The 138,121-nt window shown below is 50.1% G+C and overlaps 6 protein-coding genes and 1 long non-coding RNA gene across 21 annotated transcripts in view; 5 read left to right on the top strand and 2 right to left on the bottom strand.

Moving 5' to 3' along the window:
• The window catches only part of KCNG4 (potassium voltage-gated channel modifier subfamily G member 4), a 14,069-nt gene extending 11,356 nt beyond the window's left edge, over nt 1-2,713 (top strand). Inside the window, exon 4 of the mRNA XM_036834305.1 lies at nt 1,245-2,713. Within this exon, the coding sequence (XP_036690200.1) occupies nt 1,245-2,015 (771 nt within the window). The 3' untranslated portion in view covers nt 2,016-2,713. The remainder of the gene's footprint in view (nt 1-1,244) is intronic.
• An 8,941-nt stretch (nt 2,714-11,654) lies between these two features.
• On the bottom strand, nt 11,655-17,309 carry ADAD2 (adenosine deaminase domain containing 2). Its single transcript, XM_036832343.1, has 10 exons — nt 16,850-17,309; nt 13,920-14,060; nt 13,518-13,565; nt 13,305-13,430; nt 13,073-13,223; nt 12,826-12,993; nt 12,523-12,752; nt 12,178-12,421; nt 11,846-11,966; nt 11,655-11,759 (listed from the first exon to the last, which is right to left on the bottom strand). The coding sequence occupies exons 1-10, from the start codon at nt 17,307-17,309 to the stop codon at nt 11,655-11,657; spliced, it is 1,794 nt and encodes a 597-aa protein (XP_036688238.1).
• A 4,575-nt stretch (nt 17,310-21,884) lies between these two features.
• TAF1C (TATA-box binding protein associated factor, RNA polymerase I subunit C) lies at nt 21,885-30,782 on the top strand. Of its 6 annotated transcripts, XM_036833904.1 has the most exons (15): nt 21,885-22,030; nt 24,461-24,684; nt 25,767-25,848; nt 26,030-26,127; nt 26,203-26,292; nt 26,388-26,461; nt 27,086-27,324; nt 27,421-27,537; nt 27,610-27,727; nt 27,814-27,885; nt 28,029-28,164; nt 28,305-28,448; nt 28,949-29,123; nt 29,210-29,347; nt 29,424-30,782. In XM_036833904.1, the coding sequence occupies exons 2-15, from the start codon at nt 24,547-24,549 to the stop codon at nt 30,284-30,286; spliced, it is 2,484 nt and encodes an 827-aa protein (XP_036689799.1). In that variant the 5' UTR covers nt 21,885-22,030; nt 24,461-24,546; the 3' UTR covers nt 30,287-30,782. The 6 variants fall into 6 exon arrangements, with proteins under 6 accessions (XP_036689799.1, XP_036689797.1, XP_036689796.1 ...); XM_036833902.1 differs by having other exon boundaries at nt 24,546-24,684; nt 26,030-26,292; XM_036833901.1 differs by having other exon boundaries at nt 24,481-24,684; nt 26,030-26,292.
• On the bottom strand, nt 30,780-58,033 carry DNAAF1 (dynein axonemal assembly factor 1). Of its 2 annotated transcripts, XM_036833907.1 has the most exons (12): nt 57,770-58,033; nt 55,419-55,554; nt 54,877-54,968; nt 53,040-53,261; nt 52,739-52,905; nt 49,682-49,803; nt 40,971-41,137; nt 39,413-39,670; nt 35,200-35,309; nt 33,475-33,531; nt 32,211-32,583; nt 30,780-31,430 (listed from the first exon to the last, which is right to left on the bottom strand). In XM_036833907.1, the coding sequence occupies exons 1-12, from the start codon at nt 57,903-57,905 to the stop codon at nt 31,324-31,326; spliced, it is 1,947 nt and encodes a 648-aa protein (XP_036689802.1). In that variant the 5' UTR covers nt 57,906-58,033; the 3' UTR covers nt 30,780-31,323. The 2 variants fall into 2 exon arrangements, with proteins under 2 accessions (XP_036689802.1, XP_036689801.1); XM_036833906.1 differs by having other exon boundaries at nt 31,338-32,583; nt 57,770-57,988.
• Nucleotides 33,445-39,694, top strand: LOC118885304. Its single transcript, XR_005017481.1, has 4 exons — nt 33,445-33,714; nt 36,950-37,154; nt 37,950-38,389; nt 39,608-39,694. It is a non-coding gene; the product is annotated as an uncharacterized LOC118885304 (long non-coding RNA).
• A 100-nt stretch (nt 58,034-58,133) lies between the features above and the next one.
• On the top strand, nt 58,134-75,102 carry HSDL1 (hydroxysteroid dehydrogenase like 1). 4 transcript variants are annotated; one of them, XM_036834936.1, is made up of 7 exons: nt 58,135-58,219; nt 64,289-64,440; nt 65,479-65,537; nt 68,437-68,662; nt 69,340-69,785; nt 69,995-70,222; nt 72,324-75,053. In XM_036834936.1, exons 4-7 carry the CDS (start codon nt 68,443-68,445, stop codon nt 72,420-72,422), a joined length of 993 nt encoding a protein of 330 aa, XP_036690831.1. In that variant the 5' UTR covers nt 58,135-58,219; nt 64,289-64,440; nt 65,479-65,537; nt 68,437-68,442; the 3' UTR covers nt 72,423-75,053. The 4 variants fall into 4 exon arrangements, with proteins under 4 accessions (XP_036690833.1, XP_036690831.1, XP_036690832.1 ...); XM_036834938.1 differs by lacking the exon at nt 64,289-64,440 and having other exon boundaries at nt 58,134-58,219; nt 68,478-68,662; XM_036834935.1 differs by lacking the exon at nt 64,289-64,440 and having other exon boundaries at nt 58,139-58,219; nt 72,324-74,511.
• Nucleotides 75,103-76,610: 1,508 nt separating this feature from the next.
• Nucleotides 76,611-126,498, top strand: MBTPS1 (membrane bound transcription factor peptidase, site 1). 6 transcript variants are annotated; one of them, XM_036833331.1, is made up of 26 exons: nt 76,612-76,786; nt 85,407-85,462; nt 86,909-86,953; nt 87,060-87,141; nt 87,667-88,152; nt 88,866-89,123; nt 92,055-92,261; nt 93,830-93,940; nt 94,372-94,481; nt 96,398-96,514; nt 96,966-97,033; nt 100,688-100,790; nt 102,113-102,264; nt 103,595-103,756; nt 107,746-107,890; nt 111,884-112,072; nt 112,505-112,677; nt 113,165-113,280; nt 113,757-113,913; nt 114,661-114,785; nt 115,487-115,564; nt 118,095-118,235; nt 120,067-120,198; nt 121,044-121,170; nt 124,367-124,497; nt 125,679-126,498. In XM_036833331.1, exons 5-26 carry the CDS (start codon nt 87,984-87,986, stop codon nt 125,873-125,875), a joined length of 3,168 nt encoding a protein of 1,055 aa, XP_036689226.1. In that variant the 5' UTR covers nt 76,612-76,786; nt 85,407-85,462; nt 86,909-86,953; nt 87,060-87,141; nt 87,667-87,983; the 3' UTR covers nt 125,876-126,498. The 6 variants fall into 6 exon arrangements, with proteins under 6 accessions (XP_036689228.1, XP_036689226.1, XP_036689224.1 ...); XM_036833329.1 differs by having other exon boundaries at nt 86,846-86,953; XM_036833330.1 differs by lacking the exon at nt 86,909-86,953.
• The last annotated feature ends 11,623 nt before the right edge of the window (nt 126,499-138,121 follow it).

Raw genomic sequence — 138,121 nt, 5'->3', positions numbered from 1 at the left:
GGATCCCATCACAATCCGCATCACAGGGTTGCCGGTGTCCTCTCGGCCTGCCCCAGGCTCCAAGCCCCCAGAAACCACGTCTGCTTCTCTAGTCCTTTACCTCCGGAGTCTAGCATGGGACCTGGCACAAGGTGAGTCCTCCATGTAATTTTGTTGGATGAATGAATGCGGGATGGCGGGCAAAATAGTTACAAAACAGCGCATAATCTCTGGGAGACCATCTACTATGAATGTGAGCTCAGGCAAGTCATCTCAGTGCTCGGGACCATTTCCTGGGCCGTAAATGAAGCCGGGCTGCCTGCTCATGGCATCACTGTGGGGCTTAAGTGACAGCACCAGAGCAGTGCCTGGTACCCAAGAGGTGTTTATGTCATAAAGGAGAAACCTGGCTGCTCTAACCAAGAGGCCTCACGACAGAACAGCTTTCAACACAATAGAAGCTGGTTTCTCTCATAAAGAGGGAGCGAGGCGAGTGGGCAGCTCTCATTCTGACACCCAGATTTTTCCCACCATGATGCTCATCCTTCCCAGGGCGTTGGTCCGATCTGCTGTTTCTCAGCTGGGGTGCAGGGCCATCTGGGTTGTCCTGGCTCACAGGAAGGGGAGAAAGAGTGTGCAGGAACTCACGCCAACACTAAACTCCTGGAACTGGAGGTGGCATGCATCACCTCTGTTTATATTCTGTGGGTGGGGGCTTGGTTATGCGGCCATGCTTAGCTGCAAGGGAGGCTGGAAAAGTGGTCTCTGATCTAGCTGACTGGCCATGCGCACAGCCACTACTTGAGAACTATGTAAAAAGGGGGTTTTGGCAGATGACTAAGAGTCTACGACAGGGCTCTATCGATGTATAGATAAATGATAGATAGATAGATAGATAATATATAGACTATAGAGACCATATACTATACAAAGAATATATAGAGAATATATATTTAATGTTTAATATACGCTATACTTAATATATCAGTATATTGTGATATGTATTATATAATATATATTACAGTAATATATTATGTGTATTATAAATATTAATATATTATATATTAGTACGTGTTGATATATTATTAATATATATTTAATATATAAAATATAGAGAGAATATATCTTTAGTACAGAGACTCTGCATATGGAATCGATATCGGTATCATTACAGATCTACAGCATTGCTTTTCAGTGTGCTTATTTCGCCATTTCCCACGCTGCTACCCGGCCCCTCCCTACCGTGCGTTTTGTCGCCTCTCCAGGGGGAGTGCTCGCGTAAGTGCTACTCCATTTTCATCGTGGAGACCGTCTGCGTGGCCTGGTTTTCCCTGGAGTTCTGCTTGCGGTTTGTCCAGGCCCAGAACAAGTGCCAGTTCTTCCAAGGGCCCCTGAACATCATCGACATCCTGGCCCTCTCCCCCTACTACGTGTCGCTCGCGGTGTCCGACGAGCCCCAGGCGGACGGCGCGAGGCCGAGCCGCAGCTCGTACCTGGAGAAGGCGGGACTGGCGCTGCGCGTGCTGCGGGCACTGCGCATTCTCTACGTGATGCGCCTCGCCCGCCACTCGCTGGGGCTGCAGACGCTGGGCCTCACGGTGCGCCGCTGCACGCGCGAGCTTAGCCTGCTCCTCCTCTTCCTCTGCGTAGCCATCACCCTCTTCGCTCCTCTGGTCTACGTGGCCGAGAATGAGTCCGGGCGAGTTCTGGAGTTCACCAGCATCCCGGCCTCCTATTGGTGGGCCGTCATCTCCATGACGACGGTGGGCTACGGAGACATGGTCCCGAGCAGCGTGCCGGGCCAGATGGTGGCGCTCAGCAGCATCCTGAGCGGCATCCTCATCATGGCCTTCCCGGCCACGTCCATCTTTCACATTTTCTCGCACTCCTACCTGGAGCTCAAGAAGGAGCAGGAGAGGCTGGAGGCTCGCTTCCGCCGCCTGCAGAACGCGGCCACGGCCAGTGAACGCGAACTCTTAAACGACGTCCAAGACCTGATCCTGGAGGGCCCTGCCTTGCCCATCGCATACATGTAACTCAAAATCCCCCCTGAATATTCCAGATCTTCAGCCCATCGCCCTCGGCTTACACGAACTGGAGAACACCAGCACCTACATCATCCAGTGGTGTGTTTCTAGAGCTTGGGGGTCACTCCCAGAGCTAGGAGGGGCTTGAGGCCAAAGATGTTTGGTTGGGTGATTCTTGACCCCCCCTGGCCACGACGTCCACGTCACTTGCCGTCTCCTCTCTCCCTGCCCCTCGCTGAGCACAAGCAAGTTCGCTTGCTGGGTTGGGTCTGTCTCCCTTTAATCTCGTTTCCTTCCCTGCAGAGTCTTCAACAACCCAGGCTAGGTTCCAGACACCTAGAGGACCAAGCCTACAGAATTCCATTCCTCCCTGAAGACCCTCTTTCCTGGGCCAACCCACCCCCAGGAACTGGAGGTTTCAGTCACTGCAAACCTTTCTGATCAGGTCCCTCCACCCAGCTCTACTGGGGGTTCTAGCCGGGGTCAGTTCTTCTACCACTTACACCACCAATGGCATTTTTCTAATGCAGCTGCCTCCCCCCAGCTCTGGAAGCTCTTAGCCAAGAAGGCAGAACTGGCCTCCACGTTAAGTCCCACAGTGGGGGATGGTGGCCTGCCACCCCTCCTGACGCACTTGGGACCTGGACAGGAGCGGCACTTGTCAGCATGGCAGGTCCTCCTTGGCCACCTGGGCTCTTGGTGAGACATCGTCCAATTATCCGGTCCTTGGCCTTGGCAGAGGCTACCTCTCACAGGGCACTGCATTGTCCCTTGAGAGGACCATTCCTGCAGCTGGTTCCTCCAGCACTGCGGGGACCTGGGCTTTCCACTCTCAGCTAAGCCACCACAGATGCAGCGTAGAAACGAGGGCAGACTTAGGATCTGCCCCTTGCCTGCTCCCCCCTCCCCCCACCCCGACCCCTTGATGCCAGAGAATAGACGTCCTTGGCTGATATTTAAATGAATTCATTTGCTCATCCATTCATTCATTAACAGACCCGGCCCTTTGCATCCAGAGTAGGAGGCAGAGGTAGGACCAAGTCATTAGAGACAAAAGCAGTGCATCCTGAGCAGAGGGGAAAGAGCGGTGCATTCTGGGCAGTCTGCTCACGGACGGCTTCACAGAGACACAGGAAGGGGTTGAATGCGGAGGGCTGTTTGGGCTGTTTTGGGAGATGAAGCTGGAAAGGTGGGCTGGGATGAGATGCTGTGTAGTGGACTGGGACATTTCGGTAGATGGAGAGGAGATATCGCAGATGCTGGAGAAAGGGGTGATGTGAGCGGACTGCAGGTGTGAATGATCATGATGGTGGGATGGGTTGCAGGAGGACCAGCTGGGAACAGGGAACAGTCGAGCAGGTCAGGCAAGCCATGAGGGCCTGCCTCCTCCACGTCATTAATCGTACAAGGTGGTGGCAGCCCTGGAGTCTCATCTTTTGTTCCCCAGCTGAGCACACCTGGGAGGGGCCTCGATGGCACCTCCCACCAGTGATTCGGCCGTGCACAGCTGCACGCCGTCGGCTGTAAATCCGCTGAGAAAGAGCACGGGGTTGCAAATGGATGATGGAGAGAAGACCGTGGACCTGTGGATCTGATGTAGTTCACGTGCAAGCGTGTTAGCATGTCATCAGTGGGGACAACTTAACGTGCTGTTCATTCATTCCACTAGTATTTAGTGCAGGCCTACTATGTGCTGGGCACACGCCTTCCCCTGACCTCAACGCCAGGGTCAGTGTGGCCTTGGGCTCTGGCACAGGGGCCACCCACATCAGCATCTAGCTTCAAGCTGGCCTTGATCTCGTGGGGAGTCCTCGCTCCCTTTGACTTCTCCGGATGCCCTCCCAGCTGACAGACACCCATGTCCCCGTCCCTCTAACCCCCCAAAAGTCAGCAGGGCACCCCCCAGTCCTTCCCATGCTATTCCACCAAATAGGCGCTTTGCATAGTGGCAAGGTGGCCAGTCTCACAAGGAAAAGCCCTACCCCCTAGAAAAGCCTCCTGTGACTTTAGCCCCTCTCTGTCAGTTTCAGGCATTGGGCTAGGTCTGTGGTTTTCCAGCTGGGGTCTCACGAAGACCCTCAGGGCTGCTGTGTGGGTGGAGAGCTCTGAATCCCAAGGTGCAGCCCTTGCAAATAATGATTTTTAAAAGAATGTGCAAATTTCTAGATACCCTCCCCCGTTTCAGTCATGTCCCCCACTGGGGGCGAGCTCACCCCAGATCAGGGAAGGCCTGGGACCCACATCAGGCCCCATATCGGTCCTTCTTCTTCTGATTGGAGACTTTTCTGTGCTGCGTGCCTGAGGCAATAACTCCCCACTCTGGCTCAGCCCATCCTGTGACTGGCTCCCACCCAGGCCTCTCCGTTTTCCTCTGTTTCCCATACCAGTCATCTGAACAAAATGTGCCAGGACTAAAAGAAAAATAGGTGAGCCCATCACCAACATTATGAGGCTCTATAACGTCTCAGTACATGCCCGGTGGAAATCCTTTACCAAATTAGAAGTGGAAAATTGGAATTGATCGCTCACATGTGGGGCTTAATTAAAGGCTCTATTTTTTTCCTCCCTGCGACGTCCCGGGGGATGGGCCTCCTTGTGTTTAGCCTGGCAGAGCAGCCTTTCCTTCATGCTGATTGGGTGGGATGGGGATGACCAGCGAGTTGCTAGGCGGTCTCTTCATCCCCATTGGCTGAAAGGAGTCTTGCGATTCCCAGAAGGACTTGTTTTTCTCGGAGGCCAATGGGCATGACTGCAGCCAAAAGTCAAAATTTTCCAGCTGAAGGCAAAAGAGCAAAGGCCCCTTTACTTTAAGCTTATTTTCATGCGGCTCCCAGAGGCAACTTTAAAATGTTGGTTCAACACCTCTCTATAGCCAGAGTTGAGCCCAAGTGAACTGAGGATGGATGGGTTAATTCTTCAACGCAATGCAAGTGGGGCTCGACCCACTGACTCTATTTTCATAGCTTTTAGGACTGGAGAAATTGACACCTGGAAGGCCCATCAGAAGACAGCCTAAGCAAGTGGTTTCCATGAGGTGTCCATGAACGTCTGGAGATTATGTGTGTCTCAAAATGCACAGCTTTGAGAAAGGGTTCAATGATTTTATCAACCCTCAGGGAATCCATGACCCCTGAAAAAGGACAAGAAGTTAAGTAAATCAACTTCTGCATTTTAAGATGGCGAGACGAAGGCTCAGAGAGGGAAAGCCACCTACCCAAGGCCACACAGCATGTTCGTTTAGTTAGATCCGAGCAGCCTGATTCCCAGCAGGACACTCTTTCTAGTATATTAGCTCTTAGGTTCATCTGAAACAGTGCCCAAGACCTCAAAGAAAATATTCAAGACAAGATTCTAACACTTTGCCATGCCACCCTGAACAGAGTAAGGAGGGTGGTCTTGGGGTCCCTGGGTACCAACACTTAACCCTTTGTATAACATGGGCATGGAAATTGATTTCACTGGGCCTTCCTTTTCTCACTGATCCCGTGGAGAAGGTGGATGAGATGGTTGTTAAATTCCCTCCCAGCGTGGACAGTCTGGGATTCTGGAAGTTCATTGCTACAACTTATACGATGGAGAGAGAGGGGCAGGTAAGAAACAGGGAGAGAGGTGAGAAAGAAAAGCTGACCACAGTTCCTGACAATCCACAGAATTGCTCCCATAGCAAAAATCAGCAAGTAGTTCAAGTTTGAATAGGAGTTCATGAAGATCTCTGTGCACCAGCTTCCCGCCACCTGCCTACCCATCCACCTGGGTGCCTCACCCCAGTGCCTGGCTGCACGGCTCTACATGCCCCCTGCCCACCTCCCTCCAGTGGCGTTAAACTCCCTCCCTCCCGTTCTTCTTGTCGAAATGCTCATGATTGGCATCACTTGTTGAATGATTACTAGGCACCCCGCAATTGATTTTTTAACATTTTATTTGGGAAACATGTCAAACTGACCAAAAGTTGCAAAGAACAAAAACAGTACATAGACAACTCCAATACGCCTTTTAAGAAACATTTGGCCCCATTTGTTTTATCGTTTGCTCTCTCTATTTTTTTATTATCTATATAGTATGCTTTTGTGGACCATTTGAGAATAGATGACTATATCATGGCACTTTGCTTTCAGAACTTTAGAAGGTAGTAACTGGAAAGTCTATCAGAAGACCATTGGTCCAAGGATTCCCAGCCAAGAGTTTCCACAAGGGGTTTGGGAATCTCTGGAGATGACACGAAACAAAGCACGTGTACGTTATGTGCATTTCAGAGTGCAGTGTTCAATGATTTCATCAGGTTCTCAAAGGAATCTATGACTCCTCCCCCAAGTAAAAGAATAGAAGCTCTAAGGTAAACCAACTCCGTTTTAAGATGGAGAGCCCAAGGAGACCGGAAATACTTTGGTACGTAGATCCTAAGAATAAGGATATTCTCTTACAAAGCCATAACGCAGTTACCAATGTCAGCACATTTAACTCGGATGCAATATTTTAATCTAATCTACTGCCCGGTCCACTTTTGTCAGCTGACCTAATAATATCCTTTATAGACTTTCCCATCTGGGACAGGGTCCAGCATAGGCTTGGAGGTTGCATTTCCTTGTCTTATCTCTTTAGCCTCCTGTGATCTGGATCTTTCCACAGCCTTTCTTCGACATAGATGACATGGAAATTTGGGGTGAGTATAGACCTCTCCTTATTTAGTAAAACATACCTCATTTTGTGCCCATCCCCTCTCCTTTTGCTTAGATTGAGGCTGTGCTTTCCTGGCCACACGCTATATCCGTGAGGTTGTGTCCCTCTCAGGGTATCACATCTGGGGGCGCCATCACCGGTGACATAGAAGCCCTTTATTTGGGAGGTGACCCCAGGAAATGCTGGCAAGGGAGTGGAGAGTGAGAAAGAGAAAGAGAGCAGGGGAGTGGTGGCCGAGCCCAAGGCATTCAAATAAGAAACAAAATTAACCCCTGCTCCCATGCAGGCCGGATAGAACATGCCAGATGGCCGGCAGTGCATGGACCCTTGGCGCCTCGGTGAGGAGGAGAGAGGGTCCGCCTGGCAGGTGACCCCATCGCCGAGGCTCAGAGCAGGTCCTCACTCTCCAGCTGCCACGAGAAGGGGACAGTCCCTTGCCCTCCTGACCCTGCCAGCCTGGGAACCAACCGCCGGCCTCACAGATTCTCAGAGCTAAACGGTCCTTATGGTCACTGGGCCCAACCTGCCCCTTTTACGGGTGTGGACCCGGAGGCCCAGGAAGGGGACGTGATGGGGCAGGTCACACGGTCAGAGGCGGCAAAGCCAGGGCTGGCAGGCAGCACCCACAGCTCTGAGCCTCCTGACCCTCGCCCAGCGCTGGGCTCATCCATCATTTGACATCTAACCAAGGGGCACCTCCGGGAACACAGTGTCAGTTAAAAATAAAACACAGGGATGCCGCTGTCTCCACCAGCCCTGTGGCTCTGGGGCCGTGCAGAGCAGCCCCAGATAGGCTGCATGAGCCCAGCCTCCCTGGCCGCCAGCTCCAGGTGACGCGCAGAGAAGGCACATGACTTTCATAAATCACCTTTCCTGCAAGGGGGACAAAGGGAAAAAAGCATGAAATTGGGCGCCCTGAGCTAAAATTAGCCAATCTTGCTGTTCCAAAGGCTTCCATTGTACTCGGTCAATGACTGGCTTGAAATAAGATCCCCTGGGAAACTCAGCAATTTCACCTGGCGCCTTCCTAACTAAGCTTTCTGGGGCTCCCCCCGCCACCTTGCAACTCCTAGAGAAACATTAAACTGTACTAAGAAGCGATAAGTGGCTGCTCTGGTGTATTGGGGCAGGTCTAGCCTCGGAGACTGCTGGGGCTGACCTAGGGATGTCGGAGCAGGTCGGAGGGTCCCCCAGGTGATGGGTGGCAGGGGTCAGGGCTCACCAACCCCTGGGCTGTGGCCAAGTCAGAAGTTGGAAGGGCAATGGTTAGTTTCTGGGGCAGTGTTTCTTAAATGCCTGCCATGTGCCAGGCATTGTTCTGTCAGCAAGACAGATGCTCCTGTAGACCTGGGTAGAGGGGAAGAGTGGGGTTTAGAGGGAGACCAAGGATAAGTCAAGAAGGAAATAAATAGGACAAGCAGAGCCTGTGATAAGTCCTAGAAGGGAAGAGGGCAGAGTGGTGATGGGACTAACCATACGTGGCACCGGCCCTGAGGAGGTCTGCCCTGGTTCTCCCAGATGTTTGGGTTCCCCCAGAAGCAGACCCCGAGGCAAGGATTTACATGCAGGCAGTTTATCTGGGAGATGAACTGAGCCAACACTATACATTTTTAGGACACACCCACAAATATCACTTAGAAATATTTTGTTTCCAAGGACAGGAATCTCTAATCAGACTTCATTAAATAAGCAAACAAAAGGAGACTTATTGGTTCTTATAACTGACAATACACAAGTTCAGGTGTGGTTTAATCCACATTCTCTAGGTCTTTTTGAATGCTTCTACAGGTCAGCAAAAAAGAGCTCACAATAAAATGGACATTTTCAAAATGTCTTCTAGAGCCGTATTTTAGAAAAGGGTTTCTGTTCTTTCCCTCTAACCCACTCCTGTAAAGAGAAGATACTATCATTCATTCATTTTACATTCAACGCTTGTTTGTTGGGCATGTTCTATGCGGGAGCCCTCAAGGAGGGGATGGAGAGAAACAGACAACAGGCTGACCTCCGGGAGCTGGGAGGTCCAGCTTGTTTGTAGGGCATGTTCTATGTGGAGAGGCCTCAAGGAGGGGATGGAGAGAAACAGACAACAGGCTGACCTCTGGGAGCTGGGAGCGGCCAGGCCCTATGACAGCCACCAACGATGACTGCTAACGTTGGGAACAGTGCTCGGCACACTTCTCAGTTCATCCCACCATGACCCTGCAGGCCACGCGTTTGTGACCGATTTCCCAGGTGGGGAAACTGAGGCTTGGAAAGGAGGAGTTGCCCCTCGGCCGCTGGGTCCACACCTGTGCTCAGCAGTGAAGACCACACACGGGGAGGGGCGGCACCGTGCAGGGGTCCAGGGCAGACCCCCGGAGCTTGGAGCTGCAGGGAAGGGAAGGTGGGCATGATGGCAAAGGCGTCGTGGAGGAAGCGGCATTTGAGCTGTGCCCGGCTGGGTTACGTCACCTCCCTGCTCAAATATGCTGTTGTTGGCAAAACTTCACCCAGAGGGGATCGGGCCAAGAAGACATTAACAGGCTCTCCGTTTCAGAAGCAGCCTTCATCGTCACCCTGCAATCATAAATAAGCTGAGCCAAAGGAACTGAGCGAATATTGTGTAACAGGGACTGTCTTGGGAGGGGAGGATTGGCCAGGCAGATTTGTGCAACATGCGGACAAATATTACTTACTGGGCAGAACACAGCAGAGTTAATGTCATTCTGAACAACTTGTTTACCCACTGATGATGTGATTAATGAATATCAAAAGGCTCGTTGCAGAGAACTGCCGTTTGGAATGGCTGGTATATTTCTGGATGTAGTCACCATCCAAAAAGGAAATCAATTTAAATGCCCTCCAGGGGGAAAAAAATGTGTAATAAATGTGCTAATTAATAGGCTTGGCTGTTTTAAAAATCCTCTCCATCCCTGAAAAAAATAAGCATGAGAAATCATTATTTCAAAGCTGGCCTAAGTTTGTTTTCTTTTAAATAACAACACTGGTAAATAACCTCGCTGTTTTCTCAGTTAAAGAAGAAGAAGAAAGATCAGCACTTACCTGGCTTTGGAGACCCTCCATCCGGGTTCAAACTTCCCTCTGCCCTTCCTTTGCACATGCACATTCCTGGACACCTGTCCTGCCTTTGGCAGCCACTCTCACCTCCCCCAGCCCCTTTCCCGCCCTCTCCCAAGCCCGCCAGCCCGCAGCTCTTTCTCTCAATGGCAAAGGCTGCATCTCCCACCCTCGTGGCCGTTAGGAAAGAGCAGAGGAGAGATGGTCGGAGCCAGGAGGGAGCTCCTGGAACCATACGGTCCAGTCACGGTATAAAAGAGGTCGGGGGTTCTGTCCAAGGTCACAGAAGCAACTCCAGTGGCAGCCCAGGCGGTGAGTGGGATTGAGGGGCTTGGAAGTCAGGTGCCTGGACAGGCACCGCGGCTGCATCCTGACCCCGCGTGCTCTTCTGGAGGCTACCCAGCTTCACCTTGGGAGTTTTCTCACCAGTAAGCGGGGCAGCGATAGCATCTACCTCTTCGACATGACAGCATCTGTAAAGCCTCGGGTGCAGGGCCTCCAGAGCCTCTAGCCTGTCAGCTATTTCCTCTGCCACCACGTCCCTCCCACGTCCCCTCGTTGACAGCGGCACTGGTTGAAAGGGAGAGAGCACGGGCCCAGCGGACAGGCAGAGGGAAAGCCCAGCCTGAGGCCGGATGGGCTGGAGGAGAACAGGCCACCTGGGCTGGCCTTCCAGTTATTTCTCCAGATGAGTCGACCCGAGTGCACCGAGGTTAAGCGGCAGCCGAGGCCACACACACCCGGGGCCGGGAGGTGGCTTGCAGGGAGGGGACGCTATCCCGGGGCTCCATCACCTGCTCCGGCCTGGCCCAGCTTCCCAGCCCACCGGGGAGAGCAGTCTGTAGTTGTGAACCCTGAAACTGCTGGGGGAGCAGGGAGCGTCCGGCCACGGGGTGTGGGGCTGGGGGCTGGCGTGGTCCTCAAGCCCCCCCTGGCCCCAGGTCCCCAGACTTCAAAGCTGCCTGTACTCCTGCTCAGCGGGCCCTGCCCAGGCTGGGGTGGCGCCCAGGCCTGCAGGCCCGTGCGTGGGTGTGTGTGCACGTGCGCGTGTGTGCACGTGTGCAGTGTACAGCATCTTCCCTCCACACCCAAGGTCCCGGGAGAGCCCGGTAGTCCCCACACACTCACTGCAGCCCCCCGAGGAGAAGGAAGGAGACCCGCCCACCTGGCCTGAGAGGCAGGCTAGGCAGCCCCCATCCGGCGGGCACAGGGGCTCGGGCGGTCACAGCCTCAGCCGGTGTGACAGCTGGGGCGGCCCGGAGAAAGCCTGGGCTCAGCTCTGCGTGAGCCTCCTGCTGGCGCCCAGCGCTACCCCACCCACTCGCGGGAACCCGGAGGACGCGGAGGGCAGGATCTGGGGCTGCCGCCCGCCAGGGGCCCACCTCTCCTCCCAAAGCCACCCTTCCCGGCAGCGGCTGGGCCGACCCAGCTGCCTCTACGGGCCTCGCGGCTGCCACCTCTGGCCAGGTGCCACCCTTCTCCCCCTGCCCCGCCAGGCGAGCCCTGGGAAAGGAAGGAGACCAGGGAGGACACGCTCCCACACCCGCCGCCCGAGACACCACACCGCCGCCCCCAGGCGCGCAGGCTGGGCGACGACGCAGTGATTCAGTGAGGAGGGCTCCAGCCGAGCCCTGGCCACCACAGGGGCTTCTCCCTTCGCAAACCGAGGGGCCACGGCTCCCCTCTTCCCCGCCAGAAAGCCGCCAACACACGGAACCGCCAGAAACAGCTTCTTTATTCAAGCCCGAATATGCAGCCGCCCCACCTCTCCAGCACGCCAGGCTCTCCCCCCACCCCCAGCTCCACCCTGTGCCCCCGGGCGCCACCCTCCCCCGCCCCGCGCCCCCGCCCAGAAACGGCCCTCCTCCAGCGGGCTCCGCCTGGGCTCAGGGACCTCGGGCCTGGACGTCTGTTTCAGTCTCTGAACGTGCCCACCAGTGGCTTCGAGGGCCAGGCCCCCAGGCCCTGCTGGTCCAGGAGGACAGACAGCTGCTGGCGCGCCTCCTGGTAGGGCCCAGCCTAGGGCGGGAGATGAGCCGGTGGAGAGAGGATGCCTGCTGGGGGTGCAGGAGAAAGGGGGGCTGCGGGGCAGGGAAGCGGCTCACCTTGGCTGCCTCATAGGTCTTCAAGGCCAGGAGGTGGGACTTCCCGAGAGCACGGGCAGTCTGGCGGAAGGCCCGGAGAAAGGCAGCCTTGCAGAGGCGGGACGGAGGCCCCAGGGCGGCGCTGGGGATGGAGAGAAAGGGACCGCAGTTCGGGGGAGGGCAAGGGAAGACAAAACTAACAGGCCCGCTCCACGCCCCTCACACCACCTCCACGCCGTGACAATCCGGGGGGGTCACGGGGTGGGTCACATTACCGGTAAGAGGCTGGCGGCTAGATGCTCCCTCTTTCCCCACCGCCAGGCGCCCCTCCCGCCGCCCCGGGCCCCGCTCACTCGGCCTTCACACGCCCGGCGGCCACATCCACCACCTCGACGTCAGGGTCCCCCAGGCTCCAGTTGAGGCTCAGGCCCTGGCAGGTGTTGGAGGGGGGGTCGGAGGGGGCCACTGAGGGCCCCTCAAACAGGTGCAGCGTGGTCCGGGTGTAGGGGGGCGGCAGGCGCGGCCCCAAGGCCCTGTCGAGGCCGGGCCGGGCGTGGATGACCCTGTCCAGAGCCGGGGTGTTCTGGCAGGGGTCGGCTGCGGGGGCAGAAGGCCCAGGACGAGGCCTGAGTCTCCGCCACGCTCCCCGCCCTGCCCCAGCCCGCCTCAGCCCTCCCGCCCTCGCCCTCGGGCCTCACCCACGACCAGGCTGCTGGCGTAGACGGGGGGCAGGAAGTGGGCCAGCAGCGCACCGCCCAGCCCCAGGACGGCCCAGCGTGCCAGCTTGTCGCTGGCCGAGAGGCAGGCCACGTGGGTGTCGCGGAGCGCAGGGGCCACGTAGCAGACGGGCTTCAGCCGCCCCTGGATGTGGGCCTGCAGGCGGAGCAGGCGGCTGTGCGGGAGGCCGCCCTGCGAGGCTGGCGGGAGGCTGCAGAGGACGCGGGGCTCAGGGCCGCTCCCCCACCCGCGCCCACACGGCCCGCCCCGGGCGCGCCTCGTACCAGATGTCGCGGGCAGCTCCCTTGGGGGTGTTGCTGACGTACAGGTGCAGGAAGATCCGGGGCTTGAGGGCGAAGGGGGGCCCGGACCCCGGCTGGGCGACCACCACAGACTGCTCCTTGCCCTTGGGGCCCCCCTGCGTGGCCAGCAGGAGCTGCCGGAACAGGAACCTGGGGGCGGAGGGAGCGGCAGCTGGGGCGGCCCGGCCCGCCCGGGGCGGCCGCAGAGGGTCCCCCCCCGACCCCTCACCTCAGCAGGGCCCGGCGGGCCACCACCAGCCCGTGGCAGTCGTGGAGCTGTCGGCCTGAGAAATCCAGCCACCTGGCACAGCTGCCACCACCGGTGCCCAGCGCCACCAGCTGGTAGATCTCCTTGGCGTGGCCCTGGGCGCCCGGGACCTCTGCGGGGAAGGGGGCAGAGATGACTAGACTGAAGCGAGAGGCCCAGGGGCCTTCCGAGGTGAGGGGCAGGGCAGCCCTACCTCTCTCCAGGATGACCGCGGCCACAGTCCCCTTGCAGGCCCAGTACCGCGAGCTCGCGTCCACCAGGCGGTCAAAGCCGGCGCTGACCACGGCCGCGCAGCGCTGCTCGTGGGTCAGGATGTTCTCTGCGGGTGAGGGAGAGGGCGGAGGTGGGGGGCCCACAGGCCACACCCCTCCCGTGCCAGGGGTCAGGTCAATGGGGGCCCACCTACCGATGCTCAGGGGGGCGAGTGGAGGCCGGCTGGGGGTCTTTGGGGTCTCTGGAAGACAGACAAGGGGCGGGCTGCCGTAGGTGCTGGGGTCTGCCCTCCTATCCTGTGCCCTTCAGGAATCCAAGAAGTCCCACTGGCAAGCGGTGTATGTGTGTGTGTGGGGGGGGGTCATCCTCCAGAAGCCGAAAGTTCCTGGGCTGCCCCCAGCAGTCCCTGTCCCCAGGGACTGCTAACGTCCTTCAAAGGACGTTAGGGCCGGGGTCAGCTCACACCGCCCCCCCCCCCAGCTCCCTGCGGGCCGGGTCCTGATGCCCAGATGGTCTCCGCAGCGACTCACCCCTCCCCACACACATGCACCCGCCCCCGCCGGGGCTCAGGGCCCTGGGTCACCTGCCCCTGTACCTGGGCTCTCCAGCCGACGCTGGATGTAGTGGAGGGCAGACAGAGCTGCCTGCTGCTTGGCCTCTGGCTTATTGTAGGCGGTGCCCGCAGGGCAGACCACCCCATCCAGCTCCACGGACACAGAGAAGGGCAAGCAGGGGTCTGGGGAAGGAGGGGCTGAGAAGTAGCACCATGCACCTTATCCTCATCGTGGGCCCTTTCTAGAAGGGCCATGACACCTGCCAGTGAGGACGACAAGGAGACAGGCCTGCTGACCTCCACCCAGGCCATGCCCACTCAGAGTCCTCACTAGCCCCTCTGAAATAGGTCCCTATGACCCCACTTTACAGAGGGGGCACACAAAGGGCAGGTAGTGTGCCCAGGTGGTGCCAGGACCCACATCCAGGGCTACACTGTTCCCAGGATGAAGGTCCCCTGTCTTTCCCCAAACACATAGCTCTATTTCTTTTCTACATTTGAAAGGGTCATCTTCCAAACACTACCACTTCAGGTGTTACTTATGACACAACAGAGACAGATGAAAATCCTAGAACTGGGATCACTTGGTCAAAGGGCATAAATTTATTTCCGTTCGCGGTATTTACTGGCGCCTGCTGCTAAACTGGTTGCCCAAAGGTCTCCCTTTTAGAAGAGAACCCACATTTCAGTACTCCTCCCTAGCACGGAGATTCACCTACTTTAAAAGGGCATCAAAAATGCCAACTAGGAGATGCAGAAGGAAGGCTAGCATCAGGAATCCACGGCAGCCAGCGGGGTGACAATTAAATCTGGCGACAATCATCAAAGGATGCTAGAACCACGAGGTGACGATGTTCTGGGGAACAGGATAGTCACACCATCTGGAGATGCCCCCCTCGGATGACTGATGACGCACCCAGGGGGAAGTGAAGACACCTGGCAGACGCCACCCTAGTCAGGCCCTCCCATCTGACATCCCAGGGGTAGGACAAACAGATCTCAGGTCTGCTGGTGGGATGCACAGCCAGGGGCACGAGGTTTCTACAGGCGCTCCTGCTGGTTACGCATCACCTGAACCCAATCCTGAGGAAACAGACCCAAGTGAATGGAATTTCTACAGAACCACCGGCCCTTACTTTTCAAAGACATCAATGTCCTGAAGCCAGAGACACTCCGAGGAATGGTTCAGATGAAAGGAGATTAAAGAGGTGGAAGAGCTAATGTGGTAGGTCATGCTGGGTTGGGAAAAAATGGCCATTATCGTGACCAGTGGCAAAATTTGAATGTGAATGGTAATTAGCTAATAGGATCATATCAATGTTCAACTTCCAGAATTCGATCATTGTACTGCAATTATATAAGCCGATGTCCTTGTTCTTAGGAAATATATACTGAAGTGTTTAAGGAACAGTAAATCAGTGTTCAGATTGTGCACGACAAATTAACATGGATATTTATGTATAAATATATACAAGGCAGGGAGACAGAGAGACATACACAAAGTAAGTGTGGCAAATGTGAACTGCAGAATCTGGGTGAAGAGTTTAGGGGAGCTCTTTTATACTATCCTTTGAAATTTTACCAAAATAAAAAATAAAAATGACTGAAAGTACGCCTACGCATGTAAACAGTGGAAAGGGGGACCTTAGGCAGAAGGGAGGGGCAATATCACCCAGGGGTTCAGCACAGGCTCTGAAAGCAGACTGCCCCCTCTCGGCTACGGCCTCTCTGGCCTCAGTCTCCCCATGTGTGAAGTGCTGGTAACGGTATTGTGCTCCCTCGAGGAATACTTGTGAGGACTCAGGGAGTTACTGTCTGAAGGCCTTCAAACAACACCTGGCCCATCAACCAGAACTCACGAATGTTAGCTAGCACCATTGCTGTTGAATCGATTGCCTTATTTCTATATTCCTGATGCTCTGGCACTTGGGGATTTGATCCTGGAGAGACCGACCCTCCCAGGGCTAGCTAATTCCTGGACATAGCAAATGAGTCCCCCGCAAGCACGCCCTTTCATATAGAAACCAACGAATCCAGAGCTCACACCCCAACCACCAAACTCTCACACAAGCCAACACTCCCCATACCCTAAATCACCCCCCAGGTCAGGGACTAGACAACTAGGAACCAACCCCCAACCCCTGAACTTACTGTCTTGCCTTCCTCAATCCTAAACTTACTCTGCATTCCTACCCTGCCTCAACCATTCTGTCCCAAGAAAACCCCAATAAAGGCTCTGGGTTGTGCTCTCCCCTCTCCTCTACCTCCTGACCACCCCCATCCTTTCCCACATGGTCCGGCATGGCAAGCTGTGCCTCCTGTTTCTAGGGATCTGTATTTACTTCTTCCTTCACGGCAGTCATTCTCACGACTGCTGTCTTACCATACCTGATTAAAACAAATCCTGGGTAGATTTTTAATACATTATCTCTTTTTGAGCTGTTCCGTTGGGGTTCTCCTAGGAGGTTTTACAAATGCTCCCAAAAGCTTAAGGGATGATTCTCTTGCTGCCTCATGAGAAGCAGGGAATGTGCTGGCTTAAAGTTGGGAACCTGAATTTAGGACCTGGTGTATTGCTCTTGGGGAGGGCAGGGGGAGGACTGTAATGATTACATCTCTTTGCAGTGTTGCCATCATCAAGCTGTGTTTGATAATGTCTTTGACTTTGGGGCTGGCCCTCACTCAGGTATCTCCTCCAGTGCTGGCATGGCAACTCTAACTGTATGTAACTGGCCCTCAAAAAAGCCTGCTGCAAGGCTGGGGTAGCTTGAGGCAGGTCCTTTAACCAACCCAAGCTTCAGATGTGGCCATGACCTGCCAGTTAGAAATCTGATGTACCTGGTGCTCCTGGCACCACGCTGCTCACAGCAGGGCCTACCCTCGGGCACCAGGCTCAGGCCCAACTCACAGATCTCCTGCTTCATTTGGGGTCGGCCCAGGGCACACGGCCGTCCCAGCCTCGTGGGCCTCACCTGCTGTTTGGTCCTCTCGGAAGATCAGGGACACTCCCAGACTGGCCGCGCACTGAGTAAGCAAGGCCACGGCCTGGCCCGGTGGCGGGTCTTTGAGCTGCAGGCCCAGCTGTCTGGCCGCCGTCGGGAATTCCCCGGCGGGCCCTGCGGACGGAAAGGAGACCTTCGGGGACCCCCCCATCCTTCCCCTCGAGTCTTCCCGTGCCCGGGCTGCCCCCAGTACCCAGGCACGGGCCCCCACCCCGGGCCCACCATGCCCCATCGCCGAGGCCTGGAGCTGCCGGCCCTGCTCGGCGTCATCCGAGTTGGGAGCGGGCGCAGTCTCCCAGGGGTCTTGGCCCAGGCTGGCCAAAGGCCTCCTGGGGCTGGGCCCGGGGCTGATCTGCAATGACGCCGCCAGGCGGGGCTTCCTGCGGGTCCCGGTGTCCGCGCCCAGGGCTGCGCTGGCCTGTGAAGCCATGGCCGGATGCGAGGACCCGAGAGGACAGCGGGCACGTTCTCACGCCACCCGCGCCCTTTTACACGCTAGAGCGAGCTCGCGCGTGGGGAGCACGTGGCACGACAGACAGCGCATGGAGAGCTCCGCCTCCTACCTCGCTCCTAGCCAATGAGAGCCCATAAAGCTGTGGCCGACAGTGTGCCCAGCCAATGGGAAGGCCAGTCTCCCAGACCGTTGGATGTCGACTGAGTGGCCACCTGGCCAACAGCCTACCTCCGGGGGGCGGGGCTTCAGGTGGGAGGTGGGGATGGGGCACTGTGCACTCCCATTAGCTTCTTCTCGGCCCTTGCCTGGTATTGGGGAGGCAAAGATCAGGGGAGGGGTCTGGGGACCCAAGTCCAGCACCTCACCCCTGCTCCCGTCCTAGGATGCCTCCCAAATCACGCCACGTCATGCCAGCCTGCCCCCAGCTGCTTAATTGAGCCTGGCGGGGGCGTAGGGGCGGGGGCGGAGGGGCAGGGGGCGGAGGGGCAGGGGGGGGCGGAAAGTCGGTCCTCTTTCGATGAATGAAGGTGTTTTCAATTGCAGCAGCCCCACAGAATCTTTAGGACCTACATTTAAGAACTGTTCGCCGTAGGCCTTCCTGAAACCAACTGTAAGTGCTCCATGTGTGCTCTAGCTAAAATTACTCATTTGGTACCGTCCACCCATCCACCCCCCGATTTTTTTTTTTCCAGAAGGGATTTTGGGTTGGTTCCTAAAAATATCGCAAGACAACAATTCGTTAAGATGAGGGACTAGGGATGAAGGAGAGATAACAAAAATAAAACGAAGTTAGGGATGAAGACGAGTTACACATGGCCTGCTACGATGCAACACAGTTGCTTGAAGGGGTTGGAAATTTTAACAGTCTTGGAGCCAGTGAATGGGAAAACGTGACCAATTATTCAGTTTACAGTCTGTAAGCTTTGTCACTCTTTCTGCTGCTGCTGATTGCTACCTTTGGGTCTGAGAACACTAGCCAGGATTGGGGCAGTGTGGATACGGAGGCATAGGAGCAGCAGTTGGTAGAACCAGTAACATTTGACTCGGGAAGAGCAGCTGAGGGGAGCGGCATAGATTCAAACTCCCAAACGTTTCAAGGATTGGCATCAGGAATTATGGGGTTTTTTTCGTGTGTAGCCCAGAGAGCAGAATTATACCTAGTAGAGGGACAGCATAGCAGGTGTTCAGTAGTGGAATGATGGCTACACAAATCCACAAAGACTTCACCAGAGTCACCAAACCCAGAAACGTCACCAGTAGGAAACTGCACAAACAAATGGTGATATATTCAGACAATAGACTATTACTCAGTAATATTTTTTTTTAAATAAACAAGCTACTTTTGTGCTCACAATCACATATGTGTGTTGAGTGAAAGAAGCCAGACTAAAAAGACTATCTTTCACATGATGCTATTTATATAAAGTTCTGGAGCTGGCAAAATTAATCTGTGGTGATGACTCAGAATCATGGTAATTTCTTCAAGGAGGTAGTGACTGGCAAGTGGCACCAGGGAATTTTCTGGAGTGATGGAAATGTTCTCTGTCGTGATCTGGGTGGTGGTTATGTGGGTTTATATGTATGTAAGAACTTGATGAGTGTACACTTAAGACTTGTACACTTTACTGCATGTTAAGTATATATCAGTAACAAGAGGAAACCTGACAGCTTGTTTATAGAAAGGAAAGAAGGAAGGAGGAAATGGAATTGGCCTCCCCAAGCAGAAGCTGGATGGGTGATGTGAATAGTGATGTGGGAGGCAAAATAATGGTACCCCCAAGATGTCCACATCCTGATCGCCTCAGCCTATGACTATGTTACATCATATGGCAAGGAGAAATTACGGTTGCAGATGGAATTAAGGCTTCTAATCAGCTGAGTTTAAGAGAGGGAGATTATCTTGGATTATCTGGGTGGGCCCAATGTAATCACAAGGGTCCTTAAACCAGAAAGAGACTGAAGAGTCAAAATCAGAGAGATGGCCTTGTGAGAAAGATTCAACTGGCCATTGCTGCCTTTGAAGATGGAAGGGAGCCATGAGCCAAGGTGTGTAGGCAGCTTTCAGAGCTGAAAAAGGCAAAAAAAAAAAAAAGAAGCCTCCCCACAGCCTTCAGAAAGGAACACGGCCCTACTGAGACCCTGATTTTAGCCCAATGAGACCCATTTCAGGCTTCTGACCTCCAGAACTGTATGATGTTTTGTTGTCTAAAGCCACTAAGTTTGTGGTAATTTGTTACAACAGCAATAGGAAACTAGTATAAAAGGCCTTCAATTTTTTTGGCATACATACCCCTAAAATAATTTTGAAAGACTATGTATCCCCCAATTATTTAGTCACACGGAGTTACGAAAGGTGCAATGTCTAGTTTATTATATATTATAATCATCTTTCCAATATGTTTTCACCAAAACCATGGAGATGCAGACTTAGCTTATTCCATTTATGAAAAACACTCTCCAAATGATTTAATCGTCAAAGCTTACTCTCATAGACAAAGCACTCAGCTAAAATGGAATTACTTCTCATCAGAAACAGGCTGACTTAGCTTTTTCAATTTAAGTAAATGTGTTGATACTTTCTCAGAAGAGCCATCTCATTCATTACCTCTTCCATTGATTCAAATATGCATGAAGCATCTTCTAGCTGTTTGGGATACATCAGTGACCAACACAGACAGAAGAATCCCTGCCCTCGTAGAGGGACTTCTGGATTCTATTTCTAAGGTAGCTGAGAAGGCTGACCTAGAGGTTGAAGTCTCAGTAACATCAAGTGTCACAGCCAGCAGTTTTCTTCCTTTTTCCTTTTCTTTTTAAAAAAGATTCTTTACTGAAGTATAACATACACGCAGAAAAGTGCACGGATCATTCAGTGAATTTCCACACACGGCACAGAGCCATGTAACCAGCACTCAGATGAACGAACACAATAGTGTCAGCCCCTGGGACTTCCCCGGCGGTCCAGTGGTGAAGACTCTGCTTCCACTACAGGGGGCATGGGTTCGATCCCTGGTTGGGGAACTAAGATCCCGCATGCCGCGCAGCCAAAAATAATAATAACAATAATAAAAATAATAAAGAAAGAATTGAAAAAATATAATATATAAACGGCCCCTCTCCTGAACCCTTCCATCACTACTTCTTACTGAGCCTGCTTTTCTTAGTCTTACGGGAACTTTCTCCTGCAGGGACTCTGCTTTTTGGAATAGCCCCCTTGTTCGGCACTCATCTCAGGCAACACTCCACAGAGGAGCAAAAAGCTCGAACCATCCGAAGCCAAGCACCTCCCAGATAAAATCTATATGGATGGAAGCCAAGAATTTGGAAATTGACTCTAATTTAAAGTAATGGTTCTCAAAGTGTGGTGCCTGGGCCAGCAACATCAGCCTCACTGGAAACTCATTAGAAATGCAAATTTGGGGGGGGAGGGGAGGGTGGGACGAATTGGGAGGTTAGGTTTGACATAAATACACTACCATGTGTAAAACAGATAGCTAGTGGGAACCTGCTGTATATAGCACGGGGAGCGCAGGTCGGTGCTCTGTGAAGACCTAGATGGGTGGGACGGGGGTGGGGGTGGGAGGGAGGTCCAAGAGGGAGAGGATATAGGTACACATATAGCTGATTCACTTCATTGTACAGCAGAAACTAACACAACATTGTAAAGCAATTTTACTCCAATTAAAAAAAAAAGGAATTAAATTTAAAATAAGTAATATGTGGAATTCTAAAAAAAAAAGCAGCATAAAGTTTGTAAGGAGAAAGTTTTTTTCTGGGACTAAATTCTAAGAGGAATTCATTTAAATGAAAAAAAAGTTGAATAAAAAAAAAAAAGAAATGCAAATTCTTGGATCACATCCCAGACCTACTGAATCTGAAAATGCTGGGGGTGTGGTCCAGCAAATGGTTATAACAAGCCCTCCAGGGGATTCTGATGCACGCTCAGGTCTGAAAACTACTGGGCTGGATAAGGGTAATGTTTATGATCGCACAGTAGCTCTTAAAGATTGGCCCCCAGACAAGCAGTATCAGCGTCACCTGGGAACTCAGGAATACAAATTATCAGGTCCCACCCCGGACTCACTGAATCAGAAACTCTGTTTTAACACACCCTCCAGTTGATGCTGATGCATGCTAGAATCTGGGAACCAGTGCCTAAAGCTGTATTTGCCTGACTACTGGGAAAGCCTCATGCATTCCCAGCAGTACCTGTACTCCTATTTGGAAAGCCTGCTTCACAGGATATAAAGACAGTCAGTAGGATTCCTACTGACTAAAAAAGTGCCTGGCTTATAGTAGGTGCTCAGTGTTTGTTGAGTGAATTAATGCAACAGTCCTGTAAAGTAGGAAGTTAGTTAAGCAGAGGTGAGGTTCGCACGCCCGTCAACCTGGACTTCACTATTGGGATTTGAAGGCATTTGATTTCTACTGCCCACAGCGCCGCCTGCACTCGCATTCCCCCTCCGCCCGGGAGGTGGCGCTCTGGAGCGCCCGTGAGGCCAGGCTGGGAGGCGGGACTTCCTGCTTTCCAGGGAGCACTTCCGGCCTAGCCCAAGAGACGGGTGAACGCCGTTGTGGGGCGGTCCTGTCGAGGGCGCCCGAGCTAGGTTGCCACTCTCGGGCTACCTCGTAGCACGAGGGTCAGGCGAGCGTCACGCGGAGGTTCATTTCCCAGACGAGCACGGCACAGCCGGGGCCACGTAAGTGCGCGCGCCGCCCGGACGGGACAGAGAGGCAGGTCCCTCTGCTCAAGTCCACGGGCCCCAAGCTGTGTGGCTTTGGGACAAGTCGCCCAGTCTTTACAAAGTGGGTTATTGGCAGCCGCTGGCTCATGGAGTGGGGAGCGTCCCACTGATGTAAAGCGTGGTAGCAACAGCTGTCTGGCACACGGCGCTTGATGCGAGACCTCTGCTGTTGTTGGGTTGAAATTCTGGGGCCTGGAGGTGGAGTGGGAAGAGGTGGATAAGGGAGGGAGTGGGCGAGTAGATGTCTGAGGGGAAGGGCCGCCCGGATCCCCTCTCCCATCCCATTGCAGGCGCACTTTTTGTCGTGCCCGGCCTGGCATGAATGCAGACCCGACTGACTCTGCAGGCTTGGCGGTCTAAACGGGCCGGGAGAGCCCAGGGCGAGGGCGGGAAGTCGAGGCTGTCTTGTCTCGGGGCTTCTCTGAGGTCGTGGGCTCCACCAGCGCCTTCAGCCTGCCTGCGTTTGTTTGAGGCTGTTTGGTTCCTTTTTCCGCTCCTTCATTCATTCCTGGATTTGTTCCTTCAATTTTTGTTTTTTTGTTTTTTAAAAAAAATTTTAGATTTATTTATTCATTTATTTAATTTTTGGCTGCGTTGGGTCTTCGTTGCTGCGCGCGGGTTTTTCTCTAGTTGTGGCGAGCGGGGACTGCTCTTCGTTGCGGTGCGTGGGCTTCTCGTTGCGGTGGCTTCTCTTGTTGAGGAGTACGGGCTCTAGGCGCGCGGGTTTCAGTAGTTGTGGCGCACGGGCTCAGTAGTTGTGGCGCACGGGCTTCAGTAGTTGTGGCTCACGGGCTCTAGAGCACGGGCTCAGTAGTTGTGGCCCACGGGCTTAGTTACTCCATGGCATGTGGGATCTTCCCGGACCAGGGCTCGAACCTGTGTCCCCTGCATTGGCAGGCGGACGCTTAACCACTGCGCCACCAGGGAAGCCCTGTTCCTTCAGTTTTTATGTACTGATTGTTACCACGTAGTAAGTACCAAGGCAGTGGGGATAAAGTCTCTTCCCCACGGGGACTCTTAGAGCAGTTTGGAATTAAATAGCTTTACCTTTAAATATCTAATCACACATTGCAATGTGTGCTCTGGAGGAGGGATGCAGGGTGTTGTGGGATAGGATTGGGAGAACTGGGAGAGGCTTCCTGACTGAAAATCTGAAGGATGAGGAGGATTTTGTAGGTGGGTAGGAAGGGCAATGGTGTTCCTTTTAAGTGGAGAGATAGTGTGAAAGGGTCCTGCAGTGAAAAGACGCATTCCCGCCACTGTCCTCTCCTGCTACGGAAGAGAATGACAGCAACAGCCAGATGCCAGGAACTCAGAAATGAATCAGATACAGTTCCTGCCCCTGGAGAGCAGTCTCGAAGAAGAAATAAGGCTGTACCCATAAACCACAATTAGAATGAGGCTGACACGTGCCCTAGGAAACACACATTCACTCAGTTGGCAAGTATTTACCGGCATTTACTGTGTGGGGCACTTTGCCAGGTGCCGAGGGTACATGGATGTCCAGAGGTTACAAACTGAATGGATACAATGCAGCTGCAGTTCCGAGGGGGAAAGTTTTTGCTTACTGAGACTCCAAGGCTGGTGTTTGCTTCTGGATGCATGGGAGAGTAGTGGTTCAGAACTTGGATTTTGAATCAGGGCAGGGATCAGGCTGTTGGCCTCCGACAAGTTGCTCTTTCCCGAGCCTCGGTTTTCTGAACTCCATGATCGGGGCAGAAGAATAAAACACGTAGTGCCGTGTCTGGCAGATGCTGGCGCTCAGTAAGTGAGCACTGCTCTTATTTTTGCAGGTAATAAAAAAGAGGGATGATATGGCTGTTTATTCTTCTGGAGCACTTTGTACTTACCAAAGCCCTTTGACATAAGTTTATTATTATTCAACACACAGTCAGTTCCTTTTTTTGGAAGGTACTGTACTTGACAGTGGGAAGGCAGACAGATAAGACTCGTCTCTGGCTTTGGGGAACTTGAGTTTGTCTTGGGAGCATAGCGTAGAGTGTGGGGTGTGTAGTCTATGAACGTGTAATTATAACGTAATACATAAGAGCATGCTGGAAGCGGACCCCTCGCCACCTGTCTGACTTCGGCCCGTCACTCACCTCCTAGTTCGTTCCATGGCTACCCAGTTGTTTCTCCCATACTTCCTGCCCCAGAACTTCTGCACTTGCTGTACCCTCTTCCCAGCAGCCTTGTCATTAGCTCAGGGTATGCCGAGCGCCACCTTCTTACCGATGCTAAGACCACACCCCTCGGCCACCGCCATCCCCTCCCTCCTGGCTGGCTGGTTGGTTTTAACGTAGCACTTATTACTGTCAGGCATTAGGCGACATAGTCATTTGTTCTTTGTTATCTGCTTCCCCAAAGAAATTGTTCTCCTCTTAGGGCACTCTTCACCCTCCCAGGAGCCCCGGAAGTGGCTGTCAGGTTCAGGTCTCTGAGGAAGGCCAGGGTGGCTCCTGTTTTCCAGGATGGACTTCCCCAGCTCCCTCCCGCCCTCGTTGTTTACGACTGGCCCCCTTGGTCTGAGCGATGTCCCTGACGTGTCCTTCATGTGCAGCTGGAGAGACGCGCTGACCCTGCCGGAGTCCCTGCCCCAAGGTCCTGAGGTGAGGATGGCAGGGAGAGCCTTGGTGGCTGCAGGGTGGGTGCCGTCCCTTGGCCCCCCTATCCTAGCATTCACACCAGTTGGCAGGAGTGCAGGGTGGGGTGGCATTGGCATAAATCTGCTAAGACACAGGCTGAGCCAGAATCCCCTCCTTTGGGGACCTAGGATGCCCTGCCAACCGCAGAGGATTTACTGACCAGGAGCTGTTGGCCCCCGTCTTTTCTTCCTCTATTTGTTCAACAGATACTCACTGAACAGCCCCTACTATGTGCCAGGTGCCTTACCAGGCCCTGGGAATCCAGAGTGAGTAAGTCGGATGCGCTCCCTGCCCCATGGAACAGAGTTAGGTTGAGTGAGAATAGACGGTGAATAGACCAAAGGATAAAATCATTACAAAGTGAGAACAGCTCTGAGCGAAACTGAAAGGATGCTGAAACCGTACAGGAGGGGTGAGGTGGGGAGGGGAGGGGAGATCTCCTGGGACACGAAGGACGCCGGCTCTTTCCCCGGAAGCCTAAGCCATCTGGCTGCCACTTGGAGACAGGCTGGCTAAGGATTACGCCCGGCAGAGGCAAGTGGGCGAGAAATTTAAAAGAGACACTGGCGTTGGGCGGGAGGGGCTCCCTTGACAAGGAAGGGCTTACATCAGACCCGCCCCTGCGGGAGCCTCGCTCCTCCGTCCCCAGGTGTGGAGCTGAGCGGTCTCAGGCCAGCCCCGCAGTGGGATGGAGCAGCCTGTGGGCGTCCCAAGTAAGTGACCACAAGGTCTCCTGAGTGTAAGTGAGGCTCAAAGGCCAGGGGCTCCTGCGAGAGCCTGTGCAGCCTGGAGGTCGAGAGCACAGACTGAAGTCAGACTGCCTGGGTTCACATCCCAGCCCTTCACTTTAGTGGCTGCTGCCTGGGACAAGGGACGGCCTCGCTGTGCCTCCATTTTCTTCATCGTTAAAGTGACGATGACCGTTGTACCAGTTTGGCCGATGCCTTGGGAGGATTGAATGAGTTAATAAAAGACAAGAGTGGGTGGCAGCGCCTGGCCCGGCGCACACTCACTGTTCTGTTGTGGCCACGGTTGTGTTTCCTCAGAACGCGGCGCCGCACGTGGCCAAGGGCCTGCTCTGGGAGCCGGATACCCCTGGGCCGCTGCCCTTGCTGCCTCCTGGTCCCGGTAAGGATCTTGGCCTTGGGGCCCCCTCCCAAGCTGCTCCCCGCTGCTCCTCTCCCCCAGCTCCCGCGCGAGGCCTTTCCTCTCCCTGCTGATTGTGCCCTACAGGGCCCTTGGCACCTCCAGGCACCTAGGACACCTGGTTCCATTTCCGGGCCCTTCCGCAGCCTCACTCTTCCCTCAGATCCCTGGGACCCCGGCGTGACTGCCCAGGATCTGCTTTTCCGGGGAGGTTACCAGTTCCGTAGACAGCCCCAAGCCGTGCTGGACGTTACTGAGCAGGTAAGCGGCCCCACGGTGCGCAGTGCCACGCGGCCGGGGCTGTGCCTAGTGACCTGGCCTCCTTTCCTCCTGCAGCTCAGCCGGTTCTTGTGGGACCATGGGGACATAGCCTTTGCACCCCTGGGGAAGCTGATGCTGGAGAATTTCAAACTGGAGGGAGCACGGGTGAGTAACCTCTCGCCAGCCGGGAGAGGGGGCTCCCCACTTCCCGTCGGGGTAAGCCCTAGGGCGTGTGAGCTTGACGAGGCCTCTCCACACAGGGCCGCTCTAAGAAGAAGACAGTGGTCAGCGTGAAGAGGCTGCTCCAGGACCTCGGTGGACACCAGCCCTGGGGGCAAGTGGCTAGTGAGACAGGACGGGATGGGTATGCCTAGCTGGTGGTGGGGCTGTGGAGGGAACCAGGGCCTGGATGCTGGTTTCCATCAGGTTGCTTCCACACGCCCCGTGCAGTCACGGGCCACGCTGCCCCATGCAGAGCTCCCAGCTGCACAGGCCGCGTGAGGGAGAAAAGAACGGAAGCTCATGCACTGCAGGCACGGCTGCATCCAGGTGTTCAGGTGTTAATAGGGCTCTTCATTTTCTCATCCTCTTGCCTCTGCTTGGCTTAATTCCTAGACGGGCTGCTTCCAGGTGGCAGCAAGGTGGTTTATGATGCCAGGGAAAGGGCTAGTGTCCTTCCTGAGGCGCCAGCACAAGTCCCGGGAGCGGTGTGGTCGGCTTGGCTGGGCTTGGGTGTCATGCCCATCGTGAGCCGATCCCTGTGGCCGGGCGATGGCGGACTCCACGTGGCCAGGCCTGGATCGTGTGACTGCGGCACGGGAACAGGGTGGGCTGGTTTCCCGGAGGAGGAAGTTCTAGGGTGATGAAGAATGCGTCTGCTACGCCTGGCCTCCCTCGGGATGGCACCCAGCCCTCCTCCCCATCAGCCACAGCCTGACCCTCCTCCTCCCGCCCCCAGCTGTCCCTGGGCTTACCTCAGCCACCGCCAGCGCCGGTTCTCCATCCTTGGGGGCCCGATCCTCAGCACGTCGGTGGCGAGCCTCCTGGGGGAGCTGCTGCACGAGGAGCTGGCCCTGCGGTGGGAGCAGCTGCTCCTGGACGACGCCTTCACTGGGGGCGCACTGGCCTGGGTGCCCGGCAGGACGCCCAGGGCTGGGCAGCTGGTCTACCCCGCAGGAGGCGCCCTGGACAGGCTGTGTATCCTCCCTCGCTGGGCATGCTCTAGGGACAGGCGGGAAGTTGGGAGCCTTGAGTGGCCATAACGCGTGAACTTATCCTTAGCGAGATGCCCAGACTTCCAGAAGGTCAGCCTGACCCCAGGCAGTGAGCCCCGGGTTCTGGGAGGCCCTGGCCATATCCGGCTCCGGGGACCTGTCCGGCAGGTGGTGACCCACACCGTGCAGGGAGAAGGTAAGGCCCATAGACACCTCCCCCGTCCACTCACTGACCTGTTGCCTGACCCTGACCCTCTCCATCCCTCAGCTCTGCTGGCTGTCCGCTCTGACTACCACTGTGCCTTGTGGAAGGTCAGTAAGCAGGGGCAGCCGGCCCCTCTCCAGGTGTTGCAGGTCGAGAAGGGGGCCACAGGGATCAGCCTCAGGTGAGGGGCTCACTGAGGCTGGTCTGCGTGGAGATGGGCGTGGGAGAAGGGGGTGGCCTGGCATTCATCACGTGTGTGCCCTGTAGCCCTCACCTGCCTGGAGAGCTGGCCATCTGCAGCCGTTCCGGAGCCATCTGTCTGTGGAATCCCCAGGACGGGTAACGCCCCTTCCCCATAAAAACCCTCCACCCCAACCAGCGGCTCCCGCAGAACCCGGCCCATGTCCTGGACCCCAGGCCAGGTCACCCCAGTCTCCCCCCATCAGCCGGTCTCCCCACCATGGCTGGCCTATCTCCCCAAGGCTGCGGCAAATCTACAAGGACCCCGAGACCCTTGTGTTCCGGGACCCCTCTCCCTGGCGTTGGGCAGACTTCACCGCCCACCCTCGAGTGCTGACTGTGGGTGATCGCACCGGAGTGAAGATGGTGGACACTCAGGTGAGGGGGCAGAGCAGGTCCATGGCGGGGATGGGGTGGGGGGCCTCCCCCGAGAGGGCGTGATGAGCTGCAGGGCCAGCTGCAGCAGGTGGCACCACGGATGGCGGACCGTGGCTGGCTGACCTGGCCGTGTCCCCCAGGGCCCGCCGGGCTGTGGTCTGCTGCTTTTTCGTGGAGGGGCAGAAGCATCGTGCCAGAAAGGGGAGCGGGTCCTGCTCACCCAGTACCTGGGGGAGTGCGGCCCTGAGTGCCTGCACCCCACGCTCCACCTCATCTGCACCCAGGTGAGCGACACCTTCCCCTCCTCTCCGTCCTGCACCGTCTCAGGCGGTCAATGGAGACGGTCCTGGACAGCTGCTGGGGAAGGGGGAAGGGCGTGGGCGTGGGGGGCAGTGGCCAGAGCTGGACAGTCCCCCCGTGTCCGGAAGGGGAGAGGAGGTCTGGCTCCGCCCCGCCCCCTCAGGACCCTGGGTGTTAGTGGGTGTGTCTCGGGCGTATGTGCCAGGGTCAGGTGAGGTTGGGGGAGGCTGGGGGAAAGCCTCTCTCAAGAGCCCTTCTCCCAGCAAGGCCATCAGGACAGGGGACGGTGCCACCTGCTCGGCGGTGCCTCCTGTGCGGGGCTGGGCAGCTGAAGCTGGAGAGGCGGTCAGGGCCGGTCCCGGCGTGCTGAGACTTACCCTGAGAGCCACGTGGGGCCCCGGAGGGGGCCACCCAGCGGGACCTGTCCCGTCCCTCTCTCCCACGCCTCAGCCACGTCCCCTCTGTCTTCTTCCTGGGCCCCCAGTTCTCGCTCTACCTGGTGGATGAGCGCCTCCCCTTGGTGCCCCTGCTGAAGTGGAACCACGGCCTCCCCTCCGCGCCCCTGCTGGCCCGGCTGCTGCCCCCGCCCCGCACAGGCCTCCCGCGGCCGCTGCTCCTGGCGGGCCAGGGTGGGGAGCTGCAGCTGCTGCACGTCGCAGGTGAGGGCCGGCGCGGGCGGGAGGCGGGCAGGAGGGCGGGCGGGGCCGGGCCCGGGCAGGGCCTCAGCTGTCTGTCCCTCCTCCAGGAGAGGGGGCCTCCACGCCCCGGCTGGCAGGGCCCCCCCAGTCTCTCCCTTCCAGGAGCGACTCCCTCTCTGCCTTCCCCCTGCTGGAGCCCAAGAGTCAGTGGCGGCTGCAGGAACGTCTGAAAGCACCAGCCATAGGTGCGCTGGGGCAGGGGAGTGGGTTTGGGGAGCCGCACCGCACCAGGCTGTGGGGTCACGGCCCTTCCGCCTCCAGGCCTGGCCGCCGCCATCCCGCCCTCCGCTTCCACGCCGGTGCTGTCGCTCTTCCAACTGTCGGCGGCTGGAGACGTCTTCCACCAGCGCCTCCACCTCCAGGGAGAGCCCGGGCCTGACTCTCCTGCCCCCACGGCTTCCTGGACCCCCCAGGCCACTGCCTCCTGCAGCCGGTGGCTGAAGGCCCTGCTGGAGGTGCCCCCGGCTCCCCCCGTGTGGGCTGCACCCACCTTCTCCCACCGCCGCCTGCTGGGCTGCTTTGAGCCTCAGAAGGCAGAGGGCAAAGCGCCAGAGGGTCTTCGCACGGCCATGGCCAAAGGGCGTCTCCTGCAGCCGAGGGACCTGGGCTTGCTCCCCACGGAAGAGCGGGCCCCCGCCCCCGAGCCAGGCCCCGAGGACGAGCTCAGCGAGCGTTTGGAGGCAGCCTGGGAGGGCCAGGCGGCGGCCTGGTGGGAGAGGCGGCGGGGCAGCGGCTCGGGGCCCGGCAAACAGCCCAAGCGGCACAAGCGCCGGACTCAACTGTCCAGCACCTTCTCCTCACTCAGCGGCCGCTTAGACCTCTCAGACGCCGCCAGCCCCCCTCCCAGCCCAGAGCGGACACTGCCCGAGGCCAGGCCTCAGCCCCCAGTGACCCCGCCCGCCCAGGAGTCCACCCAGGAGCTGTGGGCCCGGGGCGTCCCCTCGGAGCGGCAGCAGACCCTCCGGGACTACATGGCTGAGCTGCCGCTCCGAGGGGACGCCCCGGGGGCTGCCTCTGTGCCTTCCTCCCAGGCCTCCAGCGTCCGGGCCACCCCCTCCCGGCAGCGGGCAGCCGTCCGCCCCGGCTCTCAGCCGCACTGGAAGAAGCCCCGCATGGGCTTCTGACGCCCGGGGAAGCTGCCCCCCACCTCCAGGGAGCCCTTTGTCCTGGATAAGCTGTGCCTTTTGTGGTTGAAACGGGCCAGGGTGCAGACCTTCCTGCTTTTTGAAGGCCTTCGTGACTGCGGGAGACATTCAGAAGCGATTTGAGTCCACGTTGGAGGAAGGAGGACAAGGTAGTCGTTTCTCCTGTAGCTCGTGCTCCCAGGGGCACGTTGAGAAGTCCTGGGAGCCCCGTCCTGAAGGTCAGTGTCGCCAGGATCCCCTCCAGCCGACAGTGTCGTGCTGGAAAGCGGGGGCTCCAGGTGGCCGAGGGCTCCGCCACGCACGGGCCCCCGGGGACGTGGCGAGTGACGGTGAAGTGAGCTGCCCAGCCTGCCGGTGCTCCGCTGCTGGGTGTTAGGTGTGTGTGTGTGTGAAGCGGTTTCTAGCACCATCTAACGTTTTGTAGAGGGAGGCACTTTGGACCCACGTTTAGGGGTTGAATAAACTTGTCACCTGAGCCTGGTTTTGAACGATCAAGTTTCTCAGGCTAGGCTGCGTTCCCTTACTTGGCTTTCGACATTCAGCGCGTCAGGTTCGCTTCCTCCGCAGCTCTGTGGCTCCGGTGAAGAGTCTGCCCTCTTGCAGGGAAAACACCCCCTGGGAATGACACAGGGCCCTGGGGCGGGACCTAGGTTTCTGATCACATGTGAAGAGAGGAATGGTCCTTGTCTCGGGTACCTGATGAAGTGAATCACGTGTGACTCACCGGACATCAAATAAGCCAATAACATGGGGACTTGCGTGGGTGCTAGAATGTTTACAGTGCTCAAGGGAGACATTTACAGTTAACATGGTTTATTCTGCAAATAACCAGGGGTTGTGTTAGGCTTTGAGAGCAGGGAGCACAGAGCCATCCACGTCTGGGGCCCTGCACGCCCTCAGTAACTGCAGCTCTTTGAAGGGAAGGGGAGCCCAGCCAAGGGGGTGACCTGCCCCTGCTGGGGGGTCAGGCCGGGGCCTGTCCCTGTTAGTCCAAGAGCAGAGGGGCTGCCTTGGGCTCAGTGCAGGCCAAATTCAATGTCGCCCCAGTCTTCTCTGGCCTTGGGCTCCGGGCACTCCTCAGGCTCCGTCTCAGACTGGACTTCATCCTTTTCAGGGCTGTTCCCTAAAGAGCCAGGAAATGGGTAACTCGGTGTTCTTGGGAAGTGCGGCCAGCCCTCACCCCTTCCCGCATGCGGGCCTCGGGGCAGCTACGCAAGCTGGTGTTCAGCAAGAAGCCTGGCTGCCATCCGGTGTGGATTACAGCGGGCGTTGTCTGCGTTCAACAGCTCCCGAGTTGGATACCCGGAGGCACAAACCTGAACACAGAGCTACCCCCAGTGCGCTGTGACCAGCAAGCACTAGCCAGCTTCCCCCAAAGTGCCTCTCCCTGGTCATGGGCACAGGCCCCAGCGCCAGGCCGGCGGGCGTGTCGGGGTGTGGCTTTACCGGTCCCACCCAGCCGGGCACTGTGGGCACCGTCCCCGCCTGCTGAAGCTCCCTTCCCGGCCAGCACCATCTCACAGTCATTCATCCTGGTCCTGGGCCTTCACGTGGAAGACCCACACCCTCCGGCCAGCTGCCACCCTCGTTTTGTCCCATATTCCCAGCTGCGGTATCACCGGTCCCCTCCTTCCCTCAGCAGCCTTGGTCTGGAAGGGCCAAGGATGGGGAAGGTCGGGGAGGGGGTCGGTCTGGCAGCTCGCTGGCCCCGGCCGACGACTTAGGAACATGCTCTAGCGATCTCCGTGGTCTCTGGAGAGGTCGTGAGTGACCCCTCTGAGAACCCGGGTATTCCTAGGGCAAAGGCCCAGGGGGCCACCCGCTCTGGGTTTGGGTGGTCCACAGTCCATTTCCCCCTGAGAAGCTTTTGGCCCCTGTAGCCTTGAAAGTTGGGTGACACTACCTGGAGGGGAGGCCAGAAGCAGGTCCCCATCCCTGTCCTCGCTGCACGGGGCTGGCGCGGCTTCCCTTTCGCAGGCTGGGGGCCAGGGTGGTCGCCCTGAAGGCTCATCGTCGTCCAGCTCCTGGATCAGTGGGCGAGGGGCCTTGGTGTCTCTCCTGTGGGTTTCCAAGTCCCTCTCTGCTGCTGCTTTAAATATGCCTGTAAAGGGCGTCTCCGTCTCGGCCTTCCTGCAGGTGTCCTTGGAGACTGCGAATATATTGGAAAGGGTGTCTGTGGGTGTGTTTTCCAGCACTGGGAGTGAGGTGTAGTCTAGTTCAGGGTCACTGTCGTCACTCAGGCTCGAGATGGCTGTAATCTTTGGAAAGCACATCTTCTGTTAAAAGAGAAAAGATGTATTTGAACATTTCTGTTTTCACCATAGTCTCTAAAATGCACAATGCTAATTCGGCTTTTTTATTCCATCACACTGTGGGCCCGAGGGAGCACAGCACTCGCTGCTTGAAAATCCGGCCTCAGGATGGACACTCCTTGGCAGCCGTCTGTGAGCCCTGGAGACCACGGTGAGCTCTGCAGCCAGGTCTCCACTCCCTCCGGCCCTCGTCAGGTCTCCGTGTGGTACGGCCCTCGCCCACTCTGTTCCTGCTGCACCAACACCCTCCTGGGTCCCTGAACGGTTCATCTGTGAGCCTTGGCTTCTGACGGGCTCCGCCTTCACCCGGCCACCTAGTCGTGCTTTGGAGGTCAGGCCCCCACGGAACTGTGGTCTCCTGTGTCTGTGTCCCTCCTTCGATGACGAGCTCCTGCCCTGAGATTACACCTTAGGCTTCCCTCTCCTTGGGCCCCCCGGGGATGGCCCACACTGGCTCTCAGTACCGCCAGAGGGAGGAGGGTCGGGTCACCTTGGGAGAGGTCCCTATAGGGCCTTCTATGCTCTCCTCCCTCCCTTCCCCTGCCCGTGTGTCGCTGTGGTACAGACATTCACTAGATGAACATACGGACACATCAAAAGGATAGAAAAAATGTTCAGATAATTATGTACAGAACATGATTATTAAAAATCAGTGATAAAAGATCTGTTCAAAAAAACCAAAGCGGCTAGTGGTGACGCCTCAGCAAGGGGAGCAACAGTAAACAGCCGCATTTCCTTAGGTGAGGCGAGAAGGCTTCAAGCACCAAGCACAAAGGGCTCGCAGCTTCCCGAGATACCTGGTCAGTGACGGGGCTGGAAGGGAAGGTGGGACTGGGGGGATGTGTGAGAGGTCACCTTGTGCTGGTCTCCCGGAGGTCCGCCCGCATCCACGTCTTCCAAGTCAGGCAGGTCCTGGAAGAGAAGACGACCCCCGTCAGCAGGAGGGCACGCTCCCAACGCCCGGTCCACGGGCCAGACGCGGCCGCACAGCCAACCAAGCCTGCGCTACGTGCTCCGAGTGTGGAGGGGCCCGCGGAGTGACCCAGGCCACTCAGGCCACGTGCACGCTCGAAACACACGCAGAGGCAACACCAGGTACCTGGATCTGATCGGTGAAAGAGATTTGCAAGGTGTGACATGTTTCAAAAATTTCCACCTCTTTCTCCACTTCACTTTGGTGTTACTCACCCAGTTCATCTGGGGGGAAACGTACCTCCTATACACAAATTTGTCTTAGGACTCTATGTGGCATAAAACGAGTCTATTTTGGACCTCCCCCAAAGTAGGGGGGCTTTTCTGTTTTGTGCTGTGCTTGGGGGTATCTTCATCTATAGCACCCCGTCCAGAGTGTGAGGCAGGCACAGTGTGTGGTTAGATGCATGGGCTCTGGAGCCACACTGCCTGCGTTGCTACTCCTGCTCCATCGTTGCCTGGCTGTGTAGCCTTGGGCAAGTTGCTTAACCTCTCTGTTTCTCAATTTCCTCATCTGTAAAATGGGGATGACAATGGTACCTATGTCTTAGAGTTATTGGAAGGGTTAAATCAATCGATAACAAGATGTGTTTAAAATAGTGCCGGACAAAGAGGAAGAACAGTCAGTACTAGCTTAGTGTTGGGGTCCTGTATACGGTCAGTTACCAAATGTTAGGGAAGAATTGCCCACTTTTGTTTGTCATATGTATATGCAGGCCCAGAAAACCAGAAACCCACTCTGAATATTGGCTGTACTCAGTTGAACACTTATTGAGCCACGTGAAATTGTGAGGTTGGGAATGAAACACCCGTGTAGGAGTTTATGGAAGAAGCGGGCGGGGGCAGGCGAAGCTGCGCACACGGCTTGAACAGAAGGAGCTCACTCGTGGGCAGAGAGGCGGGCCGTCCTCCGGGCGAGCAGGGTGTGAGGCTACAGGTGGGGGGCACCGGCCCCCACCCCTCGCCCCACCAAAGCACCGTTCCCGGGGGTCATGGCAAAGTGTGTACGTCCCCGGAGACCCATTCCTGTGGGCACAGCATGTCAAACTGTTATCAGAGCGGAAGGGCTTCAGGGAGGAGGGCCATGCTCCGGGCCGTGATCAGTCCCAAGGTCAGGCGGCCCCTCACTGAACAAGCCCCAGGGGACGGGCCGCTGGACAGCCAGGCCAGGCCAGGGTGCAGGAGCAGCGAGAAGCCAGGAGGACGGGCAGCTGTCCACAGAGGATGAGGCTCTGACGATCAAGGGCAGCTTTCGCAACAGTTGTGTATACGGCCAGCCAGGCAGAGCTGCTTTCAGTGTAGCTTCTTTGGGGAAAACACGTCAAGAGTTTTGTAGATGTAGTTCAAGGGGACTCATCTGGGCCATCACTTCTCAGTCTTGAAGGTGCACAGGCACGGACCCCCCTGGGGGAGGGCTTATTAACTGCAGGTTCTGAGCAGTGGGTCTGGGGTGGGGCCCGGGGTTCTGCCTCCTGAGCAGCCCTCAGGGGAGACCATGCCTGCTGGCCCAAGGGCCACACTCTGGGCAGCGAGGATTTGGAAGTTTTGTGTCTGATCTGATACCGGCTGTACCGCAGGTACTTCTCTGCAGATGTACCAATTACGTACGTCGATGAAGAGCTTCTCCTTCGTCTCCAGTCGGACGGCTTCCAAGTCTTCAGCTCCACAGAGCTCTGTACCTGATGCACTTTCAGTGGCCACAGTCTGGGGAGCTGATTCTAAGGAACAACAAAGAGTTATATTAATCTTGGAGTTAGTTTCATACATGGTGGACAGACGGGCAAACCCGAGGTTAAGGCGATTCCAAGAGGAAGGACAAAACCCTCGGGTCTGAAAGCCTCCAGCCCCTGTGACAGGAGCTGCAAGAATCCCAGGTTAGGACAAGATTATGTCTGAAAGGAAAGGGAGACAGCTGCCCCCTTTCTGGAGCCTGGAGATGGAAGCACCAGCCAGGAATCCGTGAAGAATACGCAGGAACCTTGGAAAAGGCATGATTGATGGGCAAGGAGATGAAGAAAGAAAGGCCGTGGTGCCAAAGGCCAAGTTTCACAGCCCCTCCTGCTGCACGAGCGTCAGGGAGACCTGTGAAGTCACCGCAGGGTTGCCTGTGGAACGTGGAGTCCAGACGGGGCTTGTCTTCCTCCCCCAGGCCCCTCCTGTCCTGCCCTCTGCTTCCTCTCCAGTCTCCATGATTAGAGATGAATAGCCCCGCTCTGCTCATGACACGCTGGTCCGCTGTCTGCCCTGAGGACTGGCCGTGCCCAGTTGGACTTGAGAGCCACATTGGGGCACCCGTTTAGAATGAAACAAGGGGGACTTCCCTGGTGGCGCAGCGGTTAAGAATCCACCTGCCAGTGCAGGGGACACGGGTTCAATCCTTGGTCCGGGAAGATCCCACATGTCGCAGAGCAGCTAAGCCTGTGCACCACAACTACTGACCCTGCTCTCTAGAGCCCGCGAACCGCAGCTACTGAACCCGCGTGCCACAAGTACTGAAGCCCGCGCGCCTACAGCCCATGCTCCGCAACAAGAGAAGCCACCACAATGAGAAGCCCGTGCACCGCAACGAAGAGTAGCTCCTGCTCGCCACAACTGGAGAAAGCCCGCACGCAGCAACGAAGACCCAAAGCAGCCAAAAATAAATAAATAAAATAAAATAGGCAAAGTAGATAAATAGATGTTTAAAAAAAGAATGATATAAGGAAGTGGGCAGGGGCTTCTGGGGCTGCTGTGGACGATCCCAGGCCCACCTCCCAGGCCCGGTTTGTCGTGGTCTCTTCCACTTGGCTGTGCCCATGGCTTCGCAGCTTCTAATTACGACAGCAGTCTGCTTCCCCTCCAACGAGCCCTTCCCCCGGACCCCTGTGTCCTGCTCGTGGCACCGTGGCGTCCAGCTTCCCAGCCAGCAGAAGCTTTAGTCCAGGCAGCTGCCAAGTCCCTTTGTTTCCTAAAACCTGCCTGCTTAGGCTTTGTGTGCCGGGAAAAGGCGAGGCAGGGAAGAGACTACAGTTGTTGGGCGTGTTCCTTACGTTGCCTCATGCGATCCGTGGCAGAGACTGTTCCCACTTCGCAGGGGCTAGAACGGGCTCCGAGAGGTTTTGTGGCTTGCTTGATGTGGCTCAGCTGGTTACGGGGCTGGACTTGGGTCTGACCTCAGGGTGTCTGTCTACCAAATTCGCTGCCTCACCTGTTCACAGTGTTTTAATGAAACACATGTGTCATTCCCTGTACCATTTTGGCGACCACTGGAAGGAAGCTAAGGCTCCTCTAGACAGAGTGTCATCAGATAGAGGTGGGACACGTGTGTCTCCGTGACGGTATGCGCTCACGTCACGTTTCCCCTGGTCCTGATACTTAGACTCAACATCGGGATGGGGAGCTATTCAAGCCTCCGAGCCCTGACTCGGTCCCCAGGCAGCCTTCCCTGGTTCCTGACTCCATGAGGAGAGAGGATGAGCCCAGGAAACGCAGCAGAGCTGCTCGTACCGTTTATCTCCTAATTTCCTGCATCCTTCACGAGGCCTCGTGACTTGTAAGGAAAGACGGTGCGCCATGCAAGAAAGGTAAATGGAAAAGTGATTTTTTTTAAACAGATGGCTTTTATATTTAAATTTGCTTTTCTTGGGGTTGAGTAACTTGCGTGGAAGAGGGACCTCCTTGTTCTGACAGCCCAGCTCCCCTCTTGGGACTCAGGACACCCAGAGGGTTTAGCTCAGTAGGGAGGGGACTATGGGGGAGGGGTGGGCAGCAAAGGCCCTGGGGGCTTAAAAGCAGGGAGGATGGCAGTGAATCGAGATAGAGACCAGCTTGGCCTCTGTGGGCAGATCTGGCTTCAGTTCTGCCCCCACTATCACTTGCTGTGTGACGTGGAGCAGGTTACTTCACCTCTCTGAGCCCCAGTTGCCAACTCAGTAACATGGGTTAATGGTGAGAGCACCTGATCGTGGGACTTTGGGGAGGCTAAGCTGGAAGTCATGGCCTTGGCTGACATGTTAGATAAACATCTGGCTGTGCCTCCCTCTTCCGACCTGCCGCAGGTTGCCAGCTCCTTGTTAAATGTGCCCCTAGTTCAGGAAGGCAATTGATGGTTTCACTCATAGAAAACTCTGCTTCTAGGCTAGGTGCGGCTTCAAGGCAAAAAAACTTACCGGAGAGGGAGTGAGGATGCAGGCAAAACCTTGTATCCGGATCTCAGAATACACGTGCCAACACCTGCATCAGTAGTTCAGAGAATGCCCTTTTCCCGTGTGTTTAATACATGATTAGTGCCCCTTTTAAATAATAAAACCTATAACATCGCCATCTGTGGGAAGCTTGAGGGAAAACGTGACCCTTGTCTAGTAGAAATTCTCTCCCAGAAACCAAGGAGTGACCAGGTCTTGGAGGGTCTACAATCCCATCCAGCAAAGTGGTGCCAGGAGCCATAGAAAGCAGGGCTTCAGTGCCTCCCAGGGGAAATTAAATCGAGGCAAGTCACGCTTCTCGTAGATGCATTCCAGCCGCACACAGCCTCACGGCAAAGTCGGAAGAGGAGCTGCGGCAGCCGCCTGGCAAGTACGAGTTGGGCATCAGCGCGGGGCATGTCCCCTCCCCGGGAGCCTGTTCTCTCTGTGACTGTGGCTGTTCAGATCCCACGCACTTTCCTGCTCCTTCCCTGCTCTCCGCCCACTGCTCCTGCCTCACCTGCTGGGACCCCGGGGGACTTCATGAGCTCCAGCATCCCTGATGGGGGCCAGGGCCATGGATGTCAGCACAGTCACAGGTCACCTCACTCCCTACACCACCCCTCCTTCCTAAGGTGCGTTTCTATTTCCCACAGACATCTTGTTAAAGACTCTAGGCTACAAGATAAATTTTTCAGATGTTACTGAACAAAACGGGGGTGGGTAGTAAATCCCAGTGAATAATGGAGCACTGACTGTTTGGGGGTATGGAGTGGCCAGTGAGGTTTTGAAAAGAATAATTAAAATAGAGCTCAGCTGAGTTAATCTTAGAGGCCAGTCTGCCCTGCCATTATCTTCAGCTGGAAAGATAAGTCACCCATCGCTGGTGCCCTGGGGTGTGGCCTTTGCCCCCTCGGCAGTCTGGAGACCGGGGTTACTTCAAGGTCTCTCCCAGACAGTGGGGGCCAGACCAAATGACCTCCCCAGATGGACCTCAACTCCTGCTCAGGCTGGGAACGGAAGGTTCGGGTCTCCCAGGGCTGCACAGACACAGCAGTAATGGGCAGTGTCCAGGGCCGAGTCCTGGGTCTATCTGTTAGTCAGCAGGACCCCAGGAACTTGGGAGAACCTGCCAGTGGGCTTCCCTTCTAGATCAGCATCATCCACTGTGGTAGCTATGGCCGTGTACCTGCAATGTGGCCAGTACTCCTGAGGGGCTGGATTTTAAATTTTATTTAACCGTATCTACTTTTAATTCATTTCAATTGAAAAAATGAAGCAGCCCAAAACAACTTGCTTCTTTTCATAGAGCTGCATTTCACCTTAACCATTCAAAAGTGAGCATGTGAATTGAGATGTGCTATAAGTGGCATATACAGGCTGGATTTTGAAGACTTAGTGTCGAAAGAGGGAAAGTATCTCATGAATAATTTTATGATGATATAAATTATTATATTTTAGATGTACTGAGTTAGATAAAATACACTGTTAGCGTCTCACCCATTTCTTTGCACCCTGTTGAAGCTGATACTAGAAATGCAGTCCTGGCTCCCCTTGGGGTTCTAGATAACTCGCAGACTCAGCAGTCAGAAGTGGAAACCCGAGGCCCCCAGATGGGTGCTGGCCCAGCGACACCCCTGTTGTTCGCAACCACCTACCTTCCCAGGCAGCTCCGGGGCTCGGTGGCGGGGCCTCGGCAGGGCGCGCCCCTCCTGGCTCCCCGTCAACATCCACAGGCAGCTCCTCCCGGAGACGCGACTCTTCTGACTTTTCTGGGAATAGCTCGTCCTTGGCCTCGAAGCTCTCCTTGACAGACAGCTCCGTCTTCTGCCACCTTTCTCTGTCCTCTGCAGGCGCTTCCTCCCCTTCCACACTGGCGCCCAGGTCCCCGGCACTGTCTGGCGTGAGCACCTCCCCTGAACAGAAGTCCACAGTGAGCTGGGAACATCCTGGGAGGACAAGGGGGACCTGCGGCGAACTGCCGGGATGGTCATCAGAGCGCTGTTTAGGTGCTAAATACACGGGCTGGAAGTCCACCGGGCGATGCCTAGCGCGTGCACTGCCAGCACAGGACACAGCCACTAGAAGGCTGTGCAGGGGGCTCTTAGGAGACGCAGGCTGAGGTATTTGGGGTTAAGGGCCACGATGTCTGCCTTTGCTTTCAAATGGCTCAGCAGAACAGGAAAGACTGTGTGCGTGTGTGCCCGTGTGTGCCAAAATATGAACAACCTTCCGATCTAAACAGACAATTCAGCTGTTCATTTTAACTATTCTTTAAGCTTTTCTTAAAACTTGAAAATATCAAAGTAAAAGTTGGGAAAAAGGGAAATAAAAACCATGCTACAGGGGAACGTCTATTTTATGGGACTATTATGCTGATTCAAAAGAGTAGGCAAAAAGCAATATAGCTATGCCAGGGGCTTCCCTGGTGGCACAGTGGTTAAGAATCCGCCTGCCAATGCAGGGGACACAGGTTCGAGCCCTGGTCTGGGAAGATCCCACATGCCACAGAGCAACAAAGCCCGTGTGCCACAGCTACTAAGCCTGTGCTCTAGAGCCTGCGAGCCACAACTACTGAGCCCATGCACCACAACTACTGAGCCTGCGCGCCTAGAGCCCGTGCTCCACTACAAGAGAAGCCACCGCAGTGAGAAGCCAGTGCACTGCAAAGAAGAGTAGCCCCTGCTCACCTCAACTAGAGAAAGCCTGCGTGCAGCAATGAAGACCCAATGTGGCCAAAAATAAATACATTAAATAAATTTATATATATAAAAAAGAAAGCAATATAGCTATGACATTTTTTTCTATTAAAAAAAAAATATGTGTTACATGCATGAGGAAAAGCCAGGAAATACCCGCACTGAATACTGAGCGGTTCTTGCTATGATACTGTTATTACTCTTGCCTTTCTATGTTTTCTATGTGTAGCGTATTCACATTTTGTAATTAGGTGAAAAACACTAAATGTCATTTAAAAGCACACATAGAGACTCTGGCTCTTCTACTGGGTGTAAGAGGAGGAAGGGGGTTCCTACTTAATAAGGTGCCCTGAGCACCGTCCTTGCATGAGGTCAAGGGCAGGTGGATCCGCAGGTACATGAACGAATGGTCCCCACCCCCCACCCCCAGTCCCCGAGATGAAAGACTGTGAGTTCAACAGCCCAGATTTTTAATCTAAACGGAGCTCGGGGTCCTCCTTGTGTCTCAAGCATGCACCTTGCTCTTGGCTTGCTTTCTGCCGTTTCCTCTCCTCAGCCTGGCGCTTGATTGCGGCTAAGGCCTCAATGCTGTCTGTGATCTTCTTCCGCTCTCTGCTCTCCCACTGCTGTCTCTCCTCCTTCTCAGCTGTGTACCCTCCTCGTGCCCAGGCCTCTGCACAAGCTCTGTTTAGGAGTATTAAAAACAAAAAACAAACAAGAACACCCCAGAAATCGGGGAGGTTTGAATTGTCACAGGTTCGAAGTAAATCCAAAACATATACTATCTGACCAAACTTGCTCATTTTCCCCAAAATCAAACTAAAGGCACAGGACATATGACTGCAAGGATACATATTAACACATGCACATTTTAATCTTTAAACTCTAATGGTTTGCAAAGCCTTCCAGATATGAGGCCAAGAGCACAAGTGACAAAAGAAAAAAATAGAGAAATTGGACTCCACCAAAATTAAAAATGTGTGTCATGCAAAGAATACTATAAATAAAAGGCAACCCACAGAATGGGTATGCAAATCATACACCTGATCGGGGGTTGTATCTAGAATATATAAAGACCTATTGCAACTCATTAATACAAAGATGACTTAAAAACGGGAAGAGGTTAAAAGAATGAGAAGACAAACTGAACTGGGAGAAAATATTTGCAAGAAAGATAACTGAAAAATGGCTTGTATCCAAAACGTACAAAGAACTATTAAAACTCAAAAATGAAAAAACACACATTTTAAAAAGTGGGCAAAAGAACTGGACACCTCACCAAAGAAGATAGGCAGGTGGCAAACAAGCTCATCATCATAGGACGTCAGGAAAGTGCAAATTAAACCAATGAGATGCCACTTGACACTCAATAGAACGGCTAAAATCCAGAACACTGACAACACCAAATGTTGGGAAAGATGTGCAGCGACAGGAACGCTCCTTCATTGCTGGTGGGAATGCAAAATGGCGCAGCCCCTTGGAAGACAGCCTGGCAATTACAAAGCAAACATAATCTTACATATAATCCAGCAATCGTGCTCCTAAGTATGTACTCAAATGAATTGAAAACAAATGTCCACACACAAAACCCTGCACACGAACATTGATAGCAGCACTGTTCACGACAGCCAAAAAGTGGAAGCAACCCAAATGTCCATCAACTGACAGATAAAGAAAATGTGGGCTGAGATAGCCTCATCCACCAGAGGGCAGACAGCAGAAGCAAGAAGAACTACAATCCTGCAGCCTGTGGAACAAAAACCACATTCACAGAAAGATAGACAAGATGAAAAGGCAGAGAGCTATATACCAGATGAAGGAACAAGAAAAAACCCCAGAAAAACAACTAAATGAAGTGGAGATAGGCAGCCTTCCAGAAAAAGAATTCAGAAAAATGATAGTGAACATGATCCAGGACCTCAGAAAAAGAATGGAGGCAAAGATCCAGCAGATGCAAGAAATGTTTAACAAAGACCTAGAATAATTAAAGAACAAAGACCTAGAATACTTAAAGAACAAACAAACTAAGATGAACAATACAATAACTGAAATGAAAAATAGAGTAGAAGGAATGAATAGCAGAATAACTGAGGCAGAAGAACGGATAAGTGACCTGGAAGACAGAATGGTGGAATTCACTGTCACAGAACACAATAAAGAAAAAAGAATGAAATGAAGACAGCCTAAGAGACCTCTGGGACAACATTAAATGCGCCAACATTCACATTATAGGGGTCGCAGAAGGAGAAGAGAGAGAGAAAGGACCCAAGGAAATATCTGAAGAGATTATAGTCGAAAACGTCCCTAAAATGGAAAAATAGTCACCCAAGTCCAGGAAGTGCAGAGAGTCCCAGGCAGGATAAACCCAAGGAGAAACATACTGAGACACACAGTAATCAAACTGACAAAAATTAAAGACAAAGAAAAATTATTAGAAGCAACAAGGGAAAAATGACAAATAACATACAAGGGAACTCCCATAAGGTTAACAGCTGATTTTGCAGCAGAAACTCTACAAGCCAGAAGGGAGTGGCATGATATATTTAAAGTGATGAAAGGGAAGAACCTACAACCAAGATTACTCTACCCAGCAAGCATCTCATTCAGATTCGATGGAGAAATCAAAAGCTTTACAGACAAGCAAAAGCTAAGAGAATTCAGCCCCACCAAACCAGCTCTACAACAAATGGTAAAGGAACTTCTCTAAGTGGGAAACACAACAGAAGAAAAGAACCTATAAAAACAAACCCAAAACAATTAAGAAAATGGTAATAGGAACATACATATCGATAATTACCTTAAATGTGAATGGATTAAATGCTTCAACCAAAAGACACAGGCTTGCTGAATGGATACAAAAACAAGACCCATATATTTGCTGTCTACAAGAGACCCATTTCAGACCTAGGGACACATACAGACTGAAAATGAGGGGATGGAAAAAGATAGTACATGCAAATGGAAATCAAGAGAAGGCTGGAGTAGCAATACTCACTTCAGATAAAATAGACTTTAAAGAATGTTACAAGAGACAAGGAAGGACACTATATAGTGATCAAGGGATCAACGCAAGAAGAAGATATAACAATTATATATGCACCCAACATAGGAGCACCTCAATGCATAAGGCAACTGCTAACAGCTTTAAAAGAGGAAATCGACAGTAACACACTAATAGTGGGGGACTTTAACACCTCACTTACACCAATGGACAGATCATCCTGACGGAAAATTAATAAGGAAACACAAGCTTTAAAAGACACAATAGACCAGATAGGTTTAATTGACATTTACAGGACATTCCATCGGGAAACAGCAGATTACACTTTCTTCTCAAGTGCACATGGAACATTCTCCAGGATAGATCACATCTTGGGTCACAAATCAAGCCTCAGTAAATTTAAGAAAATTGAAATCATATCAAGCATCTTTTCTGACCACAATGCTATGAGATTAGAAATGAATCACAGGGAAGAAAATGTAAAAAACGCAAACACATGGAGGCTAAACAATACGTTACTAAATAACGAAGAGATCACTGAAGAATCAAGAGGAAGGAAATCAAAAAAATACCTACAAACAAATGACAATGAAAACACGATGATCCAAAACCTATGGGATGCAGCAAAAGCCAGTTCTAAGAGGGAAGTTTTATAGCTACAAGCCTACCTCAAGAAAACAAGAAAAATCTCAAAACATCGAACCTATACCTAAGGAACTAGAGAAAGAAGAACAAACAAACCCATAGTTACTAGAAGGAAAGACATCATAAAGATCAGAGCAGAAAATAATGAAATAGAAACAAAGAAAACAATAGCAAAGATCAATGAAACTAAAAGCTGGTTCTTTGAGAAGATAAACAAATTGATAAACCATTAGCAGACTCATCAAGAAAAGAGGGAGAGGACCCAAATCAATAAAATTAGAAATGAAAAACGAGAAGTTTACAACAGACACCACAGAAATACAAAGCATCCTAAGAGACTACTACAAGCAACTGTATGCCAATAAAATGGACAGCCTGGAAGAAATGGACAAACTCTTAGAAAGGTATAACCTTCAAGACTGAACCAGGAAGAAATAGAAAATATGAACAGACCAATCACAAGTAATGAATTGAAACTGTGATTAAAATCTTCCAACAAACAAAAGTCCAGGACCAGATGGCTTCACAGGTGAATTCTATCAAACATTTAGAGAAGAGCTAACACCCATCCTTCTCAAACTCTTCCAAAAAATTGCAGAGGAAGGAACACTCCCAAACTCATTCTATGAGGCCACCATCACCCTGAAACCAAAACCAGACAAAGATACTACAAAAAAAAAAAAATTGCAGACCAATATCGCTGATGAATATAGATGCAAAAATCCTCAACAAAATACTAGCAAACAGAATCCAACAACACATTAAAAGGATCATACACCATGATCAAATGGGATTTATCCCAGGGATGCAAGGATTCTTCAATATATGCAAATCAATCAATGTGATACACCATATTAACAAATTGAAGAAGAAAAACCATATGATCATCTCAATAGATGCAGAAAAAGCTTCTGACAAAATTCAACACCCATTTATGATAAAAACTCTCCAGAAAGTGGGCACAGAGGGAACCTACCTCAACATAATAAAGGCCATATATGACAAACCCACAGCAAACATCATTCCTCAATGGTGAAAAACTGAAAGCATTTCTTCTAAGATCAGGAACAAGACAAGGATGTCCACTCTCACCACTGTTATTCAACATAGTTTTGGAAGTCCTAGCCACGGCAATCAGAGAGAAAAAGAAATAAAAGGAATACAAATTGGAAAAGAAGAAGTAAAACTGTCACTGTTGCAGATGACGTGATATTATACATAGAGAATCCGAAGATGCCACCAGAAAACTACTAGAGCTAATCAATGAATTTGGTAAAGTTGCAGGATACAAAATTAATGCACAGAAATCTCTTGCATTCCTATACACTAATGATGAAAAATCTGAAGAGAAACTAAGGAAACATTCCCATTTACCACTGCAACATAAAGAATAAAATACCTAGGAATAACCTACCTAGGGAGACAAAAGCCCTGTATGCAGAAAACTATAAGACACTGATGAAAGAAATTAAAGATGATACCAACAGATGGAGAGATATACCATGTTCTTGGATTGGAAGAATCAATATTGTGAAAATGACTATACTACCCAAAGCAATCTACAGATTCAATGCAATCCCTATCAAATTACCAATGGCATTTTTTACAGAACTAGAACAAAAATCTAAAATTTGTATGGAGACATAAAAGATCCCGAATAGCCAAAGCAGTCTTGAGGGGAAAAAACGGAGCAGGAGGAATCAGACTACCTGACTTCAGACTATACTACAAAGCTACAGTAATCAAGACAATATGGTACTGGCACAAAAACAGAAATATAGATCAATGGAACAAGATAGAAAGCCCAGAGATAAACCCATGCACCTATGGTCAACTAATCTATGACAAAGGAGGCAAGTATATACAGTGGAGAAAAGACAGTCTCTTCAATAAGTGGTGCTGGGAAAACTGGACAGCTACATGGAAAAGAATGAAATTAGAACACTCCCTAACACCATACACAAAAATAAACTCAAAATGGATTTGGACCTAAATGTAAGACCAGACACTGTAAAAATCTTAGAGGAAAACATAGGAATAACACTCTTTGACATAAATCACAGCAAGATCTTTTTGATCCACCTCCTAGAGTAATGGAAATAAAAACAAAATAAACAAATGGGACCTAATGAAACTTAAAAGCTTTTGCACAGCAAAGGAAACTATAAACAAGACGAAAAGACAATCTCGGAATGGGAGAAAACATTTGCAAACGAATCAACGGACAAAGGATTAATCTCCAAAATATATAAACAGCTCATGCAGCTCAATATTAAAAAAACAAACAACCCAATCCAAAGATGGGCAGAAGATCTTAATAGACATTTCTCCAAAGAAGACATAGAGATGGCCAAGAAGCACATGAAAAGCTGCTCAACATCACTACTTATTAGAGAAATGCAAATCAAAACTACAATGAGGTATCACCTCACACCAGTTACAATGGGCTTCATCAGAAAATCTACAAACAACAAATGCTGGAGAGGGTGTGGAGAAAAGGGAACCCTCTTGCACTGTTGGTGGGAATGTAAATTGATACAGCCACTATGGAGAACAGTATGGAGGTTCCTTAAAAAACTAAAAATAGAATTACCATATGACCCAGCAATTCCACTACAGGGCATATACCCAGAGAAAACCATAATTCAAAAAGACACATGCACCCCAATGTTCATTGCAGCACTATTTACAATAGCCAGGTCATGGAAGCAACCTAAATGCCCATCGACAGACGAATGGAATTGTGGTACATATATACAATGGAATATGACTCAGCCATAAAAAGGAATGAAATTGGGTTATTTGTTGAGACGTGGATGGAGCTAGAGGCTGTCATACAGAGTGAAGTCAGTCAGAAAGAGAAAAACAAATATCGTGTATTAACGCATATATGTGGAATCTAGAAAAACGGTACAGATGAACCGGTTTGCAAAGCAGAAATAGAGACACAGATGTAGAGAACAAACATATGGACACCAAGGGGGGAAAGCCAGGGGGTGGTGGTGGCGTGATGAATTGGGAGATTGGGATTGACATATACACACTAATATGTATAAAATGGATAAGTAATAAGAGCCTGCTGTATAAAAAAAAACAAAAAAAAATGTGGGCTTTCCAAATGGAATATTATTTCACAGCATTATTTTGGAAGTATTTACTGACACAGGCTGCAATGTGGGTGAACCTTTAAAATATGCTCAGTGAAAGAAGCCATTCACAAAAGACCACATATCGTATGATTCCATTTATAGGAAATGCCCAGAATAGGCAAATCCAGAGACATAGAGAGTAGATTTGTGATTGCCAGGGGCTGGCAGAGCGGGGTTGTGGAGTGACTGCTAATAAGTAAGGGTTACTTTTTGAGGTGATAAAAATATTCTAAAATTGATTGTGGGGTGTGGTTGGACAACTCTATGAACATACTAAAAACCACTGAATTGTACACTTGAAATGGGTGAACTGTTCTAGAGGCTGGGGATACAGCAGGTAACATAAGAGATGACATCGCTTGCTCTGTTAGAGCTGCCCTTTTATGGGGAAACAAGTATGTCAGAGGTGGATGTGTCTTGAGAAATCAGGCTGAAGAGACAGCAGGTGGAAGTGGCAAAGGTGCTACTTAGATAGGTGGTCACTCATGGAGCTCTTCAGAAGATGACAGGTGAGCAGACACCTGCAAACACCTGTGAAGAGCATCCCAGGTGGAGAGAATATCAAGGGCCCAGTGTGGAACAGCTAGAGAGTGCTGGAATGAGGCTTCAAACCCAGGTGAACCCAACTCCTGAAGAGAAGTCATGCTGCACCGTCCAGGGCGGGGGTCCCCCTGCTGAGGGCCCAGCTCAGGTCCCTGTTTACACTTTCCTGCTGGGCGGCACTGCCGCAGTGTGGGGACTCACAATCCTCTGGGACAGCCGCTCCCGCTGGTTCCCTCCTCCTACCAGCTGGTACCTGCTTAAGTCCCACGTGATACTAACAGATACTCACAAGGACCCCACGGTCAGTATTGTCCCCACTTTCTGGATGAGGAACCTGAAGTTGGGGAGGTTGGCGCTCAGCTACGGGCACAGGACCCGCAGCTGCAGAGCTGGGCTTGGAGGTCCACCCGCAGGCCCCGCCCGCCCGCTTTCCCCCTGAACATCCAGGGCTCAGTGCTGGGGAAACGGATGCATCTCAGCCCAACTGCCCAGAAGCAGGGATCCTGGTTCTCTTACCTGGTCCAAGTGGAGGCTCCTCATTCCGATTGAAATCTGTGTTAGTTTGACTAAAATTTGTGAGTTCAAAAACATACTACCAGCTACGTTTCTTTTTAAGTGTTGGAAAATTCAGATTTGCACTTCCCTTCAGGCCATCCCAGTTACTGAGGTTTTATTCTAAGCTGGAATGAATGAATAGTGGCCTCAATCAAAAAGTAAATTAAGGGAATTTCCTGGAAGTCCAGTGGTTAGGACTCTGTGCTTTCACTGCCGAGGGCGAGGGTTTGATCTCTGGTCAGGGAACTAAGATCCCACAAGCCACGAGGCGTGGCCAAAAAGAAAAAAAAAGGTAAATTAAAAACCCAGATAAAAGCAGTGATGATACACATGGCAGTCCTGGGTTCAATATTCTTGATATGCAAAGAGCTCTTATGAATCAGTAAGAAAAAGCATCCCCACAAAAGGAAACTGGGAAGAAATCATGAATGCAATACTCATAGAGAAGGAAACATAAATGCCTGACAAAGGTAGTAAAAATGACCAACTTCATCAGTTACCCAAAAATGCAAATTTAAAACGAGGTACTGGGACTTCCCTGATGGCGCAGTGGTTAAGAATCTGCCTGCCAATGCAGGGGACACGGGTTCGAGCCCTGGACAGGGAAGATCCCACGTGCCGCAGAGCAACTAAGCTCATGCACCACAACTACTGAGCCTGCGCTCTAGAGCCCGCGAGCCACAACTACTGAGCCCATGTGCCACAACTACTGAAGCCCTTGTGCCCTAGAGCCCGTGCTCTGCAACAAGAGAAGACACTGCAATGAGAAGCCCGCACACCGCAATGAAGAGTAGCCCCTGCTCACCGCAACTAGAGAAAGCCCGCACGCAGCAACAAAGACCCAATGCAGCCAAAAAATAAATAAATGAATAAAAATTAAATAAATAAAACGAGGTACCACCTTCACTCATCAATTGGCCTGGCAAAGATTTTTTTTTTTTTTTTTTACATGGCTGTGTCTGGGGAAGTTATAAGTTGATACAAACATTCTAGAAAGCAATTAGAAAATTTTTAAAAACACTTTTTAAAAGTCTCAAACCACAGTCTTTAATCCAATAATACAACTCAGGGTTCCATCCTAAGGAAATAACCGGCCACGAGATCAGAGACTTATATAGAAGGATAATTATCAAGGGATTATGAAAAATCTATGAATAAGTGCTCAAAGACAGAATTTCCTATTATAAACAATCATGTAAGCCATTAAACCTATTTCACTGGAATATTTAATGATGTGTGGAAATGCTCAAAAATCAGAAATTTTTAAAAGTTTAATATTGAGCATGCTCAACTATTACCTATTAAGTATGATCAAAAGGCTTTTCGTTTCCTTACCTGTCCTTTGGAAAAACTGGTCTATCATCCAGGTATGTTAAACGTTTTAGTCGAACAGTGACTGTCCTTCGATAATTAGGGATGTTCCTGATCACTGGGTTTCCCATCAAATTCAGTACACGCTGGAAGCACACAGGCAGAACCACATTAATCACTGAAAAATGGATGCGATTAAAACAGTTAATATGTGCAGTGCTCTGAAAATAAATAAACAGGGAGTGTCGACATCAAATCATGAAGACGGTATCAGAGAAGGCAGAGGCTTTCTTTGTTTCTGCACCATCAGAACTGTCCCGAGAATTGGGCAGCCCTTTCTTCTATTACACTTGAACTTCAGATCCTAACTCTCATCGTCCTTCCAGAACAATATTGGAAAACACTTCCTGAGGCCTTTACCCAAGGGCAGTGATTGCATTAGTTTTGTTCGCCCAATCTCTTTTACTGAAATTAATCTCCAATTGATCGTTTTCTGTCCTTCCCAGCCAGGACCCATTTTAAGAAAATGTACACAGCAGCTAGACAGATAAGAAGTGGTGACTGAGGGGATAGGATGCAAAGTGCCTGCTTATCTACTGCCAGGCTTATAGGTCTCCTGGATGTCAAGTTGGGACCAGGAAAGGGAAAGTGACACAGCAGTGCCAGTGTGCTGTCCCCCCTGCCTTTAGATACTGTCACCTCCCCTCCTGCCGATGAAACTCAAGGTGAATGGTCAAGGTGACATGTGGGTGAAACATTTAACATCGGTTTGCCTGAACTGGCGAAATGTTTTTCATATCTAAAGTGATTTTTCTTGTTCAGGAAAATAAATATACTGGTTCAAGTGACCTGTTCTGTGGGGCTGAGTGGGGGGAGCACTGTGCCCCAGGGGCAGGGACTAAAGGGCTGCGTGTGTATGGAGAATGTAAAAGCCATCACAAAACAACCATGAGGCAGACTGTTCTTGTTATGGGTTGAATTGCGTCCCCCCAGCAAACTCATATGCTGAAGTCCTAACCCCCAGCGCCTCAGAATGTGACTGTATTTGGAGACAGGGTCTTTGAAGAGGTGATTAAGATTAAATGATGTCATTAGGGTGGGGCATGATCCAATAGGTCCTTGTAAGAAGAGGAGATTAGGACACAGAGACACACACCGAGAAGGCCATATGAGGACCCAGGGAGAAGACGGCCGTCTACATGCCAAGGAGAGAGGCCTCAGGAGAAACCAACCCTGCTGACACCTTGATCTCGGACTTCTAGCCTTCAGAATCATGAGAAAATAAATTTCTGTTGTTTAAGCCACTCAGTCTGGTACTTTGTTATGGCAGCCAGGCCAAAAAAAGGTATTATAATACAGCTTTATATTATCACCATATACTGGTGATAATATAAATTCTAAATTAGTCTTTGGTGACAGTCTGCTCTACAGATTGTTCTTGAACTATGATTTGCTTACTGTTTTTCTTTAAATGGACTCACTTTTTCCTTCTTATCCATACCCTAAGCACTAAACAGTGAACTCAAGTTTTTTGTGTGCTATTTGGAATATTTTTTCCTAGTTCACATGACAACACATATACACTAAAAAGCAAGGAAGTCGTCAAAGGCTGCTGGAGTTGAGTCCAAAGGACACAGGAGCCGCCTGGAGGGGTTGCAACAGGCCAGAAGATGGACCATTCAATCACCCCAAATTAAAATGACAGCAAGGGTGAAGTCATATCAAATACTGTATCTGTAAATCTTTGTGTTCACGATGAAAACGTGAACCTTTAGAGGTTCAACCTCATTGTCACCTTTAGAGGTTCCTACATTCTTGACTCATTTCTCTGAAAAGGAATACATAAAAAAAAAAAAACCAACAAGCATTTATCCTAGCTTTTTCTTTCTTTTTTAAAAAATATTTATTTATTTATTTGGTTGCACTGGGTCTTAGTTGTGGCAGGTGGGCTCCTTAGTTGCGGCTCACGGGCTCCTTAGTTGCAGCTCACTGGCTCCTTAGCTGCAGCATGTGAACTCTTAGTTGCGGCATGCATGTGGGATCCAGTTCCCTGACCAGGGATCAAACCCAGGCCCCCTGCATTGGGAGCATGGAGTCTTACCCACTGCGCCACCAGGGAAGTCCCTATCCCAGCCTTTTCTATATGCACTTTATATTAGGGAGGCATGAATTGATGAGCAAAACTGCTCTTTGTGGAAGCATTCCAGCTAATAGGTGCAGAAGGAATAAGACACTTAGAATATGGTCACTGTGTGACCCCTAATGAAATCACACATGGAGGCAACGTGCATCGGGAGCTGCAGGAACTATCAGGGGAAGGGTTGATGAGGGACTTCATGAAGGCTGGATCTGATTGACAGCAGCCAAACCCACGAATCAAGCTTAAAGTTACAAAAAGAGAGGCAACCAGACTTACAGGTGCCCTGATTGATGCAACAGCAAACCTCAAAGTTATATTCTGAGCCTGGATCTGATCAGGTCTCTGGCTCCATCATCATCATTTTACAAGAGATACTGGGGACAGCAGAACACGTTAAACCACACCATGAGGATGCAGTCAACTGAATCCAGGAAGTGGCTGACAGCCAGAGGAGGGACCTGGTTTCCTCAACAGATTTATGGGGGGGGGGTGGGGGGGTGGGGGAAAACAGCCAAGGGGAGACTGTGATAGATCAAGAGATTTGAGAGATGCATAATCCAAATATGATGTGTGGATCTGGTTTGGATTTGCAAAACCCAACAGTCAAAGCACATTTTTGAGACAAATGGGGAACACTGAATATGGACTGGTTATTAACTGTCATTCTGATAATATTTTAGATATAATAATAGTATTGTGATGATGCTTTTAAAAAGTCCTTATCTGTCAAGAATACACACTGAAATATTTGTGGGTGAAACGATACGGCACCTGGCATTTCAAACACTCCAGCTAAAAATACAGAGAGGGGAAAAAAAGTGTGATGCGTGTTAAGAAAGCAGGGAGAAAGGAAGGGGGAAGGGAGGGAGGGGAAAGAGAAAACAGATTTGCTGTCTACAGAACACAAGATAACGCAAGTTGTGTGCGTGTGTGTGTTTTACCAAGTCAGGCATGCTCTCGAGAATGCTCAGGATCTCTGGGTCACTCAGCTTGTTGTGGGAAAGGTCAAGGACACAGAGTTTCAAACACTCCTTGAGATGCTGAACGTCTTCCACGGTCTCTAAGTGGTTGTGGGCCATCTGGAGCGTGTTGAGGACCGGCAGGCAGGCTGGAAGGGGAGGTCGGCAGAAGTAAGCGACACGGGTGGAAAAGAATGTTAAGAACCTCCGCTAGGAAACGGTGGTGGACGCGGGGGCCTAGAGAACGCCCCCCCCCCGCCCCGCCACGGCAGGGCCTTCTTACAGAGGTTTTCAATGGTCTTGATGTAATTGTTGCTGATATTGAGAGCATCCAGTTTCTGCAGAGGTTCTAGGTTCTCGATCTTATGGAGCAAGTTCACTTGCAAGAAGAGGCATCGCAGTTCCGTTTGGGCCTCTAGGTTCTCGATTTTCTGTATTCCGTTGCACTCCAGCCAGAGACAACGCAGCCCTGTGTACTCTTCCAAGTTCTCGATGCGGTCAAAGCCTAGTGGGGAGGAAGGGGGAGTTGGTTAAGCTTCTACGCACTCAGAGGCACAGGGGTCACCCTCTTTTTTGCCTATCTGCCCAGCATCCATACGTCCTTCCTCAGTTACACCACTGCCTCTTTGGAGGGACATCCCTGTCCTGATACTACCCCATGGCTCTCTGCAGGGAGCTGGTCACGCTTAGCCAAGTGGAGCCAACCTTCATGAATCCTGGGGAGCTTTGCTGGCTCCATTGGAAAGCGGTAACTTTCTGCTAGAATTGCCAGCCTGGTAGGGTAGAGCCTAACACTGAAGCAGCCACCTTCCCTTCTCGCCTGGGAGTCGGGGGAAGTGAGGGGTGACCTGTCTGAAATGAATGAGCACAAGGGAAAGCAGGGCCAAGGAAAGGGGAGAAACAGCCTCGTGAAGATACGCGGTGAGCACCAGGATCCAGCTGTACCTGAAGCCAGTCCTAACTTCGGGTCTGGTTTTACGGTATTTTTCAGTTTTATGAGCCACATTTAAGGTGAGGAAAACAAACATTTTTGTTTCCTTGAGTGACTCTTTATAGATTTGTAATTCACGGTGCACCTGCTATTACCAAAACTTTTTCAAAGTCATTTGTTTTGTTGCCTGAAAAGTTTTAATCAAAAGTTTTTATTAAAAAAGGGTAATAGCAACGGTGAGGCAGAACCACCCAGCTAAGTCATTCCCAGATTCCTGACCCTCAGAAACAGTACCAAATAATGATAACTTTTTTAAGTTGGTAAGTTTGGGGATAATTTGTTAGGCAGCAGTAGATAATACAGGCCTATCTCTCTCCTAATTCTTCTACCTCTCTAATTCTTTCTACTTGGTCTAACCCACTGGGTCTTCTTCTTCTTCCCACCTCTTAAATATTGGTCCTCTGGGGTCTGCCCTCCTAAGTCATCTTATCACTGTTACACCTAGACGTTGGGTGGAGGGTTTTGGAGGGGGCAACGTGGAGGTGAGGAGACCAGTTAGGGGTCGTTCCACACCTTTAAAGTAGTTTTGCTGCTGAGAGCCCTCTGTGAATCTCCCTGAACCTTCTCACAGTGGCCGCCCTATCCCCCAGACGCCAAAAGCATCTTACCATATCCGTCTCTGTATCTTCAGCACTTGCCGGGCACACAGAAGGCTCTCAGTAAACATTTACTGAACAAATGAACATAAAGATGGTCTGATGAAGCAGGGTGGCCATCCCAAATTCAGCACAAGGTTGGGAGTTATCATTCTGCTTCCTCATTGCTGGAATAGCCCCGTCTATGAACCTGAACTTAAGTTTATGTGTGATACTGGACACCGACACAGTCCTTCACAACTTAACCCTCCCAAGCCCAAAGTATTACAAGTAGCTACTGGTTCGAAAGAGTATGAGTCCTTTAGCAAATATAAATAAAAGATACCAATGTGTTTCCCTTGAACCCATATTAACTCCAGTCACGTAAGACTTTTTCTTCAAGAAATATTATTGCTTTTCCATGCATCTCCACTAAACTCTGAAATTTCTACTTAAATATAAGTTAAGAACACCAGATGATCCCTGCAAGTAATTCTTAACACCACTAGAGTCTTTCCACCTGACATGAGGTAGCTCCTCCACCAGCCCCTTACCTTTATAGTGTAAATACAGCGTATCGTTCAGTGCTGGGGTAATATAAAGCTTGTGCTTCTTGCACAGTTTTTGCAGAAAATTTTTAGTCATTCTGTTGAATGAAAATCATGAACAAGAAATTTATTTCAATTTGTCAGCTGTAAAATATATCCCATAAATTCTTTGCCACACCCATTCCATCCACAAATTCCACAATATTCTATATGCCCAATGACTTTGTTCATAGCTTTCAAGGCCTCATCCAATATTGTGACTTTCAGCCTTCTCAAAAACTGCAAAGTGTGTTCTAATAGAAATAACTTTGTGTCATCAAGAACTACTCATGTTTCTGTCTCTCCAGGTCCAGCATTAACGTTGTATAGATCGTGGTTAGTTATGCCACAGAGCAACGCCATCCTGACTCTGTGACTAATCCTCAGACATGGGACCGACTATTTAATCTCTATGAGCCTCAATTTCCTTATCTGGACAAAGGGGTGATTATCACATCCACCTTAGTGGGTAAAAGCGTGCTGTGACTGGCAACAGCACACCCACGTACCTGGGGCCACGATCTTCTTTGTCATCTCTTTGGTGTGCTAAGCGACCATCTGACCAGCTATCACCACTGTGTTTCTGCTTGCTGAGGTAGGAAGTGTCCGAAGGACCCATGCATGTTTCCTTAGGATCATTAATTTCTGTAAAATAAGAGATTGGTTCTATAGAGATCGAGAAATGTATAAAAAATGTCCCCCAATTTCAACTTGATGAATAACTGTCCGCTTTTAGCATGGAACCGGTACTCTTTAAATGTATCACAGTGATTTTTAAAGCACTGATAAGGACTATGAAAATTTCACTTCTAGGCAGATCTTTGATAAAACCTCTTGTACAGCTGGACACGGAGACGTGTGCAAAGATATTCACTTCTGCGTTACTTCTAACAGCCAAAACCTATTAACAATGCAAATGTTCATCCATAGGGAGTGGTTAAATAAAGCAACAGATTATTGTTCTGCCTTGGAATTGAATGCACTGGAGCTATGTCAATCAATATGGATAATTCGCAGAAACACATATGGAGTGAAAAAAGTTTCATAATAAGCACAGGATATCATTTACATAAATCAAACCCACACAAACCTATGCTATGCATTGTTTAAGGACACATTTTAGATAGATAGATAGATAGGTAGATAGATAGGGAGAGAGACAGACGAGATTGAAAGAACCCACACAAAATTCTGGAGGCGGGGAGAAAGTAATGGGACTAGGAATAGAGGTGGGGTAGGGCAAAACACATCAAACTTATCTGAAATGTTTTATTTCTTTAAAAAAAGACTTCAGGTACATATGATTAAAATGCTAATCATTTTCAATTCTTGGTGGCGATACATGGGTGTTTGTTATAATGTTCTCTGTTCTTTTTAAAAAGTTCTCAAAAGAGGAGGGAGGACCAAGATAGAGGTAGGGGATTAAGAAATATAAACTACCATCTATAAAATAAATAAGCTACAAGGATGTATATTGTACAGCATAGGGAATACAGCCAATATTTTATAGTAACTGTAAATGGGCATATAATCTATAAAAATTTTGAATCATTATGTTGTACACCTAAACTAATATAACATTATAAGTCAACTATACTTCAATTCAAAAAAAGCTCTCAAAAAACACACAAGAAGAAACAAAAATGATGGGAATATCTTTGGTAGAAAGAAAATGAACACGTTCAAATGCACTTACTTTTTTTTAAAGGTCAATCAAAATTGGCTGATTCAAATGCACTTAATCTTAAGGGCTGTTTGCTGCTGCTCTCTGGGTGTCCCTGTGGACTACCGAATGAGATTCAACACTCCGTGTGTGGGACTGTATCTTATAATTTCCCATTTCCCACTGCATACAATGCCCAGCCACAAGAGGCACGAGATAAAGGTTTGTGGAAGAAAGACTAGGTGCTCAATATACATAATAATTGATTGGTTATATTAATAACAAGAACTACCATTTATTACTGGCCCAATGTATGCCAGACACTCTAATTACAGCTATCTCGCTTGCAAAACAGGAGAGTGCCCTATAGAGAGCTTAAGCTCTGGGCATACAGCCATAAAGCCGGCAAGTTGCAGAGGGGTAGTGTGAACCCAGCAGGAGGGGCTTCAAACCTGTGTCTGTGCACAGAGCAACATGGCTTCCCTACAGCAACTCTCACAGGGCTTGCCTGGACAGTCAATGCTCAAGATATATTTGTTGGCTGGGTTCAAAAAATGAGACACAAATCAAGTAGTTTCTTTACCAGTCCCTAAAAAGTTTCCCTTACAGTCCAAGCCAAGCAGGAGCGGAGGCTGTTTTCTAAGCCCATTCCGGAAAACTTTGTTGAGGAGTCACGTCAGAAGCACCAGCTTGTCATTCACTCTGTCTACCACAGATCAGGCACTGGACCGGCCACTGCCAGTTCAATCAGGATGTCCTGCCCTGACATAGCTTGCCGTCTAGAGGGGGAGAGAGCCTTTGATCTTACATGGTGCCGGCAATAAAGGGAAACATTCAAAACATTAAAAAGTTGGGCGGTGGGGAGAATGGTGTGTTCAGTGAGGGCTTGGGCTCTGGAGTCAGACTGTCCAGGCGTGAGTCTGTTCTGTCATTGACTGGCTGAAGGTAATCTGTTTGGAGCAAGTTCTATAACCTCTTTAAGTTCCAGGTTCCTCATCTGTATGAAACGGGGAGAGGAGTGCCTACCGCAGAGCGAGGGTGTATGGCTCGAAGGCAGTGAGCGCACGGCACGCATCGTTTAGTAAGTGTGGGTCGCCATTATTATTATTATTATTACTGCTGGCTGTGAAGACTAGGTGTGTGGTGCCGGGGCGCAGCCCGTCGCCCCCCTCGCCTCCCTGGGGCGGCTGTCGGCACCTTCCTTGCGGCCCCCTTGGCCTGCGTTCGCGTGGTCACCCGCCGACTCCTCCATGGCTGGCTCCAAGCCCGGCTCCCGCGCGCAGTCCTGCTCCGCTCCCCCGTCCGCCACGGGCCCCGAGGCCTCGCGGTGCATGTTTATTCCGGAAACACTGAACACCCCGTAGCAGTGGGGAAGCCCGGTTGTGTGGGATCACTACGTCCTCCAGCCCGCCAGGCCCCTCTGCGTCTGCGTCTGCGTCGTTGGCAGCCCTACGCTTCCCTGGTCCCCCCGGCAACCGCTGCGCACTCGCACTCGGGACGCCGGGGGCGGGTCCCATAACGGCCCCGCCCCCAGCGCGTGCGCGGGTCACGTGGGGGCGCGGCCCGCGGTAGCTGCGGCGGCGGTGACGGGGGCGGTGGCCGAGCGTCTTTGGTGGGACCGGCTCCGAGACTGCGTCGCCTCTGCAGGTACCGCGTCCCCCACGCCGGGCCCTGGGCCCCGGACCCTCCTGGTCTCCCTCGGCGCCCACTGGGACTTCGGCGCGTCCCCTCCTTCTGCGCCCCACCACGCCCCCCTGGACTAGTGCCCTCAGCGCCGAGACACCCAGGCCTCTCGGACCCTTTCGTCCCTCCCTTCCCTCGGACCCCGCCCCCAGCGTCCTTCCTTCCAGAGTGTCCCCCCAGAGCGCCCCTTTCACAGCTCCGTCCCGGCGTTGCACCCACACGGGACTCCCTTTTCTGGGCCCGCCCCTCCCCCAGGACCCGGCTGACCTGGGGCCCCAGCCACCCCGAGCGCGGGCCCCACTCTTTCCCAGACCTGACCCAGGTGCTCCGCACGAGGCTCTGAAGATCACCCCTTTGTGCTTCTTTATTGTCGTTTCCAAAGGACTTGGTCTGAGTGGGATTGGTTGTCGTCGTCTTTGTTCTGAAGTAGAAGTAATTCACAATAAGGGAGCTCTTGGAGAAAGGGCCCCACCAGTTCCCCAGCGGCGGTCGTTTGTTCGGCCCTGCCCGGTGCTGGAGGGGAAGGGTTCTGGAGACCAGTGAGGCTGTCGCTGTTCCAAAGGAACGTGCAGTCCAGACACAGACCGGCTCTTGAAGCCAAACCCAGCGGCCCTCTCGGTGATGCTAGCAGGATGCCTGCCTGGGGGTCTTACAGTGGGCGTCGCCAGCCAGGGCTCAGGACTTTCGTAGACCTTGATCTGAATTCCCACAGCCCATTTCTTCACTTTACCTCGGTAAGCCTCAGTTTCCCCGTCTGTAAACTGGGAACGATTAAAACTCTGCCTCGTAAGGTTGATGAGAGGGCAAGTCCGATGATAGGAATAAAGCACTTAGCGGAGTCTTTTGCATAAAGCCAGCTCTCCGTTTTAACCCTGAGCACTGCAAATAGACAAGCGTTAACGTTGAACACTGAATTATAGTGGCTAATAGCCAAGGTTTATGGAGCAGTTATGTTCTGGGCTCTGTTCTGAGTGCTTTTTACATATGATCTACTTTAATTCTCATTATAATCTTAGGCAGGAACTGTTAGCCCCATGTTTACAGGTGATGTAAGGTGAAGTAATGTCACCTTCACCGAAGACACACAGCTCTTATATGGGGAGCGTGGATTCGAATCCAGGATGTCTATTTTCAGAGTCTGTGGTTATAATCACTACAGTAATGTTCCAGGGGTATAGAGTTCAACAAATTGGTATTTTTTTAGCAGATTTTTTCTTTTTGAGATAAAATTCACATAACGTAAAATTCACCATTTTAGCCATTTAAACATGTACTGCTCATAGCAGCATATTCACGGTGTACAGTCCTCACCACTATTTAATTCCAGAACATTCTTATCGTCCCCCAAAGAAATCCCACCCCATTAGCAGTCGCTCCCCATTTCCCACTCCCCCTGTCCTGTGGCAGCCCTAATCTACTTTCTGTCTCTGGATTTGCCTTTTCTGGACATTTCATATACATAGAATCCTATGATGTGTCGCCTTTTGTGTCTGGCTTCTTTTGCTCAGCGTACTGTTCTCAAGGGTTGTCCATGGCATAGCATGTATCCATACTTCATTCTTTTTATTGCTGAATAGTGTTCCATTATGTGGATAGACCACATTTTGTTTATCCATTCCTCTGTTGTTGGACATTTGGGTTGTTTCCACTTTTTAGCTGTTGAATAATGCTGCTATGAACACAGCTGTACAAGTTTTTGTGTGAGCCTAAGTCTTCGGTTATCTTGGGTCTATATCTAGGAGTAGATGCTATTATTATTTTAATTCCCGCTGCACAAAGGGAGACCTGAAGCTGAGGGCTGTCGGATCTTGGATGAGAACTGCCGTGCTCTGCTCTTTGCATGCAATTCAGGGTAGTGGCATACTGCAACTTGGCAAAGGAAGGTAAGGAAATTCCAGAAAGTCATGATACACCCATAATAACTTCGTCAAAGTGCTGATGCAGAGTTTGAGAAGCTTCTCAAGTTTTCTCTCCCCGAGAGGGAAGTTTGAACTTTGAACACAAAGCATTATTTTCTTCTGTTTACTAAATAAATATCATATACTTAGCACCATGCCAGGTGCTGAGGAGGAATAGTAAAGACGGATGTGATCCCAGCCTCACACCATCACAAGGCTGTGGGAGGATTAAAGAATTAAATCTGAAAAACAAAACTGTAAAAAAAATTTTGGAAAATAATATGGGAAAATATCTTTATGACTTGGGACTAGGCTGGGATTTGTGAAATAAAACATGACAAGCCCAAACCATGCAGGGAAAAGATAGATAAGTTTGACTACATTAATATTAAGACATTCAGTTCATCAAAAGCACTATAAAGAGACAAAGCGTACAGAGAACTTGTATCTACAATATGGAAAGAATTCCTATAACTCTGAAAGAAAAAGAAGACAACACGTCAAAAGCTAGGAACAGGCATTTCATAGATGAGAAGACACAAACAGCACATAAACATCCAAAGAGTGCCAGTCAACCTTATTAGTGGTCAGGAAATGCCAATGAAAACCATGGTGAGATCCCAGTTCGCAGCCAGCCTTTGGCAGGAGGTGAACTGCTGGATGTTGCCAGCCATGGAGAGGAGGCAGCCTGAGCTCACACTTGCTGCTGGTGGGCGTGTAAATTGGTGCAGCCGCTTTGGCAGCTTCTCGTTGTACGCGTGGATGCCCTGTGGCCCGGCAGTTCGACTCATAGGCCTATCCCTTCGAGAAACTCTCGTACACGTGCCCAGGAGACGTGCATGGGAAGGTTCACGGCAGTGCCGTTCGTAATTGTAAAGTCAAAACCAACGAGAACAACCCATCAGCAATAGAATGGTTATGTGAATTGCGTGTCTGTACCGTGAGGCAGCGCGGCAGTGAGAGTATACGGCCTACAGCTGCGGAGGCGTGGGTGAGTCTCAAAAACAACGCTGAGTGAAAGAAACAAGTCACCAAAGGATACTTGGATTTGATTCCTTTATGTAAAGGTCAGAACCAGGGAAAACGGAATATTTCAGAATCCATGCTGCAGTAATAGTACAACTGTTAAAAAAAAAAAAAAAAGAAGCAAGGGAATATTACATCAGAATTTAGGAGATTGATTACCCCCCCTCACCGGGTGGCAGAAGGGGATGTGACCAGGGAGGAAGCATCGGGGCTTCTAAGACTCTGCTTTGATTTGTGAAGTAGGGTGTCTGTGTGGGTGTTTTGTTCATTACTCTTTGAACTGTGCATAATAGGTTTTACAACTTTTGTGTACATTTTCCAATTTTCTTAAATTACAGAAAAATTAGTTTTAGATCTATTTCCTGCCCTCAAGAGGCCTTTGTTCTAGTTGAGGAACCAAGATAGAGTCCAGATACTGCACTGCTCCGCATTCTGTTTAAGTGTTTAAGTGTCACGTGGAGGAGGGAGACGGAGGGGAACTCATGCTGGTGGGTGTGGAGACCTGGGAAGGGAAGGGAAGAGGGGCGTGGGCCTCCCGTCCATCGGTCCATCCCCAGGGCTGGCGTGTCGTGGTGCTTGTCAGCGAGTCCTGGGACTGAGCTGGGGAGAAGGGGTGGGACTTGAGCTGGTCTTGTGAGGAGAGACAGGACGGGAGTGCTGAGAGCAAGGGTCTGACTGAAGTGAGATTTCTATTAAAAAAAAGTTTAAAGTCCTAACCCTGCAGCCTTACTGAAAAGTTGGACAGTGCCGGCTGTTGACGAGGGTGGTGAGGACCACCTCAGCCAGTCGAAGATCTGAGGAGCCTCTGGGGATACTTTCTGGTTCCTGAACACACTGGAAGGTTTTGGTTTGAGGGATGTTTCAGGATTTGCAACTTGTCTCTATACTGTCTTAAAAACTAGACTGATAGTCTGTCCATCCCTCCATCTTAATTTCCTATGACTGCTGTAACAAATTGCTACAAGCTCAGTGGCTTAAAACAAGACATAGTTATTCTCTTACAGTTCTGGAGGTCAGAAGTCTCATGTCAGTCCCACTGGACTAAAGCCGGGGTGTCCGCACGGTTGTGTCACTTGGGGAGGCTCTGGGGAGAATCTGTATCCTGGCCTTTGCCACATTCTGGAGGTGCCTGCCTTCCTTGACCTGTGACCCCTCTCTGCATCTTCAGTCCAGTAGCCTCTGGTCTTTAAATCTCCCTGGCACTCTCTGACCTCTGCTTCTTGGTCACAGCTCCTTCTCTGACTCTGACCCTTCTGCCTCCGTCTAATAAGGACACGTGTGATCACATTGGACCCACCTGGATAATGCAGGATCATCTCCCCATCTCAAGATCCTTAATCTTCAAAGTCCCCTTGCTACATGAGGTGACGTATTTACGAGGTTTGAGGATTAGGATGTGGGCATATTGGAGGGCCATTATCTACCGACCCCACTACCTTTTGTTTGGTGGTGTTTTAATTGTCTTTTTTCTATCATACTTGCTTTATTTTCTTTGAAAACATTTTGGACAATCTGTCTTATGTTCTTGTAGCACCACCCCCAGGTAGCATTCATTTGGATAGCCTGGGGATGCCTGTGTTTCAGCCAAGACACTGCTCCCAGAGCTCTTTGATTCCCGAAGGGTTTTGTATTAGGTCTGATCGCCTTTTTCACGGTGAAGTTGAGTCAGCTAAACTGTAGGTCGGGATAATGTTACAGGCACAGCAGCCGTGCTTTGAAGACGTGACTTTGCTCCTTGGAGTCTTGACCATAGTTTTCCCATGATGCCTTCATAGTTGTGATGTGACCTCAAAGGGGTGTTTTTTAGGCTTTTTTGGAGCAGTTTTGGGTTTATGATAAAATCGATAGGAAGGTACGGAGACCCCACATGCCGCCTACTCTGGCACGTGCAGAGCCTCCCCTGTATCAGCGTCACTCACCAGAGTGGCGCCGTTTCTACTGAGGGTGAGTCATAATCACTGACACGTCATAATCACTCAAATTCTGTAGTTTACCTAAGGGTCCTTTAGCCCTGATGAATATTGCCCTGGAGAAGTAGAAAATGCCTAGAAGACAGTAGGGAATTGCACTGCTTTTCCTATTTCGGGGACAGTTCTGACTGTTTGCCTCTGTTGTTCACTGATGTTTTAGTTTCCGTAGAGGCAAGAAAACAAAGCTTTATAATAGCTTGTACAGGTAGGGTGTAGAGGGACCAGGATTTTACTGTTTCAGTGTTGCTTTCTAAGTAATGGATTTCTCTAAGTTTTAGACTAGTACCTATGTACAGAACAATGAACTAGTCAAACCCCCAAAGCAAGTTAAAAGCAGCCTGCTATCTGTGGGTACCTTGGTAGCCTTCTCGACCTAAATGTGTAGTAAACCCCTTTAAAACTGCTTCCATGAGCTTTCCTAGAACTGAATGGCTTTGGGGGGGAGTCCTGATTTCTTCTTCCATTAGAAAGACATTATTTTCCATCAGCTACTTACGGATGAGGAGAGGATTAAGAGGATGTCGGGCGTGTAGAATTTCCAATCCTTTGCCATTTATGGGCCATCGAGGTGCGAGCAAATGGGTGAAAATGTCTGGCGTGTCTGAGGAGCGGCAGGGAGTCGGTCACAAAGCCGCGTGCTCTCCGTCTGGCTTTGCTTCGTCCCCGTCTGGATGGACCAGGGCCCAGGCCGCCTGACTTCCTGCCTGCGAGGCCACTGCCCCTCCACCACCCCCAGCTGCCTTCTGCGCTAAACCTGATGAGCTCCTGCCTTTGGCCCAACGTTTCTGTGTGGCGTAAAGGCATCTCACAGCCTGGGCTCCCCTCCCGGCCCCATTTCCACCCCAGGGTGCACATCCCGCGCTGTGAGCTCGTTGCTGCTGTCACCATTTCCCGGCAGGCCGGGCTGTGCCTCCTCTCTGCCCAGGCACGTCTCGCCCCCGCCCTCCTCCCTGGGGAATCGCTCTGTTGAGAGACCCAGCACGGGTCCTCGGCGTCGGACACTTGCTGCTTTCTTCATTGCTGTCCTAATAGTTTGGCTTTCCACGTAGACTTTCCTACAGCCTAGTGACCGTGTGTGTTTAGGCTTCTTGGCTGCATCGTTTATTATTCATAACTAAATTGGCGTTTGAATTTATCAGTCTTTTGTGAGTTTGGTTGGCGTGAGTCAGGTCTGTCCACGTTGAGCTGCCTCTGGGGAACGATGAGATGCATCTCAGACCTAGAATGCCGTCAGCCCTCTGATGATCCGCGATTAAGAAAAAGAATCCAGCAATGATAATCAACGTGTAAGGTAGCTGTCTGTGACGGAATCGCAATTTAAAATATCGTGACGGTCCCCCCTGACTGGTGGTGCAGGGGATCCAGTGGGTGGGGTTGAGAAGCGGGGTTGGAGGCCCTGGCACCGCTGGTCTCTGCTCCCCTCCGATGCCTGCACATCTCCTGCTGGGCGTGCGCAGGATGGCCCCGGGGGCCTTGCCCACGAGGGGTTTCTTTTTGTAAAGGATCGCAGGTGTTGGTTTGGTGGTCCCCTCCCCGCGGGACGGGACTGAGAGCTGAGCTAGGCTGGGTGGTGCGATTTCATGCAGCAGCTGATCTGGGAGCTCCTGCTCCGTCCGCGCCAGGGGTTGTGTGAGGTGCTGGAGGAGTGTGTGTGGGGAGATCTGGCCCCCCAGGGAACGCAGCCTTGGGTGGGGGGTTTCAAAACGGAAACAGGCACCAGGCGGTGTCTAGGGTGGAGGGAGAGGGGAGAGGTGGCCCTGGCGTTTCCTTCCATCTCCTCATCCTTAAGCCCCCGGCCCCAGGCAGACTGGAAGGGGCCATCCCTCCCTGCCGCTGCCGCCAGCCCAGGACCCACGTGCTCAGGGGGGCAGCCCGGATCAGCCGGGAGTGTGGCGCAGGTGCTGCGGCCGAGCGGAGGGTCTAGTGCTCTGTGGCTGGAGCGCAGCACAGTGGTTTGCAGAGAGAAGGGTGAGGCCCGGGGAAGCCCAGCAGATGCCCGGGACAGGTCGGGGGCAGGGTGTCTGCTCGCCGTCCTGGGTCTCCCTCCAAGCGGTCTGGACAGATTTTGTCCAGTGTGACGCAGTGTTCCTTAAGGAACAAGGTGCGGGAGCCGGATGCCTCCCAGCCCAGCCTCCCACCGGCCGGGCACTGGCGGCGCCTGCCGTCTTCCCAGACCAGGTGATGCGTCGCTGCCTGTGCAGGGAATCACGGCACGGGGGTGGTCCCGTTTCCTTAACTTTTAAAACGCTTCGGTCGTAGTTTTGTATAAACTTATCCCAGCTGAGCTGTGAAGGAGAGGCATTTGTTTCCTGTTGGTTTTTGTTCACAGCTTGTCCTGCAGAGAAGACAGAGCAGTGTATTCCTGAAGGCCCAGGGCTGGCAGAGGAGGTAAGAGGAAACCACGGGTACTTAATGACTTGAGCAGAAAAATCGGGGAACTCGGTCGCAGTCACGCTTCTTTTGCTGAAGTTTTTCCTTGTGAGATGTTCAATTTTTGAAAAAAATGGTGTTTGAGAGGGTCGAAGTTCCCTTTACACAGCTTCCCCTTGGGGTGAGGTCATTCCCTGAGGCACACCTGACCTTTTTAGCTGGAACCCTATTACAGACACTCCTGCAATTCATTTTCCCACAAGTATTTCTTTGGCTACGATCCATTAGTCCTTGATATGTGGTTTTCAGTTTTTCATTGAAAACACTGTTTTAACATTTTAGATGTACGCCCACCTGTTATTTTGAAGAATAGATTTAATGTTCCAAGTATCTAGTTTTTTTGGGCATAGTTTTGTTATTTCGAATTTTATCACATTTTGTTTGAAAAGTACTGGTGCATACAAGTATTATGTTTCCCATTTGCTTTCTTCATGGCCTAGTATTTGATTAATTATGACAAAAGGCACGTGTCCACTTTAAAAAATTATTTCAGGAACTCCTAACTTAGGATGGTTGGACTTGGATTCTCAGTTTTTATGTTCTTCCTTCTAAGAAGCTAATGTTTTGGTTGTTTCTCTGGGAATCTTGAATTAGCACCGTTCGGGGACGGCAGCCAATGTGAGCGCTCAGTGCCCGGCAGGGGCCTCTCCAGCCAGCACCTGCCTCCTCAGGATGTGGCTGTGTACTGAGATGGGGCAGCAGGGGGGACCCTTGGAGAGGGTGACACGTCACTGCCTCATCGCTAGCATCCGGAAGCTTTGAGAGGCGCTCATGCGCAGCAGAAAAGGGGTGAGCACATTTGAGGTGGATGGCCGTGACTGTGAACGTCTTTCAGAGGATTTGGAGCAGCGCCCAGAGTGTACTGCCTTAGTGGGGCGGGCTGACCCGAAAAAGAAAAGCGTCTTCAGCCCAGACTGCACTGATCTTGATAGTTCACGTTTTAGGGAATCTCAGCCAGTGAGGTCCATGAAGAAGCATTACCCCAGGGGAGCATGTAATTGTTGTTATCTTGTTAAGTAATTGGTTTGTGTGCTTAATAAAGTTCATAATGTTTTCTTTTCTTCACCAATTTTGGCATCCTTATCGTAGGAGGTAAGTTTCTCTGAACAGAACCCCAAAGTGTACAGCACTTTACTTACTGGAAGTAAGGTGGCCCCTTCAGTCATTTCCTGTATTGCTATTTGAGAAGGAAGTTTCTTTAACTTACTTAGTGCCACACCAGCTTAGAGTTACGGTAGGAGTGGAAATTTTAACGTTTGAGGGGTTATATCCTCATTGTGAGGCATTTAGGAATCCTACTGCCTATTTCTTTCAGTTTTCTGTCATATTTCTTTTGTATGTTTTGTTGGTTTGTAATTTGGACTGCACACTCATGTGCATACTCAACACACAGATATATATAGATATATACGTATTTATATTCAGTAGTTTTTTTGCTATTTTATGTGCCTGTTACCACAGTGTGGTATCATTCTTCCAGTGTGTTCCATTCCAGGGGTTAATTTGTTTTCTCCACTACGCAAACCGTGGTTGAGCTCAAATTGCATTGCGGTGGAGCGGGAAGGAATTCACTTATTCTTCCTTAAGCTTATGCCAATTTTTGCTGCTATTGTCGGGGATTTTTCTTAGTTCCAGGATTTATTTTTTTCCTATTCTAATGCAGTTTCTATGAAAGGGGCCACTTCCAGAAGTTTTACATAAATGTTTGTTTGGCTTAAATCTATTTTCTTTTATTAATATATAATAAATGCTGTATCCTTGTGTTTGTGCATATCTGAGCTCCCTGTAATTTCATTGTGGTCTGTGCTGGTCTTTTTGATGTTTGACCCTCACTTGATAGCACACAGTTGGCTCAGGCCTCAGTGGTTCCCCGGGTCAAGTCCAGGATGAAGTTCATCAGCCTCGGTCGTGCCCGGCCTTTCTCTGCCTTTCTGAGCACAGGTGTACATACACCAGTTCGTATGGCATTTAAAGTTGTTTTGTTAAATGTCCGTCTCTTCTTCTAGGTAGTTATTTACTTCATCTTTGAGTCCTTAGCGTCTGTCACGGTACATGGCACATAATAGGTGCATCGCGATGCTTGCTGTGTGAATACTTACAAGAATTGAACTGGGTTTTTCTTTCCCCAAACGTTAAGGGGCCAGGCAAGGGTAATGGTGCGCCAGTGACATCAGCAAGATGGAACGTGCTTATAAACTATCATTTGAGAAAACCATTTCCTCAAGTTTGAGGAGTATCTCTTTTTAAATATACATTTATGAATATTATTTATACATAATCTAATTTATGTTTATTTGATGTTAAAGTTTATTAGAGCTTAGTTTTGTCTCAAATGGGTTGTAAGGTCTTTGAGGCCAAGGCCCTGTCTTAATATTGCCTCTGTTTCTTCTACTTTGTCTCTCTAGGGATTGTAGGCCCTCTGCGCTTGCCGGTTTTGAATAAATATAAATTCAATAAAAGAAAGAAACATACCTCTCAGCTGTTATGTGAATTAAAAGGTCTGTGTCTGTCAGTGTGCTGGACCAGGAGCTTTTTTTTGGCATAGGGCGTATTGTGTTCATCTCCGTAGCCACAACATTTAGCGCAGTGCCTGGATTTTAGTAGGAATTTGGTAACTCTTGATAACTAAGTTGACTAATCTTCTTGGAAGGAAAGAACTTCATAAGCTACAGAGGTTAAATAACGAGATCATAAATTGTCTGGATCCATGGGCTGTGTGCATCTGAACAGTTACTGTTATTTGAATGCAAAATTGTTAAGCTCTGATGTCCTCAGATGCCCTTCTTCGCCCGCACGGTGCGTGTTCCTTTGACTTACTAAGCAAAGGCCACCTCTCTCTCGCTGCTCTCCCTTGCAGGCTGCCATGGCTGCCGTCGACAGCTTCTACCTCTTGTACAGGGAAATCGCCAGGTCCTGCAACTGCTACATGGAAGCCCTCGCCTTGGTTGGAGCCTGGTACACGGCCAGGAAGAGCATCACCGTCGTCTGTGACTTCTACAGCCTGGTCAGGCTGCATTTCGTCCCGCGCCTGGTGAGCAGAGCAGACCTGATCAAGCAGTATGGAAGATGGGCAGTCGTGAGTGGTAAGAGAGGAGTTTTCAGTTCTTGCCTAATCTAAAAATGAAATCATCTTTCCTGTTTAATCTGTGTTTAAGGTCGGATGCATCATTCCTGGAGTTACTGAATTTGATGTCATGTTTTCATGGGATAAAAAAATAAGACTTACTCTTATGATTATGTGCGCATTTCTTACCGCCCTCGTCTTGGAAGAATTTCCCTGTGATTCCTGTCCTTCTTATTCTGCCCCCTCATGTTGCCAGCCCTGCTCCAGCCCCTGCTTCCTACCCTTTGCTTTTCCTTCTTGCTCTCTGTTTTGAAAGTGTCCTTACAAACTAGTACCACTTTCAGAAACACTTCCCTTATTTTAAATTGCATTTTAATTTACCATTGTTTCCCAGGAAAGTACCTCCTGGCACTCATTGAAGCCAGATGGGAGCTTGAAAACAGTTTCCCACTGTGTCTCACGGTCAACTTGGTGAATGTAAAACAACTCTTCCTCTGCCTGTCAGAGTGTCTGGGCGAGTATTTGACTAGCTTGTGTCCTGGATTTGACCTTGTGCTTGACTGACCACTTGCAGAACTCGGTTTATTTCTAGTGTGAATCCTTCTCTGATTAAACCCGGACACAGGGTATTTAAAGTCCATTTTAAAGGTCACACTGAGAAACGAGTTTGCTCACTTTTCCCGGCTTGTACTGTAGGCGCAACAGATGGGATTGGAAGGGCCTACGCAGAGGAGTTGGCCAGCCGTGGGCTCAGCATCGTCCTGATCAGTCGGAACCAAGAGAAGCTGCAGACGGTCGCTAAAGACATAGCCGACACCTACAAAGTGGAGACTGACGTCATTGTCGCGGACTTCAGCAACGGCCGCGAGATCTACGGCCTCATTCGGGAAGCCCTGAAGGACAGAGACATTGGCATCCTGGTCAACAACGTGGGCGTGTTCTACCCCTACCCGCAGTACTTCACGCAGGTCTCGGAGGACACGCTCTGGGACATCGTCAACGTGAACATTGCCGCTGCCAGTCTGATGGTCCACATAGTGTTACCCGGGATGGTGGAGAGGAAGAAAGGGGCCATCGTCACCATCTCCTCCGGCTCCTGCTGCAAACCAACCCCCCAGCTGGCGGCGTTTTCCGCGTCTAAGGTAATGCGTTCCCAGTTGGAAAGTGAAATCATCGTGCAGGAGAACGTTTATCACAATGGTTTGGTCCAGTTTGTTGAGCTCTTTGTCAGCAGCTCATGTTTGCTTATGCTGTATATTTTTTCCCTGAAATGACCATTAAGTCTTTTTTTCCTCCTGAATTTCTTCCGAGTTCCTGAAAAATTAAGTCTTTTCCCCTCCTGTTTTAACAGGCTTACTTAGACCACTTCAGCAGAGCATTGCAGTATGAATATGCTTCCAAAGGAATCTTCATACAGAGTCTAATCCCGTTCTACGTAGCTACCAATGTGTCCACCCCTGGCAGCTTTCTGCACAAGTGCCCGTGGTTGGTGCCTTCGCCACAAGTGTACGCCCATCATGCTGTTTCTACCCTTGGCATTTCAAAAAGGACCACAGGATACTGGTCCCATTCCATTCAGGTAACAGTGTGCGCTCAGCTCTTGTAATTGGGTTAATGCATCCTAAACCTTTTTTAAATGATACATGGGAATCTGATTGAAGCGTGATGCTGAAAGATGAGGATTGTGAATCCTGATTCTCAAACCTTAGAGTGCTCCAGTTTAAGGATCCAGCTCACGTTCTTTGAGTTCTTTTCCATCTTCCCCATTCCCATTTGTTTCTTACCTTTTTAAGTCCCGCCTGTCTCAGTCTCTTGGGAACGCATGGCATGTGTATTTTAAGCGCTGTGCACTTTTCTGACAAGCTGGATGTGTACCCTCGCTGTGGACGTCCTGCCCTCTGCTCATTGTTCCCAAGTCCTACTGAGCTGGGTCCCCGCGGGGGCCACGCTGTGTCACATTGGTCAGGAGCAGGCCTGGACACACAGGTCAGGATCCCCGAAGGCGCCCAGAGCCTTGCAGAACCCGAACCCGCCCCCCCCCCCCCGGCTTTTCCACAGTTCCCAGTGCCTGGAGACTTGGCACCCCTTTCCTGTTACTGCTATTATCTCAACAGGCCGATGAGTCAGCCTCCGGAGTTGATCCGTCAGTACCCAGAGGATGAAATTCTCTCCTTTTCCATTAGCTCTTTCCCTCCCACTGCCCAGGGTACTGAACCTCCCTGGGACAAGCCAGTGAGTCTCTGCCTGCCCCTCCTTAGGAAACGGGCAGAATCCATCTTGATGCTGGTCCCCCTGTAGTGGGCAAGTGGTCATGAGAGGAGATTGAAAACAAACAGATTTTTAGATGCTGCTTCCATCTCCACTCAGTAAATACTGAAAATAAAATGCCCTTTGGAGGGGGATCTGATTACCTAGCCTATGTCAGGCGCCCCCATGTTTCAATGTGACCCTCCTTACAGAGTCCTCCTGAGGGACCGTATATTGCCTTCTTTCATCTCCTTGGATTTAGAGCCTTCTGCTTTAGGACAGTGGCCCCAAGGAGGAGTATTTGGGTATTTTTCCCATGAAATCCTGACTCTTCAAAGAGGTCCAAAGAGACCTTGGTCATTTTCACAGGTAGTTACTTATGGCTCCAGGCCAAACACGGGACCCCTGTCTCCAAGGTGGCTAAGCTGAAGCTTCTGTGGAACCTGCTGGGAACAGCTGCAACTCTGGGACCCTCACCCCACAGTTCATCGTGCTGGGACCCCCTCCTTGTTCACTGTGGTTCCTGGAATAGCAGAGTGACCTGGGTCTGTTTCTTAAGGAGAATGTGGAGTGACCTGTATTACTACACCTCTGGTCAAGGCTAGAACATCAGCACCTGCCAGGGGCCCGTCCATCTCCCCTCCTTCACACGCAAGGTGTTAAACTTTCACTCAGTCTCGGACAGATCCGTCAGTGTTGGGCAGGGCTTCTCCACCTGGGCACTAATGGCATAGAGGTTGGCTCATTCCTTGTTGTGGGACCTTCCTGTGCACTGTACGATGTTCACAGCGTCCTGGACCTCTGCCCACTAGATGCCAGTAGCACCACCACCCCACTTGTGACAGCTAATACTGTTTCTGGACCTTGCCGAATGTCCCCTGGGGGGACGTGGCCCTGGAGACCCCCTGGAGCAGAGCAGCATCAGTGGACGTCCTCCCCGTGTCCCCAAGCCTTCCTCGTCGCACCTCAAGACACTCTCTCAGGGTCCTGGTGTTTTGGACTCAGTGCTTTTGTTTAACTTAGCACCACTCTGCCCCTCGATCCCCAGTTTTCTCACGCAGTACTAAGCACGTATGCAGTTTTCTCTTTCATCTGCCTTTTATTCCTGGGCTGATTTGTAATTCTTATCCACATTCCATGCTATTCATGTCACGTTAAGTAAAGATGAAATCATATCACTGCATGTAGGTCTGTCCCGCCTCATTAGAGAAAGGGGGCGGGTGGGCGGTGATCACATTTCTGTTCCCCAGAGAGTCTAGCATAGGGTCTTATACAGAAGTAGGTGCTCAGTGCAGTAGGACCTAAGGTTTTTTCCTTTTTTGTATTTAATGGGATTGGTGATGTTTGTTGGTTTAAATGATTGCTGATGTGTGCATTTTGTTGTCGATGACTTTGGGTTCTAACCTTAAAATCTTTTTCTCTTTCATTTTTAGTTTCTTTTTGCACAGTATATGCCTGAATGGCTCTGGGTGTGGGGAGCAAATATTCTCAATCGTTCCCTACGTAAGGAGGCCTTATCCTGCAAAGCGTGAAGCTGGCTGATGGTTGGGAAGTGTTGCCAACTTGGGGAACCTGCAGCATTCTACATTTGGAAGAACACATGTAATTTATCTTCTGCATTTTCTTTCATTACTGATCATTTAGCATACTGTTGACTCATCATTTGCAAAACAAACATAACACTTTTAAGAATGCTGTGGAAAAGCCTCAAGGGCCACTTGGATGGCACAGAGTAAATAACAACCACCACAAAAGAACTGATGAGGAAACCTAAATTTTGATGCTTTTTTTTTTTTTAAGCTGTTCAAAAGTTGTGTGATTTATGTTGTTCTGAGAGCTACTAGCAATCTGATATTGAAATATGATATGACTTGTCAGCTCTTACGATTTCATGTGTTGTTTCTTAAGGGAAATTATTTCAGTAGATGAATTATAGTATTGGTTTTCAAATGTTCATCAGGAAAAACTATTTAAAAGTGTTATTTTCTAGGTAAGATTGCTGGTATAATTAGTGGAAATCTGTATTGTGTAACTCTAGTTGTTTGGCTGTCTGTGTATGAAATGCTGCTCTTCAACTGATACTTCGTTAGAGAACCATATGTGTATGTATGTTGTGTGCATCTAGGCAACTTTATTTATGGGTAAGTTACTTTAAAAAAGATTGCTCGTCAAGATGGCTTAATGTGGAACCTTAAGGGTATTAAAATTCTAGATTTTTCCTTTTCATACTAAACAAGGCTACCCAATTTCGTGCTATAGATTTGCCAAGTATAACATTACTTACGACATTCTGTTTTTTTTAATCTACTAAGGAATTAATTCATTCCTAGATTTGGACATGTAATAATTGACCCTCAGTCATCTTCTGATTTATAATTACTGTGGATAAGTAATGATTTCGCAGCCTATGACCCATTTTATAACAAATTTAGCCCTTTAGAGCTTGTTATACCTCGTTGTCAAACACTTTTCTATGTAACGTTGTTCCATTCCAGTGGCATTATGGGTGTAAACATCAAATATTTATAGAATAGTAGTTAAAATATGGACAGATTATGTGTGTGTGATATGACATATTGTATCTGTTGAAATAAGTTAGAAGCTCATTCTTGGTTCGTGTAATGGATTTATGCGTTATAGTGAATACGTTTATTGGTATGAAGATAATTATGCACAACCCACCACAATATGGGTTTGCACTGAAACCTACTGTGAAGTCTTTTTGGTTCAGGTCCTATAAAGCCAAACATTTTTGAGAACCACATACGTAGTGCTTTGACAACTGTAAATCACTATACGAATATGACCGTATGTGCAAATTTGAAATTCACAGTTTAATATTGCAACATTGATTCAGAAACCGGTAAATTGAAATCAGGACTTTTATGAAATTGCTTTCTCCTGAGATAATATTCCATTACGAGTAGGCCTAAGCATGCGTTTATGTTATGCCCACAATTTTGCCAGTGACATTGCCTTAGTATTTCCAGATCTGACTTGGACTCAAGATCAGAAGTTAAGTTCAGAGCTCTTCTACTTACAGATCAGGCCTTCATCATCACATAAGAGGAAGAACTTCAGGTGTGAAAATTTACACACTAGTGATACTACGTAGAACTGACCATTTTGCTTCCAAGTTGGCTTGGAAGCCTTTATTTTGTCATATTTGGCATTTCCCCACCTGACAATTTATGGTCATTAAGACTAGAGAAAATTTGACGTCATGCCACAGTGACTTGAACTTTAATTGACATAAGAAGCAGCAACTTGATGTAAAAATACCGTATTTCTATCTAAGGTGTTATGTAGTACAGCAGTGTCTTATATTTATAGATTAGGTGTCGGATCATTGTTATACGATGAGATACGTAAACCATGTCAGTGATGTTTTAAAGTTCTCTCCTTGGCATGACATATGTAAATATGCTGATTGGTGCAAAGTTCATGAAAGATCAAAACCAAGAATCTTCCTTAGGTTTTACCTTTCCCAGAGCTCATTTGAGAGTCATAATCAGACCACTGTAGATGGGGTTTCTTATTAAGAATGTGGGATATAAGAACCTTTGAAACAATCTGTGGCCTGAAAACTTAACAATAAAAGCAGTTGCTTCTGCTTCCTTTGGAAGAGGTTTTGCTCCATATGTTTGTAAATTGGTTGTTTGGAAAGAGAGATACATTTTTTTCCCGTAGGAACAATTATTTAAAAGTTACAAAAAATTAATCTCTGAACACCTGTGATAGTAACTCATTAAAAGCTGGTAAGAAAATTGTGCGTAACCACGTGTCTCATAAATCTTTTGAAACTAGAGTTGATTTCTTGCTCTCATTCTCCTGATAGGCTGAATAAGATGAAAGCTGATTTTGATCACTGACATCGGCGATGTGGAGGTCACTGGTGGTTTTGTCATGATCCATTTTCATCGAGTGGTGGGGATGAAAGTGGTGGGGATGAAAAGTAGTGGGTTCGAGAAAGAGTGGGAAGAAAAAGGGAGTCGGTGAGCAGAGACAGCTCTTTGGAGGAGTCCGTTTTGCTTTAACCTCAGTTACTTAAAATCTTGGCACATTTGGGAACCGGAGGGTTAAGTGGTGTCCTCAATGTTGACATTGTTTGCCCTCGGAAACTAGTCTCTCTGTGTGTCTGTCTCAGTATTGGCTCAGGCCGTTACTCTTTAAAATAGCACTCAGTGTTAATAAAGATTTACCTTCCCATGGAATTGTGAATGCTTCATTATATACATGAAGGGTTAGTTTAGGAAGTTATTAGAACCTGGAGTGGTGGAAAACCGGTAGACCAGGATTCCGGGGCTCTCAGCCTTCCTTGGTCTATTTCCAGGCCACCTCCTGTCATGCCCCAGGCCACCTCCTGTCATGCCCCAGGCCCCCTGCAGTTTCTAGGATTCTCAGGAGCTGGCAGCAGTCTCTCTTCCCCGGCTTCCGGCTTCACTATCACGTGACAAGGATGTTTGCAATTCATCAGCCTACCTCTGTTCCTAACAGTTGGGCTTTGTATTCAACGGCATAGTGACCCAAAGCGCTGTTAAAAGAACCCTGAGTAGAACAACACAGTTAAGTTTAAGATCAGGTACCTTACGTGGTGGCAGCAGGGAGTGCTTAATTTTGAGGATTTGCGAATGGAAGGGTCAAGAATTCTCTGAAAGTTCCTAACATTGATGTGATCTGGGGCGGGGCGGGGCAGGGGTGGGGGGAGAACTTAATCAGGTGTGGGTTGATCTAGTGTAACCACCACATTTATTGAACGTGTGTCAAGCTCTGTATGTGTATGTTTCATTTAACCCTCATCCTATTAGGTAGGTATTCATATCTCTTTTTTGGATGAGGAAGGTGAGGTAAAAAGAGCTGAGGTACAACTTGCCGAAGATCACAAAGCCAGTAGGGGATTCTGTATTTAGCCACTATATCAAATCAGTTTGGTTAAATATTCTTAAAGGGAAGATGCAGTGCTGTGGTTTCTAATATTGGGGCCACGCAGTATCTTCATGGTGCCGTGGAAAGTTCAAACAAGATGCATGCAGTTTTGTCTCACTATATAGCACATCATTTGTCATCAGCATTACGTAAAACAGGCTTTTAGTCCCCCAGTTGTGTCCAGTGTCAAGTGTGGACCAGCTCAACATTTAGACAAAACAGCCCGTGATCTCAATCACCCAGACATTTGGGGGGGGGGCGCACTTCTACAGTTCAACACATTAATCCTTGTTTCTTCAAAAGGGGTAGCCGTTTGGCGTCCGTGCTCCAGGCGAGGCCGCGAGGGGTTAGGAGTGGAGCGGACCGGACTTGGGGCAGGGGTCTCGCCGGTCAGGGTGGGAGTCAGGGGAGGACTCGCATCCTCACGCCCTGAGCAAGCACTTCACCCGCCCGCGTCCCAGCTGCCGCGCGGGTAAAACGGGTAGCGGTTTGCAAGGGGCGCGCGCTGAACCCGGCTCTCGCTCCGGACACCTAAAGGCCCCAGGAGGAGAGCGCTGGAGTAGAAGCTTTCAGGGGCCGTTTCGCCACGGCTGTCCTCTGCAGGACCGAGCCCGGCCCGGGCCAGTGCAGGTTCCGTGAGCTCCTGCCCTAACTCCCTACGCATCCCTCGCCGGCCCATTCCAACAGTCCCTTCCCCGGACTCCGACCCGGTCCCGCCCCAGGGCCGCAAACTTCGCGAGACCTTCGTCTGTCCTCCCGGCCCGGGCCCCGCGGCCCCCGGCGTCCAGAGCGCGCACGCAGGGCACGCACGGCCGGCGGGGCCGGCGCTCCAGGCCGTTGGTCTCCCCGCCCGGATCGCGCAGTATCGCGAGCGTTGGGAGTAAACACCCCGCATGGAGATCCGAGGCGTGTTCGCCGCGGAGGCGCCGTTATCCCGGGCCGGGCGGACCCGAGCGTGAGGCCGCCGCAGGTACGTCAGGCGGCCGGCTCCCAGGAGCCGCCGCCTCTCCGTACCCGCGCGGCAGTCCGCGCTCTCCGGCGTGCCCGGCGTGCTCGAGGCCCCGAGGGCGGGGGTCTGCGCTGGCGGGGGAGGCGGGCGGCGGCGTGGCCTCGTTGCGCCCCGGGAACCGCGGGGCGCCGACTGGGCGGTGCGAGGGCGACGGTGCGGGGCGCGGGGAGGACGGGCGGCTTGACGCTCCGGTGCACTGCATGCCTGCCCGTGGGAGCCTCGCGGTCCCCTCCGCTCGCCCCAGACCGGCCCGGCTCCCGGCTGGTGTCCCCGCGTGGCCCTCTCTGCGTGTTGACACGCTTCGGTAGCTTGCTCCATTTCACCGTTTTCTTTATCTGAAATACACTTTAACGGAGTCAAACCATATGCCTGGCCCTGGCCCTGGCCCTCCGCCTCCGAACAGACCGCAGTTCTCGGTCTGCTCCCAGAGGGAGCTGGTATCAGATCTTAAGGGACCTCGGTTCTCTGCCCCGTCTCGGTCTGTACGCACTGCTCCACTGATTTTTCAAAAATGCGGGGTAAGAAGCTCGTCGGCAAGTTGGGTCCGGGAGGCTCTGGTTGACTCTCAGAACCAGAATGCCTTTCAGACCTGTAGGATCTTAAAATCTTGCCTTGCCCTGTCCTGAATGTGCTGCCTGAGACTGTTATACACCGTCTACATATGTTCATTAAGATGTGTACCCCTTGTTTGGGTTAGAGCTCCTGAGACTTTTGGCCTGTTTGCCTATGCAGATTAAGTTAAATATTTACAAGTTACTTTAGATTCTGAAGGACACTTCCAAGTGTCCTTTGAGAGTGGCTTAAGATTTGAGTTGAACTGGAGAATTTCGTTTCCTGTGGCCCTTTAGTCTTGATTGTGCTGGTAAGTAGCGCTCTCACTTAAAGGTCTCAGTCTGCCTGAGTATAAAAATGAGGGGTTTGGAGAACAGTGACTCTTCCCACCCTTTAATCTGCAGCACCCATTTTATATATATATTTTTTAACGTGAGAGCTTTGTTAAGGTAAAGTTACATACCATAAAATTCACCTGCTTTAAGTGTACTTATTCAGTGTTTGTTGGTAGTTGTTGTTTTAGTAAATTTGCGGAGTTCTGCAACCACCATGACCCATTTTAAGATGACATCCCCAAACGATGGCTGGTGCCCATCTGCAGTAACTGCCTGTTTCTAACCCCAGCTCCAGGCAACCACTAATCTGTTTTCTGTCTCCTTCGATTTGTCTTTTCTGAATATTTCGTGTATTCAGGTGAGATCGTATGTGGCCATTGTGTCTGGCTTCTTTTGTTTCGCATACTCTTTTCAAAGTTCATGTACATTGTACCCTGTATCAGTAAGTCATTCCTTTTTTTTAATTGAAGTAGAGTTGATTTACAATGTTGTATTAGTTTCAGGTGCACAGCAGAGTGATTCACTTATACATATATATTCTTTTTCAGGTTCTTTCCATTACAGGTTATTCCAAGATATTGAGTATAGTTCCCTGTGCTATACAATGGGTCCTTGTTTATCTATTTTATATATAGTAGAGTGTATCTGATAATCCTAAACTCCTAGTTTGTGCCTTCCCCCAATACTTCATTCCTTCTTATGGCCCAGTAATATCCCAGTGTATGGATATAACACATTTTGTTTATCCATTCATGCAGGACACTTTTTTTGGGGGGGGTGGGGCTGTGTGGCATGTGGGATCTTAGTTCCCCGACCAGGGATCTTACCCGAGCCCCGTGCAGTGGAAGCGCGGAGTCTCAACCACTGGACGGCCAGGGCAGTCCCCTGGACACTTTTCTCAAATAAAATGTTACGTTTCCATGTATGATGCAGATGGCCAGAGCCCTTTTTGTTAGAGGTGGCGGCAGGGGTGGCAGGTGGGACCCTTGCCCATAAGCTGTCTCCGTTGTGCTCCCCAAGTATCCCTTATATCCCTTATATTATAAGGCTTATAATCAAGAGTTGGTTGCGTCTATAAATAAAGAAATTCTAGTTCAGTGCTTGCAGAGCCTTAGAAGCACCTAGGGTCCTATGGGATCAAGCGGGCTCTCTTCTGAAGAGTCAGGGGGTTTTAGCGTTCCCTTCCCATTCACGTGTTGTTTGATCGCATTTTCTGTCGGTCTGGTGGTAGATAGTTCTTGCCCCGCCTGCTGCCTCTTTCATTTGTGTGCAGCCAGCCCTCGGTGACTTGAAATATTAAGAACGGGAGGCTGGACCTTGGTTTCTCAGTGTTTGGCCTGAGTCAGGTTAGGGAGACTGATTTCCTCCTCCCTGTGGCCTAATCGGTTTTGACATGCTGAGAAATCTGTTAACTTGGTTTATTAATATTGAGAATGTCTTTTTGCTTAAGAAAATGAGTTTAAAATAAAATGAGGAAAGTACTAGCCTTATATGGGGCTGGCCAGTACTGGATGGCTGAAGGGTCAAGAGAATAAGGAGACAGGAGCCACATCTGAGAAAGAATAGGCAATAAAAACAGTGTAGACCATGGTCCTTAACTTTGGCACTCTTGACTCTTGGGGCTGAATTACTTGTGTTTTTGCCCCCTACAAAACCTACTAATGGACAGAATGTGCCAGAATGAATGGTTCAGTCAGGCTTAAGAATACACCTTTGTTTTAAGATAGTGTGGTCTGGCATCTCTTAAATGTTAGCCTGCTAAACAATGGTAATACAGTCAAGTATGCAGTTAGTTACAAAAGTGGTATTTTTACAGTCAAATTTTAATTGAACTGAGTGGTATCCTTCCATGGCCTAAATAGTTCAATTTTCTCTGGATCTATTTCAGTAAAGGGTCATTAAAAAGCAAGGCACATCTTCATAATTAGACGACTATCAGGTGATACAAGTCATTTCCTCTCATCTGAATTGTGTTCTTTAATTATTTGCAAAGAAATCATTTTGGGTGTACTTTAGCTATACCTAGCATCATAATCCTAGTGATACTCTTATAATGCAAAGTAGAAGATTCTCAGAGCTGTAAGGAATGATAGCTGTCACTTGCCCAAGTAATACATCTCCTCTACCTTGTCTCCCTTTTATACACGTCTCATTAAATATTATTCCTGGCATTGTATTTTTTGAGCTGTTTATTTTACATTTAGTATTTAATGTCAAATATTTTTTGATTGTACCTTTATTGGAGGCATAATTATACTTATTTATGGAAAATCCATAATTTTGTAAATACCATCTTTTAGGGTGTACCTTTGTATGGAAAGATAACCAGGTCTTCTACAGTGAGAATTTGTAGAAATTAAATCCAGTAAACACTTAGTGGATCCAGTAACAGCCCTAACCAGGCCTTATGAGTAAGTGATATTACAGATGATAAACCTGTTCAGAATGTACTAGCTAAAAGCATAGCCTTAAGCTAGAAGGTAGACACAGAGAGATTTTTGAAAACAATTCCTAGGAAATAGATCCCTTTTAAGCTCTGCTATATGTACAAATAAAATTACATTTTTAACGTATTTTGACTTTGTGCCACTGTCTTACCAGAAAATTGGTTTTTCTATAAAATTTATTTTAAAAGATTTATTAAAGTATTTAAATAATATGTTTTATCTAATTTAAAAGTGTAACATGTGCTCTTTGTGAAAAGGTATGAATAGAATTAAGAAAATAACTACCTGTAATCATAATATCGAAAGGTAATAGAATCATTGGTACCATTTTGGTGGATATTTTTTCATGTTCTTTTTTCCTTGTGCATATAGATACATATTTAAAAATCAAGATTTGGATCACACTGTACATGAACTGTTTTACTTAATATTTCATTAGCATTTCCCCCATATTCTTTGGGAAATATATTAGTTTCCTATGGCTGCTGTATCAAATTTCTATAAACTTGGTGGCTTAAAACAACACAAATTTATTCTCTTGCAGTTCTGGAGGTCGGTAGTCTGAAGTCGGTCTCACGGGGCTGAAGTCAAGGTGTCAGCTTCATTCTTTCTGGAAGTTCCAGGGAAGAATGTGTTTCCTTCCCTTTTCCAGCCTCCAGAGGCACCTGCATTCTTTGGCTCCTGACCTCCTCCTATATCACCTCAGCCTCATGTTTCCATCATCAGTTCCCTGCCTCCCTCTTATAAAGACTCTTGTAATTACATTGGACCCACCTGGATCATCCAGGACACTAGACGTCCTTAGTTTAGTTACACCTGCAAAGTCCCTTTGGCCATATAAAGTAACATTATAGGTTCTGGGGATGAGAATGTGGACATTTTTTTGGGGACCATTATTCAGCCTTCCAAAGGAGCATAGTTTGAAATTGCTGCATTGCATTCCATTGATTTTTATAATGTAGATTATAGAGACACTGAGGTTAATTTTACCAGCTGTTTACTATCTCAATTCCGTAATTCCTTAGAATGAGGAATACTTTTAATTTCTCTTTGACTAGCTCAGTCCATCTCTTGGTGTGTTCAGATATCATTCTGTGTGACAGGTGATGGGTGTAAACCTATCTGACAAGGTCCATGGTCTGGTTGTGCACACATGGGTCTGTGCAGACTGAGTCTCACAGAAGAGGCTTAAAGTTGCCCCCACTCCTCCACCGCATTTTCTTTTTAAAAATTATTTTATTTATTTATTTATTTTTGGCTGTGTTGGGTCTTCGTTGCTGCTCACGGGCTTTCTCTAGTTGCGGCGAGCGGGGGCTACTCTTCGTTGCAGTGGGCGGGCTTCTCATTGCAGTGGCTTCTCTTGTTGCGGAGCACGGGCTCTAGGCGCGCGGGCTTCAGTAGTTGTGGCACGTGGACTTCAGTAGTTGTGGCTCGCGGGCTCTAGAGTGCAGGCTCAGTAGTTGTGGCGCACGGGCTTAGTTGCTCCACGGCATGTGGGATCTTCCTGGACCAGGGCTTGAACCCGTGTCCCCTGCATTGGCAGGCGGATTGTTAACCACTGCACTTCCAGGGAAGTCCTCCACCACATTTTCAAATTCATACTTCCACCCTCCTGAGGGCAGCCCTAGCAACTGAGACTAAATGTAGGACCTTTTTTTTTTTTTTTCTTTTTGCATATTTTGGAAACCATTCAACCTGCCAGAAAGGGTCCAAGAACAATACAAGACCTTTTTTCCCCTCTGAACCATTTGAAAGTAAGTTGCAGACCTGACGTCCATTATCCCTGGATACTTTAGTGGGCATTTCCTGCAAGCAAGGACCTTTTTATGCAGTCATAGCACAGCCTTCAAAATCCAGAAGTTAGTCTTGATACGCCACTGCTAGCTAATCACAGGTTGGCCCCATTCAGGTTTTGCCAGTTGTTCATTCCAGTAATGTACTTACAGTAAAGGGATCCAGTTCAGAGTCTTGAGTTGCAGTTAGTGGTCATGTCTCTTGAGTCACCTTCAATCTCAGCCACTCCTTGACTTTCATTACCTCAGTACTTATGGAAATTCTATGCGAGTTGTGTTGAAAAATGTCCCTCGATTTGGGTCCTGATGTTTCCTTAGGATCTGATTCAGGTTGTGCGTCTTTGGCAGGAGCCCCTCAGGTGATGCCAGGCTCTTCCAGTGCGTCTGCCTGGTGGACCTGGGTCCATTTGTCCCATCTCTGGTTAACTTGATGAAGCGTCTCCATTGTAGGGTTACCCTGTTTCCTTTCGTAAATCAAGATTTTGCTGGGAGGCATTCTGAGACCATGTAAATAACTTATTCCTCTTCACAGTTTAAGTTTATTTTACGTATATATGCTACAGTGGACTCATGTTTTCCTGTTGTATTCAGTGGGTCAGGATCTGTTACTTTCATTATTTACTTTGATGCTCAGATTGTCATCCCATGCTGGCCTCTGTGTCCCTTTGACACGTGCCCACCATTCTTTGAGCTTTTCCTTACTTTCTGGCACAAGAAGATGTTCCAGACTCATCTCTGTTTACCCTGCCCAGCCTGGAACTAGCTCTCTCTCCAAGGAGCTTGGTTTCTTTTTTTTTTTTTTTTTGAGCCTGGTTTCTTTTAATGGAGAATAGTTATTTAGAAAACCAGTTCTGGGTTCCCTCCTGTTGGGATATCACTGCCCTTGTGTCCTTTCAGCAGACAGAGCTAGGAAATACATGTATGTGTGTTTGTGTGAATGTATTTTTCTACATCTGTCTGTATATTGAAAACCTTGAGTTCACACCAGTACTTCGAGTTTTATTCTGACCCTGCATGGTTCATTCCAGTTTTCCCCTTTCATATTTGAGACTTCCTTCTCTGTCAGTGAGAAATCTGCCTCCCATTATCCACAAAATATTTATTTGATCAAATCAGTGTCCCTTTGTCACTGCCGGCGCCTCACGCAGGCGCTGACACCCCTCGCCAGGGCCTCTCCCCCCGCAGCCTCCATCACTGCACGCCAGGCCGCTGCAGCGCTCCCACCAACGCCTCCTTCTTGTCCTCGGCCCATTAGTTTTATAAGAAGTGTTTTCTTTTCCTGTGGTGTCTGTGCTCACCTTACGCCTGTTGCTGCATATGTGTTTGCCACTAGATGCTGAGCCTGCCTTGGGGACACACTTTCCAGGTCTGCACTGTGGAGTGACAGCAGGAGGGAGCCGTTGTGGACACGGTTGAGGGGTGCCTTCAGAGCCCTGTGGAGGAGTCGGGGGAGCCGTAGCTTTAAAACAAACAGGCCAAGGGCGCAGAGGCCGGTAGACAGTGGCCGGTCTTCTGTCCCCAGTGCCCACGCCATCACTCACCAGCCTCTAGATCCCCCGTGGCGTTTTTCTTTTCCTCAGTGCAAATTTATGTTTTGAAGCTCTCTCTTTCTGGGATTGGGAAACCGTAGAAACCTCCATATCTGTTGTCACTCTTAGAAGGAGTGTCTTCCTAGAACCCAGATTTTAGTTCACCTTTAAAGAACAGAAGCAGGTCAACCAGATCCAGAGAGGGAGTGTGTCCTTGTTCCTGTCCTTCCCGGCCTTCTCGTTCCTCCCCCTCCCTGGGAATTTTCCTCGTGAGGGTGTCTTCTTTCCAGCCCCTGTGGTTTGGAGACTTCGCTAGTGTGGCCCTTTGGTGAGAGGTTCAGTGACCTTTCAATTACTAAACCAGTGACCGCTGTGCATTATGGAAATTTTTCCCCTAATTTGGGGGTTTTGACCTCCCTCTTCCCCTCCGCCCTGAGCCGGGCCCCCCAGCTCTCATGCTCACCCGAGAGGACTCAGGTCCTGCCTGTGCTTCCTGAGCCGGCTTTTCCTGCAGCCTCCGCCATCCCGTTTGGGGCAGACGCCCTGGGTGTTGGGCCGGAGGCCTCGGTGCAGTCCCTGCCTCCGCACGTGCACGTGGTCGTCAGCCGGGTCTGTCCGCTCTGCCTTCGCCTCCCCTGCCCCTCCGTGGCCCAAGCCACCCTCTTCACAGGGGCCTTCCAGGGGTCCCCCGCTTCCGCCTGTGTCCGCTCCACATGGAGGCTGGAGCGAGCCGGCCGGCGCGGCTCCTTTGCTCCGCTCACGCTTTCCCTGCCCGTTCAGCGCTAGGGCACGGGCCTCTCATCTCCCCTTCCGAGGTCCCCTTCCCTGGCCCCTGGCCTCTGCTTCTCCTGACACACGCCAAGCGTGTTCTTGCTCGGGCTCCTGCCCTCGTCTCCCCAGCGCCCGCAGCACCCTTCCCCAGGTGGCTTGGCGAGCGTCCCGCTTCCATCGGGTCTTCACTCAAAAGTCCCCTTCCAGAAGCTTCTGCAGCACTCTGTCTCACCTTCACCCCTCCCCCTGACTTGTCACATCCTCCTTCTTTCTTTTTTCTGCTTTCAAAATACAGGATTTATCACCAGCTAAATGCCACGTCTTCTCGTCATCGTGTGTGTTACCTGTCTCCCCGTGAAAGGGCCGCTCCACGAGGCAGAGATTTTGGTTGTCTTGTGCTCATTGCTGTGCGGGGCCAGCCGGAGCAGTGCCTGGCTCTGGCGCTCCCGGGGAAATGGGTCGGATCGGACGAGGGAACCAAGCCGCTGGGCCCCCGCCCCCCCCGCCCCCGCGGGGTTCTAGTTCTGCACGGCGCTCCGCTGGCTCTGAGCGGCTGTGTTTCCGCTTGTCCGCTGGCCCTGCTGCTCAGCCCCGTGCCTGCCTCAGCGCCCGCCCTGCCACCCTCTCCAGCCTGGCACCGATGACTGGCCGCTCCTACGCGCACCCTGCATTTCCTCGCCGGGATGTAGCTCTGCTCAGGATGCCCCGCTTCTCCTTCCGTATCTCCACGCTTCCAGCTCTGCCGGGGTCAGAGCCAGCTGCCAGCCGCCTCTCCGGAAGGCTCCTCCTTCCGTCCCACGTCCCCGGCGCTGGCCCTGTGCCTCTCCTTTGCTGTCGTCCTTTCCTGCGCTTGGCTTAGCCGTTGGCGTTTGTGCTTGGCCTCCTTGCAGGATCCCACCTGGAGGGCTGCGTCCCTCACCTACTAACAACACGTGTTTCCTCTGTAACCCCTGGCAATGTCTGCAACTTGGTTAGCACTTCATAAATTTGTATGATGTAGTGAGTAAATTAAGGTAGACTGTCTTACGATCGTACAGTGTCCTGTTTTCCGAAGACCTAAGAAGTTTCCTGTTTCTATTTGGAAGAGAACTGATTAGGCATTTTAAAATTTCAGAATCCCTAACCTTTTCTTTCCATTTCTCTTTCTTTTAAAGTCAGGCTCCTGCCTCAGCTGTAAGAGAACATCAGCTATCTCCCCCCCAGGCTGATTGTAAGTTCACTGTCTTTACCTGTGTGTGAATTATTTTGGAACAGGTTGAATTGAAGTTGATCTAACCCAACGTGTTAGGTCTAATATTTGCTCACTAGTATGGAGCACTAATATTTGTGTTATATCCAGTCCAAATGTGTCATAGATTCTTTAGTATTCTGTTTTTATTTTAATTTTTTAATTGCCTTAATTGAGACCCATTTAAATCTTTTCACTGTAAGTTCATTTCCTATTAACATAAGAGCTCTTATCACCAGTGATTAGCTTTCTCTTCTTTGACCCGTAATACTATAATTAGGTCAGCTATATGCTTCAGATAGTTGTAGTCTGTGATACTGCTGCAGGTATCAAGTATGAACAAAAACTTGGGCCTCACTCCCAAGCGGCTTGCTATAAAATAGGTTGGAGTGACTGTTGGTGTCCCCTGTTGCTTTTCTTCCATCTTTCTGTTCTGGTCTTTGTTTTGAATTTCTTTGTTTATATGACTGGCATTCTCATTGTTCTTCATGTTGCTATGGAAATAACTTTTAATATTTCATTTCTGTCTGATTAACTCTGTTCCACCAACCTTGATCTCCAGTTGCAGAGATAGGCCTGCTTTTCAGGATCATTTGTTATTATAACAATGAATGTCCTAATTATTGAACTTCAAAGATTGTTCAGATACTCTTAACCCCTTACTTTTCTTTTCCCTTAATAAATTTATTTATTTTATTTGTTTATTTTTGGCTGCGTTGGCTCTTTGTTGCTGCGCACGGGCTACTCTTCGTTGCGGTGCGCGGGCTTCTCATTGCGGTGGCTTCTCTTGTTGCGGAGCGTGGGCTCTAGGCACGTGGGTTGCAGTGGTTGTGGCACGTGGGCTCAGTAGTTGTGGCTCGCGGGGTCTAGAGTGCAGGCTCAGTAGTCGTGGCGCACGGGCTTAGCTGCTCTGCGGCATGTGGGATCTTCCCGGACCAGGGCTCGAACCCGTGTCCCCTGCATTGGCAGGCAGATTCTTAACCACTGCGCCACCAGGGAAGCCCAAACCCTTACTTTCCTTTATCAGTGCTTTCCTGTTTATAGAGGCACACATGAATAGTTCCAGAAACCACAGACTCCTTGTTGCTCTCAGGTAGCAGTTTCTGCCGGAAGAATGGGTTTAACACCTTGACACTCCTCTCTTGAAAGGGGGCTAACTCCTTGTCCTACGTGTTTTCTTTTTAGAAATAAGTAGCGATGGAAGGCCCTGTCTGTCTCGTTGGTCTGTCTTCCCCCTGCTGGATTATTTATGTTTCTGGTGTGAGCTGTGCAACGGATTTTTCTGGGCGTGCTGCAGCCTGTGTTGTTGTTTTATCACTGCTCTGTTCTTCATTGTGAAGAATTATGATTTTCCTGACCATTCAGATATTTTGAAAGGTATTCGTGCTCACGTGCAGTTTAATACTCAGCAGTTTTCTTTGGCAACAGCTTTTACCTCACAGACTGTCCTCTCATGTCACTTCCAGTGAAGAGGTAATTTGATTTTATAGCATATTCAGCAGGTTGAAAATCTTTAAGTTGAGGCTTCAGATAAAATACACTTAGTGACAATAAAAACTCTTCTGTGCTCTCTTCATAGCATTGGCATAAAGTATTTCAAAACCTGAAGAGGCATAGTTTGAGTAATTTTAGACCATTTATGTCGTCTCTTAAAGAAGGTGGTAAGTACATGACTTGCATGGAAATTAGTTTGCTCTTAGGTGTTAATTCTACAGCAGAAAGTAAGGGTGTATACCAAGCTTTTGCCTGAAAAATTGGTGAAATTTATGGGGAATTAAAGTGCTGACTGGGGAAATACCCTGGAGATGAAGAGCTGCAAATGATAGGAAAATACGGCATCTGAAATAGAGGCGTAGTAAGGACCATAGGCGAAGGGTCATGGTTCCTCCTCCTCCGTGGTGCTGGGGTGCTCAGGGCCAGTGTGCTTAATATTCCTGGGGTTATTTGTCATCCTTATTTTTCTCATTTATTTTATCCTATTTTAGTTTTGAAGCTGCCTTAAAACTTTTTTTCCCCTGAAAGAAGTGAGGAGTAACTAAAGTGAAATAATAAGATGTCCCATGGTTTTATTCTGTCTTGTAGCTGGTGTGTCTTTTTGACCCTCTTATCTAAATTGCAGGGATCACTAACCCTCGCCGGCTCTGTCGGTGCGCTGCTGAGGTCTCTGCGCTTGCTTTGTTTTGTAGGCTGGCTCACGGAGTGATCACTCATCCCCGTTGGACTTTGGTTCTGTGGTGCAGATGGAGCGTAGGACTCAGGTGTCTGGGCCAGAGTGAGCGAAGCCTGAGGCCCAAGATGGAGAAGAAACGAAGAAAGAAATGAAAGCCTCTTTTCAGGCCAAACCACAAAAGGCCATGAAATTTAACTTTTATTTACCTTGGACAAGACTATAAAGTGGCTGATCAGTAATGTTTCAGCTTTTAGCTGAAACAGAAATTAACTTATAGTCAAGGAAGAAAAAAGCGCGATTTGAATTTATGCGATTTTATGACCATATTCACTCATGACCATGAAGCTTGTCCACATCTGGCTGCTTCTGCTGGTGGTTTTTCTCTGTGGGAAGAAACATCTGGGTGACAGACTGGAAAAGAAATCTTTTGAAAAGGCCCCGTGCCCTGGCTGTTCCCACCTGACCTTGAAGGTGGAGTTCTCCTCAACAGTTGTGGAATATGGTAATGATATTATTTTAAAGGTTAGGGACTTCCCCCCACCCCCAATGCGGTTTTTTTCAGATTTATTGTAAGCTTTAGCTTTTGCCGAAAACAATAAATTTCGAATGGGCTGAGTGCATAGTGTTTGGATGTTAATTCTGCTGAATTTTGTTTTTCCAGTATAATTAGCTTATATGAAGCAAGGAAATTGACATTCTGAATTATTTCCCTAAAACTGGATTCCATGGAACAGATGTCATTGTAGCTGGTGAGGGTGGGGACTTCGGAGGGGCTGAAAGTTTATGTGACCAGTTGTGGATAACTAAGCAATTAGTCTTATGTAATCTGCTCTACATTTTGTTACTGTTTTCGGTAAAATAAAACTGAGCCTTCGCTTCTCTGAATTCCTTCTTCCTGTTTGAAAAACTTGCATGCATTTCTCTGCCATACACTCAAATTTCTGTTAATGTTTGGTTTTTGAAAAATAGCTCAGGTATCTGATTCTAAGTGATGTGTCCTGTGATCAGTGGGGTTCATCCACATTGTTTTAACTCAGAGCTCTGGAAACTGCCATCCAGGGTGTTTAAACTAGTCTGTTTGTTTACTCCTCTTTCTACTAGGTTTTATGATAATGTAAGTTTTCTTTTACCAGGGAAGTTTTAGATTAAGTATAATCTTATGTCATAATATAGGTACGTAAATTCTCACTTTTATTTTGTGGTCATTGATTGCAGAGTATATCGTGGCTTTCAATGGATACTTTACAGCCAAAGCTAGAAATTCCTTTATTTCAAGCGCCCTGAAGAGCAGTGCAATCGACAACTGGAGAATTATACCTCGAAACAATCCATCCAGTGACTACCCTAGTGATTTTGAGGTGATTCAGATAAAAGAAAAACAGAAAGCGGGGCTGCTGACACTTGAAGATCATCCAAACATCAAACGGGTAACACCCCAACGGAAAGTCTTCCGTTCCCTCAAGTATACGGAGTGTGAGTACCGTGGCCTTGGGCTGGTCTGTATCCGTTTCTGCTGCGCTGGGAATAGCGGGAGGATGTGCGTATTCCCACGTGGCAGAATTTGAAAAGCAGTACAGCGAATACTCCTGTCCCTCCATCCGGTTTCGTCAGTCGTGAACATTTTCCTGGCAGGAATTTAAAAAACCAAAAAGAGACTTCGTGCTTCTTTCTGATAGAAACAAATAATGAAAGTTTGCAGTAGAGGGTGATCGTGATCTTTGTCGTGTGGGAAGTGATTTTCACCAGGTTCCTCTCAAAGCGTCCAGGCTTTGAGGCCCTGACGCCCCTTCACGCTCTGAAACGAAGACGGTGTCTTTGAGTCTCCTTTTTATTTGCATTTTGCTTCTTTCAGCGCATGTTTTTATTTTTGAAGGCATCTTGCAAAACACCTCTTCCTTGGGTTTCATTTTGCTTTTCTCAGACCCTCGCGACCGCGCACCGTCGCGCCTCCGCTGGGCTTGTTTAAGCTGGGAAGCTGGGCAGGTGCAGGGACGGAAGGAATTTGCTGAGTTCCTTTCAGCCCCAGGGCTTACTTTCCTAGTCCTTACAACTCGGGCCTGTCGAGATAAGTTTATCCTCAGATAACAAGTTGCATATTATTGCATAATATTTTCCAAAGCAAATGTATTACCAAAGGAAAGGGTTTTTTTTCCCCATTTGACATAAACTGGGGCAACAGATTGCTAGTTCCATTACCGTTTATTGTCATTTCTTTCATTAGATGGAAAAAGAAATACAATTTTGCTTTTCTTTTTTCGTCTGTCATATACTAGGCCTGAGAGCCTCTGAGGTTTCAAAAAACACCCAGGGGACAAGCCTGACTAATTTGCATGCTGTGACAGCCAGTTCGAGCGTCAGCTGTGGAATTCAGGTGTCTGACTTCGCAGAGCTCTCTCTGCTAGCCCACGTCTCGTGGTGCTTTTTCTCTTTGAAAAGCAGTAACCTCAGAGCAATCCAGGAAGATAAAAGCAAACCAAAACTTGTACAGTTAGCCAAATATATAAATTGTGCCTTTTTTATTTTTTAATCTTATCTTAAAGAGCTGCAGAATATTTTAGGAAACATGGAAGGGCTGATTTTAGGACAGGAAGCGTAGGGGCTCATGGTTGGGGTTCCCTTCTGTATCCTCTCCACCATGGTTGTCAGCTGCTGTGCTCGACAGCCCATAAGGAAATAGTATGTATCTCCCTCTTGTTAGCCGTGACCTTCTGTGGTAAGCAACTCAAAGATTCTTTAAGCTTCAGCGCTTCTCATCCAGAAAATGGAGATAGTACTACCTTCCTCGGAGTTCTTACAAAGGTAAAAGGAAGTAGTGCGCGTGAAGAGAGCTTAGCAGATTTCTTAGGCTGTTGTGAGCAGACATTAAATGTTCATTTTTTGGGACTTCCCTGGCGGTCCAGTGGTTAGGACTCCGTGCTTTCACTGCTGGGGCCCGGGTTCAAACCCTGGTCGGGGCACTAAGATCCCAAATACCACGTGTCATGGCCAAAAAAAAAAAAAAAGTTCATTTTTTCTGTGGCTCTGTTGTTCGAAGGCTTTGCTTTATTTTGGGTTGGAATCTGTCACACTCTGGATCCCATCCCGGGTCTCTCCATGGGCCATAAGACAGAGCTAACCTGAGTTCCACAAGACAGCACTGCAGGGTATTTCAAGGCTATCCTGGTGTCCCCCTTAACAGTTCCTTCTCTCCAGGATAATAAAAATACCCAGTTCCTTCAGGGGTTACTAACACGACCTGGCGTCAAGTCCCCTTCTTCGAACACTTCCTGTTTTCCCTTAACGAGTGAAGCCAGAGTTGAATGCAGTCCTTTGGTTGCGGCCCAGTCTGCTGAAGGGAGAGCACAGCAGACCCGTCCTTTGTTCGAATATTGTCCTTCAATTAGTGCCCAGGCTGTTGACCAAAGGAACAGAATCAACATGGGAGGTCCAGTATAGAATAATTTCAGTTGCACTGTGCAAATAATTACTTAATGGAATTGACATGACTGCATATTTTTCCCGGTCCCTGTACTTTCATGGGTGTAGCCTGGTGAGACCAGAAGGAAAGCTAAAGTAATTGGCTTTAGAAACAGAACCTCAGTGGTATTACAGACTTGCCCTTTAGAAACGGATTTGAAAGATGGTTTTTTCTTCATTATAGCATGGTTTTTGAAAGGTAAAGGGACAGCCCTTGTGGTATTTCTTCTACTTTTTTCTTCCACTAAAAAAAAAAAAAAAAAAGTATTTACAGATAGTAAAATCCATGCTTTTTAGTGCACAGTTTGGCGAGTCTTGGTAAAAGTGTGCAGTCAGGTGCCCACCAGCAAAATCAAGATACAAGACAGTTCCATCACCCCCAGCAATCCCCCGAGTCCTCTGTTTTGCTGTTTGAAGGGCGACGTTCTAGCAGATACGCACGCTGAGGACGTTGAGCGGGTCACAGTAGGAGAAGGCCGGAGCGAGGTGTCCTGGGATCACACGGCTTCCTCCTGCCCCAGGGATCACACTGTGAACGGTGAAGCTTCACCATCGCTTAGTGGACATTTTCTTACGCTCTGCCCTCCCCGCCCAGCACACACACACTTGTGGTTCAGTGGGAATAAGTGGCTGATGAAAAACCACGCATTTCTTCAGTTTTAGTATCACAGTTGACTTTATTTCTTCAGAAGTGATTATCTTATCAGTCTTTCCCTGCCTTACATTGGTTAGAAAATTCCAGGTAAAGAACCGTTTGGGAATAACGTGATGGATAAATGATATCCTCTGACTCTAACCGCACGGAGAAGCCCCTTCTAGCAGAGGGGAGAGAATATCACCCCCCTGCAGAAGGGATTCCAGAAGGGAGTCATTGCACTGGGGGAGTGACTGTTTCCCTGACAGGTACGTGTCCCCTGCGTTTCTGATCTTTCTCTCCCGTGGCTGCAGCTGACCCCGCCGCCGCGCCCTGCAACGAGACCCGCTGGAGCCAGAAGTGGCAGTCGTCCCGCCCCCTGCGCAGGGCCAGCCTCTCCCTGGGCTCAGGTTTCTGGCACGCCACCGGGAGACACTCGAGTAGACGGCTGCTCAGGGCCATCCCGCGCCAGGTCGCCCAGACGCTGCAGGCCGACGTGCTGTGGCAGATGGGCTACACAGGTGGGCCTTTCAGCCCGGGGCGGCCTCCCCTCCAGGGCCTCACGGGTCTGTCCTTCTGTGGGTTGAGCTGGACGCCCCTCGTCTCTGGCTCCTGTTGTGCTGGGCATCTGTTTCTGTGGCTTTTCTAATTCTTCAGTCCTGTTCACTTTTTGTGTCTTATTTTCCTGTACTGTTTCTGAGGTTACAAGGAGTAGATTGTGGAGTGTTTCTTTCCTGTTGACACATGTGAACAGACACGGCACTGCCCCTGCCAGAGCTGACTGGCAGTCCAGCAGAGTTCTGTAATGTCCCAGGGAATGAGGTCAAATCCAGAGATAGTTACCTTGATTTGGGCAGTCCCGTGAAATTGAGCGTATCCCTCCTGTGTGGTGCCCTGTGTGCAGCATGGCTAAGTGATTGACTGTCGAGGTTGTTACCTTTTGTTTCGGAACAGGAAACAATAGTAACGACCCTATCCTGGGAAATACAACTCACAACCCATCAGATTTTTTTTCTTGCTGATACATCACGGCAGAAAATTCCTGTTTTAACTAATGTGGAGGTTTGGACCCTAAATATCAGCCCATGTCTCTGGCTCCTCATACATCACAGTTTGTCTCAGTGTCTTTTCATTTCTCCTTGGCTTAGAGACCCTTACCTTAGAGAACCAAAGACCTTCCCTTACCGTGCCTCAGACTTAACACCCGGGGGGCTGACATTTTATTAAATTATTGTCTCTTCTTGGTTTATCTTTTTAGGGGGAAAACTTCACAAAACAGAAATTCTCTAACCATCAGAAAAGCATGTTTCATTCCCCCCAAACCAGCTGGTTTCCAGTATTGTGTCTGCATTTTTAAAAAGTAAACAATAGACTTTGTTGGTTATCTCAGTGTAGTTGATTATTTAACGTAGTATTGACACATAAATACAACCCTCATACCAAAAAGACATGACCTGTGTTACTTCCGTTAGCCTTTCAGTGAGTATCTTGTATTTTTTTCTACGTGTTTTCTAGAATTCCTTGATCTCACAGCATGAGTCATGTTTCCCATCGGAGCAGATGGTTTTTGGCCAGTATCTGAAGTAGACTTGTTATCATAGAAAAGTGTGCAATCCAGTGGTTTTCCTTAGAGTGTGGTTTTCGCTGTGTGTGGTGGGCAGCCCCTCTCTGCAGCACTGAGTCCTTGTCGGGAGTAGAAACGGCCCCACCCTCCCGTAAGTGAGTGCTTTGTGGTGCCCTTCGCCCCACGGGCCTCTCTAAGCAGATGAGGAGATGGCGACTTGGAGAAAATGGCCCAGAGGGGAAAATCAGTCATTGGTGGAGGATCGGGAGAGGTGGTTCCACCCCTGAGAGCTGGTGACGTTGAGGGGCGTCCAGAGGGACTTTCTGTGTGGCCTCAGGTCTTATTTAGCGGCAGGTGACAGTACTCCCCTGCTGTCCCCTCCTCTCCTTAGCACCTGGCCTGCTGTGTGCCCTCTGGGCAGGCTTTGGCCCTGGATCACTTGTCATTCTCTCTGGGTCCCAAAGAGGGATGTATTTCATAAACGGTGATTTCTCAAACACGATTGTGCTTTCTTTTTGGAATAAGGTGCTAACGTAAGGGTTGCCGTTTTTGACACCGGGCTGAGTGAGAAGCACCCCCACTTCAAAAACGTGAAGGAGAGAACCAACTGGACCAACGAGCGAACGCTGGACGACGGTGGGTGGCCGATGTCCTGAGAGCCCGAGGGGGTGTTTTCTGGTCACAGGCGGGCCTTGCATCACTCCCATCCTCCGTTTTGTCAGCTGAGAGGGTATTTTTCTGTGTACATGCTTAAACAGTCCATGTACAACAGCTATTCAGACAGACCCAAGCTGTTTCGTGCCTGTTGGCAGAAGCTTTTCAGAGTAGGTCGGGAGGTGAGTGAGGAGAGAGGGACGCCTGGTGGAGGGGAGCCTCCTTGTTGGGGGGAGGGCAGGAGCGGCTGGACCCAGAGGTGGGGCTGGTGAGGCCTGGGCTCTGCGTGGAGGCACCGGAGAGGTGCCGGGGAGTCTGTGTCTCGGGCTTGGACAATGAGCTCGTTTGAAATGCTGCATCTTGGCACACGTCGTACCAGCTGTGTTTCGTGCCTTCTTCCTTTTGGACAACAGGGCTGGGCCACGGCACGTTCGTGGCAGGTGTGATAGCCAGCATGCGGGAATGCCAGGGATTTGCTCCAGATGCAGAACTGCACATTTTCAGGGTCTTTACCAACAACCAGGTAGGTGTTTTGAGGACCCCTGAAAGGTAAAGGGTTGATATTAAAATGTGAAAAGTCAAAACTCTAGAAAACGTGCTGGTTTAAAAGCAGCACACGGTTGGGCTTCCCCAGTGGCACAGTGGTTGAGAATCTGCCTGCCAATGCAGGGGACACAGGTTCGAGCCCTGGTCTGGGAAGATCCCACATTCCGCCGAGCGGCTGGGCCCGTGAGCCACAACTACTGAGCCTGCGCGTCTGGAGCCTGTGCTCCGCAACAAGAGAGGCCGCGATAGTGAGAGGCCCGCGCATCGCGGTGAAGAGTGGCCCCCGCTTGCCGCAACTAGAGAAAACCCTCGCACAGAAACGAAGACCCAACACAGCCAAAAATAAATAATAAATAAATTTTTTAAAAAATTAAAAAAATTAAAAAAAAAAAAAGCAGCACACGTCTGCGGTGCTGAGCTGCGGCTGGCGTCCCCCGTGTGCTGTGCTGTCCCTCGCGTCCCTCCGCGGGGCGGCTTTGCCCTGCTCCCAGCGCCCCCTCCATTGGCCTCACTGGAACCCCGAGGACCCTGCTCCAAGGGGATGCCTTGGCCTCCCGTTTCTCCTGCCCCGCCGGCCGGCCCAGGGGTCCTGCCCACCACGTCTCGGCACACTTCTTGTGCTTGAGAGAACAGCCCCGTGTTTGTGTGTTTGCTGCCCCTGCTGGACTGACTGCCTTGAGGGTAGCCTCTGTGCCCAGCACCCAGTGTCGTGTTGGGTAACGTGGATTTAGAAGCTTGTTCCCTCAATCTGCATTTGGAAACGTTACTGAAAAGAGGGAGGGTCCTAGTATTTATTAACTGTTAAAATTTCATTTTTGCACAGGTAATACATGTTCAAAAACATCAAAAGGCAGCACAGGGATACTTCTCCCAACCCTGTCCCCGTCCGACAGGTTCTCACCTTGCTTCCCCGTGTTCCCTATGTGGTGGTTTCTTTTTTTCTCATACCCACTCCTCCTAGAATTTCTTTTGCACATTGAAGCAAATATAAATATATTGTTTTATTTTTAAAAGCCTTTAAAAAACATAATTCTTAATCATAATGTGGATTCTTTTTCCACTGTAAGGTGTTTTTTTTTTTAACATTTTGTATTTATTCACATATTTTCAATTTCCAGTGCTCTTTATTTCTACCTGTAGATCTAAGTTTCCATATCACGTAATTTCTTTTCAGCATGAAAAGATGCTTTTAGTATTGCTTGTAATGCAGTCTAGTAGCTATGATTTCTCTCAGCTTTAGTTATCTGAAAATATCTTTATTTCATCTTTATTCTCAAAAAACTATTCTCACTGAATATAGAATTCTGGATTGAAAGGCTTTTCATTCCCTCCAGTGCTTATTTTATTGTTTTCTGTCATCTATTGTTTTCTACTCTAAGTTTAATTTTGTATCTTATAAAACACGTGAATGGCGATACACAAAGTAATTTAACTTTTGTAGGGAAACTATGAGAGAAATAATAACTATCAGAAATAATTCTGTGAAGTAACTTTCATAGATACCATTTATTCTTCAGTCTATTTAGAAATAAAGAATATTAGACAAATACATTAAACTATTTAGAAACAGTTAACTGAATAGACGTGTCTTAGGACAAGTCCTTTTATAAGAGGGGCAGCTAGAAGTTTGAGGTCTTCCCTGGGCAGGCAGGCTGTAAGGTCAGGAAGGCGCTGGACGTGAGACCGGGCGGGACAGGACCCTGGGAACCTTGCCTTTCCCCAGAGTCCAGCCCCAAGGATTGGAAGCTCTGAGTGTAGTAGTTTACATCGCAGAGCATTTGTCGTTCTTGGTATCTGTTTCTGAAGTTTAAGTGAATACTTCATGCTGCTGAGAATCTAGCATTTGGAGACTTCCACTGAAACACCTAAAGGACTGTTTTAAAAATGGGCCAGGTCTCCTACACGTCCTGGTTCCTGGACGCCTTCAACTACGCCATCCTGAAGAAGATCGACGTGCTGAACCTGAGCATCGGGGGCCCCGACTTCATGGACCACCCGTTCGTCGACAAGGTTGGTCCTGCTGCTGTGCGACGGACGAGGCGTTTGGCGACGACTCCTGCTCTGCCTCGCGCCCCGCTTTGCTTCGTGTCTAGTGTGCTGGTGGCTAGTCCCCCACGTGGTGACCGCTCTGTGAGGACGTGAGCCATGGTGACTTGTGTGGGAAGCAGCACAGGGTGCTGTGCTGCTTCCTCTCACCTGAGCACACGGCCTGTCTTTTCTGGGCGCCCCGGGAAAGCCCGGGTCTGCTCTGTGCGCGTGGGTCTGTGTCCTGGAGTCTGTCGTCTCTGGACGTTCTGACTGCCAGCCACACCGCGTCTCTACTGGCCTGGTGTTGCGCTTTCAGGGGGATCCCTTCTTTTTTTAGTTCTGTTTTTGGAAGTTGTGGTTATTTTTGAACAATTATGTGTTGATTGTTTAAAAGTGGTGTACTTTCATAAATAAATGCTTGTTAATTTTGTAGGTGTGGGAGTTAACAGCTAACAACGTCATCATGGTTTCTGCTATTGGCAATGATGGGCCTCTTTATGGGTAAGTACCCCTGATAGGAATAACCTTAGAGGTATTTTTTTCCTTGAAATAACTGAAAACCTGTTGTGTGTCTGTCTCTGTATCTTGCTATACCTGTTTATACCTGTCTAAAACTTTGTATTGTGGATATTTTCAACACATACAGAAAAGACTTTGTAATGAATCTCATGCGCCCACTCACTCCAGCAGTTGCCAACTCAAGGCCGATTTTGTTTTTGTTTAATTTTTTTTTTTTAACTTTGCTGGAAATAGCAATTTGGAGGCCTAAAGTTTTTATTCTACTCTTTTTACCCCCAAAATCAATCGGGAAAGTAAATCTGTTAGAAATAAATGGATTCCACAGTATTTATTGAGACCCACTGTGCACAAGGCACAGGGGTAAAGAGGTGAATAAGTTGAGGTGCCTGCCTTTTTAGGAAAAATAAGGTACAGATACAATGAGACTAATATGAGGAGAAAGTGCAGGGTGGCATAACAGACACAGTGTTTGGGGGACTGAGGAGAAGGGTCAGATTGGGAGGGACCAGAGAACAGTGTCACAGAAATGTCCCTTTGTGCCGGGTTATGGTGTATTAAAGTGGCTTGAAATGCGGGACATCAGTCACTGAATCACAGGCAGTAGTAAGCTTTTGTCTGGTTAGTGATCCCAATTTTCTTTCTGCTTACAGCTCCGGTTTTTATTCTGTAGATAATGTATATAAATAACCTCTTGTGCTGAAACGCTTCTGCGGTGGGATGTCCGTCACCCCCCTTTACCCGGCTCCCGGGACGTGTGAGGTTCAGTGCCGTGGCAGAGGGCTTAAAGTAACTGCAGGGGAGGGAGAGAACATACAGAGCCTGCCTCGGCGTGCCCTGATCCAGAAGGAGAGCCGCCTGGCATGGCTGTTTGCTCGTGCCTTCAGGAGCACACGCTCTGTCTTCAGGGACATCCTGGCCGTGCTGCTGGGGCAGAGCAGGTCGTCTTGAGCGCTGACTGAGCTCATCCAGGGTGGAGATTAGGCTGGACTCTGTGAAATTAGTGATTCTATAGGTCAAAACCCCTGCACATTCGCAGTCATGGGTCCAGCCTAAGAGCTGTTCTGTCAGCGATCCCATCTCCTTGTAGGGCTCCAAGGTTAGGGATCTGGCTGGGTCCTCAGTCGTGTATGTTGTGACTCACAGGCGTGAGTGGCATAAACACGTCCCAACTGTAGTTCTGCCACGAAAAGCACCAGTTACTTCGTCATCTCACCCAGTTTCCATGTCTTCTCTTTCTAACGCTTCTCCATTTGTCCCTCCCCCCACTTCTGATGTCCCCGCTCCAGGCCAGCCCTCGGCAGCTCAGCCTCCCCAGGTTACCTGTCAGTTCCCCAGCCCACCCTCCTGCCTCCAGTCTTCCCCAGCGCAGCTCTCCCTGCACGGGGGGCGTGGGGTGGCGGGGAGGGTGCGGGGACGGAGCCAGGCAAGTGTGACCTGCCCTCGGGCTGTGGGGCCTTTGCTTCTCTGAGCCCTGGCCCCCTCGCCTGGCTCTGGAGGGCACGAGACCCGCCCGGGTTGGTGGCTGTGAGGATGAAATGAGACAGCCGAGGGAAAGCACCACGATCACTGAGCCTCTGCCTCTGTGAGTGGTAGCTGTTCCTTTCTCTTCCTTTTTTCTGTGTTTCTGTTGTTAAAACATAGTCCAGCAGTTTCTTTAACTAAGGATCTGCAGTGGATCATTATTGCCTGATCAGATCTAAACTTTTCTCCTTGGTTTTCAAGGTCTTCAGTAGTCTAGCCTGGAGTTGGCAAACGTTTTCTGTAAGAGATCAGATAGTAACTAGTTGAGTCTTTGTGGGCCACATGGTATGTCGCACCTACTCGCCTGCCCTTGTAGTGTGAAGGCAGCATGGACGTGTAGACGAATGGGCGTGGCTGTGTCCCGGTAACACCTTATGTACGAGAACAGGGGGCCTGGTTCTGCAGCCGTAGCCTCATTCCGCCCCCCCACGCCCCGTGCGCGTCTTCCTCCAAGCGGGCTCCTCCTCGGGTCTCCCTGGGGAAACCGTGTTTCTCTCGCTCTCCATCACCTGATCCTGCTGCTGACCAGCCCCCTCCCCCAAGCTTGCCTTTCTTTCCGTTCACACCGGCTCTTCCACATGCCGTCCTGACTGCTTTGCACACACTGGTCACTCCTCTGAAATCCTGTGACGTCTGTGGGCGGCCACACGTGAGGGCTTCTAATCAAAGAGCTGCTCGTGCGTAGTGTGTCGGGGATCCCGGGAGAGGAAGCCCCGGTGTCAGACGCGTGTCTGCCCCCAGAGCCTGTCCTGCCCTCTGGCGTCCACCAGCTGCTGGGTGGGCTGGGGGTGGCACGCGGTCACCGTGGCACAGCCTGAACGGGTGTGGCTTACTGCTGGGCCTCGGGTAGGGCTGGTCAGGTGACAGTAGTGCACTTGAAGAGCCCGCTTATTTATCGGAGGCGTGGCGCTGCCCGACACGTCCCCACGGGTACCCCTTCTGGGAGCTCTCTGGGGTCCGGCACCCTTGATGCTTAGATTTCATGGGGCCAGGGAGTCTGCAGCTGCACTTCCCCCTTTTCAGCACCAACAAAGATTTTCTGATGCCTTCCCCTGATTTTAAGGGTGTAAAGTATAGGGATTGGCAGGTAGAGGCAGGGTGGGAAGGTGGTGTTTTTTGGTATCAGCTTCAGTGGGAAATTCTGCCAGTGACTTCTGTTCTAATCTCTGCTCTTTGAAGTCATAGAAATTTGTAAACTTTTACTGTCAGCCAATTAACAGATCACTCTTGGTGCTTCTGAACAACCAGCTGGTAGCATGGTGGTGGTGGGTAAGCTAAGGGGGTGATGCTAGGGTCGACTCCGTGTGGTTTAAACAGTAGTATCTTGCTGCTAATATCGCCTCAGCTGCTCGGAATCAGTTGTGGTTCAGGAGTTCATTTTGTGGTGGTGGAGTGGAAATAGGTAAAGCTTGGAAGTGCAGTTCCATAACTGGTTGTTTTATACTTTCAAATAGTTCATCTTGACTTCCATCTTGACTCCGTAGTTGAAACGTTTGTGTCATTGCGGATCTAGTGCCCTTGAGGTGCTGGGGAGAACCGCATGCTTTTTCACACGCATCCGTGTCTTCCCGCTGAGGAGCCCAGGGTTACGGAGAGATGAGTGGTCCCCACGGCTCCCTTGAGGAAGGGGGACACCTGCCCGAGACCAGGGGAGAACTTTCACTTTCTGACGGTGGCAGGTGCACGTGTGTGGCTGCAGTTCCTTCCCAGAGGAGCCGGGGACCGAGCTGGGGGGGCTGCGCTCGCAGCAGTTGGGAGGTGGTGTACGGACGTGTACGCAGGTGACGGTTCTGGTAGTGGTCAGTCTTGGGAAGCTCGGAGGAAGGGGGCTTCTGCACGCCTGGTAGTAGTGAGGGGAGAAGAGAGTCTTGGGCCGGAGGGCGATAAGTTGACAGGAGAGAGGGAGAGGAGGAGAGGGCGTCCCACGTGTGAGGAGACCACTGAGCCGGCAGAGGTGGCAGCGACGGGCCCGCCGCTCACAGCCGCACGTGCCTCGCCACGGAAGAGCCTGCCGCGGTCTCCGACCGTTCTGGGGGTGCTTGCCCTTGTTTGAATCTTTCATTTAGAGTGGTTCCTCTCCCCCGCCTTTTGTGTCTTTTTCTTGCCTCGATGCAGCACTCTGAATAACCCTGCTGACCAGATGGATGTGATCGGAGTGGGCGGCATTGACTTTGAGGACAACATCGCCCGCTTCTCATCGCGAGGAATGACCACCTGGGTAGGCGCTGCTCCTTTAGTCCGGCGTGCCCGCGGGAGCCGCATGTGAGGGCCTCGGGGCTGCCTGTGAGCACGGAGAGAAAAGCAGCCTGGAGGCAGCCCGCCACGAGGACGCGCTCTGGCGCCTTCTGTGTCTGCCGTGTCCCCGTGGCCCAGCGGGCAGGTGCCGGTTCTCACTGTGTTTCCCGGCTCCACTTCTTTTTAACTTGTTTCTGAGTAACTCGTCATTTAGGTCAGTTGGATTCACGTGCACTGGCCCTGACTGGTAGGGGGAGGGCCGGCAGTCCTCCGTGCTGGGTGGGGTGATTTTTTTTGGCCTTGGGAAGCAGGAGAAGCCAGTGAGCACGGCTTAATTTCAGCTCTGCTGACATGGGAATGATTGCATTTAGCTGGACAAAATTGAAATGACTCTGGCAAGGTAGTTAGTCCAGCTGCGTGAGCTTGAATTATGCGGCCGACTCCTCCTCCCATCTGAGCAGAGCTGGGGTCACCGGTGCTCCCTCGGGCGGCACTTGGGGACCCTGACCTGCCCTCGGCGTCCCCCTGCTGCTCCAGCCCCCCTGCCATGTCCTTGGCCTTTATCGAGGCCTGTGTTTTGACGGCATTTTGAGAAGCGTTCCTGAATAATCTGTGGAGCTGCAGTGAAGACGCCTTTGCTCAGTATCCCACACGGGAGGATCCAGAGTCCATTTATGCCCGATTGCCGGGAAGGATTTTTTCACTTCAAATTGGTGTACTTCTTTCTTACAGAATGTAACTCCTGTTGTAATTCTCATTTTGCCCCAGTTTCTGGGAAGCTTAAGAGAGTTCTCAGTTAAACTCTTATCCCAGGTTACTTGTACGGTTATATACTCACCGTTCTAAGTCATTCTTTCCCCTCTGGTGACAGATTGAAATATCCAGTCATATCACGTACTTTTTTCCTTGTAAAGGAAAATGTTTCTTTTTTTCCCCTAATTTTTAATTTTAATTTTCTGATTTTTCTAGCATATTTTTAATTTTTAAATTATCTAGAAATAAATCAGTTTCCAGTTTTCAGCCTTGCATGTTAGCAAAATTTAAAATATTCACTTTTAAAATGCTTTATGGCATTACTGTCATGCTGATCATTACAAAACGCACCAAAGATAATTTTATTTTATATACTGTCCTTTAAGCTTCTTCTGAACTGCAGTGAATTTCAGATGAAAACCAGCATCGTACTAAGGTTACAGTGTGTTTAGCTGACCCACGTTTCTGTTCTGGTTTTATTCACTCATAACTGCACGTGGCCGTGTGCCAGTGTGTGTGCCGTGGTAGAGACCACACTGCTTTTGCTTACAGGAGCTGCCAGGAGGCTATGGCCGCATGAAGCCTGACATTGTCACCTACGGCGCTGGAGTGAGGGGCTCCGGCGTGAAAGGCGGGTGCCGGGCGCTCTCGGGGACCAGTGTGGCTTCCCCAGTGGTGGCGGGCGCTGTCACCTTGCTGGTGAGGTGAGTGTGGCTCGGCTGGGAGGAGGTGGCGTCAGGGGACCAGGAGCTGAGTCTCGCTTGTCACCAGCTTGGCTGGATGTAGAGCACATCCCGGGGCCTCACCCCGTCTCTACAGAAGAGGCAGGCGTCCGTTCTTTCTTAGGTGGTTCTTGTGGGCGTTAACGAGCCCGTCAAGCCTCCTGCTGTCAGAGGAGTGAGGAGGGGGGGGCCGTTGTGTCTTCGTGCCCAGCCCGGCGGCTTCCCTACGTACAGATGTTTTCAGTGGGGAGGAAGCCTTTGCTTGCCTCATCTCCCTGCAGCGGGTAAAATGCCTCTGCGGTGGGTCAGGAGTGCTTTCGTGGTGTGAGAAGGAGCTCGGAACAGATGCCGAGCGGCAGAGAAGCGCTGCTTCGTTTCCAGCCTCAGAGCCCGGCGAGCAGCCAGAGGCTGCGCCTGCTCGTGCGCTGTCGGCGGGAGGGGCCTTGCCAGTCTGTGGCTGGGCTGTGAGCGATTCTTCTTTCCTGCCAGTGAGACTTGATGCCGCTTTCCTCCCCTCACTTCTCCTTAGGTCAGATTTCCCATCTAGACCTACTAGAAAAGGTCCAGCTACACTCCACGACCACCCATCATCGCAGAAAAATATTCAGCAGCTTAGTAGAGTCAGTTCTTCCTTACTGTTTACTGGATTTTCTCCCCTGCATTTAGGGGCTTAAAATTTACTTGTACTTATAATACGTAGATACACAAAAATGCGTTTTAATGCTGGTGTTCTAAAGCAAGTGAGAATGTCTGGGCGCCGCTGCCCGAGTCCAGCTGCGTTCCGATGATGAGCCCTCTACCAGGCCTGACCCACCAGGGTGACGCGTCACACACGGGCCTCCAAACAAAACAAGCACGTGGACGCAGCGGGCCTCACTCCGAGGCCGGGCCTCTTGGCCACGCTGCATCGAGTCCCCGCAGGACCCACCTCCATCCTTCCCTTCTCCCGGCCGGGCTGCGTCCACGTGTCCGGAGCCTGTAACTCCTAGCTGTTCTTGTCTCCTGCAACCTCTGAGGTCGACTGTTAAGTTAGCGGGAAGATGTGTTTTCCTGATCGATTTAGTAAAAACGGGCGGTAGCCCAAGAGTCCATGTTCTCACAAACCACGTGGAACACCGCTGAGTGGTCAGTCCCTAGGCAGGTGCAGAAACGAGCACGTTCGTTCGCATCTTGCACGAGTTTTACCGAAGAAGCTCCTGTTAGATAGAGATCAAGATGGGAGGTCACATGACTGCGCACGTACAGGGTAGGGATAGTCTGGTTTTCATTCTGTTGCTGAGAGAAAATGGGCAAATATGGTATTTTCCCCCAGCACAGTCCAGAGACGGGAGCTGGTGAACCCGGCCAGCATGAAGCAGGCCCTGATTGCAGCAGCCCGGAGGCTGCCCGGCGTGAATATGTTTGAACAAGGCCACGGCAAGCTGGACCTCCTCAGAGCCTACCAGGTCCTCAGCAGCTACAAGCCACAGGCCAGGTCGGTGTGCTTTCCTCTTGAACAGGCCTTTCTTCTCTGCACCAGGCTCCTCGGCGCAGAGTATTAGCCTCCAGACGGAACCAGCCCCGATCACACAATGCTCGGGGGCCCCAGGGAGAGCTCTGCAGTGCTGCTTCTGGGGCGCTGCCGACAGGATTGCTCCCCACTTCCTCATGTTCTGCTGTTTGTAACATCGGGGGCCTAAGGTAGTGATTTCCTATTTCTTTTTCTTTGTAAAACTTTCCTTTGAAATAATCTTAGGTTTACAGAAATCTGCAAAAATGGTATGGACATTCTCATATACCCTCTCCTCGGCTTCCCCTCAGGCCAGCACCTCGGTAGTCCGTGATTCCTCTGCTAGAGCTAACAGGTGCACCCTGATGCTGTGCTGGGGTTAGTCTGCAGACAGATGCGCAGTGGCCGGCTCCCGTCGTGTTCTTTGGTCCAGGGTCCAGGCCCCACGTTGCGTGCAGTTGCCATGTCTCCCTGGTCTCCCCGGACCCCTGACAGTTCATCTGTCTTGTCATTCATGACTCTGAGTCCTCTGATGCTTTCTCGTGATTAGTGAGGTTCTGTATTTTTGGCAAGAATTCTTTTTCACTTTTTATTTTGAAATGATTTTAGATTTACAACAAAGTTTTAAAAATTGGTGCATGAGGACTCACAAACCCTTCACTAGCTTTCCCTGATGTTAGCAACTTACATAACCATAGTAGAAGCCTCAGAGCCTGGAAGTTGGCACTGATACGTTACCATCTACTAACCTGCAGACTGTATTTGGATTTCACCCAGATTTTCCCCACCCCGATTTTTCCCACCCCTGTCCTTGGCCTGGTCCAGGATACAGGCCAGCATCCGCGTTGCATTCAGTCGTCGCGTGTCCTTGGTCTCCTCCAGTTGGGACAGTTGGCTCAGTGTCCTTCCTTTTATTCTGGGTGGTGCTCACCTGCATCATGAAGTTTAGGTGATGTGTCAGGCTGGACCCTCCAGGAAGCAGATGCCAACGTGGACTTAGACGGCCAAGAGACCTCCTGGGGGAGGGGGCCTATGAAGGATGAAGGGGGCGAGAAGGGAGGAGTGGGAGGAGGACCCTCACACCCAGCGCAGGTCTGAAACCTTTCCCGATCACGGAGATTCCCTGAGCCACAATCGCCTCTTAGATGCACCTGTGTCCCCCAGGGCGGGGCCTACCCTGGTGCCCTCGGCGCTCAGTCCTTGGCACAGATGTAGTGGAGGGTCCACCGGTGTCCGTCAGCTGGGCTCCGCAGCAGGAGATCTGGTGCCGGGGGTGGCTCTGCCAGGCGTCCACTGCAGTGACTGTCCCTTTGTGACTGCGAAGTGTCTTGTGGGGACGCCCTTGAAGATGATCTTGTTTCTTATAGCACAGGGAACTCTACTCAGTGCTCTGTGGTGACCTAAATGGGAAGGAAATCCAAAAAAGGGGGGAATGTATGTATACGTATAGCTGATTCACTTTGCTGTGCAGTAGAAACTAACACAACATTGTAAAGCAGCTATGCTCCAATAAAAATTAAAAAAACAAAACAAAACAGATGATCTTGTTTCTTAACATACTTTCCATCACTAAGTTTAGCGTCCTCTGATGGTTCCTCCCTGTAACAGTTCTTACTGTAGAGATTGTCCCATGGTGACTTTCTGTTTCTCTCATTCCCTTCTGCATTTATTGAATGAAATTCTGCTGTAAGGAAGAGCTGTCCTCCTCTCTTATTTATTCAGTTATATCGGCGTGGACACATAGGTACCTATTTTACTCTGTGGGTTATAATCCATTGGTGTCGTTGTTTACTTTATTGCTCATGTTGTCCCAGGTTTGGCTCTCTAGGGCTCCCGCTGGTTGGCTCCCGTGTCTTTTCAGCATGTCTCCATCAGCTGGGGGGCACTTCCTCACTTTTTGGCAGCATTTCCGTGCCCAGTGTCGGTATCAGTTCTTTGCCCGAGCAGCCCTGGTCCTTTAATTGGAGAGTGGGTTTAGAAGCGGACACCTGGGCACCAGGTGTGCTCTTGGCAGCTGTGCTCATAGTGGTTTCTAGGCCCTTTCAGCAGACAGAGCTGGCGAGTGTCTGTACACACACACACCTGTACCTGTTTCTGTGTCTGTCCGTGCAGTCATCTGTCTCCTGATCCCACCTGACATCACGGCCCTCATCTTGAGTCTTCCTTCTTGCTGGTTATCCTTCTCCAGCAGCCAGAAACCTGGCTCTCACTCGCCACGATGTTTATTTGCTCAGTCCTAGTACACACTTGTGGACAAGTTTTAGAACTGCTAGCTCGTACCGTGCTGAGAAGAGATATACTAACTAGAGGATTGTGTTCGTGTGTAGTTCTTTTTATCTTTAGCTTTATAGCATGTAGTCTCCTGTTTGCCAGAGTGATTTAGGTTAATATCTTCCTCCCCACTACATCCCTTTCAGTCTGGTTTTGCCATTTATTTTCAATGCAGTTGAGTTCATTTGTTAGCATTTCTGTTTCTTTTCGGATTCTCCCCACATCCTGGTTGATTTCAACTAGTTACGTATCGGGTTGTGGCTCTAAGGTTGGAGCTGCACGCAGAGTGCACCTGGCCACGTGTTGCTCCCCTCAGCCCTTCTGTGCCGCTCCCCCTGCCCTTCCCTCCACCCCATAGGTAACGACGCCATTAGTTTTTGCTTTATCCTTGCATTTCTTTTTTCACACACGAGCAGATACGTACCTACCATCTGATATCCCCTTTCTTACGTGAAGGACAGCATTACTATAAGTATTCTCTTGTCCTTTTTTCACTTAACAGTATCCTGGAAGTCACTTTGTGTCGGTTCACAGACATCTTTCTCCTCCGTTTTTTTTTACAGCTCCATAGTGTAGATACCTTTGTTTATTCAAGCACATATCTATATCTACATACGGGCATTGAAACTGTTTCCAGTATTTTGTAATTTTAAGCTGCTTGTGCCTGTGCATTTTAGTTTTGCTGGAAGTGTGTCTCCAGGGAAAATTCCTGGAAGTGGGGTTGCTGGGTCCAAGCTGAGAACAGAGGGCACTCTGCCAGGACTCTCCCTTCCCCTCCAGAAGGGCTGTGCCGTGGGAGCTTGCCTGTCTGCCCAGAGCCTCACCTGCAGTGTCCGGCCATGCTCTACCTTCTGCCAATCTGACACGTGAGAAGTGCTATCTCAGTGTTGTTCTAATTTGCCTTTCTCAGGTTATGAGTGAGTTTGAACACTTTGTCTAGAGTTAAGAGCTGTTTTTATATCTTTCTTGTGAAGTGTTTGTTCATTTCTTTCACCCATTTTTCTTTTCTGGGGTTTTTGTCCCTCGGTTTTTACGTGTTCTTATGTTAGGGTGAGTAACCCTTTATTACAAGTATTTCTCCCAGTTTGTTGGTTGCCTTTTGACTTTGTGAAAGTGTTTTTGGCCATGTGGTTTTTTTCTTTTTTAACAACCATATCTGTTGGTCTGTCGTGGCTGTTGCCCCTGGATTTTGAGGCACGGAAAGCCTTTCCCTGCACTGAGGTTAAGGAGGGACCCGCCCGTGTTTTCTTCTAATGCTTGTTGGCTTTCTTTTATTTACTTGAGAGTATCCGATCCATTTGGAGTTTATTCTTGTGTATGGTCTGAGGTGGGGATCTTAATTTTATCTTTTGCCGAATGGCCACCCATTCGTCCCCGCTCCAGTTATTTAAAAGTCCATCTTTGCCCCAGTGCCTTGAGACTGAGTCCCAGGTCTGCTCTGGGGCTGGTCACATACTCGTTCTCCGCCAGCCGCAGCCACCAGATTCCGGGCTCGCAGAGGGGAGAGGTGACGCCCACGCATCCCGCCGTGCTGCCGGCGAGGCAGGTTGGCCAGGAGGCCTCCCAGCACGGGGCGTGTTCTGAAGCCAAGTTCCCGGACCTCAGCCGAGGGCAGCCCTGGAGGCAGGCCCTCCCGAGGCTCAGGCCCGCCCCGTTGATGCTTTCCAACGCCGTCTACTGTAACACTGGATTTTTTGTTTCAGTTTGAGCCCCAGCTACATCGATCTGACCGAGTGTCCCTACATGTGGCCCTACTGCTCCCAGCCCATCTACTACGGAGGGATGCCGACGATCGTCAACGTCACCATCCTCAACGGCATGGGTGTCACAGGAAGAATCGTAGACAAGGTGAGACTGCCCTCCAGCCAGCGGCCAACTTAGACGTGGCCCAGATTTATTCCTGCAGTTAAAAGGGACAGGTCCTCCTCCTGTCCGGGTGCCGGGGGATTGGAAGTAGTGGTTTGTTCTCCCCTGAGTGCTTTATGTATGTCAGGGATATAGTAATGAGGCCAGTTTGCTACTCTTTTACTTTGGCATCTTGAGTTTGACTCCTGAATCAGCTAATTGCATTTGAGTCTTCATTTTTACAGTTTCCTGCCTATAATTAAAGGCTCACTTATAATTATTTTATTGTTTAATGAGGACACACGGGCCTTCATGTTTAGAAGGCATGGTCTTTATTTGAATTTTGTGTTTATAATTTGTTTTACACTTACTATATAAACATTGTCACAAAAATAAAGGATCGGGAAAAAGAACAGAAAAACCACTTCAGCCCCACACACTAATAGAGCCACTATTTGAAAAAAAAGTTCAAATCATATTTTCTAACAAATTACTGTAGTTGTTTAAATAGGTGTATTTAAATTGATTCAGTGCCCACCAACACTTACTGTATTCATCCTTGCTTTTTCATTTCCAAGTCCCTCATTTCATCTGTTTCTTGATTGCAGGATTTCACTTTTCATGAAGCTATCACAGAAAGTACATTTCTTATGATTTTGTGAGATTAATAAAGTCAGTTGCCTGAAGAAAAAAAAAAAAAAAAAAGAATCTTTTCCAGCCCTTATCTGAAATAGATATTTTTAGTTATCTTTGTGTGGTAGACAAAGTTAGTCTTTTTTTTTTTTTTCAGTTCTCACGTTGTAAACATTTTTAAATGTTACTATATATAAGCACCGATGTTCTTTCTAATGGTTGCTTAATACTATGTAGAATTGTTGAATCGTAACGTGCTTACTATTTCTTCTTGCTTGAACAGTTAGGCGGTTTTCAACTGTAAACATCTCACTGAATATCTTTGTATATATGGTTTTCTTTTGTTCTGAATTATTTTCTTTTTTTTTTTTTAACATCTTTATTGGAGTATAATTGCTTTACAATGGTGTGTTAGTTTCAGCTTTATAACAAAGTGAATCAGTTATACATATACATATATCCCCATATCTCTTCCCTCTTGCGTCTCCCTCCCTCCCTCCCTATCCCACCCCTCTAGGTGGTCACAAAGCACCGAGCTGATCTCCCTGTGCTATGCAGCTGCTTCCCATTAGCTATCTATTTTACATTTGGTAGTGTATATATGTCCATGCCACTCTCTCACTTTGTCCCAGCTTACCCTTCCCCCTCCCCATATCCTCAAGTCCATTCTCTAGTAGGTCTGCGTCTTTATTCCCGTCTTGCCCCTAGGTTCTTCATGACCATTTTTTTCTTTTTTTTTTTTTAGATTCCATATATATGTGTTAGCATATGGTATTTGTTTTTCCCTTTCTGACTTACTTCACTCTGTATGACAGACTCTGGGTCCATCCACCTCACTACAAATAACTCAATTTCGTTTTTTTTTATGGCTGAGTAATATTCCATTGTATATATGTGCCACATCTTTATCCATTCATCTGTCGATGGACACTTAGGTTGCTTCCATGTCCTGGCTATTGTCAATAGAACTGCAATGAACACTGTGGTACATGACTATCTATCTATCTATCTATCTATCTATCTATTTATCTATCTATTTATTTATTTATTTATGGCCGTGTTGGGTCTTTGTTTCTGTGCGAGGGCTTTCCCTACTTGCGGCGAGCGGGGGCCACTCTTCATCACGGTGCGCGGGCCTCTCACTGTCATGGCCTCTCGTTGCAGAGCACAGGCTCCAGATGCGCAGGCTCAGTAGTTGTGGCTCACGGGCCTAGTTGCTCCGCGGCATGTGGGATCCTCCCAGACCAGGGCTCGAACCCGTGTCCCCTGCATTGGCAGGCAGATTCTCAACCACTGCGCCACCAGGGAAGCCCATAACTCTTTTTGAATTATGGTTTTCTCAGGGTATATGTCCAGTAGTGGGATTGCTGGGTCGTATGGTAGTTCTATTTTTAGTTTTTTAAGGAACCTCCATACTGTTCTCCATAGTGGCTGTATCAATTTACATTCCCACCAACAGTGCAAGAGGGTTCCCTTTTCTCCACACCCTTTGCAGCATTTATTGTTTGTAGACTGAATTATTTTCTTAACATAAACTCCCTGTATTAGAATCCCAAGTGAGAGGGCATGAACATTATTAATGGCTCTTGGTACGTAATACCAGATTCTTTTCAAAAGAGGTGCATCAGCTCAGACTGCCGCTGATGGTGTACAGAGGGGTAGTGTCTCTGCTCTGGTGGTATGTCCTTTTTTTCCCAGTTGCATGAGGTTTTAAAATATTGAGATAAAATTCACATGCCATAAAATGCACCCTTTTAAATTGTGCAGCTCAGTGGTTATTAGTATATTCACAAGTAGTGATGCAACCATCATACTGGATAATTCCAGAACATTTTCATCACTTGAAGGAGAAACCCCTGTTAACACTTCCCATTCCCCTTCCCCCAGGCCCTGGCATTTCCTAATCCCCTTCTGTCTCCATGGAGTTACCTTTTCTGGACATTTCCTATAAATGGAGTGGTATGTTGTGTGGGCTTTGTGACTGGCCTCTTTGACCGAGCGTAACATCTTTGAAGAGGCTCGTCTGCACTGCAGTGTGTATAGGGCTTCACTCCTTTTCATGGCTGAATAGTGGTTCATTGTATAGATAGACCCCGCTTTGTCAGTCGGTGGACATTTGGTTTGTTTCTCCGTGGTTCATCTTTGAACTTTAAGTCTACAGGGGGTAGTCGGTACCTTGTTTAATGATTTGTAAGGTGCGTATCTGCATGTTTGTTTACTGATTGTATTTCCTCTTGTGTGAATTCGTGTTTCATTTCCTTGGCCCATTTTTCACTAGAATTTAGGTTGTCCCTATCAATCCGAACAAGATCTTCATTTCATAGAGAGATTAGCCACCGTTGTGTGTCATGCAAAAAGATTGCCCAGATTATTGTTTTCTTGTCTCTTTAATATTAGAGGTGGTTTAAAAACTTGGGCGGTCGGGGGGTGGTTCTATAAAAGTTTCACTTTTTCATGTAGTTGAATTTTCATCTTTTGTGAGTTCTTCTGTTTCAAAAATTAGAAGCTTATCCCTCCAGAAATATAAGAAAAATCTCAATTTTATTTTCTACTCATTTTCCTCTTATGCTTGTTAAATATTGAATGTTTTCATCTGTGTTGAGTTAGCTTGATATGTGTTACAAGCGACGGATAAATGTTAATTTTCTGCTCTATTGTTAACCAGTGGTCTGAAAAGCACTTATTAAAAATCCCGGTCCTTTCTCATTGTTCGCGATGCTGTGCCCTACGAATATTCTCCTTCTTTCTCACAGTTCTCTTTAACGTGCTGACTCGCTTGCGGGGAGGATGTCGCGCTCTGGCTTGCGAGGGAAGTGAGTGGTTTAGGTTAGCTTGAACCGTTGGTTCGTTGTGAGAGCTGATGTACGTCTCCCGTCTCGTGCTTCCCTTTCGCCTTCCCTCAAGCCTGAGCGGCGGGCGGGCGGGCGGTCCCCTTCTCAGCCGGCGCGTCCCCTGGGCGCCGCGTGCACTCCGCCAGCCCCGTCGCTGGCCCAGACCCTGACTGCTGACAGCGTGCAGCCATGTCCTTTTATTATGTTATTCCTTTCAAGTCATGTGATTCGTGAAGCGTACAGCCAGTTGAGATCTAACCCCAAACCTGGGACTATTCTCTTCTGTAAGTTCTCTGCAGATACAAGCTCTCCGTCAAACCGTGTGTGTCCGCACCCCCCGCCTCCTTGTAAGCTTGCGGGAAGCTTGTCTTTAAAGGTGGAGTTGGTCAGCGGCCGTGTCCCCAGGCTCCTCCGGTGGGTGACGGCCTGGCGCTGCACGGCGGCCTTGGGCACGGGCTGCTTGGTGGCGGCTGAGCGGGGGGTGACCGGGACGGAGCTTCTCACCCGAGCCTCTGCCTCTTTCCTCCCGCAGCCCGAGTGGCAGCCCTACTTACCGCAGAACGGAGACAGCATCGAGGTGGCTTTCTCTTACTCCTCAGTGCTGTGGCCTTGGTCGGGCTACCTGGCCATTTCCATCTCCGTCACCAAGCAGGCCGCCTCCTGGGAAGGCGTCGCGCAGGGGCACGTCACGGTCACCGTGGCTTCCCCGGCAGAGGTGGACGTACGTGCACGCGGGGGGCTCGTGGGGAAGGGGAGGCGGGCTGAGCGCCGGGCACTGGGGTGTGAGGCGCCATCCATGGGGGTCCCGGCCCGGCGAGCAGTGGGGTCACAGCCCGCTTGGTGAACGGGGCGTGGGTGGGCTGTTCTGTGCCAAATTTCAGGCTTCAGATGATTGTAAAAAGTAGGGCTAATGCTATGCAGTCTAGTTGTTTTTAGGAACCAGGTGCCTTAAATTTGAATTCTGAAACCCTTAAAAGAAGAATTGGAATGGAATTAATTATGATACACGAATGTCCTCTCCTACCGTCGTTGTGAGAAATTCTTGGGTTCTGTTTGGGTTAAATTGATAAATAGAAGTGAGGTTTCCAACCTGAAAACCTGAAGGTTTCTTCTGAGCCAAAGGGACGTTTCAAATTCCTTTTATTTTTTTCAGTCAAACAGTGGTGCAGAACAGACTTCAACGGTGAAGCTCCCAATTAAGGTGAAGATAATCCCCGCTCCTCCTCGAAGCAAGAGGGTTCTCTGGGACCAGTACCACAACCTGCGCTACCCGCCCGGCTACTTCCCCAGGGACAACCTGAGGATGAAGAACGACCCTTTGGACTGGTAAGTGGCCGCCAGGCCCGGCCCGTCCCCGCCGCTGCCCCCGTCCTTCCTCGGCGGGGCTGGGACAGGAGGACAGGTGATCAGTGGCAGTGATGTGCGGTCACCCGTGTGTGACCACCCTGGTTCACTCCCAGCATGTCTGCGTCGCCAGGCTGAACTTGTCCAGTGCAGGTGGTTGCTGGCCTTTTACGCCCGTGCCACCGCTAGAGTGATGCTTCAGTGCCCTTTACGAAACCTTTCTTTGGCCACCCCTTCTCGTCATCTTATCTCCTTCGTGCGTGTGCCGCGCAGGTCATTTCCTGTTATCACCCACTTTATATGCAGCCCGGAGAGAGCTGGTCTGAAAGACTGACTTTCGTGCCAGTGGACTGGCTCCCAGGCCTCTGTGGGCGGTGGAGCTGCTCCTTCAGAAAGGCGCCCTGTGGCCACGCGGCTTTTATTCCGAGTAAGGACTGTTGGTTTTAGTACCGGGCTTCCTGTGTTTCAGGAATGGCGACCACATCCACACCAACTTCAGGGACATGTACCAGCACTTGAGAAGCATGGGCTACTTCGTCGAAGTCCTCGGCTCCCCCTTCACGTGCTTTGACGCTAATCAGTACGGTGAGGGACACGAGGTGCTGGCCCGGCGGTCCCACTCAGCTGGGGAAGGGTGGAGGCAGGTTAGGGTCTCCCGCTGCCCGTGGCGGCCAGGACCAGAGAGAGTGGCCCGTGTTCCTAACGTTCAGCTGAAATAAGAAGCTCTCAGAATCACTGGGGACAAGGACATTTGTACACTTCTGTTATATTATTTTTTTTAATTAAAAGTAACTCTAGCACAGAATTTTGCTTCTCTTCGGGTGAGTGAATATCCTTCACACACAGCACCACCCGTGAAACAGGCCGCAGCCGGCTGGTGTCCGCGTGCTGTTGGGCCCTGATCCTTTCTCTTTCACCCCTTCTAAAGCGGAGCAGGGCACAGACCAGAGTACGAGCAGCCGGTCACCGGAGTTGTCGAGGCCAGCGCAGCGCCGTGCTCCTGAAGCGGCGCGGTCCTGTGGGGGCGGCGGCCGTGCTCACCCCGGCGCTCTCTCCCGCAGGAACGTTGCTCATGGTGGATAGCGAGGAGGAGTACTTCCCCGAGGAGGCGGCCAAGCTCCGGAGGGACGTGGACAGCGGCCTCTCGCTCATCGTCTTCAGCGACTGGTACAACACGTCCGTGATGAGGAAGGTCAAGTTTTACGACGAGAACACGAGGTACTGATACGAATTGCTATTTGCATGAGAAATCTGACTTTCTGGGAATTAAATTCCCCCCAGCAAAGACGTAAAGTGATCGTTTGGCCTGTCGGTGGTCTTTTCGGCCGTCCGGTTCCGACGCCTGGTGAGGGCAAGCTCTCTCTGCATTGGCGGACATGTTCTTGAAAGTTGCCTGTGAAGGAAGTAAACTGCTCGTTGACCCAAGTTCTGACTGAAAGGGTTCCTTGTCCTTGTTGATCTTAGACACTTTGGCTTTAAATTTCTGTTAAGTTCTTTTCCGCTCTCCCACCTCTCCTTTACCGAATCTGTATACATTTAAGTGCACCAAGAAAACAGTTATTTTTAAAGAAACCTTCCAGTAGATTGGTTATCGATGAAGAATTCCCAGCGTGTTATGAGTATCTCATCCTTATGATGTATGTTCTTTCTTTAGAGTCTGTGGCTTGAACTTCATAAGCTTCTTTCTTCCTTTACTGATCCTCTCAAGGTCTAGGCTCTCTGTGCAGTGCGTTTATGTGAAATGTGGTGGCGTTTCATGAAATAAATTGAGCTCTGATTTATTCTGCACTCCGGCAGGAGCGTTTACGTTGTAATGTTAGTCAAGCCCAGGCAGTTAGGCTCGTTTTTAGCTGAAACCTAGTGTGGAGGGACTGGACTCCGGTGGGAGAAGTCAGCTTTGTGACAAAAATATCAAGCGTTTGTGGGACGCTTTAATCCTTCACTAAGTCCCTATCACTTTCACAGGCAGTGGTGGATGCCGGACACCGGAGGAGCCAACATCCCAGCCCTGAATGAGCTGCTCTCGGTCTGGAACATGGGATTCAGCGATGGCCTGTACGAGGGGGACTTTACCTTGGCAAACCATGACAGTAAGGTTTTGTGTTTGTTTTTAGTAGGGCTCATCATTCCCAGAGATGGGCAAGCAGAAGCCGTGCGTCTTTGAAGTCTAAGTTTCAGAGAGAGAGAGTGATGTGATATCACCTAAGTAAGCAGGGTCTGTGGAGAGAACTGTTCAGTGTCTTCACAAAGGACGCCTGTAACACTGGGTGTTAACCCTAGTTTTTGTCCAGATTTTTAGAATGAAAATACTTCCTGCGAGCATTCCTAACTCTGGTACCACCTATAAGGTTCTTTGTGTCCTGTATGTTCCCATATAGGTCATACCCCCCAGGCCACTGATAATGTATAAATTCTGTTTATGAAATAATTGCATCTCTCATTTGAGAAGTCCCCCCGCCCCCTTTCATTTTGGTGGCTAGTTTCTAAAACAATGTCTTGAACGTTATAGTCACTAACTCTGCTTATCCTGACTTAGGTCGTCCCCAAGTCTGACAGCTCCAATTCCTAAAATCTACCCAGAAACCTTAGATTAATAGAATAATTCAGCTTGAATTTTGAGGTAATTCCCTGCAGTTTGTGCGACCAGGCAGTAACAGCAGCTCCTCTCTGAAGCTTAGAAACAGCTTTAGAAAATACATGATGTCTACAGATTGCACCTGCGGTAAGTGAGTAGCTGCTGCTGAAAGCATTCAGTGTTTCTAGGTTGTAACTTTGAACAACTGTTTTCTAGTGTATTACGCGTCGGGGTGCAGCATTGCTAAATTTCCAGAAGATGGCATAGTGATAACACAGACATTTAAGGACCAAGGTAAGGAATGCTATTCGTATACTTTCTGGGTTCCCTTTTTCTTTCTTTCAAATTTTTTAATCACAGTTTTATTACATGTAATTCACCTACCATAACATTCACCCTTTTAAAGTGTGCAGGTCAGTGATTTTTTAGTGTTTTCACAAGTTGTGCAGTCATCACCACCATCTAATTCCAGATCACTTTCATCACCAGAAAAGAAACCCCGTACCCATTAGCAGTTCGGATTTTTAAAAAATTCTTTGCAGTATGTGTATGGCACTTCAGGTGAGACGTCTTGTGTAATATGTTCTGGGGGATACACAGAAAGATAAGACAGTCTCTTGCTACTGATTGGAATATGTGTGTAGTGACCACTGCAAAATTAGTTGACTTTCCTACAGGAGAAGAGGGGCTTTTGAATATTTGTAGGGTTTTTTTTTAAGACTATCTTCAAAGTTGCTTGAAATTTTTGTTACTATGTATGAATTGTTCTGCTCTGTGATTGCCAGATTACTAAAATTTTAGAAAAATGTTGACTGTGCTTTGAACTTCTTAACTGTGTAAACATAAAGAATATTACAGTCATCTCCTAAAATTCCCTGAAGAATTAGAAGGGAAGAAAGGTCGTTACTTTCAGTTTTGCCTTTTTACTACAGACAGCCATCACCTAGGAAGGCAAGCGATGCCACGTCCCCTGGCATCAGTACCTGTGACACTGCTGAGTGCGCTGAGGAAACCGGGGTGCGGGAGGAGCGGGGTGCCCCGGGCTGCCTCTGCCCTTCCCGAAGGCGGCCGCCACCCCCGTCCTGCCCAGGGTGCTCTTCCCCCAGCCCCGCCCTCCAGAGCCAGGGTTCCGCACCATGTGCCCCTCTCGCCTGTACGAGGCTGTGAGAGAGTATTCCATGACCAATGTGATGGGCTCACGGAAACATTCAGGCTGGATCCATTTCCTCGTGCAAGCTGATATTTTCTATTTCAGAATGGAAGGCCCCCTTCCTTGTGAAGTTTGTCATTTTCTGTAATTGGAAGTCGGGGACAGTTTCCCTAGTTGAAAATGACAAGAAGTCACGATTTCTCACTCATCGGTTTGTGTCTGCAAGGTAGAATTTACTTACTGTGTTGCCTGGAAGGGACTCTTTCCTTCCAGTCAAGGCAGAGTCAGTCAGTAAGTAGTTCTGTGTTCATAAGGGTATATTTTAACTTTAAGAACGTAAATGATCCTGTCTTCCCAGTCCGCTGGCACAATTTACCATGGGTTAGTAATTCTTTCTGAGATCCGTTGCTCACAGGGCAGCGTTGCTTCTGGAAACTCCCCTGGGGTGAAGGCCGTGGTCTCCTTGTCAACTTGTTGCCATCTGGTAGCTCCTTTTCTGGGGGGGGAGAGGAATCAAAAGTAGGTTTAAGGGTGCATACTTTTATTTTGGTGTTCTGCTAGTCTGAAAATAAAAATTAATTACCTGGGAATCCTTTTTAAGGGACTTTTTATTTCCAAACAGGCTTTAAGTTGAGTAATCTTTTGGGTACAAAATAGGAATTTGAAAATCTGGGTTATGCTGGATCAAAAAGGACCCTATTGTCAGAAACAAAACTCTGTCAAACCACGAGGCCAAGTGGCAATGCTGTGTGCACTTTCCCCACTTCATCTGTTTTACTGCCGTGTCTCTCCCTCCCGACAAAGAAGATCCTGTTTTCCCTTCCACTCAGTTCCTAGTGGGATTATACGTAGAGAGCAGGAAGCGCTGCATTTTTAGAGCCATAGACATTTTACATGTGACCAGCGCAGTCGATGCTGGATTCTGGTGCAGACGTGTGTCGTCTCCAGTGTGCGGGATGCGTTTGCTTCAGGGGTGGAGACTTTGATTATGTGATGGTGTCACCAGCAGTTGCTGCCGTGGCATCTGTGCACTGTTGGCTTCTTGATGTGGTCAGTGTTGTAAATTGTGTTGTCTGTTTGGGCAGAGGTGAGAAGTCTCTGCTGTTGGAACGTTTGTACTGTATTTATGAGATTCCTGTAACAAATACCTTAAATCTAAACTAAAACTACGTGGGCGTATGTTCTAAAAATTAGTTCTGGTTGTCCTAGCTTTCAGTTATTAAGCATGAAGCCTGGGCACCAGTGTATATAACTGTGTCCGTAGAGGTACCTGTGTGTTGAGCAGGAGCTGCCCCTTGTGTGTGTGGTCCGAAGACATAAGCCTCTCAGCATAATAAGAAGAGAAAAAAATTTGGGTTTGGCGGATAAAAAGAGAGAAACAACGCCTCTAGGATTGTGAATACTATGTACCACCATTTCAAGTGAAAATGGAAAAGGAGAGTTATGGGAATATACGTATACACATATGTGAATTTTGCTACAGCCCAAATTAGTGGCACTTTATATGTTGTTTTCTTATCCTAAAAGTTGGCACTGTTGTGATTATTAGACTTTGCTGTGGGTTTTTTTTTTGCAGGGGGGTCATACGGACTAAATGTCAAGGTAAGGGGCAACTGGAAAATTGTTCATTCCTCCACAGAACTTCTCACTGCTGTTTCTGTTGTGTTGTTTCAGGATTGGAGGTCTTAAAGCAGGAAACAGCGGTTGTTGAAAACGTCCCCATTTTGGGGCTGTATCAGATCCCGGCTGAGGGTGGAGGCCGGATTGTGCTGTACGGAGACTCCAATTGCTTGGATGACAGTCACCGGCAGAAGGGTGAGAAGTGCTGGTGCGGCCGCAGCGGGTGGGCCTTGGTGGCTTTGAGGTTCCTGCCCCTTCTCCCCCTTGTCCCTGGACAGGCACCCAGGAGATGCTGGTAACTAGAGGCTGCTCAGGTGAGCCAGGTGCTTGGGATGTTTCGATAGGCATCTCGGGCTGGGCGTGTTTCATAAGCAAAGCAAAAGCGCGCTCGCAGGCTGCGCTGCCTTCCCCTCCACGCTCGTTGTGCTGGGGCCGGCGGAGGCCAGGCCCCCCGTGTTTTGGTGGGGAGGCCAGTTTACCCGGTCTCTGCCCTCCCTGGCGTCCCTCTCTGGAGTCTGTGTCCCTGGCACTGCTGCGCAGGCCCCCTCTCAGGTCTGACCCACCCTCTTCCAGCACTTGGCCCTCATCCCAGACTCGGGAGTTTCGGCCCTCGTGAGGGGTGCTTGGTATCATCGCTGGGTGTGAGGTGGGGGCAGAGAGGGGCAGCTGGTCCTTGGCGCCCCTCCTCTTCCTCGGCATCTCTCGATGCACCGTCAGATCTGGGGGTTTGAGCTTGGCCAAAGACTTCCATTTTTCTCATTTTGTAAAGGAGGCATGGACGGGTGCACGTGTTCCGTCTCTTTGCTGGTGAGATGATGACCAGACCAGGACCAGAACCTAGTCTTTCAGGTCCCTGAGGACGGCGGGCAGGAGGGGCTGGGGGAGTCGTGTCTTCATGTGCAGGCAGTGACCAGGCTTCACAGGAGGGGCCGAGGCGGCTTGAGCGTGAGCTGGGCGTCTGCGCTGCGTCCGTCCCCCTCTCTCTCTCCCTGTCTCTCTCTCTCTCTCTGTGATGTGAAGGTTAAGTGACTACGTTCCTAGCATTTCACATAAATCCATAGAACGTTTTTTTTTTTTAAATCAAAAGTGAAGGTTAAAGTCATAGTTGAAAGAAGATTAATGTTTTATTTCTACAGAGATTGTCTTTTAAGACCTGAGATCTCTGGTGAGTCTTTGTTAAAACGGTAAATGCCTGAGAGACTGTCCTGGTCCTTACACTTCCCGTGTCCGCCTGGAGGAGCTTTTGGGGCTGGGAGCACTTGACTGGGTGCTCCGTCGGGAGACAAGTGCGTCCTGCCGTCCCCTCTCTGCGACCCTCATCCCGCCTGCGCTGGTGTTGATGGGATGCGGGGCGGTGGCAGCTGGGGAGCAGCGGTCCCAGGTTTAAAGTCAGTGCAGCCCCTCATCTCCTGATAGGAAGGATCCGTCTGTGTGGCCCCGTGACGGAGGCTGGTTGAGTGCAGCCCAGCACCTAGGCCCCCTGGGATGACCCCCCAAAATAACTGACCGTTTTCAGCTTTCCTACTTTGTGGTCGGGGCCCACTGACTCAGGGCGGCCCAGACTGCTAGACTTTGTACTTGCATTGACCTTGAACCCACCTCCCTGTGGCGTGCACCCGGTGGTCCTGGCTGTACCCTCACCTGAAAATCTAGATCCCTCCCCCAGGACAGCCTGCGGGTGTTGGCGGGAGCTTTGGTGCCCGGTTCTCCCCTCCTCTCTCGCGGACCCCCGATCTCCGGGCGGTTCTGCTCTCTGTGGTGGCACGTGGTCCCACCGTCCCTGCAGGAGCCCCTTGCGTCCTTGTCGTGAGGAACCCAGACCCGAGGGGCGCCTGGGGGCTGGGAGTGAGGCCCGCCTGGGCTGCCGATGACCGTGAAGGACGCGAGTGTCCCACAAACAGGGCTGTACTGGGACCCGACCTTCTGCCGTCCCGTTTCCCCCTTGTTCGGGGGCCAGCTCTGATTTCCCTGTAGAGGTCGCTGTAAACAGATCTAGTTGCTAAGCAGCCTGTTGCTGAACCCGCAGACTGCTTCTGGCTCCTGGATGCGCTCCTGCAGTTCACGTCGTACGGGGTGACGCCCCCCAGCCTCAGCCACTCGGGGGCTCGGCAGCGCCCCCCCAGCGGGGCGCACTCGGTGGCTCCGGAGAGGATGGAAGGTGAGTGGCCGCGGGGGTGCCCGCCCCCGCCCGTGTCGTCCCACGAGACGGGCTCTTGGGAGGAGCGGCCGGCAGTTCTGAGCGCTCTCTAGGTACCAGGCGCCAGGCCGGGGCTGCTCACAGGGATTACTCTCTAAGCCCTCTCGGGACCCTTGAAAACAGGTACTTCTTTCCGGTTCACAGAAGAGACAGGGCCCCAGCTCGCCTGGCGGGTGACGGCCCCGTGGCCGCGCAGCCCGAGCCCCCTCCTCCCAGGCTGTCCCTGGACGCTCGGTGCGAGCTGCGGTTGGTTCTGAACTTCCCAGTAGCCGCGTTTAAGGACTAAAAAGGAACAGGTTAAGTTCATTGTGATAAAACTCTTCAGCCCCATTCACCAGAGCGCTGTTATTTAAACATGCGACACCCACCCTCTCAGTCGCTCAGTAGCCGCATGTGGGCCTTGGCTGCAGTAAAGGACGGCACAGATATGAGAAGCAAAAAGAATTTTGAATTTTGAAAACGCAGATTTTCTTTTTGGCCTGAGCATTAAACATTTGAGAGGAGAAAGCTGTTTCCACGAAGTGTATGTACAGGTTAGACTCCTCGAGTATGGCCTCGTGCGTGTAATTACGGTCCGTGAGGCGGCCCGGCCGCTGCCGTGTGTGCAGCGTGGCCACTTGAGAGGGAACGGCTGTCCTGATGTGTTGGCTCACGCTTGGCAGCAGCCAGGCCTCGCCCCTGAGCACCTGGCAGACGGGCGAGAAGCGCGTGTAGCGGGCCTGACGGCCGGGACGCAGACAGACAACTAACGAAGCCTTGTTCTTCCCCTGCGTCTTCTTAACAACGATGGCCCGGGTGTCGCCCAGGGAACCACCTGCACCGGTACTCCAAGGTCCTTGAGGCCCGGCTGGGAGGCCCTGAGCCCCGGGCGCTGCCGGCCTGTCCGCACCTGTCGTGGGCCAAGCCGCAGCCCTTGAATGAGACGGCTCCCAGGTTGGTGACACTGTGCTTTTCCACTCCTTCTGCTGGGTTTATGATTCATTGCCTTTTTTTTTTTTTTTGAATAAGAGGGAATGGAATTTTACTGACATCATTATCGAATAATCAAGTCTAGCTTGTCACTTTGTGATGGTTTTTTAAATTAGTGAACTCCCGTATTGACCTTCAGAGTTATGCACCCTGGTGGTATCCTGCATAAAAGCGCTTTGGGTAATCAGCCTCCCGTTAGGTTTGGTTGGCTCTTGGTTAAAAAGCTTGTCATCTGACAGTGATGTCCCCTTGAAGGGAAGCTCTGGCTCCTTTAGTTCGAGGTTCGGGAGTTGAGCGCTCCCCATGTGCGGTGTTGATTCTGGGATACAGACAGGGTCTTTCTGTGTCACAGCCGGGGGCAGAGACTTCAGGAGTAGATCTGGGTTCTGGCCTGTCGCCGGGCCCGGAGTCGCGTCTGTGCCCTCACCCTGGGCTGAGTGTCGTCCCTGGTAAAGGGACCTCTTACCATGACAGGCGCAGACGCTGTTGATCTGCCTGCTTCTCCATCTGTCAAGCTCAGCCTCTTCATTTCTGTCGTTTCCTTTCAGAAGCCAAAAATTGAGTGACCCCTGCTGTTTCTCTGTTCGGGCAGAAGAGCCAGCTCAGGCCGCTGGTTCCAGGTTTTCTCTAGATCAGTCCCTCTCCCTGTTTCTGTCCTGGGCATGCCTGGCCCCAGCAGGACAATCTCCTGCTCTGGTGAGGAGATGTGAGGTCCTGGTGCGGTGACGCAGGGGCGCGTGTTCTGGGCGTGGCTGTGGGGGCAGTCCCACCCCCTTGGCTCCTGGTCCCCTGAGCGACGCCGCGAGCAGCTGTTTCCCCTCACGGGCAGCGCACCTCACGCACGCGGCAGGTTCCCCTCGGCGGCGGGGGGGGCCCTGCCTTCTCTCCCGCACCAGCCTGCCCGCTTCGTGTGGGTCTCCGTGTGTACAGGTGTCGGGGTGTGTGTGGCAGGGCACGGGGGGCCACTGTCTGCATTGTGAGCCCCGAAGAGGGGGCTGCCTGCAGAGGCCCCGAAGCTTCCTGTGCTTTGCTGTCGTCCTGAGCGGAGCGCTGAGCGCGCCACCCGCTCAGTGAGTGATGAACACGTCCTCTTCCGAACCTGCTCGATGGGAAGCAGGACTGTAGATTCTTCACGCTCTCTACTCGGCGGCGCTTCTGGTCCTGACACTTTAATTACTGAGTACTTTTCCATTTCAGTTACCATGCCGTCGTTTAAAAGTTTCTGATAAGATTCCATTTTTACATCTCATTCATTTATAACCTGTCATCATCCTAGTATTCAAACCAGACTTGAACTCCAGCTGTGGTCGGCAGTCCACGCCCAGCGGGCAGGGGCTGTTGGCAGAGGTCCCTGAAACCCCGTTACTCTCCACGGAGCTGCTCAGGACGCTGAGAACAGATAACAGTGTCCTTGGCGTCTGCGCGTCCCCATCGAAAGACGCCTCAAGGCCCGGCCTGGCCCGTCGAGGGTGCTGATGCTGTGCAGCTCCTAGAACTTGACTTTCACTGTCGCTCCCAACACTTCCTTCTTAATACACCCACCAGGCGTCACCTGTATCTCACACCTCACCTCTTGGTGAAAATTGTTCTCCGTTCTCATCAACCTAGATCTAGGTCTAGATTCTGAATCTCTGAAGCGACGCGAGACAGTGTCAGAGAGCCCTGGAAAGGCTCAGGCTCCGTCAGCCCAGTGCTGAGTGCAGGCGGCCACTCCGTTCCTGAAACCAGGACTCATTTCCCGGTGTCGTTCCTGGGCGTCAGGCATCCGTACCCGGAGCAGTTGCAGGAATGTTCGACCTGTAAGGAGCCCCTGGGTGAGGCTAACCTTCTGTCCTCCCATCAGGACGTTGTGAAATTCTCAAATGATAACGTGGTGCACTGTCACCCCGTCTGCTCAACGAGAAGGGGCCACTGCCAGGTAATTAAATTCCAGAACAGGAAAGGACTATGAGAATTAACATACAGCCCCATGTATATTCACCTGCAGGGTTATAAAGCTTAAATGTCATTGATTCTGTAACTTAGCATTGTCAGTTTAATTTTCAGACTGATTAAACCTGAAAAGTAAAGTTAGATTATATAAAATAGAACAGGTTATAATACTCGGCATTTTCCGAGCAGTTGCCCAGTTGGACGGGCAAGATAGCAGCTTATCTGTTTCCTGCTCGGAAAACCTCTTTACAGAGCCAGTGTCTGTCGGCTTCCTGCTGACCTTCATCCTGATTGCTGATAGAACTGAACTCTTTGCTCTCTCTTGGCCAAAGTGAGAGATGGGCCAGCAATTTCCAAATGAATGAGAAGCGGAAAAATGGCGAGTTCATAATTTGCAAGCATATTTTATTCTTTTCCCTGATTTTAGCCACAGCAGTCTTCAGATTTTCCATTCGCACTCTTTGCTCTAATCTCTGTGTCTTCCCAGGCTGCTCTTGGCAGTATACCAGCCTCTCTTCCTCAGTTACAAGTTGTACTGGCCTGAACAAGTTCTTCTTCAGATCTTAGAATTAGTGATATGAATAACGGTGCCATCGTAGCAAGTCCAGTACATTCTGCAAAGCACATATGTTTCCTTTCTTCATCACTGTGGCCCTGCAGGCTAGGCAGATGCTCATTCCTTTATTCCCATGGTTTCTGTCCGCGCCTCGGTTACTTGTGTGTCTGCCTTGTTCTGCCTCCTGAGAGTGGTGTCCTTGAGGACCAAGGTGACGGCTGGCCCCTGGCACCAGGTCTGCCCCCTTTGCCGCCGTGGTTTGCATCTGTCAGAGAGCCGTGCCCACGGCTCTCCTGCCTCGCGGTGGAGACTGCGCACCTTCCAGCCGGGCCGTGTCCACTCACCTGCATCTGCTGGCTCCTTTCAGAGGTTACGTGTAGTTTTCTCTCCTTCTGCCGGGTGACATTTCTGGTTTAGGCCAAGGCAAGCTCGAGTTGCTGGTGGTGTAAACCCTCTAGAACTGATCTTGTGTGTACGGACTTTACTTGGCGTTCTTGTCTTGGGGCCTGGAAGTGCGCTTCCAGTTGTCCACAGTTGTGTTTAGGTAGACGTAGATGGGACATCGTTTCACGTTAATGTTTAAATCACTTTCTACTTCTCAGGGATTGGCTCAGCTTCCTTGGGCCAGTACAGTTGCTTATTTGTATTTTGTTTGAATCCGTTTTCCTGAAGTAATCTTTGGAAACACCAGAAGCTACTCTCCATCGACCTGGACAAGGTGGTGGTACCCAGCTTCCGACCAAATCGCCCTCAAGTGAGGCCCTTGTCTCCGGGAGAGAGTGGAGCCTGGGACATTCCTGGAGGTCAGTTCTTCAGCGTTTCGCTATTGGGCTGAATCATACTATGGTTTGTTCAAAAGAGCCTCCCTCCGTCCCCCAGGAGGTGGGCCAGGCTGTTCGTGTCTCTGCCTTCCTGGGACCACTGGGGTCCTGGCTTTCTTCGTGGTACAAGTCAACAAGGCCAAAAGCAGACCTAAAGGATTAACATGTTGTCGTCTCTTAGAAAATTCTACTTGAATTTTCAAATTAGAATTTCTTTTATGATGTCCATCTGTCACACTATGGCCCCTGAACCCTCAACCCAGACGTCTTCACCAATTCTCTGCCCCGACCCCCCTAGGATGGGACTTCCCTGAGCTGAGATTCTCAGTTAAATGTGGGGTGTCCCTCACCCCAAGTGACATCAAATGGTCCCCCCAACCAGCCAGATAATGGCTTTGGCCTCACCGGACTGTCGGGGACAGGTTGTCCTTTATCTGGGATGATTGGACCAAGTCATTCCAGAGTGTGGGCTCCTCTTCCGTTCCAGAAGCCCTTGTGCTCTTGCACGAGTTTACAGCTCCCCAGGGGCACTTCTCCTGGTGTTAAGAATTGGCCAGGAGCTCCGGGGATCAGGAAGGGGTACCCTGGCCCACGTGGTCCAACCCTGGGGACTTTGTGTGCTGACGTCAAGCTCCTGAGGGCCTTGCCTGCAGGTCCCGGGGTGCACTGATGAAGGTTAGTTCTGGATCCCCAGCATCACTCAGTTACAGAGCCGTGTGACAGCACAAACCCAGGTTCCTCCGATGGCCACTCTCAGTTCCCGACCACGTGTCCCATCTGCGGGAGGCCTTCCCAGCGGCGGAAGCATGGCCGGCCGTCCTCACCTTCCCGCCAGGCCGCCTCCCTCTTCCCCCCGTCCAGCTAGTGTAACACCAGCGCCTAGACTTGTCCGTCTTCCATGGTTTTCATGAAAACAGAGATAGGGCGCCCCCGTTGCAGATTATCCGCGGCAGCAGAAGGGCGACGCTGGCTTCTGAGGGAGCACAGGTGGGGAGGCAGGGCGGAGACCTCACACCCCACCCTCTGCCCCAGGAAGCCCTCCTCTGAGAGTTTGGACGCACTTCTCTCTCATTCTTTCTCTGGGTCACTACGAGCCCAGCTCGTCTCGTAGGCACAGAGGTCGCGGCCGTGCGGACTGACCGTCCCCCGCTGTCCTCCTGCAGGGATCATGCCCGGCCGCTACAACCAGGAGGTGGGCCAGACCATTCCCGTCTTCGCCTTCCTGGGAGCCATGGTGGTCCTGGCCTTCTTCGTGGTGCAGATCAACAAGGCCAAGAGCAGGCCAAAGCGGAGGAAGCCCAGGGTGAAGCGCCCACAGCTCGTGCAGCAGGTTCATCCGCCAAAGGCCCCCTCGGTGTGACGTCCGCCCGGCTGGCTGTGAGCGCCGGGGAGCGCCTTCGAGGGTGGCCGCGGCGGGCGGGCGGAGCCGTGGGCTCCCGGGGGGCCCCCTGCTCGAAACGCTCTGCGAGCCTGTGCTGAGCGGGCCTCCCCCGGCGGGGAGCGCAGGCTCGCGGTGTGTCGTGCGGGGCGCGGGGCCGCCGGAGGGCCCCGCAGGGCAGCCTGGGGTCAGACCTCGCCGGCCGCCCGTGCACCAAAGACTCGGACAACTTCTAAAGGCTGTCGGGGAGGAAACGGCTCTGACCAAGCTAGACGTGCTCCATAAAGGCTATTTTCTATATTTATTGTTGGGGAAAAGTCACTTTAAAGACTTGTGCTGTATGGAAGCAAAGCTATTTTTTTTGTCAACGGAACGCAGTTTTTTACTATTACATCATGAGGAATAACACAGATGCCATGATCTCCTTTTTGATGAGAGGACAGACAGATTTTGAAAGAAACTTGCACAAATCTGTGAAACATAGCCCTTCGCTTTATTTTTATAAGTATCAACTGCCATCGTGTTTTGTAATTTGGGTCTTGATTTCACCTTTGTTGGTGAAGAAAATTTTCAATAAATATGCATTACCTGTATGAAGCTAAAAAGTGTGTAATGGGCTCTTGCCCTCCTGTGCATTTCTCTTTGATGACAACCTGGAATGGGTTCTGAGTCAGCCTGTTAAATATTTTTTTGAGGTGTAATTCACGTCTTACAAAATTCTGTTTAAAAAAAAAATTGTGTTTAAAAGTGTACAGTTCAGTGGTTTTTAGTATATTCCAAGGTTGTGCAACCATCACCGCTATAATTCCAGAACATTTTCATCGCCTCCAAAAGAAACCTCCTACCCAGCAGCCAGTCAACCTCTATTCCCTCCTCCCACAGCCCCAGGCAACCACTGATTTGCTGTCTCTATGAATTTGCCTAATCTGAACATTTCATAAAAAGGGCGTCGTATAATGCATGGCCTTGGCGGACTGGCTTCTCTCACGGAGGGCGTCTTAGTGGTTCATCCATGTTGTAGCTGTCTCCGTACATCACTCCTTTCTGGACCTAAATGACACTCTGTCGGATGGATAGGTCTTATTTTGTTTATCCTCACTTGATGGACCACTGAGCTGTTTCCACTTTTTGTCTGTTGTGAATAGTGTTGCTTTGAGCATGCATGTACCATTTCTAATGTGGACATAAGTTTTCATTTCTGTTGGGTTGGCACCGAGGAGTAAAATCCTATAGTTTTATGCTTCACTTTTTGAGGAACCGCCAAACTCTTTTTCCAAAGCTGCTTCACTGTTTTACATTCCCACCAGCAGTGTATGAGGGTCCCGGCTTCTCCACATTCTCACCAACAGTTAGTTACCCATCTTTCTGATGACAGCCCTCTAGTGGGTGTGAAGTGACATCTCATTGTGGTTTGATTTGCATTTCCCTAGAGATAATGATGTTGAGCATCTTTTCATGTGTTCATTGGACATTTTTATGTCTTCTTTGGAGAAATGTCCATTTCGATCCTTTGCCCATTTTTTAATTGAGTTGTCTTTTTATTGACTTGTAAGAGTTCTTCGATATCTTCCAGATGAAAGTCCCTTATGAGATACATGACTTGCAAATAGTTTCTTTCATTCTATCTGTTGTCTTTTCACTTTCCTGATGGTATCCTTACAAGCATAAGAGTTTTTCATTTTGATGAAGTCCTTTTTATGTATCAGGGGCCATTTCTGAGAAAGAAACCGTTGCCTAACCCAAGGCAGCCTGTTAACTTTTAACCCCTGCCTGTACAGTGTTTTCTGTCCTCCAAGTGGCCAAACATCAGCTTTCAGATCATAGGTGAGGACAGACTGACCGGAAAGGGCGGAGGTCCTGTGGGATCGGGGTGCTGGTGAGGTCCTGGGAAGAGAAAGGCCCAGGCCGAGGGATGAGGGAGGAGCTGCCAACGCCCAACTCTCCCTGCCGCGTATCACCCTTGGCAGGTCACAGTGGTGACCTGGCAGCTTTTAACCGCATTCCGTGGCTGCTGTTGCTTCGAGGACTTAGAGGAATTGCTGAGGGTCCCGCAGAGCTCTCCCCGTCCCCAGCAGCCCTTACAGTGTCAGCGTTTACAGGCTTACGGTGGTGTGTTGTCCTCAGAGACGGGCTGTAGACCTAAGCATGGTTTCAACATCTCAGAATGAGGGGCTTGTGCCTCTGGTCTTCCTGCCTGCCCTCCACAGGTGTGGACGGCTCACCACCTGCCCCCAGCACTGTGAAAGCTGGGGTCCCGTAAGCCAGTCGGGTCCAGGGAGTGAGGACACGGCCCTAGTGAGACAGCGGGTCTCAGGGGGCTGGGACTCACTGGAGCGCTCAGGCCACATCTTGGGGATGGCACATGTTTTGATCTTTCAAGAGAAGCCTACAATCTGGAGAATGTGAAATCTCCCAGTGTTTTTTTTTTTCTTTTTTTAAATATCTTTATTGGAGTATAATCACTTTACAGTGTTGTGTTAGTTTCTACTGTACAACAAAGTGAGTCAGCTGTACGTATACATATATCCTCATATCCCCTCCCTCTTGAGCCTCCCTCCCACCCTCGCTATCCCACCCCTCTAGGTCATCACAAAGCACTGAGCTGATCTCCCTGTGCTATGCGGCTGCTTCCCACTAGCTAGCTATTTTACATTTGGTAGTGTATATATGTCCATGCCACTCTCTCACTTCGTCCCAGCTTCCCCTTCCCCGCTGTGTCCTCAAGTTCATTCTCTACGTCTGCGTCTTTATTCCTGCCCTGTCACTAGGTTCATCAGTACCGTTTTTTTAGATTCCATATATCTGCGTTAGCATACGGTATTTGTTTTTCTCTTTCTGACTTGCTTCACTCTGTATGACAGACTCTAGGTCCATCCACCTCACTACAGATAACTCAGTTTCGTTCCCTTTTATGGCTGAGTAATATTCCATTGTATATATGTGCCACATCTTCTTTATCCATTCATCTGTCAGTGGACACTTAGGTTGCTTCCATGTCCTGGCTATTGTAAATAGTGCTGCAGTGAACATTGTGGTACATGTATTTTTTTGAATTATGGTTTTCTCAGGGTATATGTCCAGTAGTGGGATTGATGGGTCATATGGTAGTTCTATTTTTCGTTTTTTAAGGAACCTCCATACTGTTCTCCATAGTGGCTGTATCAATTTACATTCCCACCAGCAGTGCAGGAGGGTTCCGTTTTCTCCACACCCTTTCCAGCATTCATTGTTTGTAGATTTTTTGATGATGGCCATTCTGACTGGTGTGAGGTGATACCTCATTGCGGTTTTGATTTGCATTTCTCTAATGATTAGTGATGTTGAGCATCTTTTCATGTGTTTGTCGGCAATCTGTCAACTTTGGAGAAATGTCTATTTAGGTCTTCAGCCCATTTTTGGATTGGGTTGTTTGTTTTTTTGATATTGAGCTGCTTGTATATTTTGGGGATTAATCCTTTGTCAGTTGCTTCTTTTGCACATATTTTCTCCCATTCTGAGGGTTGTCTTTTCATCTTGTTTATGGTTTCCTTTGCTGTGCAAAAGCTTTTGAGTTTCATTATGTCCTATTTGTTTATTTTTAATTTTATTTCCATTACTCTAGGAGGTGGGTCAGAAAGGGTCTTGCTGTGATTTATGTCATAGAGTGTTCTGCCTATGTTTTCCTCTAAGAGTTTTATACTGTCAGGCTTTACATTTAGGCCTTTAATCCATTTTGAGTTTATTTTTGTGTATGGTGTTAGGGAGTGTTCTAATTTCATTCTTTTACATGTAGCTGTCCAGTTTTCCCAGCACCATTTATTGAAGAGGCTGTCTTTTCACCATTGTATATTCTTGCCTTCTTTATCAAAAATAAGGTGACCATATGTGCATGGGTTTATCTCTGGGCTTTCTATCCTGTTCCACTGATCTATATTTCTGTTTTTGTGCCAGTACCGTACTGTCTTGATTACTGTAGCTTTGTAGTAATAGTCTGAAGTCAGGGAGTCTGATTCCTCCAGCTCCGTTTTTCTTTCTTAAGATTGCTTTGGCTATTTGGGGTCTTTTGTGTTTCCATACAAATTGTAAAAGTTTTTGTTCTAGTTCTGTAAAAAATGCCATTGGTAATTTGATAGGGATTGCATTGAATCTGTAGATCGCTTTGAGTAGTATAGTCGTTTTCACAATACTGATTCTTCCAATCCAAGAACATGGTATGTCTTCATCTGTTTGTATTGTCTTTGATTTTCTTCATCAGTGTCTTATAGTTTTTTGCATACAGGGCTTTTGCCTCCTTAGGTAGGTGTGTTGATTCCTAGGTATTTTATTCTTTTTGTTGCAATGGTAAATGGGAGTTTCCTTAATTTCTCTTTCTGATTTTTCATTGTTAGTGTGTAGGAATGCAAGAGATGTCTGTGCATTAATTTTTATCCTGCTACTTTACCAAATTCATTGATTAGCTCTAGTAGTTTTCTGGTGGCATCTTTAGGATTTTCTATGTATAGTATCATGTCATCTGCAAATAGTGACAGTTTTACTTCTTCTTTTCCAATTTGTATTCCTTTTATTTCTTTTTCTTCTCTGATTGCTGTGGCTAAAACTTCCAAAACTATGTTGAATGATAGTGGTGAGAGTGGGCACCCTTGTCTTGTTCCTGATCTTAGAGGAAATGCTTTTAGTTTTTCACCACTGAGAATGATGTTGGCTGTGGGTTTGCCATATATGGCTTTTATTATGTTGAGGTGGGTTCCCTCTATGTCCACTTTCTGGAGAGTGTTTATCATAAATAGGTGTTGAATTTTGTCAGAAGCTTTTTCTGCATCTATTGAGATTATCCTTCAATTTGTTAGTATGGTGTATCACATTGATTGATTTGCATATATTGAAGAATCTTTGCGTTCCTGGAATAAACCCCACTTGATCATGGTGTATGATCCTTTTAATGTGCTGTTGGATTCTGTTTGCTAGTATTTTGTTGAGGATTTTTGCATCTATGTTCATCAGTGATATTGGCCTGTAGTTTTCTTTTTTTGTGAAACCTTTGTCTGGTTTTGGTTGCAGGGTGATAGTGGCCTCGTAGAATGAGTTTGGGAGTGTTCCTCCCTCTGCTGTATTTTGGAAGAGTTTGAGAAGGATAGATGTTAGCTTTTCTCTAAATGTTTGATAGAATTCACCTGTGAAGCCATCTGGTCCTGGGCTTTTGTTTGTTGGAAGACTTTAAATCACAGTTTCAATTTCAGTGCTTGTGATTGGTCTGTTCATGTTTTCTATTTCTTCCTGGTTCAGTCTTGGGAGGTTGTACTTTGCTAAGAATTTGTCCATTTCTTCCAGGTTGTCCATTTTATTGGCATATAGTTGCCCGTAGTAGTCTCTCATGATCCTTTGTATTTCTGCAGTGTCAGTTGTTACTTCTCCTTTTTCATTTCTAATTCTGTTGATTTGAATCTTTTCCCTTTTATTCCTGATGATTCTGGCTAATGGTTTATCAATTTTGTTTATCTTCTCAAAGAACCAGCTTTTAGCTTTATTGATTTTTGCTATCCTTTCCTTCATTTCTTTTTCATTTATTTCTGATCTGATCTTTATGACTTCTTTCCTTCTGCTAACCTTGAGGTTTTTTTGTTCTTCTTTCTCTCATTGCTTTAGGTGTAAGATTGGGTTGTTTATTTGAGATTTTTCTTGTTTCTTGAGGTGGGATTGTATTACTATAAACTTCCCTCTTAGAAGTGCTTTTGCTGCATCCCATAGGTTTTGGGTCATTGTGTTTTCATTGTCATTTGTTTGTAGGTATTTTTTGATTTCCTCTTTGATTTCTTCAGTGATCTCTTGGTTGTTTAGTAGCATATTGTTTAGCCTCCATGTGTTTGTGTTTTTTACGTTTTTTTCCCTGTAGTTGATTTGTAGTCTCATAGCCTTGTGCTTAGAAAAGATGCTTGATAAGAATTCAGTTTTCTTAAGTTTACTGAGGCTTGATTTGTGACCCAAGATGTGATCTGTCCTGGAGAATGTTCCATGTACACTTGAGAAGAAAGTGTTTTCTGTTGTTTTTGGATGGGTTGTCCTATAAATATCAATTAAGTCCATCTGGGCTAATGTGTCATTTAAAGCTTGTCTTCCCTTATTTATTTTCTGTTTGGATGATCTGTCCATTGGTGAAAGTGAGGTGTTAAAGTCCCCTACTATTATTGTGTTACTGTCAATTTCCCCTTTTATGTCTGTTAGCATTTGCCTTATATATTGAGGTGCTCCTATGTTGGGTGCGTAGATATTTATAATTGTTATATCTTCTTCTTGGATTGACCCCTTGATCATTATATAATGTCCTTCCTTGTCTCTTGTAGTATTTATTTTAAAGTCTCTTTTGTCTGACATGAGTATTGCTACTCCGGGTTTCTTTTGATTTCCATTTGCATGGAATATCTTTCTCCATCCCCTCACTTTCAGTCTGTATGTGTCCCTAGGTCTGAGGTGGGTCTCTTGTAGACAGCATATATATTGGTCTTGTTTTTGTATCCATTCAGTCAATCTGTGTCTTTTGGTTGGGGCATCTCCCAGTATTAATGTTGGCAAATGATTGAATTAGAGAAATTGTTTGTCAACCTGAGTGTTTCTGCAGCTCCATCGTAAGGCCATCCTAACGCTGCAGCCATGTGGTTATGAAATGAAGTTCTAGACCTCAGAGCATTGAGCTGGGCTCCTGGTCTCCACATCTCCACATTGGCTGCAGGCCTTAGGTTCGCCTCTTTGGGGACTTGGATACCTCGTGCCCTAAGGAGGGAGCTTGGACCTGGGGCCTCCCGTTCCCACTTGCTGGGAGGATCCCTCGCCCAGCCTTCGAGGTCTGCATCTACACGTGTTACTTGCTTTGGGAACCAGCTCTCCTGCTCCCGTCCCTTCCCCGTGCTGAGGCTGGTCACTGCCCCACTTGTTCTCCGGAGACCAGCTTCCCCTTTAGCTGGTGGAGCCCCTGGCCCAGCCTCGAGTGCTCTTACAGCAGCCTCGGTGCACACGTGTGTCCTCTGGATGTGGGCATTTGTAGGGTCATGTAGTTGGGACAGGACGAGGACAGAGATGGACAAGTATGGACCCCCAGGCCACACGTTGAGGCCAGGTCGACAACACAGGAGAGTTGTTAAGGTACCGAGAGCTGTGGGGCCCTGTGGTTCCTGCCGCTCCAGAGGGAACCCTGCATGGGGGTCATGCACAGGTGACGGTCAGCCGCAGCCCAGTGTGAAGGGGGCATCAGAGCAGCACTGAAGGCACAGGCCCTGCCTGCCGCGAACAGCTGGGTCACAGACGTGTGGATCCCTTCCTGTCTGCCAGCCAGAACGGCGCCACTGGGAGCTGCATGCCTTGGGACAGAGTCAGGGAGGAGGGGGTGGTGAAGGAGCAGTGAGACTGAGCTGGAGAGAGGGCTTCAGTGAGGCGAGCGTACGCAGAAAGGGCATCAGCTCTCCGGAGGACCAGTCGATGGGGTCTGCCGTGTGCTGCCCTGTCCAAGAAGGGAGGCCTTGTCGGGTGTTGCAGTGGGATACCCAGGTCCACCTGGGAGGAACGTTCCAGAGAGGGTGTCACCATCCAGGGCCCTGGCTGTAGACTCAGACCGCCTGGGGTCCATCCAGTTCCGACCTGGCCACTTGCTGCCCGTGGGCCTTCTCTGATATCGTGTAGCCCCGGGCCGGACACAGAGCCAGTGCTCAGTTATGTCACCTTTCCCAGTGGCCAGTCCCTTTGTGGTGACAGATGTGCCTAAGGCCTACTTACTGCTTTGAAGGTTCCCTTTCATGCCCTGGCATGAGCTCTCATTGTTCTAGGGAACAGCTCTATTTCTTTTAAAAACCAAAAACAAGAGGAGCCACCCCAGCACAACCACAGGTAGGCCTGGGAGTCCTCGGGGGCCCCGGGGGCCCCAGGGGCCCCGAGGGGCCGGGCATGGAGGTTGGGCCCCAGGGCTGGTCCCTAACCGTGCTCATCTAGCCAGGCAGCGCCCTGACTGCGTGGAGATGGGCCAGAAATAAGGGCAGCAGGGCACCTGCAGCTGCCCACCCTTAGCCCCGCCCTGTGTCGGCAGATGGGTCTAGCTGGGGTCTTCCCTGCCCATGCACTTAGCCCTCCGGTGCCCGGGCGTGAGGACCCTGAGGACCTCCCACCAGAACAGGTCTGTGCTCAGTGAGCCTGCCCTGGGACAGCCATGCTACCTCTGCTGGGCGCACCGCTGGCCTGCTGTTGGCAGGGTCCGCGTGCACTGTGGGACCTGGGGGTCTCAGCCGTCCCATGATGCTCCCACCACCATTTCTCAGGTGAGAAAACCGAGGTGGGACCAGCATTCCAGCCCAGCTCTGGCCTGGGCCTGAGCTCTGAGCCCCCAGTGCCAGACTGCTTCCCCTTTTCTTATGTTGGGAAGGATGCCCACTTGCTGGATATAATGGGGGTGCTACTTAGGTTCACTGGCTACAAAATGAAGTGAGTTAAGGACTGTCATGTGTAGAGTAAGTAGAAGTTTTCAGAGAAAAAAAATTTTTGATTTTTTTCTTTTTTTTTTTAACGGTGGTGCCGTTAAGAGGATATTAACACGCAGAACGTTGGTTTAATTTGCTGGTGACATGAGGGCAGTGCAGGCGAGTGTCGTAAACATAGATTCCTGGGCCTTGCTGTAGACTTACTAAATCATATGCTCCTTGGGAAGAGCCTAGAAATCTGTTTTAGAAGCTCCCCAAGGTAAACAGAATGACCATACAACCCAGCTATTCCACTCCTAGGTGTAGACCCAAAGGAACTGAAAACAGGTGTTCAAACAAAAACTTGTATGTGAAAGTTCATAGCCGCGTTAGTCACAGTAGCCAAAAGGTGGAAACTACCCAAGTGCCCATCAAATGGATGAATGGATGAGAGCAGGCGGGCCATCCGGACAGTGGAATGCTAGTCAGCCCTAAAGAGAACAAAGCGCTGGTCACGCTGTAGCGTGGAGGGACCTCGCAGACATTACACTCATAGTGTAGGGTTCCATCTGGGTGAAGTGTCCCGAACAGGCAAATCCAGAGACAGGAGGCAGGTTAGTGTTGCTTCGGGCTGGGGGAGGGGAGGATGGGGAGTGACCGCTAGTGGGGACGTGTTGGGGTGTTGAAAATGTTCTGGAACTAAGCAGTGGTGACAGTTGCACAGCATTGTGAGTGCATGAAATGACACTGAACTGTACACTTTGGCTAAAACGGTGAATTTCATGTAATTTTACCAGAAAACCCCACACAAATCTCCCCAGAGGATTCTTGTGAACAGGCCAGGTGGGAGCCCCTGGCTCGGAGATGGGGAGAGGCTCTCTGGCCCCCGAGACCACACGTCAACATGGATGTGGGGGTCAGGATCCAGGTGACGAAGACCCTGCAGGGCTGGGCGCCCGCCCGCTGCCCTGTGACTCTGCCTCCAGTCTGCCCGCTGACGCCTCCCAGGTGCCTCTTCCTTTGGATGCAGTGGGTGGAGGGGGTCAGCGTTAAGACTGTTCACTTTCCACTCCAAGGTGCAGCTTTCTTTTCCTTCACCCAGAGTGGGACTCCGGATCATGACTCAGGGCACTAGCCCTTCAAAAGAGGGAGGGGACAGCAAGGCCTGTGCCCTTGGGCTGTGTGTCACCTGGAGGCCCCCAACCTCTGCTCTGCGGCTGAGAAAAGACCCCTGCTGTTGAGCTTGGGGGTCGGGGGGTGGGGACACCATGGGCCTCCAGCCTCTCAGAGGTGCCCGACTGGCAGAACTCGGGATGCTGGGTATGTCCGTTTCCTGCTGCCACTGTAACCAGTTACCAGGAAGCAGTGGCCTGAAACAGCACATCTATTCCCTGCAGTTGTGGAGGTTGGAAGTCCAAAATCAGTCTCGGGGGGCTAAACTCAGGGCTGGTTCCCTCTGGAGGCTCCAGGCAAGAAGTGATTGCCAGGCCTTCTCCAGCTTCTGCAGGCGCCCGCATCCCTTGGCCGGGGGCCCCTCCGCCACCTGCAGTGCACACCACTCCACCCTCTGCTTCTGTCCGCACGTCTCTGCCCTCTGACCCCGCTGTGTCCCTGTTCTCGGGACGCTGTGATGGTGATGAGGGCTCACCCAGACCACCCAGGATACTCGCCCCGTCTCAAGGTCTGGACGTGCTCTCATCTGCAGAGTCCCTTTGGCCAGGTGACACAGCCGTAAGTTCTGGGACGAGGGTGAGGACATCTTTGGGAGCCGCCAGCCAGCCCACCGACCACACTGGGTTCCTGTCCCCGCGCTGGCGCCGTTTCCCGCAGAGGTTAACTGTCGCCCTGAGAAGTTCACGAGCTCCTGTATCTGCAGACCTGAGGCTTTATTCCTTCAGTGTCTGGTTCACTCCACCTTTCATTTATTAAGCCGCCTTGTGAGGGCCAAGCCAGGGCACAAAGCTGAAGAAAAGACGAAGCAATCCCTGCTTGACCTTGTCCTAGGCAAAACCCCTGAAAATTCTAAATGTTAACCATGTGTGTCATTCTGTGCGCCCCCTGAGGGAATATCTTGCAGATTCAGTTAACAGTCTTTGGCCTGTGGCTGCCTTGACAGCTGGCACACAGGTGGTATTTGCTTATTGGGATCAAAATATGAAACTAGAAACAAGAAAATACTCTCAGGAGTGCCAGCTAGTTTCATCCCTCAAGCCCTTGTTGGGTCTCCACCCCGTCTCAGCAGGCGGTAGCCGGCGCCGTCCTCTGCTGGGTGCTTCCGGATTCCCGTGCCTATTCCCCATCACCTTTGCCTGCCTCCCCTCCCTGCCCAGGCTGCCCAGGCCTCAGACCCCTGTGCCTCTTCCCTCCTGACCCCACAGATGCCCCGAGGCCCTGGCCTCCGCTGAGGCGGACTTGAGGTTTGCGCACTTGCCCGCCCTCCCAGTCACATGCACACTCCCTTGCTTCTGCGGGCCAAGCAGGGGCACAAAGCTGCGGCTGAGCAGGGGCTGTGAGCCCAGGCGCACAGGGCTGACCTCCTCCTCCTCACGGCACGTGAACACCTCTTGGGGAGCTTTATAGGAAACCTGGTGCCTGGCCCATCCAGACCAGCTTCATCCGAAGCTCTGAGGGTGGGCCTGGCGCCGGCAGTTTGAAGGGTCCCTCGGGTGTTGTGCAGCCCAGGTTCAGAGCATTGTCCTAGCTCAGAAGCAGGCAGAGGTAAAAACACAGACATGTACAGGTCATGGGATTTGCCCCGTGCGTATTTCAACAGCAGTAACCCTCTTCTCACTGGGTCCTCCTAAGGGCCCTGCGGGGCAGACAGGGGCTGTTACCACCATTTCGCAGGGGACCCCAGTGAGGCCTGGATCTCAGTCCTAGGCACTCTGGTTGCTGAGACCACCCCACCCCCCGACCCCTGCCCCGGTCTGTCTTCCAGAACTTTCTAAAGGGTGAGACAAAGGTTTGCAGAAATGAGCTGAGGTCACTTTCTCCCTGAAGTTCCCAACCTGACAGGTGACCAGTACTCTGTGGAGGTGGAAAGGAGGGACCCTGGAACATCCCTTGACGGTGCTCCCCTGGGGGGCGACGCGGGGCCGTGTGTGGGGTGCTGGGCTGAGCCCCGTGTGCCACCAGGGCTGCCCACCCACACAGATGGGGCCCCAAGGGGCACCTCTCCTCCCCGGGAAAGGTCACACAGCCCTGAGACTGGGCAGAGTGCAAATCAAAGCCCCTCAGAATTAAGAGGTTTTCCCCATTGAGTGGAATTTCACAGCCCAGTGGCCAATTTCTAAGTCATGCACGTTAATGGGCAGCTAATGAGGGACCCAGGCGGGACAGGGGGGTGCCCCGGGCGCCCAGAGCCGAGATTAAGGAGTACAAAGCCAGGCCGCTCTGAGGGCCCTTGATCTCCTTTCTCACTGCCTCGGGGTGGATGTGGGGGGAGAGAGCCATGTGAATTCCGGAGGGGTGCGCCCCAGCCCCTCACATCCTGCCGTCTGCTCACCCATTCATCCCCTCCCTTACGCGTCCGCTCCCATCCAGGCACCATCAGGGTCTGGGCGGGTGCAGGAGCCAGCGTGACACTGCTGGCTTTGAGATGACACACACTCGGGGCTGATTTCCGGCCCTGGCCCTGGCCAGCGCTCACGTTTTGAGCCTCTTGCCCCACCCGCGGGAGCCCTGCGCTCTACGGACCGCGGTGACAGCCCTCGGGATTCAGAGTGAGGACGCGGGGAGCGCTTGCTGCAAGGCCTGGGTCACGGTGAGCACCGCTCACGTGGTCGCAGCAGAACTGCGGCCCGCGACGCCGTCC

The sequence above is a fragment of the Balaenoptera musculus genome, chromosome 19 (genome assembly GCF_009873245.2).
Source record: "Balaenoptera musculus isolate JJ_BM4_2016_0621 chromosome 19, mBalMus1.pri.v3, whole genome shotgun sequence".
In the NCBI taxonomy this organism is placed as follows: Eukaryota; Metazoa; Chordata; class Mammalia; order Artiodactyla; family Balaenopteridae; genus Balaenoptera; species Balaenoptera musculus.
The sequence above is the reverse complement of the archived record's forward strand: the minus strand, read 5'-3'. Positions and strand labels throughout refer to the sequence as shown.

What these genes read in the sequence shown, in the direction of transcription:
- HSDL1 (XM_036834937.1), top strand. Translation starts at nt 68,443, where the DNA reads ATGGCTGCCGTCGACAGCTTCTACCTCTTGTACAGGGAAATCGCCAGG. An exon ending in AAGATGGGCAGTCGTGAGTG is followed by an intron (nt 68,663 to 69,339) that starts GTAAGAGAGGAG and finishes CTTGTACTGTAG; the next exon opens with GCGCAACAGATGGGATTGGA. An exon ending in ACTGGTCCCATTCCATTCAG is followed by an intron (nt 70,223 to 72,323) that starts GTAACAGTGTGC and finishes TTTCATTTTTAG; the next exon opens with TTTCTTTTTGCACAGTATAT.
- ADAD2 (XM_036832343.1), bottom strand. Translation starts at nt 17,309, where the DNA reads ATGGCTTCACAGGCCAGCGCAGCCCTGGGCGCGGACACCGGGACCCGC. An exon ending in CCGAGAGGACCAAACAGCAG is followed by an intron (nt 14,061 to 16,849) that starts GTGAGGCCCACG and finishes CTCCTTCCCCAG; the next exon opens with ACCCCTGCTTGCCCTTCTCT. An exon ending in CGCGGTCATCCTGGAGAGAG is followed by an intron (nt 13,224 to 13,304) that starts GTAGGGCTGCCC and finishes CCTTCCCCGCAG; the next exon opens with AGGTCCCGGGCGCCCAGGGC.
- DNAAF1 (XM_036833906.1), bottom strand. Translation starts at nt 57,905, where the DNA reads ATGCACCGCGAGGCCTCGGGGCCCGTGGCGGACGGGGGAGCGGAGCAG. An exon ending in GCTGTATTTACACTATAAAG is followed by an intron (nt 53,262 to 54,876) that starts GTAAGGGGCTGG and finishes CCTCCCCACTAG; the next exon opens with GCTTTGACCGCATCGAGAAC. An exon ending in CTCCGGGAGACCAGCACAAG is followed by an intron (nt 32,584 to 33,474) that starts GTGACCTCTCAC and finishes CTCTTTTAACAG; the next exon opens with AAGATGTGCTTTCCAAAGAT.
- TAF1C (XM_036833902.1), top strand. Translation starts at nt 24,547, where the DNA reads ATGGACTTCCCCAGCTCCCTCCCGCCCTCGTTGTTTACGACTGGCCCC. An exon ending in CTTGCTGCCTCCTGGTCCCG is followed by an intron (nt 25,849 to 26,029) that starts GTAAGGATCTTG and finishes CTCTTCCCTCAG; the next exon opens with ATCCCTGGGACCCCGGCGTG. An exon ending in TGAAGATGGTGGACACTCAG is followed by an intron (nt 28,165 to 28,304) that starts GTGAGGGGGCAG and finishes CGTGTCCCCCAG; the next exon opens with GGCCCGCCGGGCTGTGGTCT.
- MBTPS1 (XM_036833328.1), top strand. Translation starts at nt 87,984, where the DNA reads ATGACCATGAAGCTTGTCCACATCTGGCTGCTTCTGCTGGTGGTTTTT. An exon ending in ACCACCCGTTCGTCGACAAG is followed by an intron (nt 96,515 to 96,965) that starts GTTGGTCCTGCT and finishes TTAATTTTGTAG; the next exon opens with GTGTGGGAGTTAACAGCTAA. An exon ending in AATGATGGGCCTCTTTATGG is followed by an intron (nt 97,034 to 100,687) that starts GTAAGTACCCCT and finishes GCCTCGATGCAG; the next exon opens with CACTCTGAATAACCCTGCTG.